Genomic DNA, 144,179 nt, shown 5'->3' with positions numbered 1-144,179 from the left:
CCCTGACCTTGTCTGATGGCCAGCCTCCGCCTTCGTTTCTCTGTTTTCTTCTTCGACCTGGATAGTCTATAGTTCTTTAGACTTTTTTGGTTATTTATATTTTTCACGCAGCAGATTTTAAAAATAATTCCTTTGTTAGTAATGGAAAAGTCCCCTTTCTTGCCCTGTTTCTCACATGCCCAGTCTTCTCTCCATAGGCAGCCACTCCTACCACTTTTTTGTATGTATTGGAAGTAATAAAGGTGTATGTATGAAGTTGGAATGGGTTGGGATCAGCCAAGCTCTGTTGCCACTTGACCACTGATCATTACCTCTTGGTGAGAGCCTGGCATGAGCTCAGGGGGGCAGCAGTGGCAACCTGAGGCCCATCTCCAAGGTCCTGCAGAGGACCCGGCACTTGCCCGGGCCTCGGAGCCCCCAGGGACCCAGCTCTCTCAGGGGACTGGGTGTTCTTGCCTTGAGCTCAGAGTCACTCCAGCCAAGTGTATGGGCCATGATGTGGCAAAGAGGTAAAGGCATCTCATGGTCCCCGAGTTCAGACAGACTGGGTATATGACCCTGGCAAGGACCTGAGCCTCCTCGAGCCTCAGTTTCCCCACCTGTGCTGCAGGAACATAGCTACTTGGGTTGTGTCTACAAAGAGGCATGTACTTGCACCAAGCTTGGCACAGGATAGGTTTTACCAATTTACTGTACTACCAATTGACCTTTCACTCATTGCACTCCATGCCTCTAGCACCTGGAATGGTGTCTGGTACATAGTAGGCATTCAATAAATATTTGTTGCCTAAATGAACGAAGGAACCATGGACCCATTTGCCGGGGCTGCTGCTGACAAACTAGGTGACTTTAGACTGGTCCCTTCCCCTCTCCTAGCCTCAGTTTCTCCAGCTCTGAGGAGATGGGTCCCTTCCTCCAGGTCTCAACCCATGCAGCCCACTTCTCATCTGAACCAGCCCTCAGGGGCCTGTGAGCAGCCCAGGAAGGTTGTCCTTCTGTTTCCCTGAATATTAATCTTCAAATTAAATCCATTTTGCAGTATTCAGCGTTGCCATGGTATCACAACTGTTCTTTCTCTCTCACTTCCCCCCCCCCTTCCTCTTCCCCACACCTCCCTCCGCACCCCAGCAGACAACCCAAGGGCCTTACAGGACCAGCTCTGCAGTCCCCAGAGAGAGATGCTTTCTGAAGTCACGGGAAGGTCGTTGCTTCCTAGCAAGGCGTTCATTTGATTCAATCCTTTGGGGAGGCAAAGTGTAACTAGGAGTTGTGGAGTCACGGCTCCCCAAGGAAGGGGAGGCTCTCCCCAGGCTGTAAGTGGTGACTAGGTCTGAACAGGGAGCACCTCCTTCTACCCATCTGATTCTCCTACCAGTACGGCCCCAGAAACAAGCTGAGGTGGAAATGGGAGTGATCTCCAGTCAGGCTCCCGGAGCGGAAGAACCTGGTTCTGCCAAAGGCCAAGCACTGCAGACATTAAGCCACTCATGGGACAGTAATTAATGTCTAAAATGTGAGACTTAAAAAATTTAGTCATAGTTGCCCACAGAGGCCACTGCCCTGCCTTTGAGAATGAAAATTCTTTCTTTTTTCCCAGCTCTATTGAGATGTAATCGACACGTCACTTTGTGTGAGTTTAGGATGTACAATGTGATGGTTTGATACGTGCATATGTTGCAAAATGTTGACCATGATAAGATTAGTTAATACATCTCTCACCTCACATAATTACCATGCTGTTGTTACGGTGAGAACATTTAAGATTTACTCTCATAACAACTTGCGAGTGTACAGTTCAGTAATACTAACTATAGTTAGCATGTGGTATATTAGATGCCCCAAAACTTAACTCAACTTCTACCTGGCAGTTTGTGCCCTTAGACCATCAACTCCCCATTTCACCCACCTCCTAGCCCCTGGTAAACATCAGTTTACCCTCTGTTACTAGGAGTTCACCGTTTTTAGATTCCACTTATGAGCGAGATCGTACAGTATTTGTCTTTCTCTGTCTGACTTACTAGGGATGGAAATTCTTGAAGACACTGCCATGGTAAGAGGAAAGGGCCAAAGTTTCCATAAGCAATAAAAATTCTGGCAACGGTTAGTAAATAACAATAAATAATAATTGTTATATAAATGAGAATTATAATCATTGTGTGCCTGTTGGGGCCCCATTTCACTGATGAAAAAGTGGTTGCTCAGAGGGGTCGAATACCTGACTGTGGTGGTTTGTACTGTGTTGACGTGGTCAGGTTGGAACCGTGTTGTCCAGAATGCCCTTCCCTGCATGGTTCTGGGTGTGAGCTGGCCAAAGGAGGCATGTGCACAAAAATTCAGAGGTGGAGGTGAGCAGTGGCCACACTCTCTGAGGTGTGTAACCTCGATGGATGTGGGGGCAGTGAGATAAGGGGGTACCAGTGGCACCCGTGGGCCTTTACTCTTTTGGGCTCCGTGTCCAACTCTTCTCCCCCAGACCCTTGCAGCAGACCCCCGGGGGCAACAGCTCCCCTTCCTAGTCCCACTCAGCTTCAATTGGCCAGTGAGCGCTCCGATTCTCCCACGGCCCCATCCAGACCTTCATTTACCCACACTGTATAAGGTCAAACTCCGATAATAAAGCCCTTATTCCATGCCCCCTGGTGGCCTTCTCCTCACTTGAACCCTGACCAATACCTTGACCAAGGTACAGCTACTGAGAGATGGAAGGAACCTCAATTTAAACCCAGCTCCATCTGGGAAGTCTGTAATTCTTTCCATGATGTCCTCTAAGATGTCGAGAAATAGTTATTGGGCACCCAAGTGCCTAGCACTATGGTAGAGCGTGGATGACACCAAAGAAAGAGAAGCCAGACTTGCTCTCAGGGAGCTTTTAGAGATGGAAAATGAACAGACATGTTAGGATCTTTCCAGCTGAGATCATGTCAATCACTATAGTTTAATTCCATAAGCTTTTGTGTAAGACAGAATGGCATGCCCTGGAGGACCTGCAAAGGTGAGGAGCATGGGCGCTGGCCGAGTGGGGTAGGTAATTATAGAGATGTGCGCCTAAAGATGTACACACCGACTCACTACTGCTGTGCGTGCTTGGCCAGCATCCAAGTCCTGTTCTACGAGAACCTTGTTCCTTTGGGGAAAGATGTCTTCTCTAGTCTCATCCCATGTGGTCTGGGCTGGGCCGACATTTCTCCTTGGCCACAGTGAATGATTCTGGGTTGAGAACATGGCCCAGGTCAGCCTGCTAAAGGTCCACTGAAGGACTTTTGCTGGAACCATGGGAATGGGGCCCTTGCAACTCATTCCCCACCTAGCTGGCTTGGGTTCTAGAACATCACAGAGTTAGAAGTTTCTCTGCCTCAGAGGACAGGGTTGGGTGACCCAGAGAAACCAGGGCCAGCAGGAGGCTCCCCTGCGTTCTGTGGAGAGAGGGAGCCTGACCCTGTCAGGCCAGGATGTCAGGAACCCTCTTCTGGTTGCAGAGCTCTCTGTGCTTTTCTTCTGCCCTCCCCATCGCAGACAGGGTCACCCCGTCGGAGGGTCATCTGATGACGGTCTGTCCTTCTCAGGTGCTGCAGAAGGCTACAGGGACCGGGGAGCTAAATGAAATGAGAGTCAGTCCGCAGGGAGTGATGGCTCCTGTGATGAGTGGCAGAGTTCATGTCCATCCAAAGAGGGCAGCAGCGCCCACTCGAGGCAATTGATGCCAAGTATTAATGGAATCTTCTTGTTTTTTAAGAAGGCGGCGGAAACCTAGACTTTGATGTAAAATTGCCTGACTCTCAATGTTGGAAGCCATTTTCTTTTAAGATCAAATAAAACACACCTGGGGCCCAGGCTCTGCTAGCACTCTGCCTGTATGTCCTGCACCAGCTCAAAGTCCCATCAGGACAGGGTCAGCATTAGGCCTGGATATTGAGGGAATGCCGGGAGTGTTTGCTGAATGAATGAAGGAGTGGACAGATGTTTTTCTTGGTATGTTTCTGGCTGGGCCATGGTCTGAGGATCCCCCTTTTTTGGCTGCCCTGCCAGAACTTTCAGGGGTCTCTGGTTGGCCTGGTGGCCTGGAGTCATCGTGAGTAAGAATACCTGTCCCTTTGCCTCTCAGACAGTGGCAGAAATGCTACGAGCATCGCACAGCTCTGTTTCCTCTCCTCCGACTTCCTCCATCAAGAAGGAGCCCCCTCCCCCCATGTCTTCCCTAGCTGCCTGGCCTGGATTTCTGGAGACCGAGGAAGGTGCGGGCCCACCGTGCCAGCTTCTGGGGCCCCACTGAGCCCTGGGCAGCTTTAGGCAGCAAAGCACGTGTGAGAGACAGAGGTGCCACCCAGTGCGTGGCAGGCTTTTGGTGGCAGGCGTCCGCACCTCCCAAACGAGTGACCTCCCCTCAGCCTGCTTCTTTCATCAGCAGCTCAAACCTGCCAGTGGAGAGAGGGGCCCTGCGGTGAGCCCACGGCCAGCCGGCCACTTTCCAAAGCCTGCCCGCACCAGGGAAGAAGCGAGCCACGGCACCCTGCCCTTGCCCGGGGGACTGCCAATGCCATCCCTTGCATCCCTCTGCGTGGTGACTGAGACCGTCCCAGGATCTGTCCCTCCCGCTCGCTCACATGCCCTATCTCTGCCCCACCTCTGAGCACTGTAGCCTCTCCCCACCCATTCTGCAAAGATTTACTGCAGGCCCGCTACACGCGGGGACTGGGAAGGGGTGGTGACAGGACCTACCCTCCTGTAGCTCCAGCTGTCGGATCAAGTAGTCACAGCTGTGTGGCAGTGCCAGCTTTGCTTAGCGTCAGGGAGGGAGAGAACAGTGTGGCATGGAGCACTAAACAGGGCATCTGACTTAGTCCGGGGGCGGGCGTCTTTGTCAGGGGAGAGTGTTTGAGCTGAGTCGTGAAGAACAGGGAGTCCGATGCGCAGAAGTGAAGGTCACGCGGGCTGCTCCGGGAGAATAGGGTGGTGGGTGGTGGGTGCACCCCGGTGGGTGCGGGGGAACTGTCAGGAGGCTGTGACAGTAGTCCAGGAGGAGATGGTGGGTGCTGGAAGGAGGGTGGCGGCGGCAAAGATGGGGCGGAGAAGTGGGCAGATTTGGGCTATATTTAGGAGGCTTTGGTGACAGTTTGGACGAGTGAGTGGGCAGGTGCCAGGGTGCTGCCTGTATTTGTGGCTCGTGCACCTGGGGAGCTGGCAGTGCCTTGGCTGGGATGGGGAATCCTAGAGGAGACACAGGCTGGGGGTAGGGGTGCCGTGGAGAGCAGGGGACATCTGGGCCAGCCCAGAGACGTCACCCGCTTTTCCCAAATGTGTCCTGCTTCTCACACTGCCGTGCTTTTCCACATACAGCTTTCTCTGCTTGGAAGGCGATTTCTTTCTGCTTTCTGGGCCAAACACCTGTTCATGCTCCGAGGTCCAGGTCAACTGCCCCCTCTCTGTGCCACTCAGCTGCGACCCTTGTGGGAGCTTAGCACCTCACTTCACCCCTAGCCTCAGTCACACACAGGACCTGAAGGAACATTTCAGCTGGGGAGGAGGGAGGGGGTGAAGCTGAGAGTTGGTCACCTCGGCTTCTGGGAACAGGAGGGCAGGTTGTGTGTGCGTGCGTTCGTGCGAATATATAGACAAAGGAGGGAGTGTGTGTAAGTGTATATGGACAGCCTGTGAGTGTGCCTGAGATGGTGTGCGCTTGTGCGCACTGGCTTGAGGGAGGCTGAGGAGAAGGCCAGCCTTGCCTGTCTCCACCACGTCTGAGAAGACTCTGTGTGCCATGGTGCTCGGCGTCTTGGGCTCTGGAGCCAGGTCCACCGGGATTTGGGTCTGGCCTCTTCCGTGTAAGAAGCTCTGTGGCCTTGGGCCAACACTGCCTCTCTAAGCCTGAGGATACTTGTCTATACTAGGATTCTGACAGCAGCTGCCCTCTGGGCTGGTGTGAGGAATGAATAAGATGAAACCTATAAAAACACTTAGCTGGGACCTGGCCTATAAAAGGCACTCGAACATCATGAACGTTCACCCCAACCTCCCCCATGACCCAGGGTCGACGTCTTGACCCACCACACTGGTCTTATCTCTTGGTTATTCCTGCACACAGGAGCCTGTACCCATGCACTCCTGGTGGTAGTCAACAAAGGGACAACCTTACATTTATTTGTGTGTTTATGTGGTTCTCTATGAGCTCCAGGAGATCTGGAGTGGTGTCTTGCTTTGTTTGCCATTGTCTCCCTCGCACCCAGTGTGAGCTGGAACATAGTGGGGTGCAACAAGCATTGATCAAATCAATGAATGAATGGAGAATGGTAGTCTCCTCCTTCCCTTTCTCCTTCCCCCACTCTTTCCGGTTTCTCTGAGCCCTGCCCCACCCCTGCTGACAGAGCTGAGCCTCACTGCCCTCTCTGGGTGGCACAAAGCTGGTAGCCAGAACCAAGAAGGGAAGTGAAATGGCCAAGACAGATCTGACACTGTTTATTTAACTGACGGCTGCTGTCACCTTTCACACCTCTGAGCGCACCTGAAAGATTATACTTCTTTTTTTAATCTCCGGGACTCATTATTATTTTTATTACTTTTAAGATCTCATCCCTTGTCTTAATTCTAAAGGAAGGCTGTAATTTATATTCAGCCATATGGTGAATTTTCTAATTTGTTAATCGTTGTTAAACTTTCACCTGTTACGAGATTTTAGCAGAAGGTGTCCTGTTGCTTGGAGAACCCTTAAAATTGTCTACAAATTTGTCCCTTCTCCCGAGTCCCACTGAATAAAACAAATGCAGGAAAACATCCCACTTCCATCTGAAAGACCGGTACTTATCTTCCTGAAGTCAAGCCTCTTCTTTCCCATTATCTTTGGGAGCTGAGGCTGAAGACGTTTATATGGAAAACAAGGAGCAGCAAGCAGTTTGATTTTTTTTCCTCTTTTTTTTCCTTCAGGAAATTGCTCTCTTATGCAAGAGAAATGCAAGTTCACCCACAGCAGAGCAGTCATATGATAAGAAATCTGTTTGGGAGAGAGGGAAGCTCATTTCCCCCTTTGAGAAGCTGCATTTGTTTGAGGGAGACAAGGAGAGAGAAAGCAGTTTTGCTGGGGGACAGGGAAGGGATTAAGGCATCATGACAAGCACATGGTTTAGAAATGAGCCCAATTAAAAAAACATGAACCCATCTGACCCTCATATGAAAATCCAGAGCTGTCACTGTCCACTCCTTGATTTGAGAGACCAGCACAATTATTCTGGAGATCATTAAGATTCTGGTGGAATGAGTTTTCTGGTCTTGCTTGTGATTTCCATTTTCTCATTTATGGATCTTTCTCTTTTAAACAGGAGCTGCATTTATGGATCTTTCTCTTTTAAACAGGAGCTTCTCGGACTAATTTTTTAAAAATTGTCCTCCCCAAAAGGTATAATGCCAAAGCTTAAATGGGCTCATCTCGGCCAGTTCCATGAGAACTGTACCCCTTCCCACCCTCTACTACCATCTAAAAAAACAATTTTTTTATTTTTATTTATTTAATTTATTTTTTTTTTGCCTTTGGAGATGGGATTCACAGCCATGGCAGGCAATTAGATTTCAAAGCTGGAGAACTCTGTTGCCCTTTGCCAGGAACTGCTGAAGCAAGCAAGACAGCCCATGGGTTTTGAATGCCTGGCCCGGAAGCAGGCTCTCCTGATGCAGCTCTCCCAGGATGGGCTAGAGGAGCGTGTTTGTCTTTGTTCTGCAAAGGGAAATCTAATTTCATCCCCCGAGCCCTATCTGCGTGGTAATTCCGTAGCTAGGCGACACTGGCGTTCAAAGGGCTGGGAGATTGTCTAGTTTGTGAAATGTGGAGAGTTGGCACGGTCCAGGAGAGGGTCAGCTTCCATTGAGTGGGTCAGCCCCCGGGCTTGATCCTCAGCCTTCCTCTGTGGCTCCGTTCCTTAGGGGGCTGCTGTAATCTCTGAAGACCGAGGGTACCCTTGTGTCCCCAACCCAGCCTTCTCTCTTGCTGCTGGCTGAGTCACGGGGTTTAGGAATGAGATCCGATGTCCAAAGCTGCTGAGAAAATGCCCACGCTTGTTCAAGAAGCAGGCTGGTGCTGCGGCTAGAAGTCTGACCCGGAATTGGTGGGTCATGTCTGTGACCCCAGACAGTACTGCTGCTCTCATGGAGCTTATCCTCTCACAGGGGAAGGAAAGTACACAACCAAATAGCCAGAAAGATACTGGCTAGTGATAAGTGCTGTGATCAGAGTGAAACTAAGCGATGTGAAAGAGCAAGACTGGAGGGCTTCTCTGTGGAGGTGACATTCAAGGTGAGACCTGATGAGAAGGGGCCAGCCATGCAGACATCTGCGGGGAACAGCATCCTAGGTAGCGGGAACAGCAAGTACAACTTACCTGAGCAGGGAGTGATCTTGGCACATCTGTGAAGCAGTGAGAAAGCAGGTGTGGCCAGAGACTGGTGAGCCATGATGAAATGGCTGGAGATGAAGTCAGAGAGGTGGGCACAGTGATAGGAAGGAGGTTGGGAGGGATGCTGAATATTTTGTGGTAGTTTTGGTGGCAGGGGGAGAGACAGACGATCTGATTCGTGTTTTAAGAGCATCACTCTGCCTTCTGGATGGAGAATGGATTGGAGGGGCACACGGCAGGAAGCAGGGCTGCAGGTCTGAAAGCTACTGTGGCGCTCCCCATGGGAGAGTGGAACAGATTTGTCTTCCAGTGACAAAAGGCACCTTCCACAAAACAAATATGCTACCCTTCTTCAAGAAGATGTTTCTAGGGTTTTTGTTTATTCTGGATGTTGAAAGCCTCAATCCAGTAGAAAGCTGGTTGGAGGCTAGGAGTGCTCTCTGGAGTATGTTTTACTAACTGGGCCCCAGTAACTCACCTGTGTGCACAGGTTTTTCATGAACACCAGCAGCCCTGCAATAACAGGCCAGTGAGAAGAACTTGAGCATATCATGTAGTCAAAGCAAACCCCCATTGGAATGCCAAAAAGGCCCTGTGGGGCACCTGTGACGGTATGCGTTCTAGAGCCGTGAGCAAGGCAACATAATATACTCCATGTCTGATTTTCAGGGATGCGTTCCAGGCCATAGGCCTGATGCCTAGCTGTCTATGGAAATCAACACAAACAGGGATCCATGTAACACATGCTAGGTGCTTATGCCCTACATATTCATAGCATTCCAAAGTGGTTATCAATTACACCACACAAAAAGGAGCAAATTATGCCCATTTTATTGTGTGTGATGTTGTACAGCATTCAGACTTCTTAAATTCTTTGTACTTTAGGGAGTCACTCACAGAGCTGCCATCATCTGACGAGCAGAAGAACTACCTAGGCAAGTCGAGCTCAAACTGTAGAATTATTTGCAAGTAAATGAGGACTGTTTCAAACCGCTAAGTTTGAGGTGATGTGTTATACAGCCATAGACAATTGATACAACTAACCGGAATGGAAAGCACTACCATCCCCAGGTGTGAAGGGACACACAACTGCTGGAGACATGTGCTTTAGGAAGGTGGGAACAGGGGAGAAACACCCCAAACTCTCCTCCTCCCCCCTCCCGGTTTCTTTTCAAAGCCTCCCATTGGGCAAACTCAGCCAGAAGCCAGAGGTCGAGAGAGACTGGCTGATGCAGTCCCGAGAGATCAACCTTCCAGGGCTGGGAATCCGTCTGGGCGTGGGGGTCGAAGGCAGAAATGGAAAATAGCCGGCATCTAGGGATGAGTGTGGAGTCCTCACACTTATGCCCAATGAGTCCCCAGCCCCTGTGGTCCTGCGGAGCCCTCCATCCTCAGAAAACCCAAATATACACAGGGCCAGTTTTTCCAGACATCACTTGATTTCCTGAAGAAGGGAAAACAATTTGAGACCACTCCGTTTGGTAGTGTTTTTCCCCGAGCTTTACGTGGGTGATTTTCTCCACAGACCACACCGTGCTGACCACGGCCGGATGCCCCCCCCCATTGCCCCTGCAATATGAGAAGTGAGACCACAGTGACCACTGTCCCAGTGCCGCCCTCTCTCTGGGGCTCTGCACCCCTGCTCTGCACAGTCCTACCAGCTGGGTCACCAAATGATCACCGAGTCAGTGACCTGCGGGAAAGGAAGGATCTTGGCGTGGCCGATGGATACCAAAGTTCTGCTTTGGAGCCTGGAAGGAACCAGGGAGGCTTTTCTTTCAGTGAGCACCCTGGTGGCAGGAAAAATGAAACCACGTTTTCAACACTGCCCCTTTCCCAGTTGGCTTTCGAGGGTGGGGATAATTTAAACTTTGTTCTGGAAATGTGTAAGAGATCAACATGTTCTTGCTGTTTTACCCGGAAATGATGTCAGCGGGTGAGAGAGTTGCCTCGCTTCTGAGAGTAGCAGAGCAAGGCTCCTGGCAGGGCAAGGGTGGAGGAAAAAGCCTGAAGCATCCAAGCAGGTGGACTGATTGAGGAACGGGAGAGTTTGCAGAAAAACCTGGAAGACAAATCAAGCCAAAGTAACTCTTCAGCTTCTCGCCGAAGAGCTCAAAAGAGGGCCAGCTGAAGGGAGGCAGCCTACCACGGGGCCGAAACACAGCCGGGAGGGGCGGGAACCTCATCTCCGATGTCAGCCCCCGCATTGGAAAAGCAATAGAAGGAATTCGAAAAGCAGCTGCTCTCCTGGGAGACAGACCTAATAGGCCCATTTCATCTTGGGCCTTAAGAGGCTGGGGTCCTGTTTCAGGTAGTGACTCCTTAATGAGGCCCAGCGTGCAGAGGCTGCACAGCTGAGCTATCTATCACGCAGGGAGAAACAGGGCTCCTCTGTTTCTTTTTCTGCTCCAGAATCCAGTCCCTTCCATCCTCCTAAGTGACGAGCCGTGGTCCACACCCCATTTTTCCCATCTACGGCTAGAGGATAATGATGCCGGTTCTCATTGTGCTTCTAGACCTTGGGACCCGAGGGACAAGGCTTTCTTTCCTGCCAGAGATAGGGAAAGGACGGGCCAGTGTTTCAAACAGATACCCTTCTTCCAGTTGAATGGATGTGGGGAGGGATGTGGAAAGGCGGAGAGGCCGCCTCGAAGGCCCCGCAGCCAGGCCAGGAGGAGCATTCCATCAGGGACCTGACATTTGCCTATTGCCCTCTTATTGGAGTTGCGAAGTCACTGGGGCCTTTGTGCTGCGGAATTGGGAAGGAAGGAATGGCCCAGCCCAGCCAATCCTGCGCCGGGCTCTCTGCCATTAGCATCTCCCTGACACCGGACTGATCTCTTCATTTCACTTCTGCAAACAGGCCACCTCAAGGCCAAGGTGACAGTGACCTCTGGCGCTGCAAGCAGCCTGGGATTGTCCCTGGAGGCCCCAGTAAAGCACTTTCTCGGGGGCCAGGCCTCTTATTTCCCACCGCCAGCGCTCCGATTAGTGCCGACAAAAAACAAATAACCACTGCCATGTGCGCTGGGCAGAGAAAGCGAGGTGAGGAAGGGCACCAGGGAGGGTTGGGGCGAGGCAGAGGCCTCACTTAGAAGGCTGCCTCTGCGTCTCTGCCACCAAGAACAATGCAGCTGCCCAGGAAGCACCGGGGAGAGGCAGGCCGGCTATTAATAGGCTGCAGCATGCGGGGCGCCAAGCTGCCGCATTTCTGATGTTTAAATCTCCAGCGTGAAGTGGCTTGCAGGCTCCGATTCTGCAAAGACAATTAAATATAGATTCTTTGAGGTGAGGGTTGGGAAGGGTGTGGGTGGAATGGAAGCCTGGGCCGCAATGCAATTTAATCCTGAATATTTCAGTGCATCTGTTCACACGCTCTGCAGACATATTGGAGCACGTGCAGCGTGCCACGCGCCAGGTACACCCCAACGAGCACACCTGGCCCCAGGAAACCCGTGGGGAGGGTTGCAATCACTGCTCTGTACAGGGGTCAGGCAAACAGCATACGTGAATGAGGCAGACAGGGTGTAAAACAGTAGGGAAGGGTGGGGTCTGCATGAAAAGCATAGCTATGTCCTCTCTACAGGCGCTGGGGAGTGACTCAGCCCCGAAAATTGTTACTACGCAGGGATAACTGCCCAGTATTGCTATGCCTCGTGATTTTTGAAGGAAAGATATGTATTTGGAATTTTGTGTGATTTTTTTTCCCCCCTGGGTTTAAAAAAATAATACAAAGGGCAAGCACACCACATCCGTAGGCCTCTTGGGCCCAGGCGAGATCTTATGATAACAAATGGTAAGGGTTGAGATAGAAGGAATCCCAGAAGCTTAGGAGAGCCTAGAGGTGGGGCATTTGAGCCATCCAGGGTAGGGTGGGTGGGTCTTCCCAGTGAAGGGGAACCGAGTCTTGGATGGTGGAATGATGGCGTAAATCAGGGCACAAAGTTCGGGGGAGCCATACCAGGCAGAGGAGTAGAAATTGTGCTGGATACATTGCATCCGCCAGCTGAAGACTATATCTCAGCGTTCCTTGTGACCAAGGGTGGCCATCTGACAAATGGTGTCGGGCTCCTGACCTTAACAGGTGGGGAGGGGTGGGCCGGCCTGCGCTCCTCCCTGCCTCCCTGCTTCCGTCTTCCCGACAGGCACGGCCTTCGAGAGCGCAGATTGCGGAGCTGGTGATTAAACCTCTTTGGCTTTGGTTTCTGTAAAATTGAGATAATATTATGTGCCCCACAGGGAGATAGGTTGAAGGATTACTGTCTACAGAGTATTTAGAACAGTGCCTGGCATGTATGTGCACAGCCGAGGCGCGATTCCATCAGTACGGTTCTGATGACGCGATGATGTGCAGTGCTCGAGGGAGGGCAGAGCCGTGAGGGAGCTGGGCGCCCGGGCCCCAGCCCCGGCCTTGCACCTGCCCTCAGACGCACAGGCGAGTCGACTGCTCTCTCCTTTACGCCACTGGGTTTTGTACCTCGGACGCAGCAGCCGGGCTTGCAGCCTTCAAATAGGGGAACTCAGAGATCAACTGGGGTTCTCCTGGCCTGTGAGAACTGGGTGAAATTGCCTCAGATCTGGAGGGACTGGGGCGCCTGGGTGGCTCAGTCGGTTCGGCATCTGCCTTCAGCTCAGGTCATGATCTCAGGGTCCTGGGATTGAGCCCCGCATCGGGCTCCCTGCTCAGCGGGGAGTCTGCTTCTCCCTCCCTCTGCCACACCCTTCCTGCTTTTAAGCTCTCACTTTCTCTGTCAAATAAATAAATAAAATCTTTTTCTTTTTAAGATTTTATTTATTTGACAGAGAGAGAGAGAGCACAAGCAGGGGGAGTGGCAGGCATAGGGAGAAGGAGAAACAGAAGCAGACTCCCCACTGAGCAGGGAGCCTGGTGCCGGGCGCGATCCCAGGAGTCCGGGATCATGACCTGAGCCTAACGCAGATGCTGAACCGACTGAGCCACCCAGGTGCCCCTAAATAAAATCTTTTAAAAAAAAATCTGGAGGGACGCTAATACCCAGTTGCTTGTGGCTTCTGGAAGTTGTGAGCCCAGCTCTCTCTTGTGCCACCCTGTCCCATGCCACATCATGCCCTGGAGTTCCCCCATCAGTGGCAACAACCAGGTACCCACAGGAAGCTTAGGTGGGCGGAGTTGGCTACCCTGAAAGAGGGGACTGAATGCCTGGGTGGAGCAGGGCACGTGACCACCACGCAGATTTTGATCCCCCTGCTGGACCCCCATATCTCCCTCTCCCCTACCCCAGGAGCCCAGTTTTTCCAGTTTGCCTGTGAAAGCCATCCAATGCCCGTATAGTCTTTGGCTTTCAGGGTGCCCAAAGGATCGAGGGCCCCAGCTGCATTTGTACAGAGGCGTTGTCCCCTACCCCGTGACTGAGCAAGGCTGGGATACTAAGGCAGACCTGTCCACACAGAACTCCTCTGACAGGCGACTTGGGCGCACGGATGGCCCTACCAAACCTTTGAGATGGCACAGCAGCCCAGGACCTTCCTACCCAGTTTTCCCTCCTCTCCTTCACTCAGAATTCCATTCCATCATGGTCTGACTGCTCTGCAAGCCTTGGCATTTCCCCTAATACAACCCTTGTACATTCGTTTCTGTCTTGGCATCTGCTTTCCTGGTAAGAATACACTGCCTAAGTTTCTTGGAAGAAGAAAGAGATACGATTAGTTCTTTCACACTTAGGGGATTTATTCCATTCCAGGACCATTTGCATATCTAAAGAGAACAGTGCCTCCCTAAGAGTGGTGTTTCAGGCACCAGGAACACATTTTAGTATTGGTGGAGCCCCCCCAACTGCCCTTATACATAAGGGTCTGCACTGTCTTTATGCAACTGGGAGAGTGGGAGTGCCATGCCTGGGAGTTGGGAAAGGCCTAGAGCTTTGACTACACCTGTTTTAATCTCTACAAGGAAATGGGAACTAATCTCATATACCAGTTACGATGCTTTGGGTAGCAGGTAACAGAAACCCCAACTCAAAATGGCTTAAACACTAAGGAAGATCTATGATCCAGGGAGGATATCTCCAGGGCTGGTTAACTCCACGGTTCTCCACGTTACCATGCATCTGGCTTCCTTCTGTTCCACCACTCTGGCATCCTAGCCTGTCAGTCCTGCCCCAGGCCTCTTCCCTCACAGTGCCAAAGTGGCTGCCACAGCCCAGTCATCACACTAGATGCAACAACTTTTTGCCAGAGGCAAAAACAGACTGGCTTTTTCTATGTTTCTCATTTTAAGAGTGAGCAAACTTTCCCCAGAGTCCTGCAGCAGAACTGTGGTCAGAATTGTATCACATGCAATTTTGTATTCATCATTGTCAGAGGGAGTGGGACAGCATGTTTCCCTTGGACAACTGGGATTTAGTGATAGCTGCCAAGGGTAAAGGAAGGGAGGGTGGTAGGATACTTTTTTGTTGACTCTAGGCTAGAAGATCTTGAAGAGCTTTCTAACTCTAACATTCTCTGGCTCTTATTTTCCCCTTCCTCATAGTTTATGCTGAGATTTTTAAAAAGTAATACAGTTAGGAAATTGGCCTCTGATGGACCTGGGTAGCCATGTGAGCTTAGGCCTCGGTTTCTTCAGACGCAGTATTGCTTTGCCACTAGGGTTCCTCTGTGGATACGGAGCCAGAGAGAAAATCTTGGTCTGTATCCCTTTACAAATTAGTATGTCCTCCTTTGGGTTTTATAGATAAATATACACAAACACATGGATGCAGATATAGAGGAATGAATAGTGTGTGTGTAAATACATCTACATTTGGCATATACACATACATATATCTTTGTATGTCTAGAAAGCATACCTTGCAAATGCACACCAATTCATTCACTCAGCCATTCAGTACATCTGAGGTATGTGGAATAGGCAGACTCATAGAGACAAAGTAGAATGTGGTTTCCAGGGGCTGAAGGAATGGGAATAGGGAGCTACTGTTTAATGGGGACCGAGTTTCAGTTTTACAAGATGAAAGAGTTCTAGAGATGGATGGTGGTTGCACAACAGTATAAAAGCGCTTAATGCACTGAACTGTACACTTAGGAAAGGGGAAGATGGTAGATATTGTGATGTATATTTTACTACACACAAAAAATTCAGACATGTCTATTTAGAATACATGTGTTCCCTGTTCCTGCCTCACTGCGTGTATGCGGTAGGTGCTCAATGAATGAATACGTGCTGTCACTGATGTAAACTACATGTCTTACATGCCTGATGATTCCTTTTTCATATGTGCTGACTCAGGCTCAGCCTGGACTCAGAATCTGGCCCTCTTACTGCTACTCACACACATAAAAATCCATTTGCACAGATTTTACTGATGATTTGTGTGATCAGGGGGCAGGGTCTCATGCCATAATAGTTCACAGCAAAACCTTGAAGATTTTGACCACTAGTTAGTTTCCCCTCTCTGCCCTGTCTCCCTTCATCATGCAAAGGAATATCACTCCCTTCACGGTATCAGAATCTGTAAATTCTTGGGGTTCCATACAAAGTGCCTCCAGGAAAGCCACCTTTGCCAGGAGATCGTTTAGGGACCACATTTGTCACCAGAATATTCCCCATTTGAGGGGATCTCCTCAGTATCTCTATAGAACATAAGTCCAGGGGGCAGTGCTCATGGTGTATTCTGGAGTAGTGCTCCAGGAAATGGCCTCTGGAATTCTGTAATAGCAGCCCTGGTCAGCTACACCCAAAACCCACTGCCCCTCAAACATTTGTCCCGACTCCTCTAGCTTTCCCTGAATGCAATTCTGGTGGATTTCATCAATTTGTTCCAGCCATGGACATGCGTCTTTCTTTTTTGTCATGGGTTTTTATATTGAATGGCATCTGATATCCTTCTAGCAAGAGGTGAATCAATGATAACTAGATACTTGCTAAGTAGATGAAGCTTGAAAAGCACTTTGTGATAAAGTAGATCTAAATTCTCATGAAGAGTTAGATTTCACCACGGATTTGGCAGTGTTAGAGAGCATCCTGTCTCCGGGTGACCAGGCCCAGCAAGCCAGGGCACAGCTTCTCTCAACACCAACCAGGGTAGATTCAGTAATGCCACATGTGGTAAAAAAAATAATAATAATCTGGAAGTTACAGTATGATCACTAAGTCAGGCCTCAAAATGCTAGCAGGTGTTAAAGTCGGCAAGACTCAGCCTACTTTTAATGGAGCCATAGCATATCTGACCTGATCCAAGTCCAAGTTTGAGGACCCTAGACATCCCTCCAAACCTCTTTGTGACAGGATAGTCTGTTTTTAAAGCCACAATATATCAGTGGTTTTCAAAGTGCACTTGTCATGCACTGTCTTTCTGCCTCAAAAGTCTGAAGCCCCTATGTTTCACAGCTCAGGGGGGATATCTCATACCTGTCCATGCCCCTGCCCACGGTATCTTACCTACCTCTGCTCGCCTTTCCATATCAGCACTTCCTGCTCCCAAACTGAAGATTGCTTAAAACCTGTCTTCCTCCCTTTTGTAGGGGAGGAAGAAAAGAACCCTTAGCTTCTTTTACTACAACCAATTCTGCCAACCTGACATGAGGATTAGATGGAACTGGGGGTAAAGGCTTTGCTACTCATTGTGTGGGCCAGAGTGGTTAGGAATGCAGACTCCCGGGGCTCCAGAGCTACTGAGTCCGGCTCTGTTTCGACAGGCTGTCCAGGTGGTTTGTTCACACATCAGTCTTCTTTTTTTAATTGAGGTAGAATTGACATAATATAACATTGTGTAAGTTTAAAGCGTACCACGTATTGATTTGGTACATTTATAGTATTTATTACAATATGATTACCCCCGTAGTGTGTTAGCTAACACCTCCATCACATCACACCCCGTCACATAATTATCATTTCTTTTTTGGAGCAAGGACATTGAAGATTTAGTTTCTTAGTGACTTTAAAGCATATAATATAGTAGCATTGACTCTGATCACAATATTGTGCGTTAGATCTCCAGAACTTACTCACCTGCTAACTGCAAGTTTGAGCCCTTTGACCAGCATCTCCCAGTTCCCCCCATCCCCAGTCCCTGGTTACCACCATTCTACTCTGTTTCTATGAGTTCAGCTTGTCTAGATTTCACATATAAGGGATATCATACGGTATTTGTGTTTCTCTCAAAATGATCTCATTTAGCATCATGAATACCCTCAAGGTTCGTGCATGTCGCAAATGGTAGGATTTCCTTCTTTCTCATGGCTGAGTAGTATTCCAGTGTGTGTGTGTGTGTGTGTGTGTGTGTGTGATATCTCACATCTTTATCCATTCATCTGTTGACAGACACTCAGGTTGTTTCCATATCTTGGTCACTGTGAATAATGCTGCAATGAACATGGGGGTGCAGATATCTTTTTGAGATCCTGTTTTTCCCTCCTTTGGATAAATACCCAGAGATCAGATTGCCAGACCACCAAACATCAACAAGTGGGACTCTGTGAAACTAAAAAGCTTCCGTACAGCCGAAGAAGCAATCAACAAAATGAAGAAGCAGGATGGGAGAAAATTTCTGCAAACCATCTATCTAATAAGGGGTTAATATCCAAAATACACAAAGAACTCATACAGCTCAATAACAGACAAAAAACATTGATTAAAAACAGGATTACAAATAGAACCGCCGCACGTCAGCCTCAGAGTAGCCCTGGTGTAAGTCGCTGGCGCAGATCCAGGCGTGCTGCAAATGCTCCATGATGTTAGTTAATGATTGTGGGAGGTTGGACTTATTTTCATGAAGAAAGAATCTCAAATTCTCCGGTGATGTAAATAGTCTTAAAGGCCCTTTAAAGTCACTGTCTTATCTAAATCAAAAGGAGAAAGAAAACAAGAAATGAACAAATGAGAGAAACTCAAGTTCTTAGAAGCAAAAAAAAGGGGGGGAGGGGGGAAGAAAGAAAAGAAAAATATATTGAGTGTTTCCTAGGCCATCTGCGTGAAGAAATAACAAAACCAGCCTTGAAATACCAGCAGGAGAGAACACTGGAGTGCTTTACTTGACAGAATTATTGGAAATGCCTCTTCCTGGTTCAGGGAAAAAAGATACTTCAGATATATTTGTCATTCTTCTTCCTAGCACGCTTACAACTCCCGGTAAAGCCAACAGCCAGTTTTCTACTCTTTTTGATTCTGCTTACCCTGTGGTTAATAATTTCCAGTGTACCCAGCAGGCTATGTAACCTCCCCTTTCCTGGGAAAGCATTTCTGCACTCTGGCCGGCAGCAGCTGCCCAGCTCACCCAGCCCTCCCTGCCTGCTCTGCCACAGGGTCCCTCCTGGTGGGTGTCAGGAACAGTGACTTAGTGTTCCTGTGCAGGGGAGAGGGGAGAAGAGGGGGCTGTCTCCCAGAACGGTGAGGCTCTTCTCTTATAATCTGGCCATGAGAAGAATTTTCTCCCTGTTTCCTGGGAACTAGCTGATAAAGGACAGTTTGTCTGCTATTTATGTATACCTAGGCCAAACAAATCCCCAAACCCTTCTCGTCCCAGCCCCCTCCAGAGCTGGCACTTTGGAAACACAGGACGATAATGAAAGCCAAGAGCAGGCACCCCAGAATCTCCCCTTCCTCCTCTCGCCAGCTGCTGAAAAGCTACACCAGCTGCAGCCACCATCCAGGGGTTGGCTTCTAGAAATGCTTCCTTTGGGGGGGCCGGGGGGGGCACGAGCGGATTTTTGAGAAAGGGAGGGAGAGTAATCAGAAGGCACATCCCGGCAGCCTGTGGCACCACCCAGCCACCTGCCCCCTCCCTGGGTGCAGATATTTGCCCAGCAGCTTTGCTATCACCAAGCACTGCCGGCCGGCGCTGGGGGTGGGCTGCAAACGGGCTCAGGGACTGTCTGATAATCGTCTCCCCAGTTTATCTGAATGAGCCCAATGGCTGCAAAACAAACCAGCGAACTCCAGGGTGTCCTGCAGAGTGTACCTGCAACTTCCTGTTTACAGGCTCAGTGTGAGAAGCCCCTGGGACCAGTTCTGCGCGTGTCAGTTTTCTTTCTGCTTCCTCTGAGATCCCCGACGTGCTAGGGCAAAGGCCTTCCCTTCTGCCGACAGGAAAAATAATACTCTGGGAACAGGAGCTTGAATGTGAAGGCTGTTCCAAAAAAAAAAAAAAATGAACTTGCAAGTGGGGTTTGGGCCTAAGGTTGACTTGGCCTCAATTTTTTGGTCACCCTGGGAGCATCCCGCATAACAAATGGGCTCACAGTCTGAGACCCCATGAGTTAACCCACTTGGGGACTTAAGGGGGTCAGCCTTGGGGAGTGGGGAAGGCAGCTGCAAAGGCATAGACCTCTGATCCTTGCCATTCACCTCCCCCCCCCCCCCGTGTGTCCCTTGCTTGCCATGTTTTCCTTTCCTGGTCTAAAACAAAATAGGCATTCTGGAAGATCTTCCCACCTTTATCATGGTGACCCCTGGCAAGTGATCTTCCCAAGAACATTTGAATGACCTGGAAGATGTTCTTTCCAGGTGGCCAGGCTGTGGGGGTGGTGGGACTTGAGCTGTAGGGTCTCTCTTGCCTGTTGTGGGGATGTCAGAGGCTACTATGGGAACAGTGTGCAGGGACCAGCAGTGTTGTCTTACCCTGGGGCCTGTTAGAATGCAGAGTCTTGGGTCCTGCCTGGACCCTCTGATCTGAATCTGCATTTTAACAGACCCCTTCCCCCCCACCATCCCAGAGGTTTCCTGCACACATTAAAACTGGAGAAGGACTGCCCTGAGGACCCAGCCTTGTGGCCTCATTATGAGGAGGCCTGTGCTGACTTTGGACAACCCATGCTTTTAAAAATCTCATTGGCACTTTGACTCTTGCGAGTGATCTTGTTTCTCTCTCTGCTAAGAAAAGCAGGTTTAATTTAGCTGAAGTGTTGGCTTATTTGGCCTTGCGGATAAGGCATGCCACATAGCAGAGACCTAATAAGTACACACGGGAGAGGAGAGTTTCTCAGATGAATATGATGCGTCCCGAGGCCAGAAAATTCAAACGCCAAAAGGGCCAGGCAGGTGACAAAGATGCATGAAGTGGGCCGGCTGGGCCTATGGGGACTGGAGAGCCTGAGTCCTGCCTGAAGGGGCAGCTGGTCCTCAACCCTGGCCCATCTTTGTCCTGGAGGGACTCATGCCAATGTGGCCAAATCATGATATTTTTCAAGAAAAGCTTGAATTTGAATTTTTTTGAAATCACCTGATACTGAAATATTAGCAATAATTAAAACGTTTTTGAAAACAAGAAAGAAAACGTGGGGTAAACCTAACCAGCATGTCATGGAGCATCTTGGGGTCCTGGATCTGTAACCTCAGATTGAGCCTCTGCCTCCTGGATGAGCTCACAGGCTAGTGGGGGAGATGGAGAATTTCAATAGAGTGCTGCAAGGAAGGGTACAGGTGCTTGTGGAACCCAGAAGAGGGGTACTGAGTTCAACCCAAGGGCTTCTTCAAATTGTCCATTTATTATTCAGAAGTGCCTATTACGAGGCAGGCTTTATGCTGAGACCAGGGGTAAAACAGTGAAACAGACAGACACAGTCCCTGCCCTCAAAGAGTACGCCGGCTGGAAAGTAAGAGAGGCTAGAAGAAGGGGATGGTGTTCCAGGCAGGGAGACTTGCATATGCAAAGGCCCTGAGGTGCAAACAACATGTTGTAGGTGGGGAGCTACAGCCAGATCCAGGCTAGGGGAGCTTGGTGTGTGATTGAGGAAGGGGAATGAGGTGAGGCCAGAAAAGAAGGTGCCAGAATACAGGGGTCTGTACTGTACATACAATTAAGGAACTTGAACTTGGACCCATGGGTCCTGAAGGGTCATAAGTAGGGAAATGATATGGCTGGAATTTCAGTTTTCCTAAATTCACATTAACTGTTGAGGGGTGGGTGGGTTTAATGAGCAGGGAGCTGGGAAAATACTAGAACTCCAAAGAGCAGTCAAGGATACTTGGGCTGTGGTCCAGGAGCAAGGTGATGAAGTCCTGAACTGGGGCATTGTGCTGGGATGGAGAGGTGGGTGCAGACTTGAGGACTCTGCAGGACTTAAAATCAGTAGAACAATGCTAACTTGATGAGGACCATAGGGAAGGAGGAACCAGCGTTTCTGGCCTGCATGCTTGGTGGATGTAGATTGTCATCATTGGTAGACTCAGAATCTGCCTGAGTTGAAATCCCAATTCCAGCCCACCCACCCCCACCCTTACACTGTGAGTGACTTGGGCCAAGTACTTGAACCCTCGGAGCCTCAGGTTTCCCATTTGGGGAAGAGGGGCCAGAGTGCTTGGCTTAGTTCCTGTGGGGCTAAAATGAGAGAGATTGTGAAAAGCAGTCAGTGGGTTGCCTGACACACAGTAGGTGCTCAGTGATGGCATGCTCTTATTCTCCAGGCCACCATCACCAACCCACCAGGTTGGTGTGCACTGTGAAATCTATTATCCCCCAGCAATAGATCGTAGGTCAAAATACTCTAAACTGGTTAACCAGGTATCTGTAATGGGCTGAATGGTGGCCCATCCCAGACGATATGCTCACATCGTAATCCCTGGAACCTGTGAGTGTGACCTTATTTGGGAAAAAGGGTCTTTGCAGATGTAATTCAGTTAAGGATTTTGAGATGAGGAGATTGTCCTGGATTATTTGTGTGGCCCCTTCATTCAATGACAGGTGTCCCTATGAGGGACACCCAGAGAAGACCAGAGAGGAGGCAATAGCTATGGGTAGAGGTTGGAGTGGTGCAGACACGAGCCAACGGATGCCGCAGCCTCCAGAGGCTTGAGGAGGAAAGAAGTGTTCTCTCCTGGAACCTTCCAAGAGAGCATGGCCCTGAGAACCACCTTAATTTCAAAGTGAGAGAATAAATATTGTTATTTTAAGCCTCCCAGTTTGTGGTTGTTATAGCAGCCACAGGAAACACATATGTGCCCTTGCACAGCTCACCTCGAAACCACATGTGAAGTAGGTGAAGTAGGCAGGCAGCACGGGCCACCTCCTTTTTATAGGGTGGGACACTAAGGCTGGCGGGGGGAGGGCGCAGAAGGAGAAGCTCATAGCCACACTAACAGTGAGCTTCACGAGTGGTGAGCCTGGAATCCAGTTCTCCTGAGTCCTCCTCCAACCACTGGCCTTTCTGGAACCTCCCTCCCTCCCTCCCTCCCCCCCTCCCTCCACGGATTTTGAGCTGCTCTTCACTCTCTAGCGTGGGCAGATTGACAGGAGTCCAAAAGCAGCTTCTTCCAAAGACCAGGCCAACAGCCCATGGGGTCACATGATGGCCCTTCTGAGAATGTGGGAAGGAGCAGCTAGCTGTTAAAGGGTGTCTGCCCTGTGTGACTTCATTTGCGGGGAGCCCCACGAAGGGGCTCACAGAGATACCCTCCCAGAAACACAGCACTGACGAACCAAGCCAGTAAAGCATTCCTGTTTGCTGATGAAAGGTGCTGCTTTGAATAACAACAATATTTGTTATGCAGATAGACCTGGCAGTCTTCATTTTTCCTAAAACAAGGTGGGGTTTAACAAACACCCAATAAGCAAATAAAAAAAAAAGCAATACATAAGTAGATGTTCTGGTCCTGAATGTTTGTATTTGACTTTGCATTCACCTAATGTTTCATTGTGAATATAAATGTGTCAGAAGGAAGGACTTGTGTGGTAACCAGCTCTCATTTATGGAGGACTTGGTAAGTGCTGGGCCCTGTGCTTTTTACTTGCCATCTCAGGGAGTCTCTGTATCATCTCATCCTTGCAAGGATATAGTATTACTGCCCATTTTTTTTTGCAAATGGAAGGTCCTACACCTTGTGCAGGGCTGCACTTAAAAGTAACAGAGCTGGGACTTCAGCCCAAGCCTGTCTGACCCCGGAGCTTGTGCTTTTTGATTTAGGCCCCTGGTTCTCAACCCTGGCTCCACACTGGAGGCCCCTGGGGAGCTTTAAATAACACCCTCCCACCCCGGGTTGCCATTCCCCAGTGAGTCTGGAGCAGTTGGTCTGAGGTATGGCCCTGCACTGGAGTTTTCAGACCTCCCCAGGCCCCAGGAGATTTGAATGTGCAGCCAGACACTGGTAATCAGGATCCCTGTGTGATGTAGTGTCATCTTCATGACACTGTCCTCATTTTACAGAGAAAGAAACTGAGGCGGCACAGAGGGGTGGGGTCGTCTGCACAGGTCACAGAGTTGGTGGGTGGCGGCACTCGGATTCAGACTCGGGGTCCTCTTTCTTGTCTAGCACTGGTAACCACTGTGCTGTGTGCTCGCAGACACAGTTGTCTGTCTATACAACCTCTATTTCTACTCATTAAGATTGTGATGTGGGCCTCAGAGGGGACAGGGGTGTGGGTAGGGGGTGGGGGTCTCCACACCGGCCTCCAGGGCAGGGCTGAGAAGGAGCAGGTGGTGCCCAGGGCCACCACCACCCTGAGGCCTGGCCTCCTCTCTCACCTCTGTTCTCCCTCGGGGCCCGTCAGGTTTGGCCACCCCAGGTGTGGTGGGAGAAGGGGCTGAAGGACAGAGCACCCCCAAGTCCTGTGGCTGCACTTGAGTTTCTTTCTGCATTTGGACCCTTTGTGAAGGCTATGTGTGACAGGATAGTAATAATTAAATAATTAAAAATAATTAATGATTATAATAATATAATAATAAAACATGTAAGAAATAACGGGTTTTGCCTTTGTTGAGAGTTTGATACGTGTATGCAGCGAGAACCAGCAAGTAGTAAGAATCAGCACTCTCATTCAGTTCTCCTACACTGCCAGAGAGAATGGTAAAGTTAACCCCATTTTACTGATGAGGAAAGTGGAGGCTCATAACACAATACTTTCTTCAGATCGTCACACATCTAGGAAATGGCCAGGTGGGTCTTCTTACGTGCACCATTCAATGCTATACCTACTCTTCCGCAAAGCAGAGATTGCTTTTTCCTGCCCGTTCAGCGAACCCCCATTCTGGCTACGCTGCCTGGTGCTGGAGAAATTATGGGTGTCCACTGTGCTGCGGGTAGACCAGGAGCTTACAGAAGCATGCGTGCTGGGCTCCCGCCCTGCATCAGAGCTGACCCTCGAAAATCAGAAACAACCTCTGCCCTAATCTGAAGATGACTTGCTTGGCGATGGGGGAACTGAGGCCCATGAGACAAAGCGACTTGCCCAGAGTTAAGCAGCCTGTCAGCTGGAACCCCGGTCCCTAGGTTTTACATCTGGTTCTCTGTCCACTGCAAGTCGGCTAGGTCCATTCATTCATTCTTTCAGTGATTCATGCATTCATTTGTTTAGGTGGGTGAGCAGCATTTTGCTGCATGTGCAAATTCACTTGCCAATATGATTTCATTTGATTTTCAAAACAACCATGTGGGGTCAGTTATATTACAATCTTTACTACAGATGAGGAAACTGAGTTTGAGAGAGGTGAAGTGAGCTGGCCAGGGCCCCAGCAGGCAAGTGGCAGAGCGAGGATGTGAAGCCAGGTCTTCGAGAAAGGGAAGTAGCTGGGGAGTTCGGAAGGAGGCAGCTCGGGGCAGCCGCGAGGGTAAACCGGGGGCTGCCTTGGCCCTCTGTGGGCTTTGCCTCTGTTCTGGAGGTCAGGGGTGAAGTCACTGGCTAGGGTTGGAGGTAGGGGGTGGGGCTGGGCTGGTGGGCTAAGGGAGGCCATGGAAACAGGCCTTGCTAGGCTGGGGCCATGGGAAGGATGATAGGATGGTCCTTCCTGAGAGGTGTCTGACCAACAGTCTGAAGAGAGCACTCTGGGCACAGCCATCTTCTGAGGGAGGGTGGTCCTGCCCACTGAGCCACACCAGGGGCCACGTGGCTGGGCAGTGCCCCTCCCAGGCGGGTCGTCCCAGTCTGCACCACTGGGCCGGAGTAGCTCAGAGAGGACACGTGGAGCGGCTTGTGGTTCATGTCTGGTCATGTCTACCTGTGCTAAGGAGTTGATGAATTCAGGGCACTGGAGACTTGTATAGCTGGAAACAGCTTTCGAGATCACTGGGACCAGCATTTCCTACGTGTGGGGCTCGTAGCTGGGGTGAGTACCTGTGCTCCGCAGGAACAGGGAGGCGGTCTGCACCCCGATGCTAGATAACATTGAATTAAGCAGCGAGGATTTATTCCCTTTGCAACTCTCCTTCCATCCTTGTGATTACATGGGGAAAGTCCCATCTTGGTGCTGAGATATCTTTATCACGTCTCAGAACATTCGCTGGTCTCCTCCTGACCCCCTCACCCCTAGGCCCAGACCCAGTCTTCAGGAACCAGTCACATCTAACTAGAGGTGTGTAGCTTTGTTCTGTTTTTATTTGCACAGTGTCTTCTATCTGTGGCCAATGGTACTGGCTCTTCGGTGATGGTAGTGTTGCAAAGTTTTTGTTTCAGTTAGTGAATTCAGTTTTGAAAAGAGGGCAGTTTTAGAGATAGGTATTAAGTCAGGAATCGTGTAGCCTTCCGAGGCTTCGACAGCCTGCAATGTAGAAAGGAGGTGACTAAGGTGGGGGCACTGAGCCGGCGCCCCACTCCTCCGCAGATAGAGCTGCAGCTGGGAAGGGCCTTAGCCCAGAGGCATGCAGTGAGGCACCTTCTACACCTCCTTTTCTCCCACCTGGGAGCCCAGATCTGGTGGATGCAGCTCTCCAGTAGAGTGTCCCTTTATCCCAGCTTTGCCTTCTGATCCTGTCTCATACTTGAGAAGCCCAGCGTTTGGGCAGATCGCCCACTGGTCTAGCCTAGCCAGGCACAGCTGCCTCCCAGGGGACTCCCGAAGCCCAGCCAGGCGCCTGTTTCTGACTTCCGGTTCTGCTTCTGCTGTTGCCCTCCTACATAATCCCGCTTTGTGCTCCCAAACTCAGCTGTAGTGTCACCTCCTCTTGGATGATCTCCTGGGTCCCTGAGGCCAGGGCGCCCCGCTCTGTGCACTCAGCACCTCCCCGCCCTTCCTCACAGCACTCATCTGGGATATTGTCATTCGTAGTTACCTGTTTGTACCCCCATTGCCTTACACACTCCTCAAAGGCAGGGACAGCACCATCTTTCACTTGGCATCCCCAGAGTCTGGGGCCTGGCACCTTGAAGGCCCACGGTGAAGTTTGTTGCACAATATAATAACAATAATAATAATAATAAACTGCTGTTTCTTGAACACTGTCAGACATTATGGGATGAACTTTACAATATTTCATTTAATCCTTACAACAACCTCAAGAGACTGGAACATTCACTATGCCCATTTTCTGAATGAGGACACTGAACTCAGAGACATTAAGTGTCTTGCTCAAAGACACACAGCAAATGACAAAACTGAAACTTGAATGGAGGTGGCCTCCAGAGTCCGTGTTCTCAGGCAGTGACGGAAAGTGCAGGTGACAGCCAGTGTCCCTCTGTCCCTCTTTCTCTGTCATTACACACACACACACATGCACACACACACACGCTAACACTGCAGGCCTGGAGAGACTGGTGCACAGGTGCGTGCCCTTCCCGCTCCTCTCGGTTTGCTCTTTCCTGAGGCAGCCTCTGTCCCTCCCAGGGTCGATGCTGTGGTGGCCTGTGGGTGCAGCCACCCTCACCACGCAGACTTGCCAGGCTGCCCACCGGGAGCACATTAGTCAAGTCATCCTACGGCGGGATTATGCCTTTGCCACGGCGATTTCGAGGCCCAGCTGCCAGGCCCGTGTGCAAATTTGTGCTGATTTGATTAGCTTGTTTAGTCATCGCTGCTGATGAGAGTGGGCCACAGCCACCAAATGACATTCTGCTGCCTGCAACTCTGTAATCGCTTTTGGAAGGGATATTATGTTAATATCTCACACGAGAGCCTCTGATCACGCGGAACGATGGGGCGACTGGGCCCAGGCCATATGGTGCGTCCGAGGCCCTCCTTTGTAATCCTGGGTAATTGAAATCCTCGGCCTCATTCAAACGCGTAAAGTTTCCCATCTGATGGGTGGCAGAGGGCCCTTTAGCAATTTACTCACCAGTCCTTATGGGAACATTATTTGGGGGATGATGGTAGGGATTCATGTCCGAGAAACTTGACCCTTTTTTTAAGAACACAAATCCCTGGTACCTGATTGTTTAAGAAGAAAACCAATGATAGTAGTAGTAACTACGAGTTATCGAGCTCTTCCAGCGTCCCAGACACCGAGATCATTGTATCTGGTGCCTTACTGCGAAGTCAAATGTCACTCCCATTTCACAGATGAGGACGCTGAGGCCCAGAGAGCCACTGGCTTGCCCAAGTCCACCGGCTACAAGTAGAGACAGAGACTTCTCCCAGGTCTGCCTAACCCCAAGCTCTGCCCTCTGCCAGCAGTCAGACTGGGAGCTGGAAGGGGTTTTGAGAATATCAGTAACTCCCACCTAGCTACTTAATGCAGTGTTTTGCAAACTTGAGCAAGGGTCAGAAACCCCTGGAGGTCTCGTTAAAACTCACAAATTGCCGGGCCCCACCCCAGAGTTATAATTCAGTGGATTTGGGACAGAACCCGAGAATTTGCATTTCGAGCATTCCCAGGTGATGCTGATGCTGCTGGTCCAGGGACCCCAACGTGGAGAACTGCTGAACTAGGGAATACCTACTGTAAACTTGGTACCACCCAAGCGGGGGAGGTGTTCCCATTCCAATTCTTCTGAAAGAGAAATAGAGACTTGGATAGCTGGATTTGCTTTCTGGAAGTCTCTTAGCTAGTGTGTGGGATTTGAAGGAGGTGCCTTGTCCATAGCAGGAAGCTCACGGAGCTGGGACTCAGCCCTGGTCTCTGATTTGCCACTCAAAGATATGGCCTCAGGGAGGCTGATGTCACATTTTCTTTTGCCTCTACCAGAAAGAGCACAGAGAGTGGTATCCATGCTTGCTCCTAAAGCATTCTCTCCCGCAGGGCCCCGGGAGCCAGGTCATGTTCCCCTAAGTCTTGTCCTGGGCCCCAGTGGGCCCCTGATTAGAGAATGTGTGCACAGGCCAGCCGGTCCTTTCTGAGAGCTGCTTGGGTCTCCCCTTGAAACCAACCTGTGCTTGCACGGCGGGACCCCAGGCTGGGACGGGCAGCTGGAGGGGCCAGCACTTGGGCAGGCGAGGAGCTGGGAGGCTCCGGGCAGAGTGTCTGTACTTCTCTCAGTTGCATGGTATTGCATGCTCTGCAGGGAACCTGGTGACGGTTAAATAGAGGCTCTTTTTTCTTACGTGGTGATCAGGGTCTGCCCAGGCTGGCCAGCCAGACGATCCCTAATCAGTCTCCCCTCCTTCTCCTCCACTCCCTGCCCTCCATATTCCCGCCAAGTGAAGGAAAAGGAAACTGATCACGGAGCATCTCCCCAGGCCAGGCACAGACCCACACACTGTCGTATGTAAGGTGCAGTGTTGCCATCATTCCCATTTGATGGATGCACACACTGAGTCTTGGAGAGGCTCTCTCACCAAAAGCAACTCAGCCAGTAAGGAGGACAGAGAAAGGATTTAGAAGTGAGGCATGCCAACCCCAAACCCGGGTCTCTGTCCACTTCTCTGACTTCCTCCCGGTCCCTTTCCTTAAAACACTGGTGAGCATTTGTCAGTCTCCTGAAGGACAAGTGTTGTTTTCAGTGATTCCCAAGCATATTTGTTGGTTGAAACTTTTTTCTTTTTAAAAAGTGCCGAACACCTTGTGAAAATTAGATAGTAGGAAGCTGAGGTTTCCTGACTCATCCCCTTGACTCCAAAGCACCAGCCTTCCCGCTCAGACAGCTAGGTGCCTGGGATGTGCTCGCGCAACTTGGAGCTGCAGAGGGAGCCTGTCTGCAGTGTCTCATGCTGTATCCCCAAGGCCAGCACAGCATCAGGCACATGGCTGGTGCTTGATCTATATGCTTGTTTGTTGGTGCAAATATTTATATCTTCTAGCTCAAAGTACTAGCTCAAAGTACTCCGCCTCCCTCTGCCAGCCAGCCTCGCTGGCTGACCTGGAAAAACGAATGCGTCATCTGCCAGGAGCTTGGGACACAAGGGTGTAAGTAGGAAGCAAGACCTCCTTGGAAACCGCATGGGGCTCCGGCCTCAGAGGTCTCTGAGGGACCTCAATTCCCGTTCCGCCCCTCTGTGCTGAGAGACCTTGGGCAAGTCACCTCTCCTCTCTGGGCCGCAGGTATTCTCCTGCAAGCCTCCCCCTCCACCAGGCTATCTGCCAGTTCAGCAGGCACGAGTGAACTGGAGCATGCTAGGGAGGTGAGCTTTGGCCACGCTGCGTTGGAGAGAGCAGGAATTTGGACTACAGGAGGGAGAAGTCGGCACTGTCCCAAGTGGCAGCCAATCTACCACATGTGCCTCCTTAACGTAAGCTGATTAATGGATTAATTTTTATGTGTTTGTTTTTTTAATGGAAAATAAAATTTAAGTTTGTATATATGGGGAATCCACAGAGACATGAAGTCCCAAAGATAGGCACCATCTAAGCTGATTTAAACGAAATAAAAGTAACCATAGGGATCCTCCAGGATAGCAGCTGCATTTCCAGTGTGTGATAGCCACACGTGGCCAGTAGCTGCCGGGTGGGGCAGCAGGGGGAGGGGGGGGTCACGTCCACTGTGGGGGAAGGTTGAGCTGCTGCATCTCTAAGTTCCCAAGTACTTGTTGTTTTCCCCGTCCTAACCTGGCGAATGACACTTAGCCTTTTGGAAGTCCTCCAGGACCGGCTTTTAGAAGAGGGAAACAGGCATTTGAAATCACCCACTGCATGACTTAATTAGCTCCCACTTTTTAAAAAGCACCAGATAATGTGAAACACTGAAGAGTTAGCTAAGCGAGGTTAGGTACGCTCTACAACCCTCCCCCCCCCGCCCCAACTGCCATCTTAGCTCTGCAAACCTTTTTTGACTCTAGGACGGCCTGGACCAGGCTCTGCCCAAGCCAGGTAAACAGTGTCCCGCCTTAGTGACATCCAGATGAATGAAGTGTTTACTCTATGTCCTGGGCTGCCACCTCTGGCTTCTGGACAGCATCAAAATTGCAGGGTCCTCTGTCTCCTGGGGCACAGCCCATGCGGGTCGCACTGCCACCATCCCATGCATATCTAGCAGGCAGGGGGTGAGCCTCTGACCTTCTGACCCACAGCCATGTCTCTCCAGGAGTGCCACTGGTGTCCAGTAGAGCCCCCAGCACCACCCTATCAGCAGTGATGGCTACTGCATTTGTGGGTCCAGTTGGGGTTCAAATTCTACCTCTGTGACTTCTTAGCAGCGTGACATGGGCATGTGACTTACCCTTATTAAACCTCAGTTTCTTCTTCTGGAAAGTGGGAATCATGTCATCTTGCTCACATGTGGTGGTGAGTTTACATGTGATAGGATAGTGATTCTCATCCCTTTTTAGTCTATGTCCTCTTTTGCTAAACACAAAAATCTCCCCCTTCCAAGGCTCTGCCTCTCCATGGCCCGCTAATAAGTATTTCATGCACATCCACCAGCCAAGAATACTTTGTTCAGCTTTCCCACGTTCTGCATTATGAAATAAAAGATTTTCTCCCAAAATATAAATTATGATGCTAGCTCTGTTGTTTTGAACTATACACATTCCCCCTCTCTCTCCATCTTGGTTCTGGTATATCCCCCAGATCAGGACCCCTTCTCCCACTTCTATAGCGAGCATAATGCTCGTGCCTGGCAATGAGCTGCACATCACTAAAACTAAACAGTGGTTCCTGCCCCCCTACAGGGGAAATGTGACCAGAACAAAAAAATGGCCAACCAGGGGGCGCCTGGGTGGCTCAGTCATTAAGCGTCTGCCTTCGGCTCAGGTCGTGATCCCAGGGTCCTGGGATTGAGTCCCACATCGGGCTCCCTGCTCAGCGGGGAGTCTGCTTCTCCCTCTGCCACTCCCCCTGCTCGTGTTCCTTCTCTCACTGTGTCTCTCTCTGTCAGGTGAATAAATAAAATCTTTAAAAAAAGGGGCACCTGGGTGGCTCAGTCGTTAAGCGTCTGCCTTCGGCTCAGGTCATGATCCCAGGGTCCTGGGATCGAGCCCCACATCGGGCTCCCTGCTCAGCGGGAAGCCTGCTTCTCCCTCTCCCACTCCCCCTGCTTGTGTTCCCTCTCTCACTGTGTCTCTTTCTGTCAAATAAATAAAATCTTAAAAAAAAAAAGGCCAACCAGTGTGGTTTCAAGCAGCACCCCTGCAGACACCCAAGTGTAGATCAGGCTCTCTATCAGAGTCTTTTAGAATTGTCTTCACCTTTTTTAATAGATGTTTTCAGAGCAGTTTTAGGTTTGCAGAAAAATTGCACAAAGTTCCCTTGTACCCCCTCTCCCCACTCTCCCAGATTTCCCTATTATGAGCATCTTGCACTAGGGTGGCATGCTTGTTATTACTGCTGAGCCGATCCCAATATATTAACTAAGGTCCCTAGTTAACATGAGGGTTCACTCTTTGTGTTGTACATTCTATGGATTTTGACAAATGCATAGCATCTCTATCCACCAATACAGTAGCATACAGAATAGCTTCCCTGCCCTAAAAATGCTCTGTGCTCCACCCATTTGTTCCTCTCCCCTCCCCCTGGGCCCAGTTTTTTGTTCACTTTTTCATCAGTGCCATCGTTGCAGTTTATAATGATAAAATTGTAGGATTACTGGATTGCCATCTGCCTCCCCCACTGGACTGTAAGAAGCTTCGTGGAAGCAGCCACTTCACTGGACTTTTTCTATACCACATTTTAACACCATGAACACTGTATGTTGGTCGCTTGAAAACCCTTTGTGGAATGAATGGATGGACGGATAGATGGGGAAGTGAAGTGGAGGGAAGGCAGGAGGCTGGGGGGCTCCTGGAGCGAGCTGGAGGGAGGGAGGAGGTGTCAGGGCCGGAGGAGGAGGCAGCCCCCAAATTAACTACCCATCCCAGTCACCTCCCCGTTAGGACAACAGCATGGCAAAGAGAACCTGTTCCGGAGCAAAGCAGCTGTGCCACCTGGGGTTATCGGGGCATGAGTGCAGTCCAGCCCTGTCCCATCATGATGACAAGGACGGTGGGTGCAGAGACCTGATGTCATAGGAGCCGGGCCCTTGAAACAGCCCGACGGGGCTCAATCTATCACTGTCTTCATCGTCGTGACTTTTGGAGTCACCTCCAGATTTTTTGGCCCAGTAAATGATTAAGCAGTTAAATAAAGACGGGCTCATTAAGGAAACATGCTTCCCTGCGTATCTGCCCCAGTTACTCCTAAATTTAATCTGTCCATGAGCCAATTTCCAGGACAAACACACACTGTCTCTTTTATCTCCCGAGCCTTAACCTTGAAGCCATTCATTGCCCGTGGCTTTTCCTGCGATCTCTTTCCCACTACCCGTCTCCTCGGAGGCCTGATGAAGGGGTCCCTTCCCCCCCCCTCCCCCAGGCTGGCCGAGGGGCCAGCGGGTCCCGTGGGGCCGCTTAGAGAGAGGGCAGGGCCCCTGCAGGGCCTGTTCTGCCAGCAGGCAGGGCCAGGTCCATGTGAAAGCACCCTTTCTTCTCTGTCACAAGGTTGCTCCGGCCACAGGGGCTCCGGGGCATAATCGGATTGAGTTTCCTTGGCTGACAGGTTGGCTTTGTTCTGCTGTCCAGATTTGCGTCTGCTTGACTCCCTGAGTTGCTTCTCGAATGCTCTCTGACCTGGTTTCACTGAGGACACATCAGGCCTTTGCCAGGGTCCACAGGGGTGGCCAGATCCCAAGGCAAGGTGAGGGTTGGGTGGGTTTTAGGGGGAAGGCAGGCAGCAAGGAGCCAGGCCAGCCCATGCAGCATTTTCTTCTGTCAAGTCATGTGTCGCCTGCCCTGCTTTCTGCTTCCCTTCCCCGTGCCCTGAGTCCCATTTCCCTTAAAGAGGAAGGACATGCCCCTTCTTGGGCTTTCTTGAGTGGCCTAGGTTGCCCCCTCCCAAGGCCCTGTGGCTCCCCTGAACCATGCGGGCATCATGTCCACACTCCCTCAGCTGGCCCAGGGTTAGGTGTACGGAAGGTTCTGTTGGTTAAAAGTATCAAGTGGAAACCTCTTTTCCCTGAGTACCAAATGGAAAGCTATTAAGAGAAGAGTTCTTTGCAGCCTAGTTGGGTCCTGGGTAATGACCCTGGCCTTGCTCAAAAAGGAAGAGCTACCCATGCCATGATGAATTTCCAGAGAGGAGGCAGGGACCCCTGAGGCTTATTCCATTGCTTGGCGCAGACAGGGCCCTGATAGCACGTGCAGCTATCACCACAGGTGGGTTGGCCTGCTCACAATGCCCCCCTCAGCTATGGTGGACAAGGGGTGTCTGTGCGGTCCCCCTGCTGGGAACAGATGCGGCCTTAGTAGCTGTAGGCTGGGGTGGCCCAGCCTGAGCTCATCAGCATCCCTCCCTGGGCCTATCACCATCCTTCCCGCTGGTTATGTTGTTTGTCTGCTTTCGTGTTTTGTTTTTTAACAGGAATTGGTGGATCTGTCGAAAGGCAAGCCATGTTCCTGCCCCTCTTGAGCTAAGAGAAAGAAGGCCACACATACAGGGACATCAGGGTGAGGGTGGAGAGGTTTCTGATAGTGTTTGCCCCCTGGGACCAGTGGACGCCGGGGTCTGCTTCCTACCTGGCTTCTGGATTTATTTCTGTCAGCCAGGAAGTCCCCCTTTGTGCTTACAGTCCTTCAGGTTCTGTTTCTTTTCCTTGCATGTAAAGGAATGCTTTGGGATTCAGGAATCAGCAGGAGGCAGCTCTCTCCCTCTTGCAGGAGATGAGCAGAATGGCGGGGAGGGCAGGAGCCCGGCTGCCTGGGTATGCCGTCCGCTTGCACAATGTGCTACTCTGGGCAAGCTCCCGCCTTCTGTGCCTCACTCTCTCATCTAGAAAATGGGGCTATGGTAGTCCCCGCCTCGTGCAGGCAGTTGTGAAGGTTTAGTCAGTACCTAGGGAAGGTGCTTTGAATGGTGCCTGGTGTGCGGCCAGCTCAGTAGCTGGTAGGATTCCGTCTCCCTCGGACCCAGCGGCTTGCGCACGGAGCCTGCCTAGGCCCAAGCGTGGAAGGAAGTGGAGCAAACCCAGAGTGAGAGACTGATACTCTCTCGTGACCTAATTAGGAGGCAGCTGGAGGAGCGCAGTGCTGGTCTTGCTGGCGGAAGAGGGCCGTCCCGGGGGCCTGCTGAGTCCTGGGCAATGGGACTGCACCAGGCCACCGCCCGCAGCTCCAGCATATTGGTACATGGAGGCTGATATGGGGGCTGCTGGGCCCGGCTTGGGACAGAGAAGTGGAAAGAGCCCTGGGCCCTACAACCCAACAAGTCCACCCCCAAGCTTTCCTAGAGAAACCCGTGCACGTGTGTTCTGGGAGGCACGCACAGGAATGCCTAGCCTAGTGTGGCGTCGTTTGCGATGGCTCACAGCTTGCTACCACCCAGAGGCTCACCAGCAGGAGAAGAGATAAAGCAGGTGGGGGACGTGCATACAGTGAACATACCATATACTCATGAGAGCGAAGTCACTGCAGCTTCGTGCTTCAACATGGTGGACTGGAGACAAGGCTGGATTTAAAACTGCAAGAGGCAGAAGGGCCTAAGGTGCCGTTTTAATAAAGCTTGAAAACAAGAAAATCAAGCATTATATCGTTTAGGGACACATTTATATGTTGTAAACAGAAAAGACAAAGAGAAAGAGACCAAAATGAAATTCAGGGTGTAAGTTAGCCCTTGGCTGCGGGGGGGAGGGGGGGGCAGGTGGGGGCGCTGGATGGAGCATCAGTGCAGACCCCACCTCAGCTCTGATCACCTCAACAGGTTCCAGTTCTTACGTCATTGACTGGTGGGGTCACAGGTGTCTTATGATCATGCTTTAGAACCTAATAGAAACTGCATACATTCCTTGGTATGAAGTATTTCATAATAAAACATTTTAAAAAGAGAACATTGGGCTTGATTTTACTGTTAGAGGTGTTTCTCCCCACCTACCTTCACTCTTTGCTTTACCCTTCTTTTTTTTCTTTTATTTTCTTCCTTTTCTTTCTTCTTTTTCCTGTTCTTTCATTTTGTTTTGTTTTTTAATGAGCAAGGATAATTTTGCCTCTGAAAAGATAAACAATTTCAGAGCACTGGGCTTGCAGTAGCCCCCTCCCAGTCCCACTATGGCCCGGATGCCTACAGGCCTCCCTGCTGCTTCCCTTCTTGTCCCCTCCACTTGGGCCTCTACTCAGCCCCAGAGCCATCTTTGAAACCATCAAACTTACTCGACTTCCTGAAAGCCTGAGGCCATCTGAGCTCCTCTTCTCTTCTTCAGCCACGTCAAACCCTGACTGTAGCCAGACGTAGGGTTCCCTGAACCAAAGACGTCCTCTTGCTTCCGGGCCTTTGCTCAAGCTGTATTTGGGAGAGCAAGTCAGGTCTGGGTAGCTTTGTTGAGTCTCAGAGCACAGCAGTCCCGGGCAGACCAGGTTTGGGCTACTTCCCCAGCTGTGAATTCAGCCTGGATTGATGTTCTTGTCCCTGGCTGATTCTGCAGGGACCATTTCACTTCCCTCCTCCTCCAGGAATCCTTCCCTGATGCCCACCCTCTGTTCTCACAGTCCCTCGACTAACAGCTGTCAGGGCAGCCTGAACTTTCAACAGTGCTTTGAAATGTTCTGTATCTGTGTCTCCTCCACTAATTCAAACTCCCCAAAGACAAGAACTGGGTCTTAGTTTTATTTTTTGTTTCAGTAGTGACTGCACAGACTCTGGCACTGTGTCACTCAAATGTGAGCTCCACGAGGGCAGGGATTTGGTCTGTTTTGTTTAGCTATGAATTCCAGAGGCCTAGAACAGTGCCTGGAGCATGTAGACGTGCCATAAATGTTTATTGAGTGAATGGAGGTTAAAGTCTACTGAGGGGAATTCTACCACTTACCAGCTGTTTGAGCTTGGGGCAGACACTTGAACCTCTCTGAGCCTCCCTGTCTTCCTAACTGGGGATATTAATAGTACTATTCTTGAAGGGTCACTATGGAGATGGGTGGAAAGGCATGTGAAAGTGCCCAGCAAATGTCAGACACGCAACCCGAGCTGGTTGCATATGAATTTAAGTCTGACCCCAGGGGCCAGGGACAAAGCCTGAGGGCTTTGAGTTTGGCCATCTGAGTTCAGAGTCTCCTGTCACCCTCCCTGTGTGGTCCACGGGTAAAGGGATCACAGATTTGTGCTGCTTCTCGTCGGCCAAGGGCCGGTGACCTCTGGGGCTCACCTCTGACTGCCGGGTCAGCGATCTATTGTGCTGGGGCTGTCAATGGCTGGGCGGCTCCATCGAGTCCCCAGAGCCCAGCTGGTCTGTGTGGCCACGGTCATGGTCCCCACTCCCTGCATGGCTCTTTCTTGAAATAGAGGCAAACTCTCGCAGCCACAGACGGCTCCTAACTCAGCCAGCTGTCTGGCCATTCTTTCAGGTCCCTTTGAGTCCTGAAATGCTCGAAAGGAGAAAGAGTGGGGGTAGGATCACGCAGAGCTGGGATCCAGTGCTGCCTTCCCCACTTCTGGCTGTGTGACCCTGGGCAAGTGGCTTCACATCCCTGAGCCTTAGTCTCCACGTCTGCGAAATGGGGAAACAGAAATAACCAATGGGGCTTTTGTGAGGAGTAGGGGCAATGCACAGAAGATTCCTGGTGCAGTTGTGCTCGCTGAAGAGTTATATAAATATCAAGTATATGACATAATATGAAAATATAAGATGTGATAGTTACATAATCAAGAAGGTGACGACGCATTTCAGTGGACGACTGACTACCTTATGTGGAACTGAGTGTCAAGGAGCAGAAGGAAGCTCTATGCACGTGTGCTGGTGCATGTGTGTGTCTGTGTATTTATATATCGACAGACATGTGTGATATATAAATATACGCTTTGTACTATATAAGATAAAATGACATCACAGGGAAAATACACATGTTTTATCGAGCATATTTGTATAAAGGAATGAACAAAGAAACATTTAGGATGCCACCTCAGGGGCATCATGCAGCCTAAACATAGGCCATTGTCTTCCTGTTGCTAATACCCAAAGAAAGGGCTCCTGGTCATGGCCTCCCAGCTCCGAGGTGCCTGCTCCTCTGTACCACACTGTCCCGCCTTCTTGTTGCCACCATGCTGGCCCTTTCCTGTCCCTCACATCAGGACCAGTCTCCCTGGGACAGGCCTTCATAGCCCTGCTGATTTCTCCTTCAAGGCACGTGTCACGGTTGATATTTTACAGTTATTTGTAATTGTCTGTTTACATGACCAAACCACCAGACTGCACTCTTAGTTGAAATGAGGGCAGAAGTGCCATGGGATTTTGCTTTCCATTTTACCCCAGCACCCAGTTGGAGTGTGTGGTACAGTGTAGATGCTTGATTGGGTGGATGGAGGGATGGACGGAGGGGTACCAGAGACTAGCCCTTGAGGAACTTACTGTCCATGTGGAGTGACAAGATCTTGACCCAGAAGATGGTTAGTAGTAAGTCAAGGCACTTTGTGGTCAAGCGTCTTGCACCCAGTGGTGGAAGGACCTAGTCTGGTGAGAGGAATGTGGAGGGGAAGGACCTGTGGCTGACAAGGGTGGAGGAAGGCTGGCAATCATCCCACTGACGGACTGCCCTCGTATGTGTGAAACAGGAGATAGCTTCTCAAAGACCCAAGGACAACCGCTTTCAACTGTGAACGGCCTATGCCTTTATTGAAACTCAGTGCTGTATTGGTTTTCAGTTCTTCCGGTCTTTAGTGTCTGTTTCTCTTGCCAGGCCCTGTGCCAGGTTCTAAGGACAGAGACAAACCAGAGGGTCCTTGTCTGAGAGCCTCAGAGTCTGGGAGACAGATCTACAAACACAGAACAGCCCGGTGGGCCACAGCAGAGGGCTGTGAGCACAGAGGGGTGCAAAACAATGGAGCCACTTTGGTGGGAAAGGATCAGGGACGAGGCTGATTTCCAAAGGATCTGTAGGGGTGTTCTGATGGAGGAAGAAGCACCGGCAAAGTGGAAGGACCAGGTGAGAGCTCGTGGCTTCTTGGCCTGAGTGCCCACTGCTCATGGAGAAGGTGAAAGATGAGGCTGGGAAGTTTGGTGGGCCCCACTTGGTGGGCCAAGGCCTTAAGCTTTGTTTTGAAGGTGACAGGGAACTCTTGAAGATGTTTCGGCAGCCGGGAGACCTGGTCAAGCGTGAGGCAGGGTGGAAAAGGGACAGAAGTGTATGGAACGGAGGTGGGGAGGCTGGCTGGAAGGACATGGCAAGTTTGAAAGTGGTGAAGTTCAAAATAGAGGATCAAAGGGGGATGCCCCAAATATCTCAGACAGGACATCCTCATTTATTCATCTCTAAAAGTGGAGGGGAGGCAGGTAAAGATCTTTTATCCCACCATCCAGAGCAACCCATGGGAATGGGTGGTTGGTGATCATCCTTGGGCTACTCCAGGGAACTCAGAAAATCCAATCACTTTGCCCCCCAGTGAATATGGCACTTAGCAATGCTGTCTGTCCTTGGGTCCTCTGGGCCCCCAGATGCAGAAAGCAAGGGCACACCACACAGAGCTGCAGAGGGGGCTGGGCAGAGCACTGGGCCGGGCTTCTGCAGGGAGGAGGGGAGGAGAGGCACTTGGTGGGCCGGTGTGGGGCGGGGGTGGGGGGGTGTTTGGCATGGGGAAGGGAAAGAACCCGAAAGAATGAGGACCTTAATGCTTGGCCTGATCCAAAAGAAAAAAAAGGGAAGAAAAGTGGGGAATGCAGAGAAAAGGCCCAACTACGAAGACAGGCAGGATTTTCTGTTTCCAAACGGGTGCAGGGAAGAAGATTTCAGAGGGAACGCAGTTGCCAGGACAGTTGGAGAGAGATGACTCAGGATTACATGACAACAGGTAACATGGTACTGAGGGGTTGGGGCATGTATACAGCTTTATCTCCTAAAACAGTTTTTAATAAAGGAGACACTCTAGGGCCAGAATCATAAATACATGTCCCCAGGACAGGGCAGGTCATATAAAGGAGGGAAGTGGGCCACGTGTTCAGAACACGGTAGCTCCAGCCTGATGGTCGACTGCAGGTGACACCAGGCGACACCAGACTGTCGTGTCCCAGAGAGAGTAGAAAGGGGTGGGGACTGTGGCCAACTGGAGACCACAGGGCCAGCCCGAAGGAGCAGCACCAGGTCAGTTCCCATGGCTTCTTGCCATGGAGGAACACACGCCCAGGGTGGCCATGGTTTTGGATGTTTCCCCCCAAATTCAGAAATTTGGATTTTTATGATTTGCAAGTTACAGCAACTAGTTTAGATATTTTTCAAAACATCGTGCTGTCTACTCTGTACAAATGAGTGACACCCATCCAACCTGTGGCATACCCCTTTCCCCCTGGGCAAACCTTGCAATCATCAGAAAATGCACAGTATGTGGGTTCTGCGGCCTCCAGCAGCGTGCACACCTCTTCCCAGAGGAGGCCTGGAGGCAGAACTGGGCTGGGGGTCCGGGTGTGGCATTTATGTCTAATGGGGATCCTTCAATCTCTCCAGGCCTCAGTTTACCCTACCTGTATAATGGCAGGAAGATCTCTAAGGGCCCCTTCGGCTAAAATTCTCTTCTCTTTTCTCCACTTCCCCAGATCACTACCAACTTCCATCAACTGAGACTCTACTATGTGCCAGGCCCATGCTTCCTCTCCCAAGATCACACGGCTATTAATGTGGCGGAGGCTGGCTTCCAAACTAGATCTGTCTGACTCCAAAGGTCACGGGCTGAAGCACTCTATTCTACTGTTTTCAGTGAAAGCAAATCATTAAATAATTCAGGTCATGCTCAGGGGACAGGGAAATACATTCAGTTGCTTTTAAGGCTGCTACCCGATTTCTAGCAGACCTAAACAGCTATTTCTGGTAGCTCATGGGCCTGTATAGATATTTGAGGATTCTCTCCAGCCCTTCCAAAAGGCAAGGGACTGGAGAGCTTTAACAGAAGGAGAGAGCAATGAACAATAAATACCAGACGCCCTAGGGGTCTCAGCTTGGCAGCCTAACGGGGGCCCACACAGGCCTGGGCAGGCCCGTGGGGCGTCAGTTTGCATGAAGGGGTGACTCTTAATGCAGCTTGCGCTTGCTCCTTTATTCGAATGCGGGCCTTTGGGACGGAAACCAGCAGGCCTATTTAATTAAAATGCTCCTCCCCCCCACCAAATCGCTTTTTCTTCAGTGATTTCAAACGTCACCTCTTTCTCCTCAGTTGATGAAGTCAGAAACGCGTGATTCTCCTTCTCTTCCTTTCCCTCAAGCTCCACATTCAATCCGCTGCCAAATTCTGTGGCTTTCCCTAAACTTGTCTTGTGAGTATGTTAACTTCGTGCATCTGCACCTGCACTCCACAGCCTCCCACCGCTCTCCGCGTTCCCCCTTGCTCCTTTCCAATCTATTCTTGATACGGGCCGGAGGAATTCTTATAAAAATGCAGATCTGGCCTCGTCACTCCTCTGCTTAAAAACCTGCTGGTGGCTCCCCAGGGCACCATTAAAAAAACCCAGGCTTCTCTCCCTGACCTACAAATCCCTCCATTACCCGGCCCTCACACGCTATGTTCCAGCCACCCTGGCCTATTTTCAGTGCTTCAGATACTTTGAATTCTTTCTGGCTTTGGAGTCATACAGACCTGGATTTGAGTCCCTGTAACCTTGGGCGAGTGGCTGCACCTCTTGGAGTCCCATTCTGCCCATCTCTGAAATGGGTATAATCGTGTGGTGTATGGCAAAGGCTTAAACAATACATCTGTGGGGCACTCTTTTGCTTGAAACCTGTAGGTTTCCCATGGAAAAGGAGGTGAGAGGGATTAATTTAGTCTGCTGACAATTTTCTTTGCATTCTCTACTTTAACAACAGAATAACTCCGAGACGTTCATAAATTTTGGCTTCTTTTTAAGTGGGTTATACATACAACCAAATATCAGCTACTTTCCCCTTTGTTTTTAATTACAAAGTCTGTGCCACCTTACTTTGAACTGTGTTAATTAGTTGCTCAACAGATATGAATATTTTGTGTTTTTAGATACAATGAGGCTATTTTTCAAGAAGTCACTTGTCGTGCCCCTTTGCTTTCCCATGTGGCTTCCTTTGCTTCTGACTTCCCTGGTCCTGGCCGCTCACACCCCGACCCCACCCAAGTTCACCCAGAAGTTAGGTGCATCCTGCACTTCTTCCCAGGAGGCCCGGTTCCCGGGCATGTAGTTGCTCCTGGGCAGTCTCCTTATTCTCGGGAAGCAACTGGAACCCCACTCCGCACTCCCCTGCATGTACAGCACCACCTTCCTCTGTCTGCTCAGCGAGGCCAGGTCTGGGCTGATGAGGCGGCTTCAGGAATGAAAGCGGAGAAAGGGCCGCGGAAAGTGGAGAGAGGAGGGAAGTGACTATTGGAGCAAGAGCATCTTCTCATTCCCCTCCGGGTCCCCTTTCTGTTCTGATTGCTTTATAGCTAATGTGGTACTAATGATGATGGTAATGGTCATAGTAACAACAACAACAAAAATAAGAGTCAACATTTAAAGCTGTGATTCTCGGGGAGCCTGGGTGGCTCAGTCGGTTAAGCATCTGCCTTCAGCTCAGGTCATGATCCCAGAGTCCTGGGATCGAGTCCTGCATCGGGCTCCCCGCTCAGCGGGAAGTCTGCTTCTCCCTCTGACCCTCCCCCCTCCTTCCCCTCCTCCCTGCTCTCTCGCTCTCTCTCCTCTCAAATAAGATTTAAAGCAGTGATTCTCAACATGGGGAGATTTTGCCCCCCAGGGGACTTTGGGCAATATCTGGAGACATTTTTTTGTTGTCACAACTTGGATGGGGGTGCTGTTGGCATCTAGTGGGTAGAGGCCAGGGATGCTGCTAAATATCCTACACTGCACAGGACAGCCCCCACCCATACACACACAGCAAAGAATTATCTGGCCCCAGATGTCCATAGCATCAAGGCTGAGAAATCCTGGTTTATTGCATACTTACTATGTGATGAGAGCTAGGCTAGGGGTTCTATGTGCATTATCTAATTTAGTCCTCGGCGCTGTTCTTTGAGCTAGGTATTATTATCATCACACCCACTTTATAGATGAGGACACTGAGGCTTAGGGGGGTGAAGTGACCTGCTCAAGATCCACAGCTGTGGAGCACTAGAGGGAGCACTTGAACTCTGGTCTGCTTGACTCCACTACCCCAAATGGTCTCTGGTTCCCCCTTCTCTCTGCTGTCCCTGTGACTGAGTGCCAGTGGGTCAACTGACTTCGTGCTATAGCAGCAGATGGGGTGTCTAATACAAACCATGTGCCAAAGACTTGTGTGGGGTGGGGGGGAGGGCCTGGTATGATAGTGGCACCTCCCAAGAACCTCTGGGATAGCAGAGGGGAGGTCTCCTTCTGATGCCTCCAGCCCCTGAGCTCCTCGGTGGGGCCGGAGAAGGGGAGTGACAAGGGGGCAAGGGTATCTTCCTCTCTGCACCCAGACACCTGGCTCAGGCTCAGCTTCTGAGCTGGGATGAGCTGGGATGCTGGCAGCAGAAGGGACATGTGAGAGATGGATCCTGTTAGTCTGATGTGACATTTCCAAGCCAAAGGTGGGCTGTTCTGTACTACAGCTGGGAATATATATTTGCATTCTGTGTGCGTGTGTGTGTGTGTGTGTGTGTGTGTGTGTGTGTGTGTGTGTGTGTTTGAGATCACCTGTGTGTGTACTTATCTGTGTGTGTCAGAATGGATCTATGGATATGCATGTAAGTATGGAAGTGGCTGTGTGTCTTTGTGCATTTGTCTCTTTGTGTATGTGGTGTCTTTCTTTCTCTCTGTTTTTGCCTGTGTCTGGATACCCAGGCTGACATGTCTGCCTGCATGTTTAGCTGTGTGTGAACGCTGCATGAACACGTGTGCACATATATGCAGGTGACTGTGAGCATGGTTATTGTGTCTATGTGTGTATGAAGTGACATGAAGGTGTGTTGCTGTTTTTATGTGTACATTTTTCATGGGGTGCGTATGTCTATATCTACAGCTCTGTGTTGGAGTCAGTGTGTCTGGTGTAAATGTATACTTGTGAGTGTGTAGGCCACGTGTCTGTGCATACAAATGGAGATGACTGTGCTCAGTGATTGTGTGTGTGTGTTGTGTGTGTGTGTGTGTGCGTGTGTGAGATTCTAGGATATTACCAACACAGAAGAAGCTGCAAACGCTGCCCCTCATTTGTTCCTTACAGCTTCCAAGAGTCTCAGCACCTTAACCTCTCCTTAGATTAGAGGAGGTCACCAGGGGGAGGAGAAGCGACCCAGGCTTTCCCTCTCCTCCCCCCTTGCCCCAGCTGGCTCCCATGGTGCTAGCTGTCAGGGACAGAGGTCCTCGGGCCTTGCCCCCCCCTGCCAGTCAGTCACTGAGGCTAAACATTTACCGAGGCCTGAGGCCGTGTTTGCTTAAACTCTAGGGTCACTGCACACATGCAATTTCTGGTTCAAGTGCTTTGCTGAGGAGAGCAGGTGCCAGCTTAGCAAGTTACCTGGGGTTGCAGTTTCCCTCCATGAAATAGGCTGGCTTAATCAAGTTTTGCTCCACCTCAAGAAGAATGTAACCTTGGCAATGCATTCACTGCCCTGTTCTTTTAAAACAATGTGTGCTGAACTCTGGTATTTTTGCCGCGTATCTGTACATCTTCTACAACTGTTAACTTACTTAGCATTAAAAAAATTTGACCTCTTTTAAAAATGTAAATACCTATTTAAGCTTTAGTCAAAGCAATTATAACTAACATAAGCAAGGGTTAGCTTTGCTGATTACAAATTTGAATTAAAAATGTATTTAGTACATACTAAAATAATAAGCTTTGATTCCTACACTCCCCAACATCACCTTGCTTGCCCCACGTTGGGATGAGAATGCTTCTGCCGTGCCCTCTGGTCTTCTGCTTTAAAGGTAGCCGGCTGTGTGGAGGTTCTCATTTCCATACAGCTTGCTCAGGGAGACACTGTTTGCATACAAACGGGCAGGTCTGGTGTACCTGCCGTCAGTTACTGGGAGAGAGGTTTCCACATCCGCGATGGAAAATGCTTTGTTTCCTGGGTCAGGGCAGCCTGGGGATGCAGTGCGGGCTGCTGACTGCAAGGGAGCTTCTGTGGGAGCTCGGTGCCTCCCCCTTCTTGGTCTGGATCCTCCCCTGGGGACCCGGCGGCTCAGTGGTGTCATTGCCTTGGTGATCCTGCGCAGGGTTGCAGGCACAAAATTCCCCTTGCAGGTGGAGAGGCTAGAAGGGGAGGAGAGAGTGGGGTGGGGAGGGGGACAGATGCCCAGACAGATGGGCCCGGCCGCCAGCTCTGCCTGGCCTAATGAATTTCCTTCTCCGGCCCTCAGGCAGGTCAGTAAATGAGACCAGCGACAGCATCTGGGATGATTCCAGGATGAGGCTAATAAATCAGGCCTAGGATGAATCCTGCTTCCCTGGAGATGGAGGGAGGCGGGCCAGGCAGAGGAAATCTGGGAGGGACCTTTGAGCCTGGCAGCAGCCAGCCTTTGGGTGAAGGAGTTGGAAGGAAGTCCCTCCGGACAGGTCGGTGGCCTGGGAGGCGATCGGTGGGCATAGTGAGCTTCTCCCGCTGGTCTGGCTTACTGACCTCGGGGCCTCAGCACCACAGTGACCTTCCACACTCCGTTCCTCCCTATAGATCCACTGGGCTCAGGAAAGGTACTGATTCCTCTTTGGGGAGGTCTTCCTGGACCCCGAGGGGCCCCATCCATGTGTTCCTAAGGGCCGCCTCAGCCCACGGACCACACCGAGGCTGTGGTTTTTCTGCCTGTCTTCTGGAAAGCAAGCTTGTAGGGGTGGAGACGGCCTACACCCTTGGTGCCTGGTGCAGTGCCTGGCACCTAGTAGGGGTTCCTCGATAGTAGTTGAAGGACAGAAAGGAGAGAGGTGCCACAGGCCGCAAGGGTTCTTACTTCACTAGGGCAGCAAATGGAGCCTGCTGATGGAGGCAGGAGGCGGGCGTCTGTGCCACTCTGGCAACCCGCGACCCTGGGGACACTCTGACGCTCACGGCTGGCCCCACCACTAACAGTCTGCGGATTCACTTCCCTGAGCCTCTAGGCTCCTGTCCGGGTAATGTGAATCCAACAGGTAAGCTCTTTGGAAATGCTTTGATAAGCATCGAGTTTTCACACCTGCCAAGTGTCAGCTGTGAAATCACACAATTCCTGAGCTGAAGGAAACATGAGAGAATATTTCCTTTACCTTCATTTTGCAGACGAGCAAGCTCACTCCCAAGAAGGGCAGGGAACTTGCCCTCCCTCAGACAATCTTGTGGAGCATGGCACTGATGGCCCAAGGTCTAGAACCAAACAGCCCGAGCCAGAACCTGGCTCGTGGCTCATGGCTGCGTGCCCGAGTCAGCCACTTACCCCCTAAGCCCCCGCTGTCTGGTTTGTAAGATGAGAGTCCAAGTGGTACCTACCTTATGGTGTGGTCCGAAGTATGAAGTGAGGTATTCCAAAGACCACATTTTTATTGATTGCCTACGATGTGCCAGGCACCGTAGAATTGGAAATTCAGCAGTCAACAGAGCAGGAAAAGAAAGCTCTGCCTGCAGGAGGCATGTATTCTAGACTATAGGAATAAACAATGGATAAGATGTTTTTTTAAAATTAAAATCTTGAGTATTCAGTCATTCTTTTTCTCTGTGTGATACATCCATTTACAGCATGGGCCAGACCGTATAAATACACGATGAAATGAGAGGTGCAGAAAGCATACTTAGAGAAGCCAACAAGTTCACTTTCTACATCCAGGGATAAAGAGTTAAAATTATAAAAATAAGACACACACACCGTTTTGAAATGTAAAATGACTTTCACATACACAGGTGCGTGGAGATGTTCACACAGGCTAGGGAGCACGTGTGCACACGTATCTGCATGCATGCATGTATGCACGAGTGTGTGTGTGTGTGTGTGTGTGCACGCGCGCGTGTGTGTGTGTGTAGAGAGGGTGGGGTTTGCAAGGTCAGGCTGGAGAGGGCCTTCTGGAGAAGGTCTTTTGAGTAAAGCCCGCTTAGCACAGGGCTGGCGCGGAGGGTGTTCAGCCAAGGGAGCTCTTAGTGTCACTGAAGAAGCAGATCCACCTCCTCTTTGCATCACTGTGGGTATAAAGCACATTTCTGTTTCTGTCACGTGTTCCTCCCCTCCCCTAGCCCACCAGGCATTACTGACTTCCTCCCACTCTCTCAACTTTGCACCTTCTGGGGTACAAGTCCTTCCCAGGCAAAGTCAGCCGTCGCACAGCAGAGGCACGTGTGAGTGTGAGTGTTCGCATGACAGCGCGGGCCTGTGCCCGATGTGGGAGCGTGTGTGTGCGTATGAGTGGAAGCGTGAGGTCTGCATTCAAGGACACAGATGTGCTCTGTGCTGACTGGATTTGTGGCTATAAATGGGGCTGCACCAGGGAGAACAGGCATGAATCTGCGTGTGCATATAGCGTGGCTGTGTGCCCCGGCGCACACGGTACCCGGCCTTCTGAAGACCAGGGAGCAGACCTAGGTGGGAGGGGCTCCTCCGGGACTGGATTTCAGATGAAAACAGAAGGGCTCTGGGCTCAGCCACGAATTCTGGGCTTTGCTATTCCAGGCCCAGCTGGGTGAAATTCAGTCTAGGGAAGGGCTGGAGAGTAAAACCTATGAGAGGTTGTGGGACCAAAGTGAGTGTGGCCCATGTGTGGGCAACATCTCCATGGAGAACTCCCCGGGAGAGGCAGGCTGTGGCACTGAACGAGGGCATCCATGGAGGAGGCCCCCATCTCAGCCTCACATGTCCTCAGGAACACACAGCAGGTAGTCCTGGCTCGGTCCCCAGCGCCCCTTCTCTCTTGGGAGGGAGCTAACCCTTCTCATGATCCGTGTGGGGTCCACTTAGCAGCCTCATGGTCCCCTGAATACTCCAGGCCCCCAATATCTCTCTGTGAATGTGTTACCTCTTGATTCTTGAGTTGAACAGCTTGCACATCGTGTCACCAGAGAGGGACTAATGACCTCCTTCCTCAGTTCCCATTCAGAAACTCCTAGAGAAGGTCTCTGATTGCTCTGGATTGGACCGATCACAACTAGGACTTGAAGTAGGCATGTACAGTGACTGGCTCAGTTTGGGCCAATCAACAGGGATTGGGGAGTGGGGTTCCATGAGATATGGCCTCTCTAGCTAGAGGACCGTGGCTGGAGTGGGGACAGAGTAGTTCCCAGGAAATGGGCCCGGCACTGGGTAGGTAGGATGATAGTTTTCAGTTACACCCAATCTTCAGCCCAAATGCTTAGATTTCCTTCAGAGGTTTATATTCACTGGACCCCAAGAGGTGTTTCAGTCTCCAGAGGCTCCTGTTAAAACTACTAAACTCACACTGAAGTTGAAATTTGCTACCAAGGATCTGAAATCCTATGAGAATAGGATAAGACCCCAGATGCCTATCTGGGATGGCTTTGCAGTTTGGCTCCAGGGCCTGCCAATGCCTGCTTAAAACATAAAGAAAAACAGCTTGGGAAAACACAGGCTTTGGAGTCAAGCAGAGCTGGGATCAAATCTCTGCCCACCTCTCCCAAGAGCTGGTTCTGTGGCCAAGGGCAAGTTACCTCATCTCTCTGAGCCCCTGTAAAAATCAGGAAATGAAAGCAACGGAGCTGTTATGAGGCCTCCAGATGAGGCCAATTACCTCATCTGCTGCTTATAGGTGCTCACAAAACAGGTGCAGCAGGGCGTTTTCTGCAGGTCAGCCTGGTTGGTCCTTATCCTCTGATGGCTAGACCACAAATCTTGTGAGCTAACCAGAAAATGAGGCCACTTCTCCTGGGGGAGGCAGGTACCTTGTTTCCTGATTTCCCCATTGGGTTCGGGGCAGCAGGGAGAAGCAGAACAGGCACAGGCTCTGAAGTCAGACAGAACTGGGTGTGACCCTGGGCAGGTCACTTCTCCTCTCTTGCCTGATCTGTCGTTCTTCCCTCAGTAGCGCGTGTGAGGATTCGATGCATTAACACGTGCACCTGCCCAGTCACTGATTTTTAAAAACCATATTGAGCACCTACTATTCGTTCAGTTATTTGGCAGTTATTTAGGAATGGCCTCCCATGTGCCGGGAATCCTACCAGGTGCTCGCAGTCATGTACATAACAGACTGTCTCTCATCATCACAGTCTGGCATATGTGACGGAGATAGACAATCAATAGATATGTAAATATCTGATGTCAGGTAGAGACATGTTCTTTGAGGAAAAACAAAGGGTATGAGGCTAGCAAGCAATGGGGGGGCGGGTGTGGAGCAGAGGGTGTGATAGGACTTCAAATACTGTGTGCCAGCTGATGGAATCGCCAGGGGTACCCAGTTAGAGACCCAGTGCCTTCCTTCTAGGAACAGGCATCCCCGTGGGGAGGCAGACAGAAAGCAGACGGTGTGATTGGACCGGAATGGAAGCGTGCAGAGTAATGCTCACTACAGACCCGCGTGCTTAGTGAGTCCTGGCTCGGTCCCCAGCGCCCCTTCTCTCTTGGGAGGGAGCTAACCCTTCTCATGATCCGTGTGGGGTCCACTTAGCAGCCTCATGGTCCCCTGAATACTCCAGACCCCCAAGCCTTTCTTGGGACACCTGTGGGACCCCGCTCCCCTCACCCTCTCCCACTCACCTGCCAGTCCTCCTCCTCCAGTGCGCCCCGGGCAGAGAGGCAGGCAGGAGGGCTTCACATTCAGCGAGTTAGAGTCAGAACCGATTCTCATCTGGCTCGGTGCCTACTGGGTGCGTGACCTTGGGCAGGGCCCTTGACTTAGCTGAACCTCACATTCCTCATCTGGGAATGGGGATAATGATGGCACAGAGTGAGAGTGTCTCCAAAACTCCTGTCTCCGGGGTCCAGCCAGTGACAGTCTCCACTCCCTGGCCCTTCTCCTCCAGCCCCCTCTCCTCCCCCTCCCCCTCTGCCCTTGTTTGTGCTACCACCTGGCAAACAGGTCTGTGTTCCCCATCAGCATTCCATGAGATATTGAGGGCAGGAGAGGGTGTGGCGTTTTGAGTCAGAAAACAAAGTATGTGTTGGCTTTGTCATTCAGCTGTGGGAACTGGGGCTCTCCCCGGCCCTCTCTGTCCTAACTCCCTCATCTGTCAGTCACGAGGGAGAGTAACTCCCGCCTCCCAGGCAGGTGGCGTGGTCAGTGACTATAATGCAGAGGCAGGGCCTGGAACATCTCAGATGCCTGACAAGTGGCGGCTGCTGTCTTTCATTTCCTGGCCCCAGCGTTTCATCTGAAAATGAGGGACGTGTCTTCAGCACTGGCCATGTGGTAGGCTTTACCTATATGATCCAACCTTGTGCGGTTTGTATTTTCATGATCTGCCTTGTATTTGAGGTAACTGAGCCCAGGGTGCTATATAACTTGCCCGGAGTCCTCTCAGTTAGTAAGTGATGGGTTCAAAATCCAGAGCCCAGCCTCTGGCTCGAGGCAGATCTGGCCATCGGTCGCCCGTGGTATTGCCTTCCTCCTGTACGTCACATCGGTCTGACCGTTGTTGTTCTGGGCATGGCACCCACGCACTCTGAGAAGAAGCTGCATGGAGGGCCCCGAGGAGGGCCCATCAAACTGCTCTATCCCGGTGCACCCTTTGAATGCTCTGCAGAGCGTCTGTCACTCCTACCGTGTCAGGCACGGTGCCAGATTCTCCGTGAGGCCCTCCCTGCCCTCGAGGAGCTCAGGGTCTGGGGGCACAACATCCTAGGGTGGCTGAGCAGAGCTGAGCAGCTCCAGCACTGCAGAGCCGTGTGCCTTTGGGTAGGTCTCTGAGCCTCAGTTTCCCCATCTGCGAAAATGGGATAGTACTACAAGTGCCCCCCGGAGGGTTGTTTGAGGGGTGAGTGACTATGTGGAAAGCACTTAGAAAAGCAGGGAGTACCCAGCCCGGTCGCTGTTACAGTAGCGAAAAGCCAGTATGCTCTTCTCTGTGCATGGGGCAGAATGGCATGTGTGCTCAAAGATGAGGCCCCTGCCAACAGGCAGACCAGGAGGTTTATTAAACACCTATTAAGTGCCCCGTACTAAGCCATTATAATCCCATCTGATCTTTACAGTAACTCTGTGAAGTCTTGCCCAAGGTCACACAGTGGGGCGTGAGGGAGCGCAGGCTCATCTCACTGCACCCGTGTCCCCTAGAAGAAGGGCTTTTCAGGGATGAGCCTTTGCTCCTTGGCTGGACTTGGCATGGTGTTGCTAGCCAAGCCTCTTTTCTTTCCCTTGTTGGCTTCTTGTCTCTCACGCCCCAGGCCTGGTCCCCAAGGATCCGTTGCAGGATCTGCTCTTCTCATCGAGGAGCTTGTCTACTCTCAGAGCTCCCCATGGGACCCCTCTTATTTCAGGTTCCATGTTCCTCAGTGTGTCTGGCCCATTTCCCCCAGATGCCACACAACTAAGTACAATCGAGCAGGGTCCCATTAAGAACTCATCATTGTGCACCAGAACCTTCTTGCCGCTCGTGTCACCATCCATAGCCACGCCCATTCATGTTCCCCAGGGCCCCAGCCTCGCAGTTTAGCTGACCAGCTTGACTTCCATCTCCTGAGCTCCCCACCATCTGCAGCCAAGTGCAGTTGGTCCTATCTATTATCACTGTAAGAGTCGGCCCTTCTCCCTCCCCTGCCGCCAGCCCAGCTGGGACCTAGCCTGGCCCACCCCATACCCAGCTTAGGTCTTATTTAAAGCCACTTCCGGGGCACCTGGGTGGCTCAGTTGGTTAAGCAGCTGCCTTCAGCTCAGGTCATGATCCTGGAGTCCCGGGATCGAGTCCCGCATCGGTCTCCCTGCTCAGTAGGGAGTCTGCTTCTCCCTCGGACCCTCCCCCCTCTCATGTGCTCTCTCTCTCTCTCTCTCTCTCTCTCAAATAAATAAATAAATAAATAAATAAAATCTTTAAAAAAAAAGCCTCCTCCTCCTCTGTTCAATATTCCAGTGTCTCAGATACCTGATGACAAGAAAGACCCTCCTCAGGTGCCACCTTGACTTTGCCACATTCTTTCTTTAAACACTACCTTTATTCCTGATTCTTGCAGAAAACAAATTCATTTTTCTCCTATTTATTCAAGAAGCAGCTAATGAAAATGAAAACCTATTGTATTAGGGTTCTCCAGAGAAATAAAACTAATGGGATGTTTACGTATGTATGTGTGTGTGTGTGTGTGTGTGTGTGTGTGTGTGTGTGTGTGTGTAGAGAGAGAGAGAGAGAGAGAGAGAGAGAGAGAGAAGGGAAGGAGGGAGGGAGGGAGGAAGAGGAAGAGAAATTTATTATAAGGAATTGGCTGACAAGTCCAAACTCTGCAGTGAGGGCTGGTAGACTAAAGACCCAGGAAAACCAGTGGTGCAGATGAATTCCAAAGGCAGTCTTCTGGTGAATTCCCTCTTGGTTGGAGGGCAGTCTTCAACTGATTTGATGAGGCTCACCCTCATTATAAAGGGCAGTCTGCTTTACCCAGAGTTCACTGACTTAAATGTTATTCTCATCCAAATACCCTCCAAGTTGATACATAAAATTAACCATGGCATCTATTATCTGCCCAGTGCTCTGCTCTAGGCTAAGGAGAATATCAAAGGAAAAAAAAAAAAGATTCCTGACATCCCACAGCTCAAAGTTTAGTGAAGATCCAGATTCTGTTACCACTCTCATCCTGGGCTTCAGGCTCTTTGCCCGCTCCACGTCACCCGCTCAGCTTGTGTTTTCTGAGGAGGAAAGTGATCCTGGTGTTGCTCCCTGCACAATCCCCTCTCAATCCTGGCTCCTGGACATCGTGCTGTCCTGAAGGAGACAACCATTTCTATCTTCCTAGCACTTGACCCACTGCTCCCCTGCTCCTACCACCTAATCTAGGAATCCTGCCATCCTCCAGACCAGGAGGGACCATGTGACCCAGACCTGCCCTGGGAGTTTAGAAATGAATACTTAAAGTAAGGGGCAGAGAGTCCTTCTGTGTGGTAAAGCTGAGACATGTGAGCTTGGGTCCTGATAGCTGCCCTGGCTCCTGTCCTGTAGAGTTGATGTGGCTAGAGAAGCAACAATGAGAGATGAGGACAGAATGTTCTGGTGATATTTCAGTAGCTGATTCTGCTTCTCCCTGAGATGCAGCCTTACCCATATTTTGGTTACATAAGCCAGTAGTACACCTTTACCCACATGTCTCTGTCTTACTCTAGCACATCAGTTCTCAAACAGGGATGAGTCCGCCCCCCCAGGGGACATCTTGGCAATGTCTGGAGAGGTTTTTGATTGTCACATTCATGGGATCTTAATGGCATCTAGTGGGCAGAGACCAGGGGTGTTGTAAGCATCCTACAATGCACAGGATAGTCTCCTGATCAAAATGTCAGAGACATCAGGAAACCCTGCTGGAGCAGACCTCCCAATGAAGACCATCCCCACTATTCAGACCACTTCCCATGATCATATTCTTGGGTTGGATTCCAAGCGCTGCAGTGTGTGAGCTGGGTGACCTGAGGCAAAGTGTATCACATAGCCAAGCCTCCACTTCCAAGATTAGAACTGAGATGTCCAGCGTGTTAACCATGTGCCTACCAAGAAGGGCTTGGAATGTGCTCATCCAAACTGAGATGTGCTGTAAGGATAAAAGACATACTGGATTTCCAGAATCTAGTAAGAAAAAAAAGAATATAAAATGCTTCATTATAATCAATTTGTATATTGCTTACATGTTGGAATGATAATATTTTATGCCTAGTGGTATTGGATTCAATAGAATATATGATTAAAATTGATTTCCCTGTTTCTTCTTATGTTTATTAATGTGGCTACCAGAAACATTACAAATAATCACACGGCTGAGTATGAAATGGCAAGGAGAGAGCAGGCCCTTGATGAGGTGGATAAGATGATTGACATGGAGCCGTCTTCCTAATGCCAGGTACCTAGTGCTGACGAACCTTCTGGGGATCTTGAAAATCTCCTGAAGACCTCCCTTCCATGAAGTCCTCTCTAATCTGGTTTCCGGGTGCTTCCATCCCACTGAGAACTAGGTCCCATCTTTCGTCTCCTCTCCTTAGCTTCTCATTTCCAGCATCTGACCCAGAGCAACAACAGATAACAAGTGCGTGTGATTTCAGCAGGATAGTCATCCCTGCTCTTCATATCCCAACACAGGTAACTCGGGAACGCTGCTTTCCCTCAGCCTGAATTTGGGTCGATCTCTAGACTTTTTGCTGCCTTCTTGGTTAACCCAAAAGGTAGGAACCATAACTGCCCCTCCTTCTCAGCTCCCTGCAGTTCCCAGGGGCACGTCTCTGTTCGTGGCTCTCACTTCCCAAACACGTTTTCAGCAGCTCTGCTGCTGTTCTAGAAAATTCAGGGGAGATTTGGATGTTGATGCCGCCTGGTTGTCATCAGCTGCTCGGTGTCCGAAGCTAGGCCCCTCGGCCACGGGCCTGATGGGATGTGATTGGAGCCTTGGACTACAAGACACATGAGGCCCTTCCAGCCTCTTCTAACACCAACCTTCGCCCGGACCCTCACCGCCACCTCCTGTTTTTCTGGGGGCCGGGGGCCATTGCTTTGCCAGTCACCCCCAGCCTGGGGGGCAGACCTGCTCTACGATGGGGATGGAGTCGTCAGCGAGTTCAGCTCCTGGGCCCCACCGCATCGGCCTGTCTACCAGGCTGCGATCACAGGCGACATCCCGTTTGGGGAAGAGAGCCCTTCTGTAGCTAGCATGATGACATATTTCCTGATTCCTGGATGATGAGAGAGAATGACCTGTGACTGACTGAGCGGTGTTCCTAAAAGAGTGAAAGGTCGGTAACTTGGGCACCTTCAGGGTCTCTGCGTCTGGGCGGTCCCTGAGAGCATGCTCCGTGAAGAGCTGCTAATGGCCAATGGAGCGCTTTCGGGGGCATCTGGCTCACCTCACCTGACGTTCACCACAACCTCATGGGGCAGATATTATCATCAGTCCTGTTTTAGAGGAGACAGGCTCAGCGAGGCCAAGGAAGGCACCCAGGATGTCACTGCTGGCAGGGCCGGGACCTCAATCAGGACATCATCTTCCAGGGCCCCCGGCATTTACACGGCATTGTGACTCTATTACAAACAAATGTGGGGGTGGCGATTTTCACCCCCAATTTACAGGCGAGGAAACGGAAGCTCCCTGGAGGTCACATGCCCAAGGCCATACAGCTAAGTTGCCAAGCCAGGTATTTGAAACTCAGTCTATTGGCTCCAAACTTTGCCCATCCTACCGGGTCACAGATTTATGCAGAAGAGCATCTCAGACACGGCTGGCCATGAGGGGGCACTTCTCAAGCAGAAAGGTCCCTCATGAGCCTTCGGACAGGCCCAGAACATGCTGTGAATTGTCCTGCTGGGCTGCAGGCCTGCGGGGCCCACGATGTGAGCACAGGCGAGCAGCGGCTGCCAAGGGCCCCGGGTTGACTCAGGAGCAGGTGATGCTGCCGAGAGGGGCTGAGAATGCTGGGCCGGCCGCAGTGGCCACTTCAGTGGGCCACGGGGGTCCAGCACCTGCTCACAGAGTTAGTCATAGCTTCTAGCCCATACAGAGGCAGCCAAGTCCTGACTACTGAAATTCCTCCTTCACAGGCCCGAAATTTCCAGGGAAATGACACGGCTCTCTTGCTAAGGAGCCACCTGGACCTTCCAAGGAGGAGAGTCACTTGGGAGAGATTTTCTGGGGACTGCTGGAGGGAGGTGGCCTCAGACAGCCTGGGTTCAGGGGCTGGTTTGCTTTCCTAGGGATTTATGCCAAAGAAAAGCAAGGCAGAAAACAAAGAGGCAAAATATAAGAGTTCCAAATTTGTCAGCTTTCTGCTGTCACCCTGTGCTTTCACATTTGAAATGATGCCTCGGGCCCCTGTCCTGGTACATCGGTCGGGGACGTGCCTGTTCCCTAGCCAGCCCGAGGCCAGGCCTCGTCTCCATTCTACACAGTCTCCCTCCTGTTCCTCTCAGTCTCTCCTAGTTCCAGAACAGTCCCACCCCTTCCTTCATTTTCCCCTGGGAAGGAAACAGGCTTTTGGATTCACCCTGACCTAAGTTTGCATCCCCATTCTACCATTCTTAGGTGTCTGAACTTCGAGCGGTCTGATTCACTTCTGGAAGCTTTCATTTTCTCCTCTGTAAAACAGAGTGAATTATACCTGTTTCTCTAGGCAGCTGGGAGGATGATATGAGAGAGCAGAGGTAAAAGTCCCCGCTTAGCACCTGGCCCATGGCCAGGATTCGGCACAGTTCTCTTTACCATCTTCCCTTCCCCCACTCTAGGCCAACACGTGTGGTCCGGAGCCAGCTAGACGCTGAGCTGGTGGCCCCGCCAGAGCCCTTCTGCAGGCTCCTCTCTACCCCAGGGCCTCTCCTTGTCCCGGCTGGCACACTTCTCATTATGGAGTTGGCCTGTAATTAGGCTGCTGCCTGGCTTTGGAGAACGGGCCTCTCAGCACCCCTGGCTTCCTTGCCTCGGTGGGGCTCCTTTGCTTGTTGGCGAGACCTCATCTGTGTCCTTGGGGACATCCTTGGAAATGAGGCCATGGCACTCTTCCTGCGGCCCTTCTGAACTCGAGGGCAGCTGACACGAGTCCTGTGTGACATGGGTGGATGAAGAGGGGATCGTGGAGGAGGCTCCTGTCATGCCGGGACCCAAGCCATCCGTCCTGACAGGGAGGGCAAGGAAAAGGGTAGTAGAAGGAAACTCTACAAGGTCCTCCATCAAGCTGCCAGGCACCCTCCTGGCAGATGCTGGAACACATGAGGGTTCCTGGGGGTTCCTTGGCATGACTGTTTTTATCCTGACATCTCAACCTCAGCCAGAGGAGTGCGGGGTACAAGAGTCAGGCAGACCAGGTCTCCACACCGACTCTGCCTCTAACCAGTTGTGTGACCTTTGGCAAGTGACTTCACTCTTCCAAGTCTCAAATTCTCCATCCATAAAATGGGGAAAACAATACTTCTGCAGTTCATTGTAATGGATATAAATATGTGGACGTGCATCACTCTGAACAATAAATCGTAGCTGTTATCGTATTTTTGAGCTTGGTTTCCTCTTGTTTCCTCCTGAAATAGACTTTGCACATGGCTGTTCCTATATCCACAAGACTAAGCTCCTACATGACTTGCTTAGCAAACTCCTACTGATTTTCCAAGGCCCAACTCAAATGTTACCTCCTCTGTGAAGCCGCCCCTGATTCCAAGCAGTTAGTCACTTTCTCCATTGTACTCCCACAGTAATTTGTTATGCTTTTGATACAATCCCATCACATTGCATGGTAACTGTCATAACCACCTCCCCACCCCTGCCCCCTCCCCCACCCCAGCTATGCCCTGACCCCTTGGCTAGGCCGTGAGCACGCCGAATACAGGCTCTCGATTTGTTCTTGCTGGTAATCACAGAGCGGGTACTTAGGAATTGTTTAGTCAAGTGGATGAATGACCGCATGGAACAAAGAAATGATGGATGGATGATTACAGAAAAGAGAACATTAGACATTAACAAAAGAAAAATACGGGAAGGTCAGAGGAAACCTTGACCTTTTAAGCCACGTTTTGGTTTACTTAAGCCCAGGCTGGGCTAAGAGCTCAGGAATAGAAAAAAAGCCCATACACTGCCTGGAGAGAGACTACCGAGGACGGGCAGGAGCCAGGAACGGATGGAGGCCGAACTCGAGAGCCATCCGCCCCGGGGACCTGCTGAGCAGCACCGTGCCCGGCTCTCCGCCTTCCTCTGCTCTAGCACCTCAGGCTTCCGAAGGCCTCCTAGCCCTGGGGCTGGAAGAAATACATGATCTGAACAGTGTCCGAGGCCCTGCTAAGGACTCCATTCCCCCAGCGGAGGACAGAGGGTGGGGACCAGGTCATAGCTGCTGTTCTCTGCGGAGGGCCATGCTCCTCCACCAGTTGAGCAGGGACCGGTGACATGTGCCCGGCCCCACCCAGAATGAGGAGGGCCTTGACTTTAGTCACAGCTGTCTGGGAGCTGGAATGTTTCCAAGAGGCCCCTGGGTGGGGAGCTGACACTGGCTGCTGGAGTGAACTCTGAACCCTCCGTTACAAATGTGGGCCGTGTAGGCCTGGGCCTGACCATGCCTCCAGTCTCATAGGAGCCTCGTGTGTGGCGGTCTCCCTGGGCCCCTAGGCACCTGCCGCACAACTCCATTCTTCCCAACTTTTCGGGCTTTGCACTTCCTTGTCTCTCTGACTCCATTGTAAATTCATCTCCTCAGAGGCCTTCCCTGCCACCCCATCTAAAGATGCCATCCTCAACTCCCCCTTCAGCCACTCATTTTACCCTCTATGCAGCACTCGTCCCCCACCGAACCGTCTCATCCACTTCTGTGTTTATTGTCTCCCTCTCCTTTTAGACCCTCAGCCCTGTGAGGCCATCACTGGGTTTCTCCTGCTCAAGGTTGTACCCCCAGGTCTTAGTACAGGGCCAGGCACAGCAGGGGGCGGAGGGGTTAGGTGAATGAATGAACGAATGGTGAGTAAATGAGTGGGCCAAACTCACTGGGCCTGAGTAGTCATGAAGGTTGTAGGCCACACCTCTCAGGTAAGCTTCCCTCCTCTGGGCTCCACAGCTCCATGTAGAAAGACCCCCCCCCCCGCCCCCGCATCCTAGCATTCGGCACACTGGATTATAATTGTCCCTGATTACCCACTTAGACTGTAAGCTACCTGAGGGCAGAAGCTGGGTATGATTCTCTTTATTCTTGGTGCCCAGCCTAGGGTCTATTGCAGAGAAAGAACTCAGTAAAATTAGAGGGACAAACAAGGTAATTAATGATTGATTAATTCTAGCAGTCAACATAAAACAAACCTCAAAAAAGCCACTTTTTGCAGGATAGCTGTGGCCTTTAGCATCACACCAGAAAGGATGTTGCCTCTCTCTTAGGAAAGGAATCTGGTAAAATGGTTCAGCTACTGTCACTGGCTCATGGGCTTCCTTTAGAAAACCCTAAATCCATCATGCTACAACTACCAGTTAAAACTTTTCAAGGAACTTGGTGCCAGACCCCAAGATATTATAGCCAAGTGCAATATTCAGTGTGACTGAGCCTATCTGCCCTTATCTGGTCATAACCCGGGCCAAGCCCCAGGGACGTCCTGTGGTTATTTCCAGCCACCTTTCTGTCCCACCTCCAGGCATATAGGACAACCAGAAATTCAGCCTAAAAGACAAAGTGACATTTAAGCCAATGCCTGAGGTATGAATCAGGGTTATTCAGAATCTTTGTCAAGGTAGGCCATTTACTGTTAACAACCCCAGATCTTAGTGACTTAGACTAATACAAGTTTGTTTTGGGCTCATGTCACAGTCTACCCAAAGTAGGTGGGACTCGCTTCATGCAGTCTTTCAGAGTCTCCAGGTCCTTCTGTCTGGACCTTCTGCTAGGTCTTTGGAACCTCCTCTTTGGATCATAGAGGAGCAAGGCTGTGCATGGGAGGTCTTTAATAGGCTGAGTCAGGATATAGCAACATCACCTCACCCACATTCCATTGGCCTGAAGTCAGTCTTTTGGCCACACCTAACTACAGGGGATGCTGGGAAATGTAGTCCAGCTGTGTGCTCAGGAAGAAGAGGAACATGGATATTGTATGCAAGAAGGGGGAGGAAGGGTACTCCAGACAGAGGGACCATTGTATGCAAAGGTCTGGAAGAAAACTAGCAAAGCACACTAGGAAACTGTCACATAGTCTGACTGTCATGAATGTAGAAAGAGGAAATGGTGACGAAGAAGTGACTGGTTGGTCATCCGGCTCACTCTGGATCTTGAAGGGGGGCCATGGACAGAAGCTCATGCTCAAGATTATCAGTCAGGCTTAGCTTAGGTCAAATGGCTAAAGTTCCTTACAACTCATTTGAGTATTTCTGTGAGTATATGATTTCATGGGATTTTTAAAATCATGTTTTAATTTTTTATTTATCAATAGGTAGCACACTCATATGGTTCAAAATCTTTAAAGTGCAGAAGAGTAAATCATAAAAGCTTTCTCCCATGTTGTCTGTCAAGCTCCCACTTCTCCCTTAAGGCAGCCAATGCTATCAGTTTCTTGTGTATTCTTCCAGCAATGTTTTGTACATATGTAAGTAACATATGTATATTTTTCCCTTTGCCCATTTTCCCACTAATTGTTGCATGCGGTATCGAGTACCTTACTTTTGTCAGACAGAGATTTTTCTTTTTTTTTTCTTTTTTTTAAATGTTTTATTTATTTATAAATAATATATTTATTATATATATTATATATATATAATATTATATATTATATATATATAATATAGAGAGAGAAAGAGACAGAGGCAGAGGCAGAGGGAGAAGCAGGCTCCCCGCGGAGCAGGGAGCCTGATGCGGGACTCGATCCCAGGACCCCGGGATCATGACCTGAGCCGAAGGCAGACGCTTCACCATCTGAGCCACCCAGGCGCCCAGACAGAGATTTTTCATGCCAGTATGTAGAGAGTATCTTCACCTTTTTCGTGACAGCATAGGGTTCCACTGTATGGCTGTCCCACAGAGAGAGTCCCCAGCTGATGAACATACAGGTTGTTTTCAACTTATCAATAATCTTGCAATAATTTAGTTTGTACACATCATTTCAAAACTGAGTGAGCCTATTGGCAACATAAATGCATATGAATGAAACTTCTAGGTCAAAAGGTCACGATATTCTAACATGACCAGACATGAACCCCCAGGCCACCCCAAACTATCCTGTCTGAGCTCCTCGCTACTCCCACCCAATGATGCAGACCTGGATGACACTCCTGTGATTAGCTGTGGCCAGACATGGTGGCCTCTGGCGTAGCTCAGTGGGCAGGAACTACCCCTTCCTCAGAGGATGGCAGCACCCAGAGTGCTCTCCTCAGACTCTTGGCCAGACACGTCTCAGGAAGGACTATCCTGTGGCCCCACCCCAGGGACACCTGTCTTCATGGCCTCTCTTTGCCCATCAGCCCGGTCTCTCTCTTACCCCCAACTCCAGTCCAGTGACTTCACCTCGGACTCCGAGAACAGAGGCAAACCCCCCAGCAGGCCAAGGAAGTTGCGGTAGCTGGACAATGCCCTCTCCCAAGATGTCCATGTCCTAGTTCGTGGAACTTGTGAATATGTTGCTTTACATGACACACGGGACTTTACAGATGTGATGGAGTTAGGGATCTTGAAGTGGGGAGGTAATCCTGTATTCTCCACGTGAGCCCAGGTAACTACGAGGGTTCTTAAAAGGTGGAAGAAGGAGGCAGAAAGTGTGAGTCAGAGAGAGATCAGTAGATGCTATGCTGCCGGCTTTGGACATGGAGGAAGGTGCCATGAGCCAAGGGATAGAGGTGACTTCTAGAAACTAGAAAAGGTGAGGGAACATATTCTCTAAAGCCTCCAGAAGGAACACAACCTGGCCACTTACCTCGATTTTAGCCCAGTGAGACCCAGTTTGGACTTCTGACCTCCAGAAATGTAGGATAATACATTTGGGCTGATTTAAGCCACTATGTCCATGGTAACTCCTTAACAGCCACCCTTGCACGCTAACACAACAGTCCCCGACCTACCCACGCAGTAGCCTGGTACTGCCTCTCCCCTGAGTCTCCAGCCTCCTCCCTGCTCTCAGAAGACCTGGCTTTAAGTCCCGCGGGGTGCTCCTGGGCTCCCACATCATTTCTTTGAGCCTTGGTTCTGTCCTCTTCAAAATGCAGCTCATTATCAAACTGGCCTCCCAGCTGGCTTCGAGGGTTCAATGACGTCTCTTAGCAACGGTGCCTGGCACAAAATTTGTGCGTGAGGATATTTTTAGTTGTTGAAGATAATTCTGAATCTTTCACTTGTGCTGCTAGAATCCCCTCTTGCTCTGGTCCTGGTAAGGGCCCCAGCTCTCCCTGAGGGGACAGCCCTTCCCTGCAGTGCTTAGACCAGAAGGACCCTCAGGGAACCCACTCTGTCCTTCCCACAAGCCCTGGGGGCAAACAAGGGCCTGAGCACTGTGTTCACTGCCAGAAGGAAACTCAACCTGGGTTCGCCTCCTTTCACTGTGACTTCTCAGCTATGTGATGTTGGGGGAGTTACTTCACCACACCGAGGCTCAGTTTACTCATTTGTGGAATGCTCACAATGAGGCCGGGCCCAGGGTGTTGGTGTGACGGTTAAGTGTGCTCATGGCTGAGCACGTAGCTGATGCTCAACAGCTGATCTCCCAAACTGATACTGTGCTTTCTTTTCAGCCAGGGCCCAAACCAGGTTCAGTGGACCCTGGAGCGCATACAATAGGGGACACCTCTTTAAGAAAGAGCATCCATCTTGGAATTCATAGGCAGTTGGAGCAAGGTTTCAGGACACAAGGTTAATATACAAAAGTCAATTGCTGGGGCCCCTGGGTGGCTCAGTCAGTTAAGTGTCTGCCTTTGGCTCAGGTCATGATTTTGGGGTCCTGGGATCGAGCCCCACATCAGGCATCCTGCTCAGCGGGGAGCCCGCTTCTCCCTCTCCCTCTGCCTGCCGCTCCCCCTGCTTGTGCTCTCTCTCTCCCTCTCTCTCTCTCTCTCTGTCAAGTAAATAAATAAAATCTTTAAATAAATAAAAGTTAATTACTTTCCTACATACTAAAAATAAACATGAAATTTGAGGTTAAAAACACAATACCATTTACATTGGCACCCTTTGAGATAAAATACTTGGGTATAAATCTAACAAAATATGTGTGAGATTTATGAGGAAAACTACAAAACTTTGATGAATGAAATCAAAGAACTAAATATATGTCCATGGGTAGGAAGACTTGATATTGGCAGAATATTAGTTCTATAGAGTCAATGCAACCCCAATCAAAATTCCAGAAAATTATCTTGTGAGTATTGACAAAATGATTTTAAAGTTTATATGAAGAGGCAAAAGACCCAGAATTACCAACATAATATTGAAGGGGAAAAAAAGTTAGAGGATTGACACTACCTGACCTCAAGACTTACTTGAAAGCTAAAAAGAGCTACAGTCATCAAGACAGTGTTGTGTTGGCAAAAGAACAGACAAATAGATCAATGAAACAGAATAGAGAGGCCAGAAATAGACCCCCATAAATAAAGTCAACTAATCTTTGACAAAAGACCAAAAACAATACAGTAGAGAAAAGATAGTTTTCAAAAAAACGGTGCTAAAAACTGGACATCCACATGCAAAAAAAAAAAAAAATTTAGACATAGACCTTATACCTTTCACAAAAATTAACTCAAAATTAATCACAGACCGAAATATAAAACTCAAAGCTATAAAACTCGTAGAAGACAACAGAGGAGAAAATCTTCATGACCTTGGGTATGGTGATGCCTTTTCAGATACAGCACCCAAAACAGGACCATGAAAGAAAGAATTGCTAAGCTGGACTTTATGAAAATTAAAAACTTCCGCTCTACAAAAGACTGTATCAAGAGAATGAGAAAACCAGTCACAGACAGGGAGAAATATTTGCAAAAGGCACATCTGATAAAAGATTGTTACTCAAAATATACAAAGAACTCTTAAAACTCACAATAAGGAAACAAACAGCCCAATTAAACAGTGGGCCAAAGACTTTAACAGACACTGACTGAAGAAAATATACATATTGCAAATAAGTATTTGAAAAGATACACCAACATCATATGTCATCAGGGAAATGCAAATTAAAACAAAAATGAGGAGCTCCTGAGTGGCTCAGTCAGTTAAGTGTCTGGCTCTTGATTTCGGCTCAGATCATGATCTCAGGGTTGTGAGATCGAGTTCTGAGTTGGGCTCTGCACTGGGCGTGGAACCTGCTTAAGATTCTCTCTCTCTCTCTGCCCCTCTACCCCTCTAAAGAAACAAACAAGAATGAGCTATCACTACACTTCTATTAGAATGGCCAAAATCCAGAACACTGACACCACCAAATGCTGACAAGGTTGTAGAGAGCCGCAGGAACTCCCATTCAGTGCTGGTGGGAATGCAAACTGGTACAGCCACTCTGGTCAACAGTTTGGTGGTTTTTTTATAAAACTGAACATATTCTTACCATAGGATCCAGCAATCGAGCTCCCTGATATTTATGCAGAGGAGCTGAAAACTTATGTCTACCCAAAAACCTACACAGAGATGTTTACTGCAGCTTTATTCATAATTGTCAAAACTTGGAAGCAACCAAGATGTCCTCCAGTAGGTGAACGAATACATAAACTGTAGCATATGCAGACAATGGAATATGATTCAGCCTAAAAAAGAAATGAGCTATCAAGCCATGAAAAGACATGGCGGGACCTAAATTCATACTCGTAAGTGAAGGAAGCCAGTCTGAAAAGGCTACATACTAGATGACTCTCTGCTCTCAACCCCTTCTCCTCCATGGTCCCTGTGCCGACCAGCTTCCCGAAAAGTCCCTCACACCTAGCCTGGGTAACTGTCCTGGGCAGTGACCACCTTGACCTTCAGCAGTCTCCAAGCTCCCTTGGTAAGGGAGCAAGACGGAGGGCACAAATGCCAAATCTCTGTCGGATGAGATCAGCTCCTTAGGATGGAGGGAACAGTTAATCTCCTCCTTGCTCTGACAGGAGGGTTGTCAAATTTAGCAAATAAAAATATGGGACACCCACTTAAATTTGAATTTCAGATAAACAACATATAATTGGTTAGTATAAGGATGGCACATTTTGCCTGGGACAGTTACTCGGGTGTCCTGTATTCTCTCTGGCCGCCCCGTCTGACAGGGACACAGCAAAGTTAGGTTCAGTGCCATGGGAAATGAAATTGACTTTAGCAGTGGAACTCCTGACTCTTCTTTCCGAGCAAGGATGTGGCTATTCAAACTCAGGGTGTGTTTTTCAGGAGTGTCCCTGATCTGAGAAGTGGCTGGAGATTACCCTGTGACAGAAGGGATATGGGGCCGCTGCCCCCCAAGCAGGTCGGTGACTCCGAGTCAGATGGCCAGGTCTACGAATAACAGACCTGAAATTGTGAGAATATCACCTCTTCTCTCTGACCCTCTTTTTCCACCTGTAAAATGATAGTTCCAAGGTCCTTGGGTGGTGTGAACATTAAATACGAACACATAGGTGTAAAATGTATGCCTAGAAGTCAGTGGTGACTTTCCCTAAGTTAGGTTTTTATCGTCAGCCATTTAGAAAAAAAGACATTTTCCCCAACTGTTGGACCTGCTCTGCTGGAACTGGCAGCCGGAGGATCTCAGGTGCACATGCATGGTCACCAGCTGGGCACCCCTCCGTGTGGAAGCCTCTGTTCTGTGTTGAACGTGCCTGTCATCTTTGTTCCTGCAGTAGGGGCTGGCAGGTGGCCCGCTGGGCTGTTTTTCCAGGGAGCCCCGGTGGAGGCCCCCCCCCCGGCCCCGCCTGGCCTGCGACAGCTGTGGGTTCCGTGGCCCCGGAGCATAAGCTGCTGACGCCCATCTCCCGCCCTCCGGGTGGCCAGCCCTGCCCTCAGACACACCAGGCGCGTCCCTGGGGCTGCTTCCACCTGCCGCTGCAGAGTGACCACAGCATACTGAGACGTGGGTGGCCCTTGACACCGTACGGTATGTCTCCAGTGAGCCCAGCAGCCCCCGCTCGGGCGTCAGCACACCCACTTCTGCGGATGTGGAAACTGAAACTCAGGGAAAGAACAGCTACTGCTTGCTGGCACCATCTCCGAGTTGAGAGCAGACAGGTGTCGTTGTTACTCCATTAACGTAATACAGGCTAGCCTTAGAGAAGTATGATAGTATGAAAAATAAGTCTCCTTCCTCACGTTCCAGAGCCCTTCTCTCTCTCCATAGCAGGCTTTTCTCAGCCTCGGCACTATGGACATTTGGGACCAGACGGTTCCTTGCTGGGGGGGAGCTCTCCTGTGCGCTGTAGGATGTCAGGCACCATCCTTGGCCTTTGTCCCCTAGATGCCGGTGCCACCCCTTCCCCCCACCTTCCCAGACAACCAGAAATGTCTCCAGGTTTTGGCAGATGTCCCTGGGGGCAAAATCACCCCTGCTGAGAACCACCACTGTAATCAATGTTAATAGTTTCTTGTAAATCTTTTTAGACTATTTCTAAGCACATGTGTATGCCTTACCTTTTTCTTAAAACAAAGATGGAAGAATGTGTACAACGCTTCTACCACTTGCTTTTTTACTTAATATATTGTGGCCATCTTTCTGTACGCACACAAACTTGCATTTCGCCTTCCAGCAGCTGCATGCTATTTCTCTGTGGGTCCTGCCAACAATCGATAGGACCAGTTCCCTGACAATGGGCATTTGAGTTCTTTCCAGTGTTTTGTGGTTAGAAGTGATGCTTCAATCAGCATCCTCTCACATAAATCTTGATAGATCCCTGGGATAAACTCCTGAAAGTGGAATTGCTGAGCCAGAGGTAAGGGCATTTGAAATTTGATCTGCCACATTGTTATCCAAAATTGTTCGTACCAAATATACCCCACTGCCACTAATCTCTTGATTTAAAGTACCAAATATTGAGTGAGCACTTACCATATTTCGTGTGCCATGCTAAGCAATTTACAGGCTTTATCTTATTTACTCCTATATTATTCTATTTGGTAAATATTGTTACTATTTCCATCTTACAGATTAAAGAACGATTAGAGAGGTTTAAAATGTTTTCTTCACTTTGCCTATGACAGCACTGGAACCCCAACCCAGAGCTGTCTCACACTAAAACCTGTTCTCTTAATTTTCCTAACAATCTTGTGAGATGGGCCCGATTATTCCCATTTTCTAATGAGACTACAAGACCCAGAGTCATCAATGTCACAGTATCCAAAGGGCCACAGAATCCAATCACAAATCTGAGCTTGACTCCAGAATCTATGCTCTTCCATTGGGGTTCCAGTGGCACCTTTTCCAGGAAGCTCTCTGGGATTACCCCCGTGTTCTTATCATCTGACCTCCAACGGCAGCACCTTGGGAGCCCTGGAAATCTGCAGCAGGCACTTTACCCCAGAGTAAGGAACTGTGTGGGTGTGTGGGGCCTCACTGGCATGGGTATCATACGGACCTACATGAGGACCCCCCTCTGCCCTCTCCCCACTGCGAGTGAACTTGGGCTAGAGACCTCCCCACTGGGGCTTTACTTAATCATCATAGTGACTCTTGTTATTGCTGTCATGAAATCACTTATGATAACAGCAGTTGCCACCTACAGCATACCTCCTCTGCAGCACATTTTGCAGCGGACAGTGTCTTCGTTTGGGTCCCCGAGAAGCAGGGGCGGGGGGCGCCAAGACAAGGAGCTGGGGCAAGTATTTATTTGAGAGGCAGCCTCAGGAGGCTTGGTGAGGGAGTGGGGAAGCGACACAGGGAAGGGAGGGAAACCGCTGTATGATGAGCAGGCTCCCGCTGTGGGCCCCCGGGCTCTGTCCCGCTGGGGACCTCTGAGAAATCATGGGCTTCACACTCTTGCGTGTCACATGGAGGGAACCCACCGCTCCTGTCCCTCCCTAGTTGGAAGGTGCTCTTGCTTTCTTGACCGCAAGGCATTCCTGCAGCCTCAGGTGGGCAGGGGACCTGTCTGCAGGTGACCAACAGCACCACCTCCCTGCAGGCTGTTGGCAGGAGCTTTAGAATGAACACTTACTTACCACTGACCTTGTGTTTCTCCCTGCTAGCTCTGTAACCCTTCCTGTGGGTCTCTGCCTTGTTACCTCATCTGGGCTTTTTACATCCCCGTGGTGGGTATGGAGAAAACCTCCATAAATTGAGGCTGACCAGTTGATTCCTTCCATCACTGGCAAAGACCTACTGGGCACCTGCCAAATGCTACGTGTTTGTTTTGTTTTGTTTTAATTAATAGACTATTTCTTGAGCAGTTTTAGGTTTACAGAAAAATGAGTGGAAAGTGTCCGAGAGTTCCCATATACCCCCAATTCCCACCGCCGGCCTTTTCTCCTGTTACAGTGAGGCACACTTGCTACAATTGATGAACTAACATTAATATATTATTATTAACTAAACTTCATAGTTTATCCACTTCTTTTGTGTTGTACAGTCTATGGGTTCGAACAAATGCCTAATGACATGTGTCCCCCATTATAGCGTCACACAAGAATAGTTTCACTGCCCTAAAAAATCCCTCGTGCTTCACCTGTTCGTTCCTCCCTCCCCTCCCCCATCTCCTGACCTAAGTGCTGGTGACCCAGTTGGGACAAGCTAAAGTTGCTGTCTTCGCGGACCTGACATTCTAGTGGGAGAGATGGACAGTAAACAAGCAAATAACACACAAGTTCAGGTGATAAGAGTGTGTTTTGGGGGGAATGGGGCTTCTTTAGACAGCGTGGTCAGAAGAGGCCTCTCTGAGGAGATGGCACTAGATCAGGCCCTGCCTGTCTGTGAACAGCCACAGATGCTGCTGGGAACCCTGAGCCCAGAGGCCTCTGTCCCTGAGAGGGAGGCCAGAGTGTGAGGCCCAGAAAGGCACCCTGACCCCTCACAGTGAGGGCAAGTGTTATGGGCTGAATAATATTCCTCCTAAATTCATATGTGGAAGTCCTAACCCCTACTACTTCAGGATGGGACTGTATTTGGAGAAAGAGGTAGCACGATTAAAATGAGATCATATTGGGTGGTCCTAATCCAGTCTGTGTGACATCCTGACAAAGAGAGGAAATAAGCACACAGACACGCAGAGAGGACGCAGAAAGGAGATGGTCGCCCACAAGGCAAGGAGAGAGGCCTCAGAGGAAGCCAATCCCGCCAACACCTTGGTCTTGGACTTGCAGTCTCCAGAACTGTGAGGAGCTAAGTGTCTGTTGTTCAGGCCACCCAGTCTGTGGTACTTGGTTGTGGTAGCCCCGACCACTAACGCAGGAGGCGAGAAACTGCCCTTCACTCCCTGGCTCTCCCATCCCGCTCAGAACTCAGAGATGTTAGTGAGGGCAGTCTGCTGTGGCCCAAATAACTTGGTACAGAAGTCTGCATTGCAGTGGCCCTCCTATCCTTCTGGGGGTAGCAGAGCTGTCCTCTCTGTTCTAGTCCATTAGTCGCTGCTGGTTGTGGTAGCCACTTACCGAGGACCCACCAGGCACCAGGCATGCCCAGAACAGCCCTGTGATTCGGAGCACAGAAATCTGGAGTCTGACAGACAGACAGGGGTCAAGCCTCCCCTCTTCCTTCCATTTCCTTCCTTCCTTCCAGCTGTGTGACCTTGAGGGGGTGATTTCCTTCCTTCCTTCCAGCTGTGTGACCTTGAGGGGGTGAGTTCACCTCCACAGGCTCCAGTTTCCACGTGTGTCAAATGAGGGGGAACGAGGGCTGCCGCCTCCTGAGGCTGTTGGGGCCAAATGAGCGAATGTTTGGGAAGCGCTGGGGGCAATGCCTGCCACACAGATGAGGTTAGCAGCTCTTCTGTTCTGGGTAGTAGTCATCCTTCAATAAGCCTGGGATGGAGGAAGGATTCTCATTTCATGGCTAGGAAACTGACCCGAGGGCAGCTAATGCTGATCAGCTCATCCATCCACAGCCTTGAAGACAGGGCCAACCAGGGGCCAAAAATCCTTCGTTGGAACAACCCACATAGTTGGCTGTGGCACTGACGTCACTGGGGTCGAGGCTGTGGACCCTGGCCTTGTAAATAAGCCTTAAACATCCTAATCATACTGCCTGTCCATCAGTAGCGCCTTGAGTCAGCAGTATTGGCTCTGGAAGAGCTCAAGAACAGACTTTCTGTGGCATTTCCAGCTTTTTTTCTACTTCCATTGTAAGTTACCTTGGTCCGTTCCTCTGGAAAATGAAGGTTAGAGATTCAGTGATTTTTCAAGACTCCTCCTTGAAATTTGATCTGCCACATTGTTATCCAAAATTGTTCGTACCAAATATACCCCACTGCCACTAATCTCTTGATTTAAAGTACCAAATATTGAGTGAGCACTTACCATATTTCGTGTGCCATGCTAAGCAATTTACAGGCTTTATCTTATTTACTCCTAAGAGTAAATAAGCAGCAGCAGAACCATCCTGGGCTTTTGCCTTAAAATGCCATCGGAGGATGCTATCCCATGGTGATGGTCACACTTGATGAAAGCTAGTATTGATCGTGCATCTCCTGTGTTGGGTACTTTTCAAATGTTGTCTCCTTTTACAGCTGACAAAGGCCCTTTTGGGTGGGCAGTATTGTCCCTATTTTACAGATGAGAAGACTGAGGTCCAGGGATGTGCCATGATATGTTCAGGGTCTCTGGGCCCAAGCACGGCAGAGCTGGAATTTGAACGCAGGTCTGTGTGGGTTCGATGCCTATACCTCTGGCACCCCTCCCTTGCCCCCGGTCATGCACCTCATGGCTTGAGTTTTAGGTGTTTTGTTTTATTTTTAGGCAAAACATTATTTTTGTCTGGCCTCCAATTCAATTCAGGTTTATAGAAAAAGTAACATTCATAACAACACAGGTGATCTTCATGTTTTAGTATCAAGCTCAGTGCCCGGGGCACGATTTTTACCAACCCCACTCTTCCTTTCCTCTTCCGTATGAGGGAAAAGTCCCTATGCCATGAGCGTTTGCTTTAATTTCCACAAAAAGAACCTGGAGGCAGGTACATTTCTCCAGCTGTCCTTTGAAATGGGGGGAAGCGAAGAACAGAGATATTATTGAGGCTGGGGGCTGAAATTTAAGGGCAAGCTGAAATCTTGGAGAGGTTACTTGTGCTGATTTCCTCTAGATATTAAAAAAGCCTGTCAGAAAGATGCTAATTGTGAAGCTTCCCAGAGCTCAGAGGAGCTTTCCAGAATGCACTGCAAGAGAGGACAAAGGCAAAATAGACAAGGTGGCCTGGACCCAATTATCTTTGTTCTGCATGTGGCTTCAAATCAGGGGTTGTGGCAGCCTGGCCTGATGGGAACAGATACATGGGAGAACATTTTGTACACTAGATTGTGCAACGAGAAAGAGAGCAGAAGGCCTGGATTCGGGCTCAGCTCTGCTGCCAGCTACCTGTGGGACCTGGAGGAAGTTGCTTATCTGGGTCCCAAAGTCTCAGTCGCGAAGAAATGGTTGAACATTGGCTCCCTCATTGTTCCACCGGGGTCTAAAGAAGATGATCTTGGCCAATATGACACATCCTTCTGTTTCCCAGGAACACACCCTGAACAGCAGTGGTGACAATAAAGGACAAAAGTAGCTCATGTTTGTTAAGCATTTGGTGTGGGCCAAGCACACAAAATATTTTGCATGGCTTGTCTCACTTGTGTCCCAGCATAAATGCGAGAACTGGGTACTTCTTTGTATCCTCACACTAAAGATGAGGAAAGCGTGGCCCAGAGAGGCTAAGGGATTTGCTTACATCCATCCCAGAGCTGGCAAGTGGCAAATCTAGATCAAACCAGACACTTCCTTTTTAAAAGTTTCAAGGAGCAACAATAGTCCCTCGCTCTGGGGTCTCCAGCGAGCCGAAGCCTGACCTCCCTCAACTGCGCATCCCTGGCTTAGGCAGGCATTGCTGGAGTGCAGCCGGATCTGCTCCGAGAGGCCCCGGTTAGGGCCCGTCACTCGACCAGAAACCTGAGCTGCTCCCAGACCTGTCCCGGAGGTTGCTGGGATGTCGCATGGGGCTTGGGGATTGGTTCACACGATTCTGGCTCCTCCCTAGTAAGCGGAGTGGCTTCTAGCCTGTGTTGATGGCATCATCTTGGGTCAGTGCCAGGGAGAACCACTGGCCATTTGGGGCACTCTAGTGGGGAGGTGGCACATGGTGAGTGGCACCCCCCACTCCTCCTCCTCCTCAACCCTTGGTCCCTTTGGTTGACCCACCACCTGCTTCAGGTTGGCACAGCAGAAACTTCAGGTAGGAGGAATGCCCAGGTGCGGAGTCAGTTGCATTCCTGCATGTCCATTGCTTGCAAGCCCAAACCACAGCCTGCCTGAAAATCCCGGGCCACCCTCCCAGAAGCCGATCTGATCAAATATTCATGGACACCGATGGGTTGTCATCATCATGAATCCCACGATCTGCATTTATTGCTTTGGCACTATTTTATGAGATTTATTTTCCCCTTCAGCTCTATGCTGCATTTTCAACACCCTCCAAGAAAATCCAGCTTAGAGCAACTTACACATCTGTGGCTCAGGCCTCAACTTGGGAGAGGGAAGATAGCTGAAAATTAATTTACATATCAGGCATTGATAACAGGGATGGAACCACTAAAATCTTTGTTTGTAGATGTGCAGGGTATGGTAGAAAGAACCTTCTAATCAGAGACCTGGCTTTGAGTCCCAAAGCTGCCCTTTGCAACAACATGGTAATAATAGCTTACAATTAGTCAGGCTTTATCACATGCCAGACAAAGAACTCACATGACAAATCTAGGAGCTAGATGCTATTACTGTCACCTCCATTTTTCAGATAAGGAAACTGAGGCACAGAGAAGTTAAGTAACTTGCCCAAGTTCTCATAATTGCAAAAGGCAATTTGCTAAGCTCAGTTCCCCTTAATTATCATCCTGAAAATAAGGGATGATAATTCCCAGTTTATCAGCACTTAGGAAGATTAGATTCTGTAAGGGAGGAGTGCTTAGCACATAGAATATTCACCTTCGTTCCTCCCTCCTTCCTTCTTTCTAATATTGATAAAAGGCTGCCATTGTGTCAAGTCTAGTGCTAGGTCCTGGAGGGATAGCTCAAACAGGCAGTGTCCTCACCCTTTCTCTCTCCCTGAAGCCTGCCATTTTACAGGGGGTGGGCAAAAACGTCGACCCTTGAATTGTCTCATTCTCCCGGGGTGCCAGGGGAGGGTTATTATTTCCCCTCATATGGCTTCTGCCTCCTCCCTGATTCTGGAGAGAGCAGTGATTCTTATTGGCAGGTGGAATCAGAGAATCTTTGTCAACGGTTACCCCTTCCTTACTTAGCATGTTATGTGCTCAAAACTCTGACCCAGGCAGAGGCCCAGAGAAGTAGAAATATTTGCCCAAGGTCACACAGGAATAAGCAGCTAAGCCAGGATTTGAATAAGGTGTGTCTGACCCAAAACCCACAGTAAGGCTGTGCGTTCCAAACCTAGGCAACTGTGTTGCGTTCAAAGTCCCTACTCTGAGCCCAAATCTCCAGCCTGCCATTTGCATCCAACAGTCTCCAAAGTTGGATCCAACATTGCATACAACACTCCCAAAATAGCAGTCACTCTTTGCAACACCACTCTGGGAACTGTTTGGCATCATGACTCTCTCTTCTCTCAAGATCCCCTATTCCTTCAACCTTCTTGTTAGGGAGTGTGTTGAGTTCTCTTCCATTTCCCGTGGCTCTTACTGGATGTGCTACCCTTTATCAAAGTCCCCTTTTAAGCAAGGTGCCTGAAGTCAAATGGGCCACTGTAGAGGAGGGCTGAAGTGCAGGGAGCAGCAACTTTCTCCCCTTCCCTACTGAGTGCTTGCTCTGTCTGCCTTCCTATTGGGCACATCCAACACAGCATAATTGTTGAGTCCACTAGAATCCCTAGGTGACAGGCACATCTGCTGCTATTCAGGAAAGGATGTGTAGGCACCAATGTGCACTGAGCACCTCCTAGATTCCAGGCTCAGTTCACATATGGTTGTGCTTTGAACCTTCACCACACTTCTCCAAGGCAGGTCTTATTAGCCCCATTTTGCAGATGAGGCAACTGAGGCTCAGAGAGGGTCTCTACCTAGAAGCACAGAACTAAATAAAATCCCCGACCTTGTGCCCACGTGATCAAGTTTTGAGCCCCAGGTGGCAAGACCTACGACTACCCCTGTGAACATCATGTGATTGGATTCAGTCTCACACATGCCATTCACAATATTTTTAGGTTCCAAATGTTTCAGGACCCAGGGCTGGGCTCTTACCCCTACCTCTGTAATTCCCCTGAATTTGATGATCATGACTTTCATGAACGTCATGAAGAGGACACTGTTGAGTTCAGAGTCCTGAAGTCTGCATTGGAGACCTACCCCCCTCCAGCCTCTACCATCTCACTGACCAACATTGTTTGAGTCTTGACCCGGGGACAGTAAGGAATTAAGCAAACGTGCTCTCATCCTCCTCAAACTTCTACAGCTTGTCCAAACAAACATTGTGTGCGACTCCTATGGTGGACATTGGTTGTTTTTAACTGGCATCTATTCTCTTTTGATATTAGCATATTTATTTTCCTTTGAGGAATGTGGTAGATTGGAATACTGCTTCTTAATTCTTCATTCCCACATAACAGGATTATACATCATAACCATTACCTCTTGGGTTTGCAGTGCTTCTCGGTAGACTGGCTGAAGATTATCTCCTTATGGCACTGTTGTTGAACTTGGTCAAGAGACTTGCACTAACCGGTGGGATGTGGGTTGTGTGGTTCAATCTTGTGTACTCCTGTTATCTGAGATGAAAAAAGCACATCTCTTGGTCCACAAGGGTTGAGGAGCACATGGTGCAGACCCAACTCGACCCGCAGCCTGGAGCCAAGCCCCGGCAGCCCCAGCAGGAGCACCATTTATCCCCAGATTCATGAGCAAGAAAAAAAATGCTTGTTAGTGTAAGCCACTGGGTTTGGTGGTTGTTATACAGAATTAGTGCGGTAATTGCCAATTTCTACACAGAAGCATCCCCCTTCTACCTGCAGTTGTTTGATGGGGCTTGGCACCACCCAAGGAGGAGACCGTGACCCAGGTGCGGTCAGTAGGTGAACCTGTGCCAGTGGTGCTCCATTTGCCAACCCCCCACCACCCACTCTCTGCCCAGTTCTTGTGTGCTCCAAGTCCAGCGCCCCTTCCTCATTTGTGGTCCCTCCGGGACTGGTAACACTATTTCCTTTACTTGCTCCTCAGGCCAACAGGAGGTTAGAGACTCTCCCCGTGCCAGTCCCAGCTGCCTCAGTGCCCCTAACCTATTGGCTCCCTAACCCACCGCACATCCCTGTGAACAGACCTTGGATCCCCCCTGAATGTACCCTCTACTTCCAGCTGGGAATTGGCCTGATCCAGTGCCATGCTCCTGGATGCTCTTGGGCAAGTTACTTAAACGTTATTTTTTTCCCCAATTGACAAAATCGGGATTATACTGTTGTGAGAGAGAAATCAGATCATGGACTGTCAATGCCTTGCCTTGCACTTAACGCACAGGGGTTGCAATACAGGTTAATTCCCCCAGCCCAGCTTGCTATGGACAGCATCTAATGTAGTTCCAGGCACACACTAAAGCATTAATAAATATTTGTAGTTTGAAAATCCCTATGGTAGATTTTCTTCCTTTGACCTTTTGCTTATTTTCCCTCTTGAAATAGCAGAATAAGGCCCCTAGTGCCATGGTGACCGTCTCTGTAGAAATCCATAGCTTGTTCTGAGCACACCCACAGATGCCAGTGGGAGGCTGGCATAGATTTGGACCAATAGAGGGATGCATGCTTAGCCTTGTCCTGGTTACAAAGAACATTTTTTTTTTCTTTCAAATGGACCTTCCTGTCCCCGATTCAGCATCACCTAGCTCTCTCCTAATGTGGGTTAATTTTCCACCAGCTCCTAGAAAGAGTGTATTTCCAGTCTCTCCTGGGACAGACAGAGGAGTTTCAAACAGGGTAAAGCAAGTTTCGGTGGAGCATATTTAGAGCCTGCTAAAGAGTCAGGCTGCTCTGATGGCATTTGTGCCGGGGGGTGGGACTGTGTTTGTTTGGAACCGGTAAGCCTTTTGGGCACTGTAATCTGAAGTTAGAAACAGGCTTGTGTTGCAACCAGAAATCCCTGCTCTTCTGGCCTTTTCTTTGTCAGGCTTGCCAGACAGGTTGGGAACGTATTGGTTTAGGAATGAGGGTCCTTTACTGAAACCAAGGAGGACCTCTGTCCCTTTAAGAGGGTCCTTAAACAGGGACAGTCAGAGAATCAGAGAGATGAAGGCCAGATGGCCAGTAAACAGGATGGCAGTGAGTTAGGGAGACGACCAGCTGGGCCGTCTGCTTTAGTCACCTTGCAGTGGAGAAGACTTCGGTCAGTGGCTGCAGTTGGAGATTTGGTGAAGGCCAGGCAACCTGATCCAGGGCCCTCTGAATGGTCCAACTGGCCCCATCTCCTCAGAGTTCTAGACCTGGGAGGCAGTGGGGGAAGCAACAGAAGTATGGGCTGTGAGGCCAGATAGGTCTGGCTTCAAAGCCTAGCTGTGTTCCCTGGACAGTGATGTAATCTGTCTGGACTTCATTTCCTCATCTGTAAAATGGGATGAAAATTCCATCTCACAGGTGCACTGTGAGGTGAGTACAGTGCATAAGGGAAAGGAGGTGCCCAGGGAATCTTAGCTGCCCCCCTCCTCTGGAGAGCATACTAATAACTGTTTAATAAGAAGGGCATAAGGGAAAATCTCTGAGAGTCTGGAGTCTTGGCAATTTTAAAATGAAATCCCCAAATGCTGCTTATTAAATATCTTAACTGAGAATGTGAGTATATCACTTAGGACTAGTATCAGCTACCTGTAACAGAAAACCCAGATTATAGTGGCTTAAAGAAGATAAGGATTTACTTTTCTCTGGTATAAAAGCAGTTCTGATGCAAATAGTCAAGGGCTGGCTCCCCAGTCATCCCCTCCAAGGAGCCAAGACTCCTTCTATCTGTGCTCTGCTCTCCTTAGAATGTAGTTTCCATCATCGAGGTCATTGCGTGGCCGTAGACTGTTGCTGCAGATCCAGCCATTATGCCTACATTCCAGGCATGGAAAGGAAAGGAGAAGTGTAAGAGTGTGCACCTCTTAGATGAGTCAGCACTTAAAAAAAAAAAAACAAAAACAAATGACAAGAAGGTCCACCTGATGACTTTTAGCTTATTGGCCACCCCCTAGAGCAAGGGAGGCTGGGAAATGTATTGGGTGGGTTAGACACTCCCAATAGGAGAATGTTGTCCCTGCCATACGTAGCCAATACCACAGCTTCTTTAGTTGCACTAGACATGTCTGCCTGGACCAACATTGGGAGTATTTTCCCCTAAGACGCTAAGAAAGCATCTTAGTTTTCTGCCTTCTCTACCATTGGTTCTCACCCAGCCGACCAGCTATTTCTGGAAAGGCCACTCACTGGTGAGAGTGGTATCAGAGGGCTATGGTAGGCAGCTGACCTCAAAAGCAGAGATCCTGGCCACATGTCTTACTGGCCGGCTGTCTCTGGGCCGGTTATTTAATTGCACTCCTTCAAGGTGCACAGATTCCCATAAGGACCAATGAGATACATAAGGCAGAACATCCAGCAAGGGCCTGGTGCTCAATAGGTTGTCAGCAAAGGTGAATTTCTGCCCCTTCCACCCTCCTATTGCCCACCCACCATGCTGATGTTAGTAAATCAGACATCCTCTTACACCCAACTTCAGATGGTACATAGGTCTTATGAGTCAGAAAGGTTCAGGATCAGAAGTCCAGCTGGATGACACGTAGGTCCCAGGTTGAACACTCATAGGGAGCAGCTGAAAACCCTAAGGATAACCACCACAATCTAAAATATTCTGTATTATCTCATACCTTCCTGCCCAATTAGCTGTATCAGTTATCTACAGCTGTGTGACAAATGGCCCCAAAACTTAGTGGCTTAGAAAACAACACAGGATTATTATGTCACAGTTTCTGTGGGTTGGGAATCTGGGTGTGGCTCGGCTGCATCCTCTGGCTCAGTGTCTCTCACTGGACTGTAATCATGTGGGGCTGCAGTCATCTCGAGGTTCCTCTTGAGTTGTTGGCAGGATTCAGCACCTCACTGGCTGTAGCCTGGAGGCTCCCTCAGTTTCTTGCCATGGGGGCTTCTTTATCAGAACAAACAAGTGAGAAAGCAAGAGATGGAGTGTGAGCAAGAAGGAAGTCTTTTATAAGTTAATCTCAGAAGAGGCATACCATTACTATTTTAGTCTATTCTAGAAGCAAGTCACCAGTCCTGCCCAACCTCAAGGGGAAGGAGGGGAGCATTTTAGAAGCACCAGTCAATGAACTGTTTCAGCCACCTTTCACTCACAGTGTTCCAGACATAGGGGCCTATTTTCTTCCATGAACAAGTCCACATTTTCCTACCACAGGACTTTTGCAAAGCAGTTTTGTCTGCCTGGTAGCCCCGCCCTCCCTGCCTAGTTCTACTTATTTACAGATTTCATCTCTGGCCTCATTTTTGCAGAGAAGCCTTTACTGACCACCCTTTTCTTGTGACACAGGAAGGAGAGATGCCCGAAACATGACTCAGCATCGCATAGCCCCATTACCTTCAAGCCTGGTCGCTGATTATCCAACTCTTATTCTTGTATGGCGTACTGTGTTGGGACTCTCCAGAGGTAACTCTAATCGCCAAACAGACAGACTTTGGATCTGGTTCATGGATTTTTGGTGTATCATGTTGGGCTGCCCTAGTAATCAAAACAGAGGAAAGAGACAGACCCCTATTTCAGGCACGGTCCCAGCTCTGAATACATGTGTTTTTCTGGCCAAGTTGTTTTTCATCTGTGTTCATGGATTCACTTGGAATGGGTATGATCATCAGTCCATGAACTCAGGTGTGGGACAAATATAAATTTCTCTATTATACCTAACTGAATTCAATTTCTATTTTGAGCCTCCGTTTGGTAGGGATAGGTAGCAACTCAGCTGTAGTGGGTCCACCGCCTCCCTTTCCCCAGAGACAGTATCTATGCTTGGTGTGCAAAGGTGATGGGAGGAGGGCCACCTGGCCTTTGATGTCACCTGTCAGTGTCATTTACCATTCTGAGTCACTGGTCAATGCAGGTCTCCATGGAGCTGTCCCCATTTCCTGTCTGCAGCCTGTCTCAGGTCAGGTGACTCTGTTACCTCTGTGACATTCTGGGGTTCACAGGAACATTGTATTATTCTTGGTGCCTCGCAGGATTGTGGGAAGCTAAGAATTTTCTGAACCCCCACTGCCTAGATGCCATGTGGCCGCTTCTGCTCTTTTGGGCCTTCCTGCCTCCCTGGGACTGCCTCTTCCCTTCAGCTCAGAGACCCCACCGACTCCCCCACGGACTCTGGGACTTTGCCCCTGCCCCGTACCTGGCCCTGGGAACCAAGCATGCGGGCCTCCCACAGGAGCGTGGGCGCGCTCGTCACTCCCCCTCCCAGCCCACTGCACATCACTCCTGGGAACATTCTTCTGTCTGCAGGGGGGAGAGGAACACCTTGCTTTGCTCGTGATTGCCTTCCTCCACATGTTTTTGGCTAAGCCACGAGTTCTTTCTACTCTTCTGAGAATCTGGTCTTGGAAGCTCAAAAGCCAAGGAAGACTCCTGAGCCTGCATGATACGGGACACCGGAGGGTGCGGGGGCCCAGAGGGGGCACCCCATCTGGGCTGGCCATCTGGGAAGGGTGGGCCTGGGAGGCCAGAGCTGAGCTGAGGGATGAGTGGAGTTACATAAACAAGGAAAGGGCAGCTCAGCCGAGGGAAGAGCCTGTTCAAAGGTGGGAGGTCTGGAGGCCAGCCTTGGAGGGGCTGCCCTGGGTCTGTATGATGTGAAGGCAGGTTGTGTCTCCGGAGTAGCTGTAGATAAGGTTCAAAAGAAAGAGGCAGGGATCTGGTAACGAAAGTTCTTGGATGCCAGGCCCGGGCATTTGGATTTTATCTTCAGGAAATGTGGCTCCATGGGAGTATTTTTAAACATGCCGCGATGTGGCTGACTTTGTACATTGTTAGAAGGTTCTTTCTGAGCCAAGGTGGAGGGTGGGCTGGGGTTAGCATGCCAGTGAGGAGCCTGTTGCAGCCACCTGGGCAGGGAAAGACAGGACTGTGGTGGGAAGATGGAGATGGGGTGCAGGGGACAGATTCCCGGGCTTGGTATCTGAGGGGAAGTGGAGGCACAGAGAAGCTATGAGTCTAGGACGACACCATGGCCTCTGATGGTTGCTATTTCCTGAGCTGGCAGGACGGCAACCCCAAGAGAGAAAGGTCAGAGGGGAGGCAAGAGTTAGTTTAGTCTGAAGTCCGGGAGTCTGTGGATGAGGAACTTTGGGTTGTCCAGGTCGGAACCTCAGCAGAAGACCTCGGAGCAGAAAAGCCCTCATCAGAAGTGTATGAAAGAGGCCGCCTCAGAACTCCAGTACTTTCTAATAGTGATTGATTACGGACTGCGGTCAACGAGGCGGTTTCAACAGCAGATGACCGTAAAATGCAGATGACTGTGACCCAGATACAGCCAGACATTAGGACTCATTGAGGAAGTGAGGTCAAGGGCTGCTTTTAGGGCCTCAGCTGTCCCATCAGGCCCCACATGTCGCTTGCTTGCAGCGCCACCATGCTCTGGACTTTTGGTCTTCAAGCTGATCCCTCTTGCTAGCAGATGCATGCCACACCCTAAATTTCGGTGTTCCAGACAACGAGACCAGTGCTCCAGGAAACAGGACATGTTTCCCGGTTGAGCCGGTGTGTTAGCATTGGGCACTTGAGGTGACATTTCTTTGTCATCCCAGTGTGAACAAAGTGAGGGGTGTCTCTGCAGCAGTGTAGGAGGACTGTAAACCATCTGGGAGGTAACAGGGACCCAAGAGAAGAGTGTCACCGTTGGGGCCAAACGGACCTGAATCCTGGCCTTTCCGTGAACATTGAGTAGGTCACTTCCCCTCTCTGAAAGTCCCTTTTAGCAGCTCCGAAACGGAGACAGGCAGGGGCTGTGAGCGTTCAGGGAGATGACTCTTATCAAGGGCCTGGCACAGTTCCTGGCGCGCAGCAGCTTCTCCTTAACCCCTTCAGCTCTCCTCCCTCCCCACTCACCTTACTCCACACAAGGGGACTTCGCTGTTTTAAAGAACCGCCCCAGGAGAAGACTCAGTTCAGCCCCATGAAATCAATTGCTAGTGGTAAAATTTCACGCAGATGCTGAAGGGGACAGGGGTTTGACATGACAAGGACAGGGAAAATCTGGGTTGCTTGGTTAATATATATATACAGCTTAGATCCACTCTGTTCACATGGGGCTATCCCAATGAATAGAGTCCTAACTGGGAAGCAAGAGAGTGATTAAAAAAAAAAAAAAAAAAGTCTTGAAAGCCTCTTGTGTCATGTTAGAGTTCAAGCTAGCAGAAATAGAGCCTCCCTCACCCTCAGATGCCTCTGTTCTCCTGCTCGTTCGCCTGGCAAAGCTGTGAGTAAGCTCGGAGCCTGCTTGCAGGGGGAGAGTGACTGCCTGGCGTGCCCGATGAGTCACTGCCGCCTGCCCCGGTCCCCTGCCTGCCAGGTGGCCACTATCTTTGGACATTTTTATTTTCCTTTGTGGGGAAGGATAATTATGGCCTCCATGCCCTGTGGCTGTATCCACTCTGCCTGCCCAGACAGAGGCAGAGATCTTTCACAACACCCTCTTTTTTAAGGGAAACTGGGGGTGGTGGGGGAGGGGGTGGGGGATTTGAGTGTGTCTGAGGTGTGCAGAAGCGCAGGGGGTACAAGGGTAAGAACCTCTCGGGATTTGCAAAATGCTTAACTGTGCACCATCAAGTAGTTATGTAAAGTAGCTTGATTGGCCCACAGGTTGTTTGAGTTGTTTTTTTGTTTTGTTTTGTTTTGTTTTGTTTTCAGTAGGCTCCATGCTGGGCATGAACTCAGGACCCTGAGATCAAGACCTGAACTGATAGCAAGAGTCAGACGTTTAACCGACTGAGCCATCCAGGCACTCCAAGGCTTGTTTTTTTAAACCCAGGGATTGTACCAATGCAAGAGAGAGGAAACCAGATTTGACAAATGCAGGATGGGGCTCTGTGGTTTACACAAACACAGAAGAGAAACATCTGGGGACGGAATGGCCTCAAATGGAAAATGGTCAGGTAATTAGACAGATAAATAGACCGATGGATGGGTGGGTGTTACTCTAGAGGGAGCAAGGGGAAATGCAGACATCAGGAGTTTTGGATTACGTATGTGTAAAATGCAACCCTGTGGGCATATGAAAGGTGTTCTAGATGGATGCTGGAAGCTGAGAAGTCACCCCAGAATGGAAGATAAAATGTCGGATTCAGTCTAAAGGGTTACTCTGCACATAGATAAGGCAGAGCTGGCTGGAGAAGTCATCAGTTGAGTTGTGTCACTGGTGGAAAATATTTATGCATGAAGTCTACAGTGGTTAGATTCTGAGCATGCATTTAGCAATCATACTCCTGGTTTTGAATCGCTGCCCCAGGAAGTAACCTTGGGTGAATTATTTCACTTCCCTGGATCTCAGTTTCCTCATCTACAAATGAACGTGTGTCTCATGAAGAAGATGAAATGAGGTGATATAGCTAGGGCATGTAGTTAGAACTTGGTCCGTGGTTGTGATTATGCTTTCATGTATTACTTTTTTCAACACACTTTAATTATGAGGGGGCACTTACTTCGTGCCAGGCCTGTGCTAGACCCTAAGGATATAGACTTCTTTGATTCATTTCACGAATATTTGCTGAGCGCCTACCATGTGCCTGGCAGACACTGCTGAGTCCTGGAAGACGGACTGAGGGGGATGCAGACGAGACCCCTGCCCACAAGGTGCCCTCTAGCCTGGTGAGGAAGATGGATGTTCAAGTAACTAAAGTGCTTAGCATGGACAGGTTCTTGCTGAATGCCAGAAGGTCTAGGGGTTCCAGTCCAATGGATCGTCAACCCCTATGCAGATGGGAAAACTGAAGCGCAGAAAGGTGAGACTTGCCCAGGTCCCCGCACCTAGTAAGTGGGAGAGCCTCAGCTGGAACCCATCCGAGCCTGACTCCAACGTCCACGTCCTTTCTCAACAACACACAGTTAGTTGCCAGGGTGTGCGTTCCAAGCTTCTGGATGAAGACAGGGGGCCAGGCAGAGTAGAGAAAATGCGCAGAGAGGTATTCATTTTTCAGTCTCCAATTTGGGAAAGATGTAATTTCAGGGACACAGAGGAGACGATTTGAGAAGAGTCAGCATCTCCTGCCGCAGAGGGATGCTGGGTGTGTCTCAGTGTGTGTGAGTGAATGCGTGCGTCTATGCGTGTTTCTGCGAGTGTGTGACTGCACGCGTGCATCTCTGTCCCTGTGTGTGTGTTTGTATGTCTTCTGCCTGTGGAGGGGAGGCAGGCAGGTGTGCCTGTCTGTATGTGTGTCTGTGTATTTGTATGTGTTGCTCTGTGTATCTGTATAGCGCTGTATTTATGTGTGTGTCTCCATCTATGTGTGTGGGTCTCTGCTAGTGACCCCGTATATGTGTCTGAGCTGGGGGGGAGGTGTGTAGATCCGTGTGTATGTATGTATATGGATTTGTGTGTCTCTCAACCTGCGTTTGTGTCTTTGAAGGCATGTGGGTGTATTTGCACGCGTGTGTGTGTGTCTGTGTGCCTGTATATGTGTGTGCGTCAGTGTCCGTGAGTGTCTGCCTGTGTGCGTGCCTCTGTGGGGGGCGCCCTGTGCCCGCCCTCCCCCCCAAGTTGTTTCTGTGGAGCTGATCTAACTTGTCCTTCAGAATTGGGGACACAGCAACGGCAGTGACTTTCGTCTTATCTCGCAGCCTGCCACTCTGTCAGAGGAAATTAGATTTGCTTGGCACAGCCTGCTCCTTATGATGTCATTTTGGCTGTGATCTGCGTGTCCTGCTCTCCTAGGTATTTGTCTTTTGATTTGCCTGATGAATACCTGCCAATGCAGAAATTAAGAGAGCATGAGTTTTGGGTTTTTTTTTTTTTTTTTTAAGAATCATACCAGGGCTGGAATGTTAGCTGTCCTTTTCTTTGCTGTGGACGTGGAAGCCATGGTAAAGGAGATAGAGCCTTGGCTTTGAAATGGAAAGACCTCGGCTCAAGTCTTCAGTTGGCCCTTTCAAAAGCTGTGTGACCTTGGAGAGGACACTTCACCTCTCTGAGCCACGGTTCTTTTTCTGCTAAATTCAGACAGTTCTTTGGAGGGACAAATATAATAACCGATGAAGATGTTCTCAGAAATCCACAAAGTCCTTAGACGACATGATGTCAAGGCAGAAAGGCCCTGCAGGACGACTCTGGGCTCAGACATCAGGCAAACTCTGGGTTTGGGTCCTGGCTCCATTCTTTTCCCTGTGTATGACCTAGAGCAAGTTACTATACCTCTCTGAGCCTCAGATTGCTTCTCTACTAAATAGGATATTATATATAAGGCACTTAGCTCATGGCTGGCCACCACGAGGTTCCACCAAAATGAGAGCTGTTAATATTTTTAATAATACAACAAGGGCGATAGCAGTATTAATATTTGTCCACTTTCAAACTTTCAGTGAGCATAATAAGCAAGATAAAGCCTTTGGAAGAGCAGGGTGACATGGGCAGCATGATAGAAGTGATTTACTATTATTTATTTTTACTATTTCAAGATGCAGCATCAGCAGAGTGTTCTTGGCATCACCATATTCTTGGCAAGTGCTTTGCGTTTCATCTAGAACTGAGAGACCGTTCTGGTTGCGCAAAAGGGTGAGAACAAGACAACCTCCAGGCCGGAGTGGTCTGGGCTGACTGCTGGGGGGCTGACTTCTCCAGGACCTGTCCCCAGCCCCTCCGTCCGCATCCTTTCTATACGATCTCCTCTCTCCGCCTCAAGCACCCTTGCCTTGGAAGATGCTCTTCCCTCCCCTGGAATATTCCTCACCATCACTCTAACCCCAGATCACCTGGGCTGGGCTCCAGGTGCCTCTGCTCAGGCTAAGTCCCTGCTCTGTGCCCCCAGTGCACCGTGCATTCACCCCACCATGCATGACATCCAGGGTGTTCAAATGCTCTGCTCTGTGCCTGGCTCCCTCCCAACCAGTGCCCTCCAGGAGGCAGGGACAGGAACCACAGAGTCCTAAGTGGATGTTTGCCGAGTGAACACGTGGAGATTAGCTGTCTCCTCTCACTTTCTGTCCCCACCTCCCTCAGATGCAATACCTTCAGATAGCAATATATTAATTTCAGCTGGACCCACTTCTGACAACCATTTTGTTCAATAACAGAGATCTGGAAAGATGTGCCTGTTGATTTTGTTTGGGTTTGCTTTTGAAACAGATGGGCTTATCTCCTCTGGACCGCTTGTCTCCAATAACGGTGCCACGCACGGTGGAGGACAAAAGATTCCCAAGTGTTTGACCTGCTTCAGCCTGTGTTTTGGGGCTAACGTGTGGGTTTGCTGCAGTGACCATGGGTGTCCGCGTGGGCCTGCAGCATCAGTTTTGGAGGGTGGTTGGAGGCCCAGAGTCTGGGATTGGACTGCCTGATTCCAGGCCTCAGAGTTACTGAACCTCTTTGTACCTCAGTCTCCTCATCTGTAAAATGGGGTTACATAATGAAATATGGCTGCCACACCAGGGTTTTGTCGGCATTAAATGAGATCACTCAGATAAAGCCCTTAACGCACTGCCTGGTGTACAGTGAGTGTTCGGTGAAGGTGGGCACGTGTTCCTATTGTGTTGCACTGGTAACCAATGGAAATATCAGACCAGGACCTCCACTGGAACAGAGACTGAGCATTTGGAGTCAAACATCTGCTTCCATTCTGCAGATCTGGGCTCCCAGGACTAGATGTTGGAATTACTCTGCAATTTCAGATGAGTCTTTTTATGGTCAGGTGGGCATCATTCAAGGAGACATGTTCAGTCTATCTGCCTGATGAAGTGTGAGCCTCACAGTGTGAGCCTGTCTTCTCTCACTTAACAGCCACCTGGCTTTCCTAGTTGGCAATCTACTTGGCACACGGGCCACCTCCTGGTGTAGAGCAGGGGTCAACAGATGACATCCCTCAAGCCAAATCTGGCCCACAACCTGTTTTTGTAAATAAAGTTTTATTGGAACACAGCCATGCCCATGCATTTACATCTTGTCTATGGCTGCTTTTGAACTATAATGGCAGAATTGAGTAATTATCATAGAGACTGTAAGGCTTGCAAAGTCTAAAATATTTTCTGTCAGGACCTTTGTGGGAAAAATTCAGCTACACCTGCTGTTCAATTGAAACAGGATTTAAAGAGTAATCTGGTTGAGCTAAATCAGTAACCTGAGCATCATCCCATCTCCTCACTCTCCCTCAGCCCTGATATCAGGTCGATCACCAAGATCAGATGATTTTGCTCCACTATATCGCCTATGTTTTCCCCTCATCTCTTTCTCAAAAGCCACTATCTTAGTTTAGCTCTGTCTCCACCCCTCTTGACTATCTCACACCAGGGCCACCACCAGCCTCTAAAGTGTCTGGGTGAATTAGATAAAGATGTCTTCTCTGGGTAGCGACAGCTCCACAACACACATGGTCAATAGCAGGAGTGCCTCTGTGCAGGGAAAAAGCCACCTTACCCTAATGATTATACCGAATCGGTTATAGCTCTTATGCCTACTAGTTATATCTGTTGATCGTACATTCTCCTTGCTTACCTATCCAGGTAGTCCTTCACCCTAGAGCTAGAGTGATCTTTCTAACAGGCTCTGTCCCTCTCCTGCTCAGCCCCTCCATAGCTCCCCTCATCCTCATGACAGAGCCCAGGTGCATGATATTCAAATCCTGTTATGGTCTGGTCTTTGCGAGTCTCCCAGTCCCATGCCTCACCACCTGCTCAGCCTACCTCACACCTGAGCACTGTCATACAACTTGGAGTACCCTTTACCTAGACCTCCATGCTGTTCATACTTTGGGGACTGGCACAGTCTTGGCCTTCGTGAGATACTTTATTCCTCCTTTTATCCATCAGAAAACTTCCCAGTCTTCCTTCAGATCCACCGCAGGCATCTCAAACGTCTTCACACACACGGGTTCATGGTGTATTCACGGGTCAGAAAATCAGGGTAGTGGATCTTGACCAGTTTGAAAGGTGCACTAATCTAGAAAACACAAGAGTGCACCACCTTTGGTCAGGTGCTGTCATAACATAGGATAAATAACATAGGCTCTGGGGCCACACTGCCTGGGCTCAAGTCTGGCTCTACATTTTATTAGCAATGACCTTGGGCAAGTGATTTAATCAGTGTGCCGCAATTTCTTCACCTGGAAAGCAATGATAATGATAGCACTTTCTTCATGGCTTGTCATGAAGATTAAATGAATATATTAAGATACGTGTATAAATTGTGTGCGCAGCTTAGAAAGCTACCCGGCGACATGGCAAGTGCTGTGGGCGTTTTTGAGCTGGTGCACGTGTGCTTGTGGGGGGGGGGGGCATGTGTGCGCGCACACGTGTGTGTGACCGTGGTTCTGATGAGCACTCACCGAAAGCTGCTTCTCAGGCTGGCATCTATCCTGATCCTCATTAAGGCAATTATTTGACTACATTATGATTTTAAAACGTTATTTTGCTTTCCTCTCTCTACTAGACACGGAGCTCCTGGAGGGCAGCAAGTATGTCTTATTATCTGCATTCCAAGCACCCAGCACTGTGCTTAGTTGATTTTTTTTTTTAATAAACGAGAAAATGAGGCCTAAGTCCTAAAGCTGAACCGCCACGGGGCCTCCTTCCTACAGTTACAGGGACCAGAATCCTCCTGCCCTTTACCGCCTCTGCCCCGCCGCCTTCCACCCCCAACTTCTTCTGTGAGAAACATGCGGCGCTTGTGTGGGATTGGGGTGACTTTCTCAGCCTATCTGTTCTCCACGATGAGATGAGAAAACGTGACCACATCTCATCGTCAGCGAGAGGGAGGAGGGCATAAGGGACCCTCGAGCAAGAGATGGAACTTCCAAACTGATTCCGAGGAAAATGAAAACTCCAGCTGACCTAAGAGATTTCTATAATGAGAGAAAACCAATTTAAATGCAAATAGCCCAAAGCATAGTTGGGGAAAGGTGTTGTGCTGCAGAAAAAGGCTGGGAAAACAAACATAGCCCTCATCACGAGGCCAGTTCACCGTTGGATGGGAGGGCTGCTTTATCCATTTAGGATTAAAGTCTAAACGAGGGACAAAGAGTCGCATGCATTGCTGGCAGCATTCCCTGGTGCTTCGTGGTGCCGACTGAGACGTGGTCGTCCCTGAGGGAGCCAGACGCTGGCCACTACCATTTACGGGGGCCCCCAGCAGGTGTCAGTTGTTGTTCTGCAAGGTGTAGAGAACAAAAGATGTCCCATAGATGGGCACGGCCTCGGAGGGGCTCACAGCCTTGGGGAACCGTTAGAACGTGAAGTCGCTTCTGGCCCCACAACAAGTACTTATATTTTATTGAGCATTTACTTTGCACCAAACCCCGGCCTAAATATTGTATGTGATGGTTATCCATCAGATTCTCACAGTGACCTTGTGGGGGAGGGCTTATTATTATTCTCATTTGACAGGCAAGGCGACTGAGGTTCCAGGAGGTAAGAAACTTGCCCCTGTTTGTTTCAGACCCAGACAGAATGGCTTCAGCCCTGAGGAGCTGAGAGGAGACACCGGTGCAGAGCAGAGGTGCCCAAGGGCAGGAGGCCCCGGGACAGAGTTTGCTGCTGGCTTTGGCCCAGAGCAGTAAAATAACCCCGTTCAAGGAATCAAAGTGTGGATTGCTCTACTGCTCACTGTGTGAACTTGGGGGGTTACTTTCCCTCTCTGGGCCTCGTTTGGGGGGTGGCCTAAAATTATTTTAGACCATAAAATTATATTATTCTAGGACTCCAGCTGCCCTCACGAATAGCCGTTGCCCGGTTGATAAAACACCTCCTCTGTCCTCTCTGATGCCCATCCTCGCCCCCGCCCCCGGCCTTTACCCTTGCTGGTCCATCGCTGTTGCAATGGAGCACTTTAATTTCCTCCTTTGGTTTCATAATTCAAGGACAGCACCATCTGCCACATTAAATCCACGTTCCCTGCTAGCCTCCTTCTCAAAACGAGATGGATAAAGGCTTCATCTGGTTTATTTCACGGATGGAGCAAGAACTGGCAAAACCAAACGGGAATAGCTTTGGCCTTGCAAGCTATATTAATTCCCTAATCTTCTGGTCGGGCCCCCGAACCCATTCTGTCATCCTCGCTGCCTACCCCAGCCAAATCAGGGTGATGATGATGATGGTAGATGACATTTACCGAGGCTCTTCTGAGTCAGGCACTTTCTTAAGGTTTTTCTGTGGATTCATTTATTTCGTCCCCATTACATCTCGGCAAGGAAGGGGCTCATAATAACAGCCCCACTTTACAGATGCAGAAACAGAGGCCCAGGAAGCTTAAGAAATTTGCCAAAGACCACGTAGCCTGCAAACAACAGAGGCTGAATTGAACTGGCTGGGGAAATCGCCACTTACACACGGAGATGGCCAGCCCAAGAGGAGCCAGGCTTCCCAGCTGAGCTTTCTGACCTCTGACATTTGAGGTGTCGAGGGCACTCTCCTTTATTAAACACTCATTTGACACACTTTTACTGAGCAGCCCAGAGTGTGCCCGGCGCGGCTCTCCCTGCTGAGAGGCCAACAGAGAACAAGGCCCACCGGGGTCCTCTCTCAGAGGGCTGAACATCTAGTACAAGCACAAACAGACACGATCGTTGTAGGTGGTGATAACATGCCATGAAGAGATGCAATAGGGAGCATGAGAGGGAGAAATGTGTGAGTCAGGGCAGGCCTCCAGGAGCGGAGGGCCTCTGAGCAGAGACGTGAGCATTCAGCAGTGCCGCGGGGTTTCTCAGCCTCAGCACTGCGGAGATCGTGGGCCTGGTCATTGTTATGGGGCCTATCCTGGGCATGATCGGCCGTTGAGCAGCATCTCTGGCCTCTACCCACGAGATGCCAGTAGAAGCCCCTCTCTAGTGTGACATTGCCAAATGTCCCTGAAGGGCGAAATCACGCCCCCATTGAGAATCCCTGACTCATGAGATCAGCAAAGCAGGCGGCGAGGGTGGAAGGGCTAGCAAGCTGGGCTGAGCGTTCGAGAAGCAGGAAGAAGACTGGTTTGGCTGGAGGGCAGGGGGCCAGGGTAGGGGTGTCAGGATCGTCACAGCTCTTGAAAACTCTCTAGAAAGCACTCAGCACACTTACAGAGTTCCTTGTCTGTGCCAGGCATTGTACCAGCTGTGTCCAAGGACACAGTGCATGCCCCAAGGTGATCACAGTCGGGGTGGCTGGATGAGACAGTTGTGTCCGGGAAGGCAGCTGTCAGCATGGGGCTGTCCGTGGTAACAGAAGATTCCGGTCAGAAGGCAAGCAGAGAGGGGCTCCGAAGGCAGTGACCGCAGTGCAGGAGGTCTGGGCCCTCTCTTGAAGAGGAGATAGGGATGAGAGAAGCCTTCACCTTCCCAGCATCCCAGCCCTTCCATCTGCCGTCAGCAACCATCCTGCCCCCTGGCCTCGCAGCACACAATTTTCGTGGAATTTCTAATCACGGTGCCCCCCTTGTCTGGCCAAGGGGCTGGAGTGAGACCCAAGCTTGGCTATCAGATTCTTCCTTCCTGGAATTAGAACACTGGGCAGAGAAACCCAAGGGCAAAGAATGGCTAGAGTCCATTTTTCTAATGAAAATGGAACAAGGCAAGTTCTTTTGTTCTGGCATTATTTTCTACTCTCTCAACAACCTAAGAAGCAATTGTTTCTCTCTCTCTTCCAAAGCCTTGTTTCCTAGCTTTTCCTTCTAATGCCCTTTCAATATATATCCACTTTCGTTCACCACAGTGGGTTTCCGATGCTTGAAACCCCAATTAAAATAGAAACAGTGCTATGTGGACAGGGAAAAGAGAGTGTCGATTTCTGATTCACAGCACTCACCACTTTATATTAAATAAGCTCTATGTCCCTCTCTCTCCTAGCAACCAGCAGCTTCTCCAGGGCCGGGAGAAGGTTTTCCTCACAGCACTCAGCTCAGGGCTGGCTTCTGGCTTTGCACTCGCCCTGGTTTATAACTACTCATTTCTCTGTGGGATCATTTGCTTAATGCCATCCTCCCCCACCATGCCGAAGCTCCATGAAGACAGAGTATATGGAGCCTACCCCAGTAAGGGGACCGACCTTCCCGATTTGCCTTTGTCCCCCGGGGGTTTTCTGGGACAGGGACTTCCCGTGCTAAAACCAGGAAAATCCCAAGCAAATCAAATCCCCAGGTGGCCCTGGCCACCCTATCAGGAACTGGCATAGAAGCCTTCGAGCACCATTTGTCCCTGACATTCAAGAAATACATGCTGAACTATAGAGGCAGCCCAGCAGAAGGCATATTCTTTCATTCTGCATTTCTTCACACTGACTGTGTGCCCAGTAACCAGCTTGTCAAAAGCAGGGGATTCAAGGAAGGGTGTCCCAGCAGCCAGGACTGGAAATGTAAATTGGAACTAGACCGGAGAGGGGGTCTTGAATGCTGGGCTCAGAAATCTGGATGCCACGCAGGTGCAGCAGATCCGGCTGATTGAGAAGCAGGGAGGAGACATGAAAACAGGAATAATTTGGGGGTGATGCCTCAGCGACTGTCCCCCAGACTCTCTATTAGAGGAAGCATCTGCAGGGGCTGCCGAACAGGCGGACAGAGCCTGAAGTCCATGTGAGTTGTTTGCTCGTTTTCTTGCTAGGGTCTAGGCTAGGCACAGAGGGGTTTTGGCTACCTCCTTTTTCAACTCAAGCACAGCCATCTGCTCGACTCAACAAGCAGAAAATCCACCCCCAGGAAACGTGAATTTATTTGTGGATATGTGATGAATCCCACAGCTTTGCTCTTGGGGAGATCCAGCAACCTGAACCACGCCACGAGGCTGTCCTCCGGGTGGACGTCACCCCTGCCCCACCAGCAGGTGAGAAAACATCCATGCACAGCCAGGCACACTTTTCGGAGGAGGCCTCCTAGACTTTGAGGACCTGGAAATCCTCTGAGAAGAACATTTCTCTGATTCACCTCCCTCGATTCAGAGAGAGGAAGGAATGTTCCTAAAACGACCTGGTAAGTGAGAAGCAGAGGGTGGGCGGCTCCCTCCTTAGCTTTTCTCAATAAAGAACTGAATCACGTAAAAGGGGGCCCCTTGCTCCTGGCAGACAGGAGAAAGTTCTAGAAGGTGAATAAACAAGGAAATAAAAACATTAAATCGTGAGCTTCGAGAATTTTTCCTCTTTGAATTCTCTTTCTGTCCTTCTTACCACACGGAGAAGGCAGTCTCATTTTGGTACTCACAGGTCTTTAGCACCTCTCTGAAACTTTAACACCTCTCCAGATCTCTCTTTTAAATGGAAATCAAACAGGCCTCAAGCCCAGAGTCTTCAATGGGCACCCCTATTCCCCCAGAATTCAGCAATATTGCTTTATTTTCATGGTGTTTCTTTTTATGGATAGCTTCTTTTTGTGGCAGGTGGTATTGGCTTTCCATTTATGGTAATGAGTACATTTCCCTTTTGAACAAATGTATTTAAGTTTTAAATGTGAGACAAGTTAAAGAAAAATAATGAGGGAGAGACGAGGCCAAGTGGCATGCAGCTGCTGCACCAGGATTGGTGGTCCTCACATGATGGATGTTTGAACACTGGGGTGGGGATGCGATCGGAGGTGCAGTGACTCCAGGGGCGCTCACCAGAGCACACGGCAAGCCTGAGATTTAGAGGTGGCTCCTTCACTGAATTAGAAACAGAGACATTGGAAGCTCTTCACGTGACCTTGAACAGACAGAAACCTGAGATGGGAGAGAGAGTGGATCTGTTGTTTAACTCGGCAGAGGACACTCCTCGTGGGTAAGGGGTCTCCTCCCTAAAGGAAAAGATGGGCAGTGAATTTGTGTATGTTTCCTACAAAGAACTACCGAAGGAGTAATAAAGGCAGGAACCGTGGTAGAAGGGCAGAAGCAGCTGCCGTGAATGGGCACCCTGTGCTAAGCTCTTCATATGCTTCCGAAAGCCACTCAGTCCCTTCATCAGCCCCATGCTGCTCGAGCTACTAGTGGATGTCTAAGGAGCACGTACCATGTGCCAAGACCTCTTCAGAGCGCTTTATCCAGCCATGTAGTCCTAACAACATCCTTTGGAGACAAGTATTATCACCACCACTTTATAGATGAGAAAACTGAGGTATTAAGAGACTAAGGAGCTCTGCAAGGTCACAGCTAGCAGGAGATAGAAGCAGATTCAAGTCCAGGCCATCTGGCTTTGAGCGTGCCCCTAACTGTTAAGCTTCATGGAGGTGAGCGACCATAAACTTAATCTCCATTTTACAGAGGAGGACTCAGGCTTGCCTAAGGTCACACAGCTACTGAATTGTAGTCAGCTAAACCACTGAGAGCAGCATTTTCCCAAAAGCAAGTTATTTCGTTAATTCAACAAATGCTTATTGAGCATCTGTCCTGTGGGGATGGCCCCTCTTCTAGCACACATTGCTCTTGGGGGCTGTGGGTCCTCCCCCAGGCAGGGGAGTCATCCTATGGACTTCTCCCTGGGACGTCTGGATTTCTGGTTAAATCTAAGCCAGACCAGCCCGCAGGCCTGGCTCTGTGGCAAAATCAGGAAGCCTGGGCCAGGCTTCTAGAACCTCTCGTCTGGCTTCAGTTGTGCCATTTTCTGCCGGAGCCTCTTTGCCCCTCCCAGCCTCAGCTCCCTCACCTACCAAATGGAGCTAATTAAAATGATCTGACTCCACTCACAGGGTTGTTGGGAAAATCCAACGAGAGTGTGTAGGCGGAAGACTTTTCACTCTGGAGCTCCACGTTAGTGGTCGCCGTCGGTTTGCACGGCTCTCTGGCGAGTTATCTTAAAATAGGAATTATTGTTTTTTTCTAATTACGAAAGTTTGGGAATTACAGAAGAGCACACAGAAACAAATACAAATGGTCCATGACCGTCCCCTACCCATTGGTGATCTCTATTAACCCGTTGGTGTATTTCCTGCTGGTTCATAAATATGAAATAAATGTAAATATAATCATTGCCTGACTTAAAACCCAGTAGCTTCCCACTGCAGTTGGAGTAAAATCCAAACTCCATATAAACACCTCACCTTGGCTTTCATCCCTGTGTGGCCTGTGCCTCCCTCCCTCCCACCGCTTTTCTCCCACTCCCCCCTGTCTCTGCCTTTATTTGTTTTTTTCTAAAATTGCAGTTGCATCACCCCTCAAGGCCTTTGTCCCTTTGCCTGGAATGCTCTTCCCTGGATCCTCATGAATGGATGTTTTTCAACATGCAGGCCAAGATCAGAATGTCACCTCCTCGGATAATTCCCTTGTCACTCTGTCTAAACCAGCCCATGTTATGCCCTCTCCATGGCATCGCCCTACTCCTGGAAATTGTCCCGTTTGTTCTTTGACTTCGCCCCAAATGGTACGCTGAACTTGTTCCCTTCTTTAGCGCCATGCCCGGAATATTGCCCGGCACGCAGCACATTAACTATTCAATAAGTGAATGGATTAGATTAATGCACTTCCAAGCTGGGATCGTCCTAGATCGATATTGTGCAACTTGATTTTTCACTTAATCTGATGTGACCACAATGACTTTAATGACAGTGCGGTACACCATTATATGGACGTATCATCATTTTTAACCAAGCCCCTGTTATTGATCAGCTGGGGCATTTCTCATTGGTGTGTTTGCAAGTAATATTACAGCAGCCATCCTTGTACACACACAGGGAGGCTTCGCACACCTCCCTGATCGTTTCCCTAGGATTAATTCCTGCTGGTGAAACCCTGGGATCAAAGGGTAGAGAGTTTTAATCCTCTTGATATGTATTGCCAGACTGACTTGAGGAAAAGTCCTACTGTCTCTGAATTCGTTTTAATGACCCATAGTGTGCGCTATTCTTGGTAGAATCTTCTGAAGGCAAAGGGAATGTCATTATCTCCTTACCCAGGAGAGCTAAGGTTGAGGCCATTGGGCAAGACAGGTCAGACCCACTTAATCTGCAGAAACCTCCTTCTTTCCCAACAACAGCTACACCTTTGAGCCCTACTGACCAGGCCCAACACGTGATACGTAGGGATCCTGTCAGGTGGTGGTGAGGCACTAACGCTAGAAGTCACTTTAGCCAGGCCGAGGCATTTCTCCTTCTGGAGATTCATGACAGCCTGGCCCAGCCAGATGTTGTGAACTGGATGTTCCTTCTTTTGCTCTCCAAACCACACCTGGGATGGGCCAGTGGGCCTCTTGCTGAACCTTGCCCATACCTGGCCCAGTCCTCTGTGCCTTTGCTCACCTGCCTTCTCCATGCCCTGCCCCATCTCCGGTCCCAAGGCCTAGCGCTACACCCCACCCCCCCACCCACCATCCAGGAAGCCCCTCAGGGATCCCCCTCCAGCCCAGTACTGCTACAACTCTGACCACCAACCTCTCCTTTGGCATTTAATCATCTCACTGCCTGACACTGTTCCTACACCTGTGTGTCTGAATGAGTTTCAGTCTCCAAGTGAGGGCTTTTCTCCCTCTGGGAGCTTGTCCACAGTCTAAGAGTCAGAACCTTTGGGCGAATTGGGCAAAAGGAGCCTGGTCTTTGATACTGACTTGCTCTGTGCATTTGGACAAAGTATTTGGACAACCTCAGTTACCCCATCCATAAAATGGAGATTGTAATAGTACTGACCTGAAAGAGTTGTTCTGGGAATTCATATAAAGCCCTTACCTTCGTGCCTGGCACAGAACAATTGCTAAACACAACAGAAAATAGTATTTATCTCCATTTTGTTCTTCTGTACCTCTGCACAGGCTGAGCCAGTAACATGCACAATGATAAAGGAAATATTTGTGGAATGGAATGAACGGACGTCATGTGGGCATTCACCGCGTGTGTATTTAACCTCACTCAGGGAAACCAGAACCGGTCATCTCAGGATCTTGGGGCCGGAGGAGAAAGGAATCTCTACCATAGCTGAACCGTCCCGTCCCTCAGTCATAGGTCCAGAGCTCTTTGAGAGTGGAGATATGTTATCTGATTTAATCCCCACACCCACCTGACAGGAAGATATTTTTATGTCTCTCTGATAATAACACCTACCATTTGTTGACCATCTAGTGTATGTGTCAGCCCTTTGCGAGGCACTTTTTAAAAATGTGATTTCATTTAAATCCTCACACTATCAGGGAGGTAAGGGTTATTATTGCTGAAGAGGAAACAGGGTCAGAAAGTTTAGGTAAACTGCCCAAGGGCTAATGGGTAGCCAGAGAAGAGGAGAGGCCAGGATTGAAACAACAACAACAAAACCCAGAAGCTTCCGCTATACCACCTGATTTACTGACATGTTCACAGAACCGTCCAGACCTCTGCATTCAGTTGGCGCCTAATGGGAACTGGACTGCAAATGCACGGTGATCTTGGGCCTTTTACCAGATGCTTCAGATGGAGCAGTTTCTATTTCCGGTGCCCACCTCAATCTCCATCTCCAGGGAGGTTGTTCCCCACCCCCTGCTCTGCTGTCATGATGTTCTTGTTTTTCTGCAGGCCCTGTGACTCAGCATGCAGCTCCAGATGGCTTCCTGCCTTTCCAGTCTTGTTGGCTGGGGTGCTGGGGCCCTGGTACAGTAAACTAAAACCGAAAACATGTTGCCACGAAGAGTGGAACGCCTCCCTCCTCTGCCCGTGAATATGAAGATTGGGGTCTGCTAATCATGGCGGTGGCCCCCTCCGTGGCCTCCCCTTGACACAGTCCCTCCTCTCTAGCCCTGAGATCCTCATATTCCACCCCAACATGTCCCTGATGCCTTGAGGAGGCCACCCGGGGGGGAAGCAGGGACCAGAAAAGGGGAAGGGCCCAGTTCTGACATCCCCTTGGTCTGACACCACCCCCCCCCCGCCCCCGTTGACCTTAAGCAATTTACTTTCTGAGCCTCAGTGGTCAAACGGAGGGTTAGGCCTGCCTCTGAGGGGTATAGTTAGGGTTGCCAGATAAGATGCAGAATGTCCAGTGCTATGGACTGTGTCCCACCCAAATTCATGTGTTCAATCCTAACGCCCAGTGTGATGGCGGTAGAAGGTGGGGTCTTTGGGAGGTCTTAGGTCATGGGGACTCCAGGGAGCTCTCTTGCCCCTTCCACCATGGGAGGACACAGACAAAAGCCAGCCATCTGTGAACCAGAGAGAGCATTCTCACCAGACACCAAATCTGCGGGCGCCTTGATCTGGGACTTCCCAGCCTCCAGAACTATGAGAAATAAAATTTGTTTTTAAGCTAGTCTATGGGAATTTGTTATAGCGGCCCAAATGCACCAAACGAAACTAAATTTAACATCCAGTTAAATTTGAATTTCAGATAAACAATTTTTGCTTAATTGTGTCCCAAATATTGCATTCAAATTTAACTGGATGGCCTGTAACTTCGCTTGCTAAACCTATAACTCTATGTAGAGTATATAGAGAGATAACAAATGTGAAGATGCTTTATCACCTATCAAGAGCTGTACACTTAATAATATCTTTCCATGAGACATATGCATATCTACCCACGGGCCACCAGCTTGGCCTAGTGCAGAGAACAGAGACTCTTACGGTCAGGTGATGGAAAATGTGTACCGTCTCAGCCTGTGAATTGGATACCTGGGTCTTGTTTGTCAATTGATTGATCTTTGGACATTTCACCTCTGGGGCTTCAATGCTTCCATCTTTAATACTCCCAAATGCTAGAATGAAAAACATGGAAGCAACAGGTACCCAGAACTTTGTCTATTGCTGATTGACTGACACATGTCTGGACTAAATCTCCTTTTGACTACATAGTTGAAGAAGAAAACAGCATGACTTGTCAGTGAATTATTTAATGAAGGATGTGTTTGGCTCCGAGATGGTCACAGAACCCCGCCTAACATAGAAAAACAAAAGGAAACAACTAGTTTACTCCATAGAGACTTCTTATTTATTTGGGGTTTTGGGTGTCTCCTCCTATCAGAGTTCTGTGAGGGGAGAGATTTTTGTCTGTTTTGTTCCCCATTAATATTTAGGGCCTAGCCCAGGACTGGTGGAATATTTGATGCCCTGAAACCGTTTTAGCTGGCTACATTAAAGATGAACAAACACATTCATAATCTATTGGAATGGGACTTTTCTGAAGCCCGTTCAACCTCCCTTCCTTTTTAAGGAGATGACAGTCATGGCCCCAAGTTTTTTGGAACAGAGTTACCACCTCTCCACAGAATGTCCCCCAATCAGTGACCAACTCAAGTGCCCAGTGACTAGGGCCCAAGGGCTAGGTTATTTGGCCTGCATTCCCCCAAACTCCCCAAAGTTCTGTTGCCATGTTTTTGTTTTTTAATGGACTTGCCACCAGCTACCAAGACGCTAATGAATGCCCAGTACCCAGTGAGCGTTTGGATTCCATGATTCGCTGGCTCTACCAATAAAGGAAGGGCAGGCTGACTTTAGGAACTTCTTAGCATCCAGAAAACCCTATAAGCCATCTTGAGATTTGCCTCTTAGAAACAACTCTCTAGTGGGGGAGCCCGACATTGTTGGAGACTTGGGACTAGCTCATCACTTCTTACAGCTGCATTTGGGTCCCCTCACCTCAGTGAGACCCTTGGTTACATTAACTGTTACCATTTTTGCATCCCCTTCCATAGTTGTCTCGGCTGCCCCTTTTTCTCCATCCCTATCACCCACCCTAACCCAGGCTTCCCCATTTCTCCCAGAACTAGAGCTTCCAGATTGCCCCAGAGTTATCCCTTTGTAAGCCGAGTACTAGCTGCAGTCAGCTTGTCCTGCATCTCCCATTCAATGAAATTTAGGGAGCCTGATGCTCATCCTAAAATCTTTCCAAGTTTCTTTGTGGGAGGTGGGAGGAGATGGGGGTTATTCTCTTCATGGCCATTTCTTGCTCTGAATACCTGTTTCCGCTGGAAGGAGTCCAGCATAGGAATTGAATACCTTACCTGCACACCCGCAGTCACACCCCCCCACCCACTGGTGGTTACAATCGTGTATCACATCAACCCAGATGTGGCTTTGGTCCTTTCCCCTATTTTCCACCCCAGAAAACTCATACCAGTCATCTTTGTGAGCATCAGGCTCCCCTGAATTTTTTTGGATGGAGTAATTTACATGTCAGTGAGGCATCAACTTAAGTTATTTTAATTATGTACTTTTAAATAAATATGAAATGCATACATTCCTTCTCATTAAAAAAAAAAAGTTAAAGCAACAGAGATAATGCTAAGGAGGTAGAACAGGAAGATGGAGGAACGTGGTTTCTTGACATCACCACCAAGTTGCCATCCAGCCCTGAACTGCTTACCTCTTGGACTTCCTGTTGCAAGATATAAATAAACTCCTATATGTTAGGCTACTATGAGTCAGGTTTTCTGCTGCATGCAGCTGAACACAATCCTATCTGACACACTCCCTGTCTGGCACTGAGCCTCTCCCTTCTCATCACTTTCTGACCCCTTAACCATTGAAATTTTTCTACCTAGCATTTCATCACTAGCTGAAAAGATATTCTTTCTTAATGGCTGACAAGTTTGCTGTCTGGTTTCCCAGGAGGACGTAGGCTCCACATGGGGAAGGAGTTGGTCTTGCTCTCATGATATCCCCTAGGGTCTAATGCAATACTTGGCCCATAGTAGGTGCTCAATAAATATTTGTCAATAAACAAGTGAGTGCAAATTTGATCATGTCCTTCCCCATTTAGAGGATAAAATCCAGACTACTCTGGGCAGTCAAGGTCATTTCTGCCCTGGACTCTGTCTGCCCCATCCACCTTGTCCCAAACCAGTTTGTACTGCTGTCTGTATGGGCACCAACCACTGAGCCTTTGCACAAGCTGCTCTCTCGTGTACACACACACACATTACTGAGCACCTACTGTATGCCAGACACTCTTTTTGGTATAGGAGAAAATTCAGTGAACCAGACAGACAGAATGCCCATGACTATGGAGCTCAGCAGAAAGGAGAGACATTGGCCAAGTGACTACAGTGTAGTCAATCTTAATAAAAGAGACTATTGGAGTTATGAGAGTTCCTCAATCTCTAAATGGCAAACTCCTAGTAACCCTTTAAGGCCCAGCTCCAATGTCACTTTCTCTAGGAAGCCTTCTCCATGTCCCTGGGCTAGGGAGGTTGCTCCTAGTGCTCCCACAGACTCTTGCTGGACAGATCGAGCCATAGAACTCACCCCACTCTATGGTCTTTGCCATCTTCTTGTGAGCCTGCTTATGATCCTGCTTGTGAGCTTGTGGAGCCCAGGAGCCTTGCCTTATTGATCTCTGTATCCCCAAGGTCCAGTGCAGGGCTTGGCATGCAAATTTTTATTGAGTTCAGCAATTGACCTGTCCCTTCCTTGGCCTGCCTCCTTCCTTTCGCCAGTCCTTTTTCCCATGCTCAAGCTCCAGGCTGCCTTGGTCTCCCCATTCCACAGTTAGCTCCCCAGGCATATCTTCATCTTGTTCTGATTTAACCCTTCCCTTCCCCAGGCAAGCTGCAGAGTGGGGAGGCACCAGCTTCCTCTTGGGCTGTCTAAGCAAAGCTTAAATAAAAGGTCAGGAAAAGCCATTCAAACACTAGGGATTACTTTTCTGCTTCTCTACTCCTTTACTCCTCAGGCAAATCACCTCTTCTCCCCCTCCCCTTCCTTGTCTTGCATTGTCCCCAACTACACTCTCTTCACAGAACCCTGCAGATTTCTCATGCCTCTGCACCTCTGCACATGCTGTTCCACTCTGCCAGAAATGCTGTTGTCCTACCATCCTTCCTGACAAAAGCTGCCACACCCTTTGAAGCCCAGCTTGTGTTATCTCTTCAATATGGCTTTTCCCATACCCCCTCCTCCATCCCCAAGCAAAATGAATTGTTCTGATGGTGTTTCTTGGCTGTGGCCTCATCCCACAACATTTTGTTGGTTTGTCCACCGTCCACTTGCTCTCAGACAGTGAGGTTTTCACCATCTGCATCAGTGGCAAGTCTATGCCTAATCTCTGTCCTTCCAGTGCCCAACCTAGGGCTTGGCACACTGCAAAATCAAATAAATAACTGTTGCTTTGGGTGGCTGAGGTCTTGGGCAGCAGATGAGAAGAAGGGGCTACCCCTTCTGGGCAACAACACCTTGATTTGTCTCTGGACGATCATCTTACCCTTTTCCATCCATCTGGTTTGCGTGGAACTGACTAAGAGCCAGGGCTGAGCCTATGACGTGGCAACCCACTCAGATAGCACATCTCCTGACCTCAGTGACTATACAGTGATGGGCATGTGAGCTAAGCCCGGCCAGTGAAAGCATGGCAGCAAAATTGAACATGGGGAGGGGCATTGGGGGAAAAGAAAATGAAGGCAGAAGAAAAATGATGGGCCAAAAGTAGAGTTAGTGTCCCTCAAAGGGGTCCATGAAATCCAAGATATTTGACAGAGTCTGGCTATCCCCATGACCCTGTGCTTCCGAACACAAAAGTGTTCCCACCTAAATATCTGCTGCGGATAATAAACAGGACCCACCTAGAATTAAACGAAGCAGGATGAAGCTGTGGTCAAAGAGGCTGTGCTTTGGAGTCAGATCATCCGAGTTTGTATACTAGCTCATCGGCCTATACTATGTCTGTACGAGCCCCTTACTTCTCTGACCCTCAGTCTCTATCACTAAGATGCAGGTATCAATTTGTGGGGTCGCTCTAATAAACAGGAGGTGCATGCAAGTGGCAGCAGGTGTCCAACTATTGTTACTCTGTTGTCATCATTAGTTGATTGTCTGGTACACCAATCCAGGGTAGAGATGGCAAGGCCAATGACGAGGCTTAAACTAGGGCAGAGAGAGCGAGAACAGAGAGGAAGATGGTTGGAATAGATATTATCCAGTTGGTGTTAGTCAGAAATCTTTTGTTTGCAAACGACAAAAACGCAACTTCAAAATCTGCTTGAGCCAAGAGGAAAGTATTTGTCCATGTCACTGTCAAGTGAGAGGTACATTTTGAGTTTCACAAAAGGCTGGGAGGCTGGGTCCCCTCCTTGTATATTTTCTTGGTTCTGCTTTTCCCTGGGCTGGCCTCTTTCTCAGGCAACCACCATGCCCATGGAGGCCCCAGTTCCTCCAGGCTGAGAGAGTTACCCAGCTGGCAATCCTTATAGAAAAAGAGAGGGTCTCTTCCCCAACATTTGTGATGAAAGTCTTGGAATTGAGTCTCGTTTGCTATGCTTCCTCATGTTCCCATCCTGGAGCCAATCACAGGCGTAAGGGAATGTTCTGAGCCTGGGCCGTGTGACCATCCTTGGTGTTTGGGGAGGGGGAGAGAGTCCAACTTCATCTGGGCTGAGGGTGGGAAAGAGGATCTCTAAGGAAAATTGGAGTGCTATCACCCAAACACAGGAGGGTATGCTGGGGAAAACCCTAATAGCTGTGCCCTGCAGAAGGGGATTAGTGGGGCCCGAGGAAGGACTGGATGTGGAAGGCCAGGGAGTCAACAGGAGCAGTGCTAACCGGGCTGTTTTGAGCTCGTGGCCTCTGACTTTGGTCCCCAGCAGGCCTCAGGAGCATGACTCAGCAGTGAAGCTGCCACACGCAGGGTTTTGCAACCGACCTTTCCCCTCCTCCCCAGCCCTGCATTGGTGTGTCCCTGGAGTTGGGCCCGGCTCCTGCCTGGAAATGTCCCTGACCGGGACCTCCTCTGGTCCCTGGGAGAGGGAGGGTCTCCGGTCTCCTCAGCCCAGCTCCGCCGTTTCTCTCTTGCTTCTCGCCCCAGGGCAAAGTCTGGAGTTTGCTGAGAAAAAGGTCAAATGCCACCTTGCTCTAAGTTGGGTGTCCAGCAGCCAGCGCTCTGTGGCTGCCCTGCCCCCAGCCAAGCAAGGGAAAGACCAGAACTGCTTTACACTGGCCTAGCCCCCAGAGACAGGGATGGTCGAGTGCTTCTCAACCTTCAGAGTGAGAAAATGGGGATAATAAGAGCTGTCCCCGTAAGTCCTCCTCCTCGGGAGAGTAAATAGCAAATAAGGTCATGCTGAGGACACACCCTTTGAGAGAGGGGGCTCCCACCCTCAGCTCACCTTTCGTGAGCACCTACCACATTTCAGGCCCCAAGTGCACGCTGGAACAGAAAGCGGAACAAAATCCAACTGTAGCCCCAAGTTGCTTGTGAGTTACAATAGGAAACAAACAGGTAGAAATCAGCCCGCAGTGTCCAGAGTCCTTTTATGACTAGGCACGGGGCTTGGGGAGAACAGAGGAGGCACAGAGGATACAGTCTGAGGAGTCTGGGGGCAGCTGGGAGGGACTGGAGAACAGGGACCTAGCTGGCTCCTGAAGAGCAAAGAGCTGGCTGGGTCAGGAAAGGAGGGAAAGGGCATCCCAGGGGAAGAAGCCTGTGCAAAAGGGAAAGGTTGCCTCAGAAGCTGAAGGGGAGCCCAGGGCACAGGGAGAAATTATGGGAAGACATGAGCCCGCAGTGGCAGATGGGACCAATGTTCAGAAAGAAGTTCTAAATGGGGGAGTGTCCAGGCCTGATAGAGACCTCTAGTTCAGATCATTTCATTAGCCATAATTAAACAGAAGCTCTGGCAAAGCGAAGGTCTCTCTTCAGTAGGAGATCAACTTAGCGAAGATTTGGGCTCCCTGAGAAAGATGCAGAGAAGCCCAACTTTCTGAGAAACCTCATCCCCCCGGCCTCTTGTATCTGATGGTGCACCCGGATGCCAGTTTTTATGTCCTGCGTTGTCACCCCACTGTCCCTAAAGCTCCTTTCTGAGAAGTCATGGCACAGTGGGTGTTTGGACGGTAGCAATAGCCAGGCAGAGAGGAAGATGCCCCCTGCCAACCCCAGCTGCCCGGGTAAATCAGCCAGGCAGATACCTAGCCAGGAACACCTATAGATGCTAAAGGGGCCTTCCAGGAGGGCCGGAAATGTTTCTCCCTGTCCCTTTCTTTTGTCATTTCAACATTAACTTGCCATTCAGTTGGGAAAGGTGAGGGCCCTTTGGTCATCTGTCCCTGGCTGTGTGACATGGCCAAAGCCTTGTGAGCCTGAGTTTTCTCAGCCGAAAAGGTGATGCGAGGGTGGCCCTAGATCCCGCACACGAAGCGCCTGTGTGAGGAGGAGGCTGCCCACGCTCACGCCCTTCTCCCAACTCCCTCTTCCTGGAAGCCTAGGCCCCTCTCACCCCCACAGACCACGCTGGAGGTGGCGTAGGGAAGCAGGGTCAGAGAGGGAGCGGCCTTGCCTAGGGTCACAACCGCTGGTACCCACCCGGTCAGTATTTGAACTCAGATCCAGGTCCTGGGCTCTAGACAGCAGGCTCCCTCCAGATGGGGTTACAGACCATAGTCTAAATATTTCAAGTTATAAATCAAGGTAATAAACTATTAAATAAAACGTGTTTTATTGCCTGGTAGCACAGAGCTTCCTAATGACCTGGAATTAGGCCCAACCTTGCAGTTTCACACGAGCACCTGCCCTCTGCTACCCTTGTTCTGTTTGCCTGCACTGTAAGGGGCCTTGGGCAGGCAGCCCGCACCCCCCGCACCCCCCACCCCCCCGGCAATCAGCACCCACTGGCCGCATGGCCTACCCTAGTGAAAATAGGATGGGGGAGAGGCCCATGAAAGCCTGCAAGTGGGCTCAGACATTTAACAAGGAATCCCAGGATCTTGGGACCCTGGAGCATCATCTGGAAGGGAGCTGCTTAGGTTCCAACTGGGACACAACCCTTGTCCCCCCAGATTCCTCACTTGGGCAGGGGAGAGGGCTGGAGCCCCTCTTGCCCTGGTCAGAGGATGCAGGACATGGAGCCAGGAAACAAAATTATGTTCTTGGTTCTGCTATTTTCAAATGAGATCTTAAAGTCAGTCCTGGTATCTCTCTGCATCTCAGTCTCCCCGACTGCGAAATGACCGAGCCAATCTATTTAGTCTCTGAGTTTCCTTCTGGCTCTGACCCGGGGTCCTGCAGCTGACCCTGCCCTCCCTCAGGCCAGTGGGTGCCGGTCAGTTGGTCACCAGCTTCTCCAGGGCTTCCTGCCTGGGGCAGCCCCTCCAGGTCCACAGTTATCTTTGGAATTGAGCTCTTAACTTCCCTAAACAGCGGGTCTGGAACTAAGCCAACAAACTAACAAAAACCTTTAATTGATTTCATTGGTGACCTGGGATCATAAAAGTAGTCAAATCTTGACCAAGCTTGCTAATACAGGCTTCTAGGTCACCTAGGCGGGCTGGCCCTTCTTTACGCCTGTTGACAGCCGGATCAGCCCTCCCAAGCCAGTCTGTAATCAGGATCTTTAAAGAAAATAAGTGAATTAGGCAAATTGAGAGGACAGAAGGTTCCTTTGAGTTTTGGAGCTTGGGGACAGCCCTGGTGAGAACAGATAAGGCTAGAGGAGGAGTGAGCGGAGGGGTGGGGAGGAGAAGGCCTGGGGGGAGGGGCACAGGAGGAAGAAGGGAATCATTATTAGCAGTTGGTGAGTTTTACCACGGGCCCGTGACCTGTGCCAAAATTTTACATACATTTTCTCAATGATTTAAAGATTTCAGAGACCAGTAAAATCCCCTCCTTTTCAATGCCCAATTTTGGGAGCTGAAAATGAGTGAGTTTCTGGCTTTTTTTTTTTTTTTTGCCAAGGAAAGACATTAAAAAACAAATATCTATTCTATTATTTATCCATTTGACAAATATTTATTGAGAGCCTGCTATGTGCCAGGCGTTATTTCAGGTACTGGGGTAGAGCTGTGAACCAGAGAGACAAAGATGCCTGTGTCCTGGGGAAAGTCAAGACAATGGACCCAACAGAAAATAAGTAATAGGTCTGACGGTGGTGGTGGTGGTAAGTGCTATGAACGAGAAACGTGTCGGGCAAGGGGGAAGGGACGGGGCCCAAGGGGGTTGGATTGTATTTTAAACGGGGTGCTCAGGGAGGGTGTCCTCGAGAAACACACATCTGAATAAAGTTCTGGAGCTGGTGAGGGGGTGAGTCTCTGGTAGGTGGGTGGGCTAAGGATTCTGGCAGAGGCAACTGTAAGCACAAAGGCTTGTCGCCCTTTCACTTACAAAATAAAAATAGAGTGAGGATAAAATCTCAAAATGAAGGCCAATCTTTCTTCCGGGAGGGTAATTGGTAAACTATTCTGGTGATATATATGCATTGCCTCCCCAGCTAGCTAGCTATCACGACATAGGTATAGATGGACATATACATGTGTTCTTTGTCATGATGTTTCTTATTGTGCCATAAAAGGGTAAGAACATGTCTCAAGCCTGTACCTGTCTGCGGATTAACCTGTGGCCATTGATGGTTACTGCATTTTACAGGGAGCGCATCTGAGCCTCAGAGGGGGAGCGGCCTTGCCTAGGGTCACAACCGCTGGTACCCACCCGGTCAGTATTTGAACTCAGATCCAGGTTCTGTGCTCTTAACAATAAGCTGCCCTGGTCTGCTTTTCGGCCACACCTCCACCAACCCCAGCCCCAGGGCTCCACAGGTGCTGAGTAAAAGAGCAACTTGGCCATCTGGTTAAACCTGATTTCCCCTCCTTCTTTTTCTTGCCCAGGGGGCCGGGGCAGTGTGCACAGCCCCCGGGCTGGCAGGACTGAGGGTGGGCGGCTGGAGCCACAGACTTTGCTCCTTTCTGGAGATCAGTGCGCAGCTCCCTGGCGCCGGGCCTGCTGGGGCCTTTGTGTTGGCATTTGCCCCATCAGGAAGCCTAGCTATGCAGGTTGGGTCTGGCCTAGGAGAGCGCATTGCTTCAAAACCCATCCATGCCAGCGAGCAGGCTCCGGTCAGCTGCTCTGTGCCCAGCTCTGGACTGGGAACTTTGTGGGTCACTGTGCTGAGTTGAACTCTGTCAGCAACCATGAAGGGCAGGCGAGAGGGCTGTTCATTTGTTCACTCGGTCATTCCCACCTCCATTCCCACCAGAATTTGCTGAACACCGGATCTTTTCAGAGAACATGGTCTGAGTCTCTAAGATGTGCCAAGCATTAGGCCGGGCGCTTGTGTTCTTATTTAAAGAGGTATTAAATTAGCATAGGATGTAGGGAGAGATTCTCTGGGGTAGGTGGAGGGATTTATTTAGATTGGAGGAGAACTGGAGAAGTTTTGAAAGGAAGTAAGATCTGGGCTGGGCCCTGCAAAGCCAGGGACCTTGGAAAGTGTAGGGCTGGGAAAGGGCCTTCAGGCAGGGGGAGCAGCCTGCACAAAGGCTGGGCAGTCAGATAAAAAAGGGTGTGTTTGCCAACCAAGAGCTCTGGAGCAGTTTCCCTGCAGGACAGTGGGAAGAGAGGCGGTTAGGTTAGTCAGAGAGGACGCTGAGAAAGAAAGTTCGCCAACTGGTGTCTGAGCGACCCTGGGCCCATCATCTACGTCTCTGACTCTCTCCCACACATGGGTACTGATGGGGTTCAGGACAGGCCACCCCAAAATACGCTACTTTGGTATATTGATTATTTTGAATTAAAGTTACTTAAGAAACAACCTGTGCAAAAAGGACACAATGACTCTCCTTTGTCCCCTGGAAAGCAGGAAATAAATTTCCCATGTGTAGGCTACCCTCCCTGTACCAGGAGAGAGGTCCTTATCACTAGAGATAGGGAATTTAGGGCAAGAAGGCTGTATAAACAAACCCTTGTTACTTCTTCACTCATTTACTACCCCAAACCCAAACTTATTTGTCTTGTCAATTCTTCACAAATGTATTGTTTCTTTGTCTAAAAGCTGCCTACCCTGGTCACTTCTTTGAGTCTCATATTTTTGTAAGCCCCATACACGTGAAATTAAGTTTGTTTTTCTCCTGTTAATCTCTCTTATGTCCATTTAATTGTTAATCATTTTATTGATTATTAGTTATTTGATTGTTAGAGCAGCCAAAGAACCTAGAAGGGAAGAAAGGAAAAGCTTTCCTCCCCTACAGTATACACAGTCACACATATACAAGCTTCCACACCCACACCCATACATATATGTACATGCATGCGCATGCATGCACTAGCGCGCACGCGCGCGCGCACACACACACACACACACACACACACCCACACACACTCTGTTGTGCCTTTCCTGATACCACTAGGCAATTAACTCGTTTCTTAGTGGACACTGACTGGGGGTCCTACAATTTAACTCAGTTCTGGTGCTACCTACCTGGAGTCGCACAGGTTATGGGCTCAGTCCCCATAAGACTGTTCCCCAATTCAGATGCCCAGGTGGACACTGAGCTTCTGGTGGACAGGCTATAAATTGGAGGTTCCCTAACCCGCCCTCCTCGGGTTTGATTTTCTAAAGTGGCTCATGGAACTCAGAAGAACTATGTACTTAACTAGGTTACGGATTTATTGTAAAAGGATCTAACTCAAGAACAGCCAGATGGAAGAGATGCACAGGGCAAGGTATGGGGGAAGGAGTGAGGAGCTTCCATGCCCCCTGGAGCACATCACTCTCCCCAGATCTCCATGTGTTCACCAGCCCGGAAGCTCTCTGGGGCTCTGTCCTTTGGGTTTTAGGGAGGCTTCCTTACATGGGCACGATGGATTACATCATCGGTCATTCATGACTGATTCAACCTCCCTCCAATCCTTCTCCCGTCCCAGGAGGTCAGGGGTTGGGACTGAAAGTTCCTAATCCTATAATCCTGGTTGGTTCCCAAATAACCAGGCAGCTAGCTCCCATCCTTAGGGGCTTTCCAGAAGTTACCTCACTAACAAACTTAGGGGTAGCAGAAAGGGGCTTGTTATGAATAACAAAACCTTTATCACTCTTTTCACTTAGGAAATTCCGAATGTTTTAGGAGCTCTGTGCTCTCAACAGGGATGAAGATGGGGATATATGTTTATTATAAACCACAATATCACAGACATACACACTCATAAACACACATAAACACCCCCCCGCCCCCACATGCAAGGAGTGAGCCCAAGGACGGCATGTACAAGAGATTGGCCCTGCTACTGGCCTGGAAAGAGGAAGAAGACATGAATAGCAAAGGGAACGAGTGACATCGTTTGAGTCCCAAGTAGGGAGGGGAGCAGGCTTAATGCCGGAGTCCTGGCCTCTCCCCCAACCTTGCTGCCTCATGCTGCTGTTTTATTGGGACTTCAGGGGTTCTTTCTCCCCTGAAATACTCCTTCCCTTCACAACAGGGCTGGTGATCAGGGCCTGCCAAGAGCACATACTCCAGCCACAGTGGTGAGGGCGCCCTGGGGGGATGGGGAGACTGGTCCTTGCCCTAGGGCACCGCAAACCCTCTCCTTATCAGACTTCAGTGGAGCAGACACACCGACAGATCAGTGGAAGCCTTTTCTGATTTCTCTCTTTATTTAACCTCAGTCTCGAACTTCTTGATTCTTTGTTGATTGTGCAGACACTTTCATTTCCCAGGACTGTGACGTACATGTTACTTTTATAAATTTTGTATTAAATTTTGATTTTAAAAAAGAGAGAAAATTGAAAAAATAACATCTGTGAGTGCCTGTCAGCATTTTAGGGTTTCAAACATGTACTCATTTTAGAAGTGACTAGTCTTGTGCCCAGCAGGCTGACCCGTGGGCAGTGGTATTCATTCATTCATTTCAAAATGCTGATGGGGCACCTGCCATAAGCTGGATGGTTATAGTCACTGTGATAACAATCGTGAACCCAACAGACAAGGTTTCTGTATCCAAGGAGACTACTGGAGAATGGTGGCAAAGAAGTTAGCAGACCAAAGAATAAGCAACAGTAAGGAATGTCTTTAATGCCACTGAAGCTTACATTTAAAATGGTTAAAATGGTCATTTTTATGCTACCATTTTATGCTAAATTTTGCCAAAGTAAAAAATACTGATTTTTTTTTTTTTTTTTTAACAGGGAAGAGGTGGGCTAATTTCCCCGAGATGGTTGGGGAAGACCTTTCTGGAGGAGGGACCTCTGATCAGAGAGTGGACAGAGTGGAGGGCTGATAAGACCCAGGCGGCTTGGCTGCACTGCGATCGTGGGCCAGGTGGGCAGCGGCAGCAGCCCGTGGGACCTCGGAGGCTAGGGGACCGAGGGCGAACAGAGGGAAACGATGGAAGGACTGTAGCTGTGGGAGTGACCTAATCTGGCTTACCCGTTGAAAAGACCACTCAGGCTGCAGTGTGGCACAGAGCCGGCCAGGAGACGCAGAGGCAGGCTTGGGGGGCGATGTGGCAGTCCGGGCGGGGAGGTGAGGTTTCTCCCCTTCAGTATCGCGGCCCCCTTACCCCGTTTCCCTGACTGTCCCTGCATCACGGGGCCGGCGGGTCACATGTTGGAAAGGAAGATGAGGAAATCAGTGTTGAAATCTGCTGGTGTCTGTGTCAGTGGCAAAGGCTCCATTTCTGGGGCTGGGGCGTGGCCGGCGGGGCCCCTCCCGCTAGCCTGCTGCACCCACTGGCAGGAGGAGGAGGGGGGCAGGGGCCCAGGGCGCCAGGGGAATAGCTTAAAGAGACTGGGCCTGAGAGTTTGGCAAGTGAGCTCACCTCCCTGGGCCTCGGTTTCCTCATCTGACAAAGCAGGATAATAACAGTACTCACATTGCAAGCTCATTGCAAAGGTTCAATAAGGTCACAGGTGTCAAGCTGGCCCCATAGTTTCTAGCATAGGGCAAGCACCCAGTAAAAGATAGCTGTCATCATCATCAAAATCATCATCATCATCATCATCATTTTGCTTTGGAAATCTAAAACATTTATTCAGTCTGCTCTGGGTACATTAAGACCACGAGACTTCCCCATTTGAAGGTTATACATTGAGTTTAAGTCCCTTTGATTAATAAGGGACTTATTATATTCTGAGAGCATCTCAGGGTCAGGGTCTGGAACTTCATCTTGTTTTCCTCCCTGGGGTCACACGGGACGCTCTGCTATCTATGTCCCTTAATGCCCCAGTCTTTATACACTCACAGCACCTAGAGTTAGATGCTCAATCTCTGTGTTTCCTGCTAGACATGCTCCATTAAGAAAGGACCACCCCACCCCTAGGCATCACTGTGTTAATAGGGCACTGGTTAAGAATCTGGACTTCCTGTTTATATCCAAAATAATTGAAAGCAGCATCTTGAAGGGCTATTTGCACATTCATGTTCATAGCTACATTATTTTCAGTAGCCAAGAGGTGGAAGCAACCCAATGTCTGCCAACAGATGACCGAATAAGCAAAACGTGGTGTATGTAAGCAATGAAATATTATTCTGCCTAAAAGGGAAGGAAATTCTGACAGATTGCTGCGACAAGGATGGACCTTGAAGACATTATGCTAATAAACCAGTCACAGGACAGATACTGTAGGATTCCATTTGAGGTATATGAGGTATCCAAAGTAATCAAATTCATAGAAACAGAAAGTAGAATGATGGTTGCCACAAGCTTAGGAAAGGGAGAAGTGGGGAATTATTTAATAGGTAGAGTTTCAGTTTTGCAGGATGAAAAATTTCTGGATATCTGTTGCACAGCGATGTGAATACACTTAACACCACTGAACCATACACTTCAAAATGATTTCAATGGTAAGTTTTATGTTGTGTGTTTTTTATCACAATTAAAAAAAAAAAAAAGACTCCTGACTTCTGAGAAGAGAGGCCTAAGTTACCACCTGGATTCCAACATAACTGTACCAATCGCTCACTGTGGAAGTGTGTATTGCATGAGATATTCATGTAAAACTCAGTGTTGGCACATGGTAGGTACTTAATAAATATTATCTTTGCTTTTATTATCATAAGTGCTTGATAAGTATCTGCTGGAATGAATGAATGAAGCAAATGTTTGAAGACTGAGTAACTCTCACTCATCACATGGGGACTTGTGTTTGGAGCTATTGTTGGTCTTCCCCATTCCAGTGAAGTCTCCTCCCTAACCTTGGGATGGCCTCTCGCATTGCTAAAACCAATGGTCCCATTTTGACTATCAGTGGTGATTGTCACAGTTGTTCATTCTTCCCTTCCTGGAAATCTTTTCTTCACCTGGCTTCAGGGACATCACTTAATGTCTTAGTCTCCTTTGCTGGTTTCCTCTTATCTCCCTGACCTCTCAGTGCTAATGTACCCAGAACCTAATGATGGTTTCTCTTCTTTCCTCTTCTCTTCTCTTCCCTTCCCTTCCCTTCTCTTCTCTTCTCTTCTCTTCTCTTCTCTTCTCTTCTCTTCTCTTCTCTTCTCTTCTCTTCTCTTCCCTTCCCTTCCCTTCTCTTCTCTTCTCTTCTCTCCTCTCCTCTCCCTTCCCCACCCCTTCCCTCCCCTCTCCCTCTCTTCTCTTCTCTTCTTTTCTCTTCTCTCTACACTCACTCCCTAGACAATCTCAGCCAAACTTGTGGCTTCACATACCATTAATACCTCTTCTCTTCTCTTCCCTTCCCTTCCCTTCCCTTCTCTTCTCTTCTCTTCTCTTCTCTTCTCTTCTCTTCTCTTCTCTTCTCTTCTCTTCTCTTCTCTTCTCTTCTCTTCTCTTCCCTTCTCTTCTCTTCTCTTCTCTTCTCTTCTCTTCTCTTCTCTTCTCTTCTCTACATTCACTCCCTGGAGAATCTCAGCCATACCATTAATACACTGATGACTTCTAAATTTATGGCTCCACCCTGAACCTCTCCCCTGAAATCCAGACTCATATATTCCTTCCCTACTCAATGTCTCCATATAGATGTCTAAGTCAACATTTTGGTAAACAAGTAGGAGAGGTCCAGTTTAATATAATCTAAAATAAACTTCCCATCTCAGTAAATGGCAAGTCCACTTCCAATTCTTCAGGCCAAAAACCTTGAAGTCATCCTTAACTTTTCTCTTTCTCTCATGTTCCACATTCAATCTGTCAGTAAATCCCATCTGTTCAGCCTTCAGAATATATATAGAAACTACCCACTTTCTTCCACTGTTACCATCTTGCTTCTAGCTTCAACATTCCTTGCCTGGATTATTGCTATTGCCCATGAGCTGTCTCCTTGCTTCTATCTTGAGCCCCTCTCTCTCTCAATAACTCTATCCCAAAACAGCAACCAGAGTGATTTAAAAATGTAAGTAAGAAAATACGAAAAGCCAAAAGTGAATATCATACTCAATGGTAAAAGACTGAAAGCTTTTCCTCTAAGATCAAGAACAAGGCAAGGATGCCTGCTTTTGCTAGTTCTAGAAATGTAGTACTGGAAGTTCTGGCCTGAGTAATTAAGCAAGAAAAAGAAATAAAAGATATCCAAATCAAAAAGGAAAAAGTAAAATTGTCTGCTTGCAGATTAGCTCATGTATAGAAAACTATAAAGATTCCCCAAAAAGAAGAATTAAAACTAATAAATGAATTCAGCAAAGTAGAGGTACAAAGTTAACACACAAAAATCAGATGCATTTTTATAGACAATTTACAATCTGAAAAAGAAATTACAAACACAACTTCATTTACAGCAGCATCAGAAAGAATAGAATACTTCAGAATTAATTTAACCAAGGAGGTAAAAGACATGTACAATGAAACCTACAAGACATTGCTGAAAAAAATAAATGGAAACACTTCCCCTGTTTATAGATTAGAAGGCTTAATATTGTTAAAATGTTAACACAACCAAAAATGATTTACAATTAATGATTTGCAATTCCTATGAAAATCCCATGACCTTTTTTTTTTTTTTTTTTTTGCAGAAATAGAAAAGTCCATCCTAAAATTCATATGGAATCTCCAGGGACCCCGAATAGCACAAATAATCTTGACATGGACGAAAAAAGCTGAAGGACTCACACTTACTGACCTCAAAACTTACTACAAAGCTACAGTAATCAAAACAGTGTGGCACTGGCACAAAGATAGGCATATAGACCAATGGACTAGAATGGAGAGCCCAGAAATAAATCCTCACCTATATGGTCAAATGATGTTTGACAAGGGTGCCAAGATTATTCAATGGGAAAAGGATAGGCTTTTCAACAAATGGTGCTAAGAAGACTGGATATCTACATGCAAAAGAGTGAAGTTGGACCCTTATACACAACTAAAACCATATACAAAAATTAACTCAAAATGGATCAAAGATGTAAATGTAAGACTCAAAAGAATAATACTCTTAGAAGAAAACAGAGGACAAAAGCTTCCCAGCATTGGACTCAGCAATGATTTCTTGGCTGTGACACCAAAAGCACAGGTAACAAATGGAAAAATGGACAAAGTGGATTTGATGAAAATTTTACAATTCTGTACATCAAAAAAGACTATTAACAGAGTAAAAAGGCAACCCACAGAATAGAACAAATTTGCAAATCATACATCTGATAAGGGATTCAGATCCAAAATCTCTACAGAGCTCTTACAACTCAGCAAAAAAACCCCAAAAAACAGCCTGGTTCAAAAATGAGCAAAGGGCTTAAATAGCCATTTCTCCAACCCAAAGAAGATGTAAAAATTGTCAATGTGCCCATGAAAAGATGCTCAACATCACTAACGCCACGATCTGAAGGGGAGGTCACGAGGGTGGAGCCCTGTGGATGGGATTAGTGCACTTATGAGAGAGGCTTAAGAGAGCTCCCTACTTCCTTTGGCCACGTGAGGGCACAGTGAGAAGACTGTGGCCTGGAAAAGAGCCCTCACCACACGGAGACTTCCAGCCTCCAGAATGTGAGAAATAAATTCCTGTTGTTTATAAACTGCCCACTCAGAGGTATTTTGTTACAGCAGCCTGAAGGCACCAAGACACTAGTCATTAGGGAAATGCAAGTCAAAAGTACAATTAGATACCACCTCGTGCTTAGTAGGATGACTACTATTTAAAAAACAAACAAACAAACCCTCAAAACAAAAAACAAAACCCCAGAAAACTAGCGTTGGTGAGGAAGTAGAGACATTGGAACTTTTGTGCACTGTTGGTGGAAACGTAAAGTGGGACAGCCCACGGTGGAAAACAGTATGGCGGTTCCTCAAAAAATTAAAAATAGAATTACCATATGATCTGACAATTCCACTTCTGGGTACATACCTAAAAGAATTGAAAATACGGTCTTAAAGAGAGATTTTATACCCAGGTTCATCGCAACATTATTTACAATAGCTACAATGTGGAAGCAATCCAAGTGTTCATTGACAGATGAACAGATAAGCAAAATGTGGTAGCTACGTACAACGGAATATGATTCAGTTCTAGGAAGAAAGGAAATTCTGTAACATGCTACAACATGGGTGAACCTTGAGGACATTATGCTAAGTGAAATAAGCCAGTCACAGGAAGACAAGTATGAGGTACCTAAAGTTGTCAAAATTCTAGTGACAGAAAGTAGAATGATGGTTGCCACGGGGTGGGAGGAATAGGGAGTTGCTGATTGTGTACAGAGTTTCCGTTTTTATAAATGAAAAGAACTGTGGAGATGGATGGTACTGATAGTTGTACAACATTAGCAATGCATTTAATGTACTTAAAATGGCTAAGATCGTAAATTTAAATTAAATTCTATTTTTAATTTAAAGTTAATAAATCCTTTTTTTTTAAGATTTTATTTATTTATTTGAGAGAGAGAAAGAGATAGCAAGAGAGAGCATGAGCAGGGGGGAGAGGGAGAAGCAGGCTTCCAACGTGGGGCTCGATCCCAGAAGCCCAGGATCACGACCTGAGCCGAAGGCAGATGCCTAACTGACTGAGCCACCCAGGTGCCCCAATAAACTCTATTTTTTAAATTATGTTCAATTAGCCAACATATAATACATCATTAGTTTTTGATGTAGTGCTCAATGATTCATTAGTTGCGTATAACACCCGGTGCTCATCATCACACGTACCCTCCTTAATACCCATCACGCGGTTACCCCATTCCCTCACCCACTCCCTTCTGTAACCCTCAGTTTGGTTCCCGGAGTCCAGAGTCTATCATGCTTTGTCTCCCTCAATTCTATTTTTAATTTAAATTTAATGTTATATGTATTTTACCACAATAAACATTTTTGGAAAAAAATACAAGTGAGATCATGTCTCTTCTGTGATCAAAACCCCCAACAACCTCTCCTTTCACTCAGGATAAGAGCAAAGTCCTTACAGTGGCCTCCAGGGCCCCCATAATTTGACACTATGATCTCGGTGACCTTAACTCCTATGACCCTCACACTGGTCCGTCCACTCTGCTCCAGCCTCTCTGGCCTTGCTGTAGTTCTTTGAACATGCTTAGTGGGTCTCTGCTCCAGGACCTTTGCACTTGCACTCCCTTTGCCCAAAACCTTCTTCCTGCTGATGTCTCTATGGTGTGCTCCCTCCATTTTCTCAGATCTCTACTCATGGGTCATCTTATCCACAAGGACTTTCTGCTCCTCCAATTGCCCACCTCCCTCTATGCCCTTTACTTTGCCGTATTTTTCTCCATAGCATCTGCCACCTTTTGACATGCTCTGTATCTCACTTATTAATCTTGTTCATTGTTAATACTCCCCCTGAAATGTCAGCTCTGTGAAGGCAGGGATCCTGCCTGACTCTTGCACTGCTGTCTTCCCAGAGCCCATCTAAAGCATACATAGATCCGTAGTAAATATGTGCCCAATGAGTGAATCAACGGGTTCAGTGTACTCATCTGTAAAGAGGCAGGGATCTGCAGGGGTTCTTGAACTGTAGGGTCTATGAATGGTTGAGATTTGCTGTGCTGTATCTTTCTTTCTTCTTTTAGAAGAAAGAGCATCACTGTCATAATCACTTCAAAACCAACTGCTTTGGGTGACCTTACTGGGTAATCCCAGGGCCCCAGCCCAAACTGGAGAATGAGACTTACTGGGTCTTTTCCCCATTTCTGCACTGACTGACTCAAGTCCCTGTCTCATAGCAGCCCCTCCAGCTGGTGCTTTTACTAACAGGGATGCTGTTTGCCCATGGTACCAGGGTGGACTCCTGGATCTTCTGGGAAAAAGTCAGCAGAAGTGCAAATGCTCATCCCCAGGAGGCTGGCTTTGCTGGTCACATGCAGCAGAATGAAGAGCAAATTCTTCACCAGCAGAGCACAAACCTCCCTACCCCATCCCCACATAAGCTGGGATTCTTCCTTCCTGTGCACTGTAGCAGGGCTGCCCTAGCCATGGCATCTGGCAGCATTGCCCCGATTCCCTGGCTTTCTCTCTCTGTTGCCACAGAAATTGGCCCCTGGCACTGCAGAAAGACATATTCCAGTGGCATTCATTCACACATCCAATTGCCCTCACAGAGACCTGAATATACACACTCACACACACACATGCACGCACCCACACATACACTGACTTCCGTGCAATCGTTCAACTGCCCCGTGACACCACAAGCATGAGAATGACTGTCACATGCCAGGTACTTAAGACTCACATGGGCGGCTCATGTGGCTCATGTGCCAAGATGAAGGGGATATAACCTCGATTCACAAATGTGATAATCTTTTCAAGAATCTCTCCCCTTCACCCCCTTGACTTCAGCTAAGAGGCACAACCAGGGGAGGGGCCTTTGTTTTAAAGGAAATCAAATCATTGTTCTAAGTCTCTTCGGCAGGGAGAAGGAAGACCAACACCTCGCTCTACTTAAGGACGGCTGTTATCACTTTTCCCTCACAGCGTGCCTGCTACTCCATCATGCAGCTGTGAGAAGGGTGTGTCATGCATCCTGGGCTGCTGAGGGCCACTCTGGACTCAGGCTCTTTTCGCTTCCCTTGACTTACCAGAGGGGCCTTCAAAGTTCTGGAAGGAGTCTTGTGTACTGGAACAAGTACCACGGGAAAAACAGATGGTTTGGCATTTACGGTTGAGATCTGTATGTGTACGTACAGCCCACCTACATGCTTCACATACATGCACACAAGCGCCTGTATGCACACACAAGGCGTGTGTCTACAGAGATCATTTCCACACATCACCCACATATATGTATATGTGGATACATGTTCATATATACGTGTCTATCCATATGTGTATATCCCTGCCCCTCGGGCCCTCTGCAGGCTCTAATGGACCCATATACAAGTACCTTCTTCCATGATACTTACCAAGCACATACCTGCATATGTAACACGTTTATCTAGCAACATAGCAAAATGGGACCCTTTCTGTGATAATTTTACAGAGATTCCAAGAAACTGAAAATAAACAATAGGTGGCACATTCCCTACCCATTGCAAAGAGAGGAGACATTCCACCTATGCAGGACTTACTAAGGTGGTTGAGGGGGAACCTAGCTTTTCAACCCTGAGCCCCATACCACTTGAGGGTGTAAAGGTGTTGAGGTTGAAGAGATTCAGGGGAAAGGCATTCCTAGGAATAATTGCTGGAATGCTCTGGCATTTTCTCTTAGCCTCACTTTCAGACAAGAGATGGGAGCGCTTCCTTGTCATCTCAAGTCTTTGGCTTGGGGCCTGAGGAGAGCTTGGCCTATCCCTGGATTTTGGGGGAACGCACGGGGCTCGTGTTTGCCCTTCATCTCAGCAGTCTACAGTCAAGAGGAGGCTGGAGAGGAAGGTGCTGGGCTGGGAATGGCCAGCACTCCAGTGTTTGTCAGGGCAAAGAATGCATGAGTATTTTTTGTGGATATGTGGACCATGCAGGAGAGCTGGCTTTACTCATAAAGGCCACCCAGGTGCAATGACCCCAATGATGAGTCTCCAAGGGATGAGGGGGTTGGTACACCCGTCAGCAGAGTTAGTCCCTGCCTTACAGGAACTGCAGTTGGGAGACCCCCCCAATGATAAGGGTTTCCAAGGACCTACAGAGTACCCCGGAGGGAAAGAGTCAGGTTTAAACCTCTGCCAAAGCCAGAGGAAACCAAAGCCAAGGTCCATGGGTGCCAGGGAGATCAGCTCTTCCCTGCTCCACTCTCTATTTCACCTGAAGGAGCAAGAGGAAGCCTAGGCAGTGCCCTCCCCATCCCTCAGGAGGCCCTGATTGGGTGAGGAGACATGCCTTCACTTTAAATAAAATTTGGAGTTTCTTCAATTACCCAGACTGGAAATTTTAATTATGGAAATGAGAGTATTCTTGGGACTATAAGTATCTGGGGAGGATCTGTTATTATGTAAGTTGAGTGACCAAAGAAATTATGGCTGAGTTTCTACCCCTCAAAGCTTTCATCCAAAGTGGCAGGGAGAAGGGAGTCAAGCCAGTTTAAAAGGGCAGTCATAAGAAAAATTGAGGTTCCTTGGTTGGTGTCTGGAACCTAAGGAATTGTGCTTTTCTACCAAAGGGTATGCTTGCTACAGAGTCAGCCTGATGAGAAGATCCAGCAATGAGCTTTCTGTCCCAACCTATACCCCCATTAACATACATACCCTGTCTCTTTGTGACTCTGGGCAATACGCTCATTTGATTTCTTTACCTATACCACACACACACACACACACACACACACACACACACACACACACACGCCATTAATTCACTCACCATTACCACTATGGATTTGCTGCAAGTCGACCATAGCCAAACTAGGAAAGAGGGCTTCAGCGACCACTACAAAAATACATATTCTTTTTCCTTTTAGACTCATGGATAACATGTGAGAAAATGGCACGTTTGAGACCCCAGATGACAATGTCTTATTTTTCAACATTTTTTATCTTTGGCCAAAACAAGTTGCAGTGTGACCTTAGACCATATATGTTGGATTGAACCATGGAAATTGCATGACCTACAAAACTATTTCATAGGTTTTGACCTAATACCATACCTTTTTGAGATTCTGTATGTAAAATGAGGATACTAATTCATACCGAGCAGGACTGTTGTGAAGATTAAATGAGGAGCAAATACCAGGACCTAACCTGGTAGCCAAGTCCACCAGTTTCCGGATGTATTTTGGCCAGATTGACAGGAATAAGGTATCTTGCTGCCTATAGCTTGTTGCTTGGTTTCTGGTGTGGTATCCTCCCTAGACTCTGGGGGGGCCACAGCCTTTTGAGCCCCCTCTTCCTGTTCTCACTTTTCACAAGGGCTCTTTCTTATTCTCTGAACTTTTGTTTTGAAAGCCTCAATCTCTGAGATGTGACTCTGCTCTTTTGGAGAAGATCATTACTATTATTTTTCTTGTTCTTCCTTGGCAGCTTTCCATGGCAGACAATGCTCCGATATCGTCTCTGTCACCCTTGGGTCCCCTCTTTTCTCTTTGGTTTGCTCCAGAGGCTTTGTTTGGTTGTCTATAGCTTTGGCTGGTGTTCATATTTAATAGCTGGGAAGCTGTTCGGCAGCTCGTCAATGAGGTTTGTTACTGGTTACTCTTACTATTATGTAAGGAAGTAGTGAATTGGTTTTGTTCTTAGGCTCATCGGCTTCCCTGAAATGGAGTCTTTCAATCTCCTACCTGGGGATTATTACCCTGGTACCCAGTACGGATCCCTATATTCAGCATGGAGAATTTTGTTATCCCTGTAAAATAAAGTCTTTTGGCCTACTCTTAGCTGTTATAGTGTCTCTCCAGCTCCATCCCAAAAAAGCATCCAGGCTTTGTTGTGTTGGAGGAAAGACATTTGCCTGGATTTAGCAGTTGAGGGAGGGAGTGGTGGTAGTGACAGTGGTATTGGTGATGACTGTGATGATGGTGGTGGTGATGGTGATAATGGTCATGGTGGTGGTGATGGTGATAATGGTGGTGGTGATGGTGATAATGGTCATGGTGGTGGTGATGGTGATAATGGTGGTGGTGACGGTGATAATGGTCATGGTGGTGATGATGGTGATAATGGTCATGGTGGTGATGATGGTGATAATGGTCATGGTGGTGGTGATGGTGATAATGGTCAGGGTGGTGGTGATGGTATAATGGTGATGATGTTGGTGCCGGCGGTAATGATGGTGGTTGGTGGTAGTGGTAGAGGTGATGGTGGTGATGGTGGTATTGATGGTTTTCGTTGTCTCAACCATCTTTTCAACCATCCCTACTATTTTCAGCTCTATTCTTCATCCAACCTCCAACCTACCCAGTGTCTCCAATTCCTGAGATGTTCTGGGGGCCTCTGGCTTTTCTCTTGTAGGCTTAAGTTGAAGCTTTCTCCAGTTGGCAAAACCAGTGACTATTCACCCATCTACTTTCATAAGAATAATTGACATATCTAAGCTTCTATTCTTTTTGTTTTTGTAAACTTGTAGTTGTATGTGCCTTTGTCATGTTAGTGGTGTTTGAGAAAGAAGCAGATATAAGTGGATGGATTTGATCTCCACCGCCCTTTTAAAAACCTAGATTTTGCTTTTTTTTAATCTTATTTTCTGCTTTTCCCCATTTTTAAAAATTTTCAACGTGAAGAACTGAAAGTACATGGAACACTCCAAAATAGCCAAGAGCTATGAGCTTACCTCTGTCCCATATAAGCTCAGACACCAGGGGCCCAGATTTCTCAGGGAATAAAAGCAACCTGAACCACTTCAATTTTTTTTTTCTGAGTACCTTTTTAAAAATGAAAACACACTGAAACAAAAGTTTGGAAAATTGAGATATTTTTTAAACAATTGCATTTATCAGATTCATGGTTTCAACACTGAAAAAATTACAAAGCAATATGATTATGCCATTCACAAGATAATTGCAGGATTTATTAAAAATATTAATTCATAACACAGAGGCAGAGTGGTACAGTAACGAAATGCAAGCTTAAGACAGTGTGATGAATATCTTCTCTGAATTCTACCTCAACTCGGTTAGAGATAACATTGGCCTACCAAGTCTTAGGGCCTCCATGGACATGGTGGCCGCACATATGTTTCTACCCTCCCTTTGCCCCTGTTTCCACCCAGAACACACCCCGCCCCGTGATGAGATGCACCCCAGAACATCAACTGTGCAGCTTCCATGGGAGGCAGTGAGCAGAGTGGCAGAAGGTGTCCCCGTACAACAGGCCAGGTGGGCGAGGCGTGGGCAGTGATACCACATTGCCACAGATGCTTTGCTCTGGGCATTGAGCACAAGCCCGGGACTTGCACACAACAGTCTCTTTGGAACTGAATGTTCCTCGGGCCTTGGTAGGTAACCAGAAAAGGAGGTAAGTGACCAACATGGCTTGCCTCCCTTTAAGATATTCAGACTACCGGGACTCAGCTCTAGAAGAAGGCCTTGGAACCTGGGTGAATTCTTCTCTTTTCAGCCCACCCTAACAGTTAAACAAATTGTATACAGCCAAGAGAAAAATTACCCACCATCTTACTATTCACCAGCCAGGCAGATCATCCATTTTCATTTTTCCGTGCTTTCTTTCCAGTTATCTGCCTAGCCATAGGTTGATGCACACACATGCATGCGCACATATCTTGAAATAAACAGAACACTGGTCTGAAAGTCAAGCAGAGCTGGATTCAAATGCTGTCTCCCCCTCTTTACCAAATGCATGGCCTTGGTGTGTGACCACTTCCCTGAGCTCATTTCTCATCTGTACAAGTGGGATAACAATAGTATCAACATCATAAGATTATTTCAGTATAAAATCATGTGAAATAATATATGGGAAAGGCCAGTCACAATGCCTGCTACATAGTAGGTGCTCAATAAACAGAAGCCAACATTACTGTCATTGATTCTTTATTTTTTTATTTTTATTTATTTATTTTTCAAAGATTTTATTTATTTATTTGACAGAGACACAGCCAGAGAGGGAACACAAGCAGGGGGAGCGGGAGAGGGAGAAGCAGGCCTCCTGCTGAGCAGGGAGCCTGACGCGGGGCTCGATCCCAGGACCCTGGAATCATGACATGAGCCGAGGCAGACACTTAACCGACTGAGCCACCCAGGTGCCCCTGTCATTGATTCTTTAATTCAACAAACACTTATTAAGCATTTACGAAGTGCCAGGCAGCACGGAGAGAGAAGAGAGCCTGTCCTCCAAAAATGCATCATCCAGATCTAGACACGAACACGCAGACAGACAGTGAGCCTCTCGGTACCGGCACACGAGGTAGCGAGGAGTCGGAAGCCTGAACGGAGCCAGACCACCGGACCGGGAGTTGGGAAGGAGACACCAGGCTGGTCAGGATTTGATTAACGCAAACTGTGGCGGGGCTGGGAGAACCTGCAGAGAGACATGCCAGGGTTCTGCCTTTTTATACTGAACATCAAATCACAAGCACTTTCGATGTTGCAACATAATCTTCCCATCATTTGTAATGACTGCATAATATTACACTGCTTCATGGGTCCTGTACTTTCCTTCACCTCTCCTGTCACTCGGGTTTACGGTTACCAGTTTGGAGCTATTAGTGATATCACCACAATGAACATGCATGTGACAGTTTTTCCTTTCAGGAATTACTTCTGTAGGATAAATTCGAGGTCAAAGGGTATGAACATTTTTTAATAGCTCTCGCAACTCACTGCGAAGTTGTTGTCAGAAGGATCATATGCTGGATATTAGCATAATTTTATGTGTTTTGTCAGGATAGACAAAATTGGGACTTCAACGTTGTTTCAATTTCCATTTCTTTGCTGAGTTGTTCGGTGGAAGCGATTGAATTAGAATGAATATTTAGGGTAAGTATAAGGGCAGGGGAGTTCTGGAAATTGTGACTGCAGGTCTGGGTTTGGGACTCAGATTTGGGGACCGGGATTTCTGCGAAACCCCAGCCTTGGGGCAGTGCGGGAGGAGAAGGAGCCTTCCCACTTCTGACACAACTGCATTTCTTAATTGCATTGTTTGTATTTCCCCTCTCTTCTGTGGCTGACTAAATGAATAATTAACATCATAATAATCACTCCTGACTGTATGCAACAGGGAAAAAAATGTGTCACTTCTCATCCTGACTGTCTTTTCAGGAGGCTGGTAACTATTAAAAGGGGATCCCTTATTCTTCTGAGCACTTTGAAAGCTTTGGAAAAGCAATCGAAAGCAGGATCCTCCGTGTGGATCTTCCATCACTGAAGGGCAGGCTGTTGGGGTTGCTGCTGTGGTCTGCCTGCACCTGTCTTCCCCATGATAGAGGAGAGGATTAGACTTTCATGAGGAGGGGAGGAAGGGGAGGAAGGGGAGGAGGCGGAGGCCAGTTGCTCCTGCTCTCTTGTGATTGTCCTGCCAGGAAGGTGGGAGCGAGAGGCCAGAGGACTGTGTGTCTGGTTTCCCCCGATCAGAGAGGAGCCCTAAAAGCGGGTATGGGGGAAGCGCCCAGGTAGGACAGAGGATCCTGAGAATATGGGCTGGGCGGGGGAGATGGGCTGCTTGTGGCGTGCTTCCCTGGTCCCTGGCTGTGTGGCTGCAGGGGGCACTGCACAAGGCCACGTCCGACTGTGCAGGGACAACTGTGCAGCCCGTGCAGGAGTGAGTGGCTGGATAAATGAGCCCGAGGCAGCAGGAGATGTGGAAGGTCTCTGTGAGTTCCCAGGGGCCCCAGCAAGGACTGCTGAGCCACTGAGAATGGCTGGTGTGGGTGGACTCTGGAATCAGAGGTGAATGGCCAGGACCATGGACTTCAGCGAAGGGTGCTCACACGACGCCCCAAAGGCCAGTCGAAGGTGGTCACCCACAGCAGGCAGCAGCCCAGGGACCAGACAAAACCATCAGACAGCCCAGGCTGGTATAAGAGAATACCACTGACTGGGTGGCTTAAACAGCAAACATTTGTTTTCCCATATTTCTGGAAGCTGACACTTCCAAGATCAGGGTGCCAGTGTGGTTGGGGTCTGATACACGTTCTTCCCTTGGTTTGCTGTCTTCTTGCTGTGTCCTATGGTGGAGAACAGAGAGAAAGAGCCAGCTCTCTTCCTCTTCTTGTAAGGACACTGATCCCATTATGGGGCTCCACTCTCATGACCAACTCACCGTCCAGCCCCACCGGCTGATACTCTCATTCCCTTGGGAGTAAAGGTTTCCACCCATGAATTTTGGAGGGGACACAAGCACGCAAGCCATAACAGAAGAGAAGAGACAGCTTAAGAGCCAGCAAGATGTCAGAAGGTTGTGTGCTTTGAGGTGATCTTCCTTCCTTTGACCTTCAAATGTCCCCAAATCTACTCAGCTAACTTAATTGCTTATTTAGGTTGAAGTTTTATGAAAACCAATAATGAGGCTCAGTTTCCAGTCCAGGTGGATGTGAAGTGGGCAGGAGGCTGGCATGCAAAAGCAGGAGACCCGAAGGGCGGTGAAGGCGTGGCCCCACAGAAATGTGAAAATGAATGGAGAGGGGCTGTGGTTTTCAAGCCTGTGACAGTGGGTTGCTCCAGCCCCAACCGCACAGGCTGTGCACCCAACAAGAGATCCGTCTTCGGCTTCAAGGGCAAATGGGGCTGAAACCCCCAGACAAGCTGCCTTTTCCTAAAATGCTTATGGTCTAACCCTTAGGGCGTTGGCCAGGGTGGGAGAAACTGGAGTGTCTGGTCTGTTGCCTCTGGCCTCAATGAGGCTCAACTATTTACCCCAGGATACCATACAAGCATTATCATTTCCTATGTGTGATGTCACTCGAAAATGTTTGGGAAGTCCTACTCTAAAGCTGCCAGGCCCACTTCGGTAGAAATGTGTGTCTAGTACAAACTGAGATGTGCTGTAAGTGTAAAATATATCCCAGATTTCAAAAACTTAAAACAAAAATAAGAAACTCATTAATAAGTTGCTTTATATTGATTACAGGTTGCAATGTTAATATTTTGAATATACTGGGGTGCTTGGGTGCCTCCGTCAGTTAAGCATCTGCCTTTGCTTGGGTTATGATCCCAGGGTCCTGGGATTAAGTTTCGCATCAGGCTCCCTGCTTCTCCCTCTGCCCCTCCGCCCTGTTCCTTCTCTCTCTCTCAAATAAATAAATAAAATCTTTAAAAAAATATTTAAGTATATTAAATATGCTGCTAAAATTATTAGTATTACTTTCTTTTTACTTTTTCAATGCGGCTACTAGAAAAATTTAAAATGACCTATATGGGTCCCATTATATGTATGGACAGTGCTGCCCTAGGGAGAAAGTTAACATTCTGCAGAAAGAGTAAGTGGTTTTGTCTGTCTGCAAGGGTAGTATATGCGTGTGTGTGTGTTTATGTGTATGTGTGTGAGGGTGAGTGTAGATGAGTATGCGTGTGTGCATATCTGTGTGTGAGGCAGTGTATGTGTGTGAGAGAGTGAGTGTATAGGTGTGTATGTGCGTGTGTCTGAGAAAGCAAGTGCTTGTGTGTGCATGTGTGTTTGTGTGCGTGAGCGTATCTGTACGTGTGAGTGTGAGTGTGAGTGTGTGTGTGTGTGTGTGTGTGTGTGTGTGTGTGGCAGAGCCACTGAAGGGAGGCAGAGGAGGCCAGGAGACGGCGGTTCTGCAGCTGGGGCAAGGCCGCCTGACCCGATGAGACGGTATGGAACGGCCCCGAGAAGCTGAGTGAAGGTGACACCGGGGCTCTCACGAGTCCCCAGAGCCCCGAGCTGCAGCACAGTGGAACTGAAAGAGGAGCCGGCCAACAGTGGCATGGCCCACGTTCACACCGCAGGTTTTCAGGCACAGGCTAGCCTGGTGGTTAAGAGGACAGGCTTTGGAGCCAGATGGCTCCTCGGTTCAAATCCTGACTTCTCCGCTAACTACCCATGTGAGTTACTTGACGTTGCTGGGCCTCGGTTTATTCATCCGTAAAGAGGGCATCTCTTTATGACTTGTAACTATGCCATTGGGTCGTTATGAGGCGTGAACGTGTTCGTAGCTGTAAAGTGCTTCAAGCAGTGTGGTGGGTCCTGCTTGGTCCCTGGCTCCTCTCTGACTTCGCGCAGAGAGTACGGTCGCGCGGTTAGATTAGCCTGGGTCTTGTACCCAGGTGAACAGGCAGGCAGCTGGGTCTGTCACCCCACGAAAGGGGAGAGGCGGGGAGCTGTGCCACCAGCTGCCCCGTCTACTCTACCCTCTTGGCTCTGGGACCTTGGGCAAGTGGCTCAATGAATCAGAAGCCCAACTTCCACACCTGCAAAACCTTCCTAGAGGAATTGGAGGAATTGGAGGGATTACAGAATCTCAGCCCCACCGAAGGTGACCAGCAAATAACTTAAGGCGGTGTTGCTATCACTGGCGGTAGAGAGCTGACTTTCGGTTTGGGCTAGACAATGACCCAAACTTGGGAGCTGTCCTTGCTGGGGATCAGATCACACCTCAACCTCTCAACTCAGTGTCAACAGAAAGACCAGCTGGGACTTCTGGGCTGAGACCTGCTGGGTGGGTCCTGGCCTGTGTCTGTTTAATAAACATCCCCTAGCCTCCTGGAAGGCTTCCTTCCCTTGCTACACAGTTTTGGTCCAACCTGTTCTCCTTTTGTAGCTGGGGTTTTGTAAGAGGCCAAATTCCAGGCTGGGGCAGGATAAACAAGATTGCATGGCTAATGATTGGTGAGTTGGCCTGGAATGCAATTTACCGCAGGTTGCCGTGGAGGGGAGTTGGCCACCCCCCGGACAGTTTACAGGGAGGTTGTTAAAACAGGAAGTAAGGTCCACGCTCTGCAGGATGGCTGCCTGGCATTTTTCTCTACCCTTTTTTAAAGGAATGGAGACACCTGCTACTAACTGGACATTCTCTGCCTCAACCTGATTTACAAAGAAGTAAAAGCCTCTCGATCAAAGCCTTACATTTGTCTGACGTTTTGTAGCTTACTCAATTCTACCACCACTCCAGTTTTGCAGGTGGGGAAATTGGAGCTCAGAGAGGGGAAGTAACTTGCACAAGGACACACAGCCAGGAAATACAGGGCCAGCATCCCCAAATTTTCCACAAACCAAATGAGGCAAAAATAGTGTTTGTGCTCAATCTTCTGGATCCAAAGCTAACCCTTCCCTGTGGGTAGGGACACATGAATTGAATGAAATCTGAGAGGGGGGGGAAATGCGGTCTAATGTGGGTATCATTAGGATAGGATGGGGAAAGATTTTTCTTTTTTCCTAGCTCAGAATTTTAGAAATCTGCTTTCTTGACCTCACACTGTTCCTCTCTGCTCAAATGAAGCCCCCGTCTCTCCAACCCAACTCTGGTGACTGCCCCATTTCTAAAGGGATTGCCTGGTGCACAGGCCGAAGGAAGAGATCCGAGTTCAGTTCCTGCTGCCTGACCTGAGGCAAATCACTCCCTTTCTCTGGACCTCAGTTTTCTTATCTGAGAAAGGGGTATGTAAAGTCTAGATGAGCTCTGGAAGCCCACCCATGCTTCTAAAGTTTTGTGGCCCCTGCCTGTGGCTCTGCCACTGAAAAGCCCTGGCCCAGGGCAACTTCTGGCCCTTCCCTGCGCTTCGGTACCCTGTCCCGCTGGGGACATGTGCAAGTCTCCCCGGGCCTCCATGGATGGCCCCAGCTGCCCTCTCTGGTGAGCTCAGCACAGCATTCGTGAGAACTGATGGTGGAGATAAAGATAGACATGCTGAAATGAGGCACACTCTCTCTCTCTCTCTTTCTGCCCCACGCAGCCTTCCTCCCTCAAGGCAGCTGCAGACTGGCCTGGGGGAGGACTGGTTGCCATTCCAGAAGGAGCAAAGCTCAGGGTGGGCAGGTTCCATTAGCTCATTCTTCTAATTGTTCTGGCTGGTTATTGTTTCTCCTGATTTATTTCCAATTAGCACTAGGGAGCCCAGCTTGGGTTTGATTCTGCCAGTTTCCCTGAGCCAGTTCTCAGCTATTTCTGGCTTGGCCAGACCCAAAGCCTTCCTGCTTCCATGCTAGCTGCCACTTGGGGAGGGCCCTCTGGGCACTTACGCCCCATTGCCGCCCTCACGACAGCTCTTGTGAAACTGGTCTCATTGTCACCATTTTACAAAAGTGGAAACTGAGGTTCAGTGAAGCAGGGGGACTTGCCCAGGGTCCCATCAGCAGTGAGTGAGTGGTGAAGGTGCATGCTGTCTTACAGATTGCCAAATGCACATGCATTGCAGTACAACCCAGGTTGCCATGCTCTTCTTTTATTGCGCCGAACGCACTGCCTTGCCATTGCATTACTTGAGCTATTTAGAAACAATTAATCCACAAATAAACCCCAGGCCTGGTCTTCCAATCGGAAAACCCAGATTCTGGGACATTCCGGCTGTTTCTGAGCTAGCCAGGAAATCTCCTGGTCATATTAGGAATAAGCAAAGCCATTTGGGTTTTAATAACATGGTGAGAAAATGGTGTGACTTTAAAGTCTTTATTAGCCCTGGAATGCATTTTCCAAAGCAGGAATTAGCTGACACAGGCAGAGTGTCAGCTGGAAAAACAAGGTCTGGGTTAGGTGGCCCAGAAAAAAACCTGCTTTGGTGCCTAGAGCCTCCCATTGATTTCAATTGCTGGTTAGCACAGGCCAGCAGAATAATTGTCCCATCGGTGAATGTGCCATTAGAAATGACCCCACATAGCTAATGGAGGTTTAATACTGGCTTGCTTGCTCCTTGGTATGGTTCCTGTTCTCATTTTTAGTAAGAAAATTACCTGTCTGTCATTCCCTTTAAACTTGCACAGTAATAATTAGCCAGGCCCCAAAGAGAAGCTGGTTACCCTTAACCTTGGCTGGCTGAAGGCTCAGTGACCCATTGAAGTCTGTGAAGTCATTTGACTCTGGCTGGCTAGGGAGGTAATGTAGCAGATATTTGATAGAAAATGGTTATAATAACTCACATTTATTCATCATTTCACAGTCTTCAGAGCTCAGGGTAACCTTGGGGTCATGAGCAAGAATTCTCACCAAGGGGTCAGTAAACCATGGCCCACCAGCCAATCCGGCCCACCTCAGATTTTTGCAAATAAAGTGTTATTGGAATACCTCTGAGCCCATTCGTTTACATTGTCTATGGCTGCTTTTGCATCAGAGACTGTACGGCCTGCAAAGTCTAAAATATTCACTATCTGACCCTTGACAGAAAGAGTTTGCTGACCTCTGTTCTAATTCACAAAAGCCAAGTTTGAATCCTGGATCAAGCACTCACCAGCTGTGTGATCTTGGACATACTGCTTTATTTCCATTCTCTGCTTCAGTTTCTTCATCTGTTAATTAAAGGCAATAATAGTATCTGTGTGGTAGATGCTACCAGCCCTCACTGACTCCTTCAGTAGCACCCACTCCCTTAAACTTGGGCATGACTAGGGGACTTGCCTTGAGCAATGAATATAAGCGCATCACTTCTAGACAGAAGCATTTAGAGCCAGGATGGGCTTCCCATGCCCTTTCTCTGCCACATTGACCAAGGCGACCATGTGGCCTAGGTTCCCAAGTATAGGATTCTTGAATCATTAAAATGCCTGGAGACCCCCCGCCCCCGCCCCATTCACAAAGGATGTTTGAGTGAGAAATAAAGCTTTGGTGTTTCTACCACTGAGATTTGAACATTGTCACTTCAATAAAACCTAGCTTATGGTGGTGACTGACCCACTTCACAGTGTTTTTGTTAAGATTAGATGAATTAGGTGTGTAAAATCTTTAGAACAGTGGCTGGCATATAGTAAGTACTCGATGAATGTTAGCCAAAATTACTAATATCATGATATCTATCGTTATTAATAAAAATGTATCCTATTTTTCATAAATTATCTCATTTTCAAGCTCACAATGACTATAAAGTAGTGACTATTATCTTCATTTTTTTGTCCAGTAAGCATCTAATGGGCACCTGTTTTATGGTAGGTAATATGCTAGACTCTAGGGTATAGAAATAAATCAGAGAAGCTTTTGGCTCATAGAGGGAAGATCTGTCTAACTCAGACTTTGGAGTGGAAGTGGTATTATAGGAAGGCATCGCAGAGCTGAATCTTGGAAGGTAAGTGGGGGTTTACCAGATGGAGAAGGGAAGGAATGGCTTTCTAGGCAGAGGGAACCAGCATATGCAATGACATAAAAGCTGAAATTATATGCTCTTTTGGGGAAACATTGAGTGGATTTGGTGTGTTAGACAAAATTTTGATTAGGAATATAGCAGACAATGTTGCTTGGCCACTCAACAGACATTTGCAATCCACTTCTCCCTCACCAACTATACCACACAGAGAGAAGCAAGATACATGCTTTACCAGAATTCTCCTTGCTGGAGATGACCGTGTGACACTGTCTCATCCAAAAAGATGTCAAGAGATGTCTCCTGGGAGAGTTTCAGATTAAAGCAAAGAAGCCAATGAAGAGATCTCCTCACTGTTATGTATGAGTGTCGTGTCTGGAGCTGTGGCAGCCATCTTGTGATAAGAGGAAGCACAGGAGAACTGGAGAGATATGGACCCAATATCTGGACCTTAAGTGCTGCTAAAGCAACCCTGGAAGCGTGTACCCCCAGACTTCCTAACAAGTAAACAATATATGTCTTTGTGATTTAAGTGACTGCTCATCTGTTATTTGAAGTCCAAAGGGAATTGTGAGAAATGAGGCTGGAGAGGTTAGCAGGGCTTAGATTAGGCAGGATCCCTAAAGGCAATTGGGGCACATGAAGGACCTTGCATAGGGAAAGGAAATTCAGGCTTATGGAGGGTAAGTCATTACTCAGGATCCCACTGCTAATAGGTGTCAGAGCTGGGATTTGCACAAAGATCTTCCAAGCCATAGCCATAGACCAAGCCTCTTCCCACTGCTGTGTAGGGCATTTTCCTCTTCAACTTGCTCATCGCTTGTTTTGGCCCATGGGTTATTTCTAACTGCGTGCTGGATGAATTGAGATTTTGCCAAAGCTTCTTCCTAATTTGAGACTAGATCTGTGAATTTCGTAAATAAGGAAAGAGACTTTGGAGGTGGGGGGAAGCAATTGCTGAAGGTGAGAAGGTGAAGTAACTTATGGCCAAATTGGCTTGGGGGAAAGACTCACAAAGACCAGGACATGGGGGAAACGAAATAGGAAGGATGGTGCCAATCCTTCCGCCATCTTGGTTTCATTGGCCAAGAAGTAGGGTACAGCTGCAGCATCCTCTCTTGAATCACCGTGGTTTGCATCTCTCTGACATGCGTTGCTCGGACAGGCATCTATGAGACCCTGAGCTCCTCAGGGCCAGGACAGTGCCTGACCCATCTATGTCTCTCAGAGCTTGGCTCCATGTATGACCTAGAGTGGGCACCTACCAGAATCTACCCCATTAAACTACAACTTAAGACAAGGTGAAATTAAGGGTGCCCTCGCCTCTAGGGTGGCCACCTCTTCAAAAGATGACCAGAGGTCATCTCCATTTTTTCTCCCCCAGTCTCCTTTAGCCAGGTAGACCCAACTCACATAGCAGATCCCTCCCCCAGCACCCCCTCCCAATCCAGCACCAAAGACCAGCTGATAGTCAATCTAGTTTAAGAGTTAAGAAGGCCAGTTACGAGACCCAAATGGCCTGTTTCTGTCACTTCTGAGCATGACTGTGGGCAAATAATTTACCACCTTTATGTCTCAGTTCTCTCATCTGTATTAAGAAAGGATTGATTTTATATACTTGTGATGATGGAGTGAATTAATACCAGGAAATGCTGACATGTGCTAAGCACTTGATACATGTTATTATTGTTATATTATGATTTTATCAATTGTTATTGGTGTTATGCTTCAAGGCAGCCCTCAGGACCCTGACTCTTACTTAGACTCTCCTCCAGCTTACAGTACACAAATCAAGTCTTGGCCAGGGTACTCCTAGCGGCTGGCACCCATCCTGCCATTATCTGCTCTGGATTTGGAATCAATGTTCTTGCCCCAGGGCTTGGAGACCAGCATTCCCCACCCCTGGATCTTGGCTTATCCAGCCCCTCAGGCCCAGTGTCCCCTGTTGCCCCAGGTAAGACCAGCCTTGACCCCATTCCCTGTTCCCCCCACCCACCCACCCCAGGCTTGCCCCCTTCCACCAGCTCTGCACTCTCATGGGTGGGGGAGGGGAAGTGTGCCCTAGTGGCCCTGCTGCGCTGAGCCTTGTCTATGTATTCCCACCTTCACGCTTCAGTTGCTGTTGCCCCTGACTCATCAGTTAGTTAACAAGCTCCAGAACCATTCCTCTTCCCTGTGGCACCTTGTCAAACAGCTCATCTTGCCTGCGAGAGTGCGGGCTCCGTGGGGATAGTTCTGTGGGAGAACTTTGCTTGTCTGTTGTTCTATGTGCCTGTCCTCCCTTTCTCATTGCTCCAAGAGCATCTCAAGGGCACAGGCTCTGTCTCTTCTTTCTTTTGCAGTTTGTATGTATGGAGAATTTTGCTTCTCACAGCGGGGAGTCGTGGGCCATCTGGCTGGCTGATCAGGAAGGTTATTAGTTTTAACAATAATAATAGTGGCTCACATTTACTGAGCACTTACTATAAGCCAGGCGGTCTAAAAAGCACTTTATGTGAATTAACTTGGAGAATGTTTGCAATAACCTTGGGATGGCAGATGGTTTTTTTTTAAATCACTATTTTCCAGATAAACACACTGCAGCTCAGAGAATTACTTGCCCACATCAGGCAACTAGGAAGTGACAAAGGTAGGATCTGACACCTGCCTGCCTGCCTGACTCCAAAACTGTGTCCTAGATCTGCACTTCTCAAACTTTTGGGGACATACAGATCACTGGGAGACCGTTTGCAGATCTGGGTTAAGACTCAAGATTCAGCATTTCTAAGAAGCTCTCACATGATGATACATACGGTTGATTGGAGCTTTAGGTAATGAAGATCTAGATTAAATTCTATTTTCTCCTGCTTTGCTCAGTTGACTACAGGATGTTCACTTAACTTTTTCCTGGAAGGAATTTCCTGAAATAAGTCATGGAAAAGGTTCGTGGCTAAGAGTCCTGGGTGTGAATTCCAGCAGTGACTTAGTTATCATGACCTTGGGCAACTTCCACTCAGAAACTCCATTTCCTCATCTGCAGGATGAGGCTAAGTACCACTCGATGGATGATTATGAAGGATCAGATGTGATAATGCCCCTGAAAAAAAGGGCTTTGTAGATGCTACAGAAAGTATGGGTGTTAAAGTAATTTGCTATCAAAGTACTAAAAACCAAAATAATAGTATTACTAATTACAACTCCCAACCGAACGGACTAGCTTAGAGTTCTATGTCACGGTCATTCAAGTTGTCACTCATTCCCCAAACTCTCTTATTTTTTTTATTTTTTTTTCCATCTGACCATCAAAGGTGAAGGGATTCATCAGTGTTTTACTGCACTAATTAGGAGCTTTCACTGCCTCAGCATGTGAGTCTTACAGAACTTCCTATGAAGTGTTTTATACCCATAAACTGATTCCCCCAAGCCCCTTCCATCTTCGGCATTATGGATGAAACAGGAAGAAAGCCTTGGTCCAGAAAAAAAGAGATCACAAGGAGGGTGTGACTGAGCAGGAACGCAGAGCAAAGCTGATGCTCACCACTGAATTCCCAGCCATGGAGGTCCTGCGTGGAGAGCAATAGATGGTTGCTATAGGCATCGCTAATGTGACCAACCAACAGATAGCAGGATTTTAGGTATTTGTCATTAGGTCCCTTGACTTGTCCTCTGTCATAAACTAGAGGTGGTGGGTTCATGAAAGCTACAAATTCTCTGCTGCTCCTCCTATTAAGAGGTGAAATCTAGCTCCTGTCCCCTGAAACTAAGCTGGGCTGGAGACGTGGTTTGTACCAATAGAATGTGGCAAAATGGTAATCTGGGTCTTTCAAGGCCAGGCCTTAAAAGAAAAACTGACAGCTTCTGTGTTCTCCCTTTTGGAAGCCAGCTGCTTCCAAGAAGCCTAGGCCAGACTACTGAGGGGTGAAGAGCCATGTCATGGGAAGAGGCCTTGAGGGTTGAGAGGCTATCTTGGGTGTCATGACAGTTCCAGCCCTCAGCTCCACCACATGGAGCAAGAGAACCACCCAGCTGAGCCCAGTTAACCTCCAGAATTGTGAGAAATAATACATTACTGTGGTTTTAAGGTTTATTTATTTATAGTAGAGAGAGAGAGCTCATGAGCAGAGGGAGGGGCAGAGGGAGAGGGAGAAGGAGAGAAGCAGACTCTGTGCTCAGCACGGAGCCCTACGCAGGGCTTTCATGATCCTGACATCATGACCTGAGCTGAAATCAAGAGTCGGCCACTTAGCGGACTGAGCCACCCAGGTGCCCCACATTATTGTTGTTTCAAACCCCTATATTTAGGCATGGCACATTACACAATTGATCACTAAAACACTAGACATTTTTTGAATCTATTTTTTTCTAATTTTCCTTCAATTTATTCCTCCAAGTATTTCCCATGTGTGAAGCCAGTAATGCTTGGTGAAGTCCCTGCATCAGCAGTGTTGCCATCACTCAGAAACTTGTTAGAAATGCAGATTCTGATCCCCACCTCAGATCTACTGCCTCAGGAATGCTGAGGTGGGACCCAGAAACGTGGATGAGCAAGCCCTTTGAGTTTTTCTGACACAACACTCAAGTTACAGAACCACTGGGCTAAGCCAATGGTGCATCTTAATCACCTGGGAACTCAATATACACTGGCTTCAGAGAGTGTGCCAGACGTCCTGAATGAGGCGAGGCTCAGAGGTGTGTGACATGAAAAGTTTCATGCCGACTCTGCTGCACAGCCATGTCCCACAGAGGAATTAGAAACACCCCTCATGAAGTTGGGCCTGCTAGATCAGGGCTTAATGCATAAAGGCACAAATGATCTACCTGAAGCTTTGGTCAAAAGGCAGATCCTGATTCAGTAGATGTGGGGTTGGGACAGAGATATGTGTTTCTCCTCATAAATTTCCAGCTGACATGGATGATGCAAACCTCACGTAGAGCAGCAAAGCTCAGGGGAGTTACCGTCCCCTCCAAAGGGTGAATGGCTTACACAGCCGCACACAGAAACCCACGCACACCCTTCTGTAAAAGCTTCAGTCCGAGGTACCTGTCCCACCATGGCGGCGGCAGTCTACTGAACAGACTGTGAGCCCCTGCAGGAGATGCTGTTTGAGTTTCGCCCTGAAAGATGATAGATGAAAAGGACTTTGTCAAACAGACCTGGAGAAGAAGAACATTCTTCTTTTTTTTCCAATTCTTTTTTATTATGATAAATATGTATAAGAAAAAATGTACCCCGTGAACCATTTTTAAGTGTACATTTCAGTGGTATTAGGTACATTCAGGGTGTGTAACCATCACCACCATTCATCTCCATAATTCTTTCATTTTTTTAAAGCTGAAACTCTATACCCATGAAACAATAACCCTCCATTCCTCTCTTCCCCCTGCCAGACCCTGGCAACCACTGTTCTATTTTCTGTCTCTATGATTTTGACTACTCAAAGTACCTCAGAGAAGACAGTCTCTGTCCTTGTGTGACGGGCTTATCTCACTTACCATAATATCCTCAAGTTTCATCCCCGTTGTAGCATGTGTCAGAATGTCCTGCTGGTTGGATAATACTCCACTGTATGTCTACACCACATTCTGTCTATCCATTCATCCGTCAATTGGACACTTGGGGTGCTTCCTTGTTTTGGCTATTGTAAATAATGCTGCTGTGAACATGGCATACAAATAATCTCTTTGAGACCCTGCTTTGAATTCTTTTGGGTATGTACCAGAAGTGGAATTGCTGGATCATATGGTAATTCTATTTTTAATTTTTGGAGGAACTGCCATACCGTTTTACATTCCCACCAACGGTGCGCAAGCGTTCCAATTTCTTCACATCCTCACCAACACTTGTTATTTTTCTGGGTTTTTTTGACAGTAGCCATCCTGAGGGGCATGAGGCTAGAGAAGGCCATTCTAAGGCCACGGGAAAAGCCTTGTTATGGAGGCTCCGAAGAGCCACTCAGGGTAGCCAGGCAGCATGGAGACAGGGAAATAAAGCCAGAAATGGTTTGTGGCTAGATTATGAATGACCTTGAAAATTAGGCTAAAAAATTTGATTTTTTATCCTATGGGCCATGGGGAGCCATGGAGGTTTCTTTAGCAGGGAAGTGACCTCTCTGCAATCACAACCTGGTTCCCACAGAAGGTGGAAGGGCTGCCTCGATTGCCATGACACCCCCAAGATTTATATGATGAGACAGAGCGACACCAGAAAGACTTGAGGGCTTGGTGTCAAATGCGACAGACAAATCTTTTGAAACTGGTGGCTTGCCTTCCTTTAAAGAGAACACTTCTCCAGTCAGTTTGAGGAATTGTCTTGACGGCGAGGAACAGCAAGGTTTCCACTCGCAGAGAGCATAGCTCTGCTCACATGTTCCAGTAAGTAATGTTCTCTTTGCCGCGATGAACAGAAAAATGTGCCTGATGGAATGAAAATCCCCACTGCCCAGCTACCCGTGGGCAGCCTCCGTTACTATGGAAAATTTCCGATTAAAGGCAGCAGACGAGTTTCCTAGCTAGCGACTATTATTAATAGGAGCTTCAGCCTTGCTCTGACATTCCAGATTGGGCTCTTTAATATGTCATTTCACAAGCCAGGTGATTAAACCCCTATGGTTTTTAAAAGCAAAGAGAATGCACCCACCTTCGCCAGACTGACTACCCTCTTTAATAACCCACGCGCTCCTGCTCAGTTAGCATGAGAACAAAACTGCAACCATGAAATTATTTTAACAAGACCATAAAAAAAACAATTTGCTTGAGTGATGTTTGGTAAACTAATTAAACTGTACTATATGTCCTTGTGTAGTTCCTGACATTTTTCTGGTTCACTCAGTTTGAATGGTTGCACAAGGATTGGCGCCAAGGTCCCAAATGGCTAACTCAAAAAACAAAAGCAGGGTCTCCAGAGTATTCCTGAGCATCCAGCAAATTGAGGGAAAGTTATTTTGGGTTAATCAATGTACTTCAGCTGTAATCACATCTTGCCCCATAGAAAAGACTGAAACAAAGAATCACTGTTTAAAGTCTAATTCAGGATGAACTGGAAAGTGACGTTGACCTTACTGAATTCATTTTATTTTTTATATTTTATGTTATGTTATATTTAATTTTCTATGCTATGCTATGCTATGCTATTCTTAAAATCACACCGTGCTTTGGATGAAACTATTGACAAAGGTCCCTCATTTCCTGTCCACTCAACACCACCCCCCTGATAATTTATGTCTTTCTCACTCACACTAGTTATTACCGGAAGCCATCTTTATAGGCAAGTTGTCTATTCTCAGCCTGGTAGGGACTAGACATTGATTAATGGCTGGGAACTTTGGTTTCTGGCAAGACAAGCCTCAGTTTAAGCTGGAGAGGCCATTGGGTGTTGGTCAGGCTCTCGTCAGAGTCAAATTGAAAAGCATAATAAGTGTCTTGGATGCAACACAATTGTACACGTGTTAGATATGAAACCTTCTTCTGAGAAATTAGCCCGAATATCATGCCCTTATACTCTTTCAAACTAATGTTTGCCAATCCCTTTGGAGTTTAAAGAAAATATTCCCCTTTGAAAAGCCCTTTAACAGTGACAAGGCAATAAAATTTGTGGAGTATCAGGTCCCTTTAGATTCCAAAGAACTGTGAAGCACAGATAAAACATGTAATTCAGTTCATTTCCAGTTAAGCAACATACAGTGAGCACCTGCCATGTGGGAGATACTGATGGGGACTAGCCTTTGGGTGAACAGGATGAAACTGATTGAGATGCTTCCTCACTTCAAAGAAATTAGACTGTCCAACTTTAAGAGGAGAATCGGGATGATAAATGGTAGAGCTGCTCATTGATAAGCTGTAACATTTTCATAATCCTCCACAATATGCAAAGTACATGCATATATGTGTATGTGTGCACCTGGCTACAAGGCTGTTTATCTCCAGGTAGAAGATGCTGATGATCTCTAACTGCTCTCCTACTGGTTCATCCAAATCAGTGGGGGAAAAATCAGCTGGAATCACAGGGTCACCCTTAGAGGTGAAAACGACCAGGTGATGGGGAAGAAAGTCAGGACCTTTGGAGTCCAACAGAGATGTGAGTGCTGGCTGTGCCACTTACCAACTCTGAGCTTGTCAAATGAGAGACACAAGGCCCACTCTTGGGGTTGTTGAGAGGCATCTCCGAGATAAAATATCTTACCAATGCATGGTACATGGCTGGCTCTCGATGCCTGCCATGTCCCTTCCCCTCTTGAGTGAGGCTTGCTTTATCAGTTCCGAGTGGGCCTTGCATGAGGTGATGGGCCATGCTGACCCTTCCCAGCGTCACCTAATCAGTGCCATTCACACTCTGTCTCCTGCCACAGAGTGCCATAAAGGGTGTTGTCTCACTCTGGAAGAGCTGTCTCGCCTGTTTCTCTGCAGGAGGGGCTGCCGGGAAGGGAAGCTGCCAGGAAGGACAGCAACCCACATCAGGCTACTTCCTGTTTTGAAACCCAAGGACTTGCTTGCAATCAAGGATGAGTGGTAGACGCTGGGGACAGACACTACCAGTACTGCAGGCATGAAGGGCTACTGCCTGTCTCCTGGGGCTAGCATGACGGCTGGTGTGCTCTTGAGCCCGCTTCTGGCTTTACCACACACCCGTCCTCTATGGCATGCGTTTTCTTAGAAATCCAAGATCCAGGAAGGGCGTTACTTGCTGGCCTGACCTGGTGTGGGAAAGATAGCCCATTATTCGGGTTCTGCATGAGCCCGTGGCACATGTTGCTCCACCTTTGTTCCTCTGGTGTTCTCTTTCCCTATCCCCAGGGATGAGAAGCAGTAGACCTACTAGTACAGTTGAGAGCCCTCAGGACTCATGGCCCACAGCTTACCAGAAGCACAAAGCCTAAACCTCAGCTCTACTGCCACGGTCCCCCATCCGGTCAACCGCCGTCATGTCTTGCTCAGATACCTGCAGTGGTCTCCTAATCACCGCTTCCCATGCTTTCACCCTTGCCTTCCTACAACCCCTAGTCCACGCAGCAGTCAGCCTCAACCCTCAGAACAGAACTCTGACCCAGGTCTGGCCAAGTGGAGTACAACATGCCCCTGGCCACCGCGCCTAGTTCGGGGATGGGCTGTAATCCAAGCCAGTGAGTGATTAACACTCTCATCTATTAAGCACTTGCTGTGTGCCCGACGTGGGACAAACCCCTTAACTAGCAGCATCTCACTTCTTCACCCTCACAATAATCTTGGGGGGTCAGGGCTATTGTTATTAGAGTGAGTGAGGAACTTGCCAAAGGAACTCAATGAGGGCACAGCCAAAGAATGGAACTCAATTCTTCCCAACTCCAGAACTTCCACCTTTGCACTTTGAGTGTGAGCATGGACACAGAGCACGCTGTGGATGTTTTCTCTAAACAACAGAATTTGTAATTTTAAGACTCTCTTCTAGTGAGGCCAACATTATGGAGCAATACAAACAAAATGAAGAATAGGGTCCTGCAGCACTGCCTGGCTGCCCGGGATCTGCCCCTCTCTCCCTCCTACCAGCAATGTGAGGGCAACATAGTTTCTGTCTGATGACATGGGCATTTTTTTTTTTCCTGGATAAAATGCCACCACATTATAGCGATCTGGTGGATTTTGGTACATCTTGGTGGATTGATCAATTTTTCCCTCCGGAACTGATGTGGACAATTTTGCGCATTCATCCTGGGATGAAATCTCCTGCAAGATTCTTCCTTTTTGGTTCAATATGAAACAAAATTGGCCTTGTGATCGTTACTCACATCCTCAATGCATTTAACAGACTCCCCCGAGAGAGGAAGAGTCTCGTGCTTCAGAGCAGGAATCTGAGGCCAGAAGGACCAGTGTTAAGAGCTCTCTGCTATCCAGCAAGGTACAGGAACTAGCTAAATCCATCAGTCAATGGAATGATAATCCTACCTCTCAGGTCTGGTGGACAACTGAGCTCATTTAGGTCACCTGCTTAGCATAGTACCTGGCATATAATAAAGACTCAGTAAACAGGGGCGCCTGGGTGGCTCAGATGGTTAAGCGTCTGCCTTCAGCTCAGGTCATGATCCCAGGGTCCTGGGATCGAGTCCCGCATCGGGATCCCTGTTCCTTGGGAGCCTGCCTCTCCCTCTGTCTCTCTCTCTGTCTTTCATGAATAAATAAATAAAATCTTAAAAAAAAAAAGACTCAGTAAACTGTAACTTTTTTAATTCATTTTTCTACTGAGAGGAAGAGTTGATTTTTTAAACTTATGATTACTTGATTAATTTATAACCCCAAGTCCAAACACATGTTGCTGATGCATAAGCAGCCCCATCCTTCTTCCTCCTTATGTCTCCCTTTCTTAATCAAAAAATATTTCTCAGGCACCCGAGTGGCACAGTCAGTTAAGCATCCAACTCTTGATTTCGGCTCGGGTCATGATGTGAGACTAAGCCCCACGTCGGGCTCCGTGCTGGGTGTGAAGCCTGCTTAAGATTCTCTCTCTTCCTCTCTCTCTGTACCTCCCCCTCCTCTCTAAAAAAATTAAAAAGAAAAATAAATAAAAATAAGTTTTTCTCATAAAACGACTGCTAATACAACTGATTTCTATATTTTTAATTGGAAACATGCACATGACATCATTTAGCTGTCTCTCTATAAAAAACCTCTGTGAGATACTTCTCTCCAAATTAGATGCCAAGGAAAGCTTTCCTCCTGAGATATTAGTATAACATTTCTTTTTTAAAAAAAAAAGATTTTATTTATTTATTTGACAGAGAGAGAGACACAGCGAGAGAGGGAACACAAGCAGGGGGAGTGGGAGAGGGAGAAGCAGGCTTCCTGCGGAGCAGGGAGCCTGATGCCGGGCTCGATCCCAGGACCCTGGGATCATGACCTGAGCTGAAGGTAGATGCTTAACGACTGAGCCACCCAGGCGCCCCTATTTCTTATATAATGTAAATAATGTGGCTGGTCATGTTTCTTATTTGTTCTGGCCACTAGGAAACTCAAAGCCAAATTTGTGGCTCAACTTTGATATAAGCCTAGAATCCTCTGTTTGCTTATTTATGTTATAAATAAGCCTTCCTGGTCTTGATCTATTAAATCTACCTTTCCCTAATCTCAATTTAGTCTCTATCGTTTTCTACTGTTTTACTGTATTATTTTATTGCATTATAGTATTGTACATACATAATATTTAATGTATTATTATAAGCTGCCCATAGAATGGGGTCAATTATATATAGTCACTACGATAATTTATCAAAATATTAAATATTTTTAAATCTGCCATAATCACATAATCTGGCAAACCCAGATGATAATGAAGCAGGTTGTGGGAGGGGAAGGAGTGTGTGTGTGTGTGTGTGTGTGTGTGTGTTTGAGAGACAGAGAGGAGCTTCAACCACAGCATATACAACTCTGCAGTGGGTTTGAGTCCCTGGTAAGTTTGTCACCTAGGACAGTTCGTGAGCTTTATCTGCTATCTTCTGATAAACCTCGGTGACTCATTTCTCTCTGGTCTGTACATTTGTCCCAGCCCTCTGGCCCCTCCCTGGACTCCAGAATGGGCACCTTTAATCCACTTCCTACTGGATCCCTGAGTAGTTTTCTTTTTGTTTTTAATGCAAATATGAGCATGTGACTCTCCTGCATAGGCCTTTCAATATTACCCACAAAGTAAACCTTAAAACTTCCTAATCCAGTGCAATCCCCTCATTTTATAATTGAGAAGAATGAGAGCCAGAGAGGCAAAGGGCCTTTCCTAAGGTCACACAGCAAGTGAGTAGCAGTGCGGGGACCAGAACTGAGGTTTCGTTCCTCTGTTCATTCATTCCTACATGCATACATCTATTTTTTCAAAAAAAATATTTCTGAAGACGAAGAGGCATCAGGCATACTGCAGGCTCCAGAGACACAGCAGTGGGCGAGACTGACGCAGTGCCGGCTGTCTTAGGGCTCACATGCGAGCGGCGGGCTCACACAGAAATGGACAGGTTGCGCTAAGTGCCCTACAGACCACGGAGGGGCACCATGCTAGAGAGCGAGTGGGCAGGCGAGGGGAAGTGGCGGAGGCCACGTCAGCTAGGGTGGTCGGCGAGGGTCGCTTTGGCAGGGATGTGGGAAGATCTGGCTCTGGGCATGTGCATGAGGTCCTGGAGAGGGCACTGGCTTGGCCGGATGGAAACATGCTCAGCGAGGCTGGACGGAGAGCACAGGGAGAGGGCCTGAAGAAGGTGGCTGGAGGCTGGAGAAGAGGTTGGAGAGGCCGCAGGGCCCTGGCAAGACCTCCTGCTCTGCCATCACAGCGCGGGTCTCAGAAGCTCATCACAGGCTCAGGTGTGCGTTCAGACCAGAGGCCTTTGCAAAACCGCAGGGGAGCAGGAGAGGGGCCTTTCCTTCCCTACCCAACCCAACCACAGCTCACCCCTTCTCCCTGGATCAGATTTACACCCGGCGGTATTTTTAGCCTTTTCTCTCGAGCTCCGTGAATGCACCCCACATGAAAGAGGAGACAAATTTATCTCTGTGGTTGAGAAATACTCACATGTGAGAGGCACGTGACAGCAGGAAAGAGCATGGGCTTTGGAATGAAGGGAAGCTGGGTTTGAAGCTCAGCTCTGTCAGGAAAGAAGGTGCTGTCCTTTAGCAAGATTCCCTCACTTCTCTGCACCTCCATGTCCCACCTGTAAATAGCATTAGTAAGAACCAGCATTTGTGTAACCCTTAGGCTGAGCCAGGCATTTTTCCAGGTCCTTTATAAATAGTATCTCAAGTCATCTGCCTATGAACCCTCTTCTTGCACTATTATCATCAAGCCCATTATACTGATGGGGAAACTGAGACCCAGAGTGGATGACCTGGCGTTCAAATTCAAGCATTCCCATGTCTTACGTGTGATGCCGTGACTGGGAATCTTAAAAGAGCTAGAGCCCTGCCTGGGCCCTCACAGTATTTAATCAAGCTTCTGTTTACCCTGAGGAAACAGATGGATAGTGTCGCAACCAGATGCTCAGTGGTTGCAAATGGGAGGCAGTGGAGAGAGGCAAAGCTGCTTGGCCGTGTTGCTCACCAGCATCCCTGACCCAACAGCTAAATAAATGCCCGGGATATTCCTCCTGCCTGTCTGCCACAGAAAAATAAATGGGTTTGACTTCTTCCCACTCAACTAGTGGGCCCTCAGCGATGACATTATCCTCTGGATTACAGTATTATTCAAACAGCACTGGGTCCCAGGCAGAGAATGTCTCTCCTCTGGGCTCCCATGGCACCGTGTACATCCCATATCACAGGCCTTCTACAACCGTACGGTAATTACCTTGCTTGCCCGGGGCAAGAGCACAAATAGAGGCCCACATATCATATATCTAAATATTAAAAGTTATAAATCAAGCTAACAAACTGTTAAATAAAATATGTTCTATCCACATACTTTGACAAATACATACGCCTAAGAATCCAGAAGGAGATGGAATTAGGACTCTCAAGATGCCTCAGGATTTTGTGACTAAATCTGGGGACATAGGAAGGCTGCTTCCAGCCCCAGGACTGGCCCCTAACCCCAGCCTTGGTTTCCGTCCTATACTGAGACGGGCCTTGGGTGGGCGAACACCTGAGGCTACTCCAGCCTCACATCTAATCCCTCTCCCCACCGACAGCTGCCCTTTGGTGTCCACTGAGCTTCAGGGTTTGCATAAGGGCAGCTAGAGCTCAGCCTTCAAGAGGACGGACCTGAGAGAGGAGTCTATGCAGTTCCCAGAAATAGGCTCTTAGCCATTTGAGCACGACATCCATGGTCCCCACTATGCATGCACGTAGCATGTTCCAGAACGGTGTCATCTAATAGGAATACAGCGTGAGCCAAAAATGCTAGCCACGCGTGGAATTTAAATTTTACTCTTAGCTCACATTAGAAAACAAAGAAGTAAAAAGAAAGAGGTGACATGAATTTTAGCAATGGATTCACCTAATATTTCCAAAATGCCATCCTTCTAACATGGAATCAATTATAAACAATTATTTAAGAGAAATCTGACATCGTGGTACTATTCTGCTTTGATGGCACATCTGCTTTGGGTCCTGTGGCATTTCAGGAGCTCAGCAGCTACTTGCCTGCTAGTGGCTGCCTCATCTGGCAGCTCCCATGTGCGCCTCCACCGCTCCAAGGGTGCTCTGCGGACCAGCAGCATCTATCCCACCTGCAGAACCGCAAGCGCTCCCTGCCCCCTGGACAGAACCAGCATTTTCGCCAGATCCCCAAGTGAAGGAGATGGACATGAGAGCTTATCAGGCTGGCTTTTATAGAAGGCTCCCCTGACCTGCTGACTCTAACCAGAGAGGGCCAGGGCGGGACTGGGAGCAGGGAAGGGGCGCTTCCTAAGGGTGGTTTTGCCAGACTGTTCCTGGTGATCCACACTGCCTCCCCGGAAGCCCTTCCAGTTGGGCAACCTTCCAGTTACAACACAGTGTGAAAAAGGAAAGTGTGGGGGGCTTGGAGAGTGAGAAAAGGACACATAGGAAGTAGAAGTGGAGACATCTGTGTAAAGGGAAAAAAGATGAGAAAGAGCATGGTCACAGGGGGGATGTCAGGCAGGTCTGGGGAAGGACACTCTGAGGAGACTGTTTCTGCTGGGAGAGAATGGGAAACAAATAGTTTCTACTGGTTTCTGAGCATGACTATATGGGTGTCTAGTAAATGAGAGTGGTCCAAGGTCACCACATGGGAGGC

The 144,179-nt window shown here is 48.7% G+C and overlaps 1 long non-coding RNA gene across 6 annotated transcripts; it reads right to left on the bottom strand.

The window, feature by feature from the left end:
* Positions 1–61,811: 61,811 nt before the first annotated feature.
* On the bottom strand, positions 61,812–109,159 carry LOC114208647 (uncharacterized). 6 transcript variants are annotated; one of them, XR_003609090.2, is made up of 9 exons: positions 108,996–109,159; positions 89,114–89,331; positions 85,790–86,003; positions 77,462–77,602; positions 76,577–77,014; positions 75,753–75,927; positions 75,206–75,323; positions 73,490–73,626; positions 61,812–69,030 (listed from the first exon to the last, which is right to left on the bottom strand). It is a non-coding gene; the product is annotated as an uncharacterized LOC114208647 (long non-coding RNA). The 6 variants fall into 6 exon arrangements; XR_003609089.2 differs by having other exon boundaries at positions 76,737–77,014; XR_015768196.1 differs by having other exon boundaries at positions 75,753–77,014.
* Positions 109,160–144,179: the final 35,020 nt, after the last annotated feature.

This window comes from Eumetopias jubatus, unplaced genomic scaffold, assembly GCF_037043125.1.
Source record: "Eumetopias jubatus isolate StellerSeaLion01/CBP00866 unplaced genomic scaffold, mEumJub1_p1.0 scaffold_5, whole genome shotgun sequence".
Taxonomy (NCBI): Eukaryota; Metazoa; Chordata; class Mammalia; order Carnivora; family Otariidae; genus Eumetopias; species Eumetopias jubatus.
The sequence above is the reverse complement of the archived record's forward strand: the minus strand, read 5'-3'. Positions and strand labels throughout refer to the sequence as shown.